This window comes from Poecile atricapillus, chromosome 1, assembly GCF_030490865.1.
Source record: "Poecile atricapillus isolate bPoeAtr1 chromosome 1, bPoeAtr1.hap1, whole genome shotgun sequence".
Taxonomy (NCBI): Eukaryota; Metazoa; Chordata; class Aves; order Passeriformes; family Paridae; genus Poecile; species Poecile atricapillus.
Window position 1 is genome coordinate 168845945 of NC_081249.1, and position 144179 is coordinate 168990123.

Genomic DNA, 144179 nt, shown 5'->3' on the forward strand with positions numbered 1-144179 from the left:
ACTCCAGAGTGCCCCTTAATTTTAGTAAGATCAACCACAGATTAAGACACTATTCCGTGCAGAACCCTACCCTCTACTTTTGCCTGTAAGAATCAAAGCCTGGGAAGTATTTCACAGGTATTTAACAGCTTGTACCTGTTACCACCCCTTCACAGATACTTAAGAGGCCAATCTATTTGTTTATAATATTAATTTATCCTAGCTTATGCAGTCAAGTGCTACCCTGCCTGGGGAGAACACCAACAGTGGCAGTGCACTAATGGACAAACCCTTACACAATAAAAAAAAGGGAAAACCAAGACAAAACACAAATCCTTAAATTTTCTACAACATACCTACAGTCCTCTGCCACCAGCTCGAGGGTAATTGCTAACAGGGTAGGTATGGGCTCCAATTAGGCAATCTGCAAGGGGTAAACACCTGGGCTGGATCTCGGAGCTTCTGCCGATTTTCACCACCTACAGATCTGGCCTGAGATCTGCTGTTTTCCCGCGACAAACGCGAGAAAGAATATGTCTTATGCATCCTGTTAGCATTCGAGCAAACATCGTGTTTAATATTAGAAGCCGGTATGCATGTGGTTGCTTAGGAATGAGAAACATCCTTTTCCTATGCCCTCCGATATGCACAGGGTTGCTGTGGGATGTTTTTGTGCATTCTACTTGAGCAGTTACCAGGGTCTAGAGTCCACGGGAACATGACATTGTAATCTTGGTCATGTTTTATTTATGGGAAGTAGCGCAGCAGATAGGGTGTGTTAACAAACAAAGATGATTGCTTCAGGGGCACTCTCTCGTCCTGAGGTAATTAAGACAAAGTAGTTTCACTGGTTGGGGGATTCATACTGCAGACAACCTTTCCCTTGCTAAAACGATCTGCAGCAACCAGGCCAAAAAGGCTAAATCAGAAGCAACGTGGGTAGTGTTTTATCTTTGGTTAAAGGTGCATCATTAAATGGCACTGAAATAAATTATACTTCTTAAAAATCCATATAACATTAAAAGCTACTGAGAAGAAAATGTCATTCTCAGAGACGTGCAGATTTTCAGCTGGAGAAATAGCCAAAGAATTACTGCTATAGCCCAGCATCTCTTTCACATCTTGAACTGAAAACAGTAACTGTCACCAAGGCCACCCAGACCACAAACCCTGAGAGATGCTGCCCTGACAAAACATGTAAACTCAGAGTCGAGATCAGCTGTCAAAGAATCTCAGCATCACAAGGGAAATCTATTCCACCATCAAAGGTCACAACTCAGAGACCTATGGCTGCTCACATTTGTTGGTTATTTGCAAACTGTATGTCTGTGATCACAGCCCTGCAGAACTTGCTCCAGAGGAACAGACAGAAACACACACAAGGCTCAGCTCAGGTTTCACTGGGAAGTACACAGACCCTCCTCTTTGTCTACTGCCTCTTCTCCCTTCTTTTGGTGCTAGCCCCACCCCTTCCACTGGAGCATGTCCAGTTAGAAAACTCCCCCATCTCCCTCTCCACATCAGGTCAGCTTGGCTGGCCAAGGTCAGGCTGATCCAATGAGGTCTAATGCAGCCACGCTGTGCTCACACCAGAACTGGAGAATGGCTTTGCTCCCTGAAGTTTTTCACTGGCCCACTGAAACCAACAGGACATTTTTCACCAATTTAGGTGAGTTCTGAGTGAAGCTTCTTTGGTGGAAAAACCTAATTTCTTACACTTTAAGACATAAAAACCATGCCATAAAAACATGTTTCCCAAAGGATGTCCCTTAGGACTAAAGAATATGATCAAAACCCACCAGAGCTGAACTTGGAAGAGCTGCACCAAATTTCTGGTTACTTCATAGAATTTTTTGTCTGACCTTCAACAAATAAGTTAATCTGTCTGTGCTTCAGAACCCCATTTATGAAACTATTATAATCGGTTTTTCTTTTACTGTTAATACATGCTGCCAAAGATATTAGGTCTCTCACAAAAACAGAGGTAGCAAGCTCCAGCACTGCTTGTCTGGGACAGTTATAAGCATATGGGGCATATCAGAGTTATTAGCTATAAAGTAATTAATTTTCAAGATTCCCCATCTTTCACTAATAGGCTACATTTGCTGTATAGAATGCATACAGCAGTGCTGCTGTCTTCTGTCACCATTAACCCAGAAGAGTGGTCTGCTCAAAGCAGAGACAATTTGAAAGGAAAGAATAAATACATTTAATGAAACCTGACAGGTACCTTTCACACCTTTCCAGGGAAAGACATTAATTGCCCCCTTTGCTTTTAACTGTCCTATGTTGATATTTTAAAATAGATCAATATAGTAAAAACCAGTATCTTGATTGCTTGAACTGTATGTTTAATTAGGCTAATTTGCATTTTTCTCTGAGTTAATTTAAGGGCTAAAATCAGGTCTGGTGAAAGAAGGGATAATTCTTTCAAAGGTTATGTTGAATTCGATTACACCAGGTCTGAATCTGGTCCACAGGTCTTTTCTTATGTTTGATGAAGCCTGAGTGAAAGCAAGGTTGCCATTGAACTTCCTTGGTTAGTAAACATTAAAAAAAAATTGCAACCTTGCTCTTTTAAGATGTCATTCAAGGGAGCCATGACAGCTGATTTGTGAGGAAAGGAAAAGTTTGTCAAGGAAAGGTTCTGAGAATGGCATAAGGTAAAATTCCTTGTGAAGATGCAGAGGATTTGTTTCTTCTTCCAGATACCATGGAAGTATATGTAACCACAGAGGGGGAGAACACCTTTACAACATTCTTTTTCTTACTTGAGAAGAGTTATATTCCTCCTTACTTGGGCTCCTTCTGCTCATATTTGAACAAACAACACAAATGATTTCAATATTTTCTCATCAAACACACACAGTTTCCTTTGTACCCTTTAGGTCAGCCTTCCAACTGGACTACCTTTTTCTTGATTTGTATGAGCTAAACCCATAGCTCAATGTCCAAAGTTCTCACCAATGCTGGGCAGAGCACACATCACACCATTTACAGGCTACTCTCATTGGTGCATGCTATGGTGATATCTGTATTTTTTGAAAGAGTATATTGCTGTCTCCCTGTCACTTATGATCCTTCATATCCTTTTTCTTTTTCTCTGACCAATGGCTGTTTAGTAAATTAGTCATATATTAAGATAACTTTGAACACCACCATCAGCCTTCAACAAAGTGTTGATCTTTCACAACCTGGTTTGGAGTGCAAATATAATAAACTGTCTTCAGTCTATCACCTAAGGATGTCATGAAATTCAATTTAATTGCACAGAACTAGCCCTAGTACTGACCCCTTAAAACCTGTTTTGAGAGTGGCTTCTCCAAGATGACTTTGTTCCCTTCAAGCTGTATGTGTCTCTCTCTTCCTGAACAGAAAAGGTGCCTTGAAAAGAAAATTGGGAGAGTGTAGTAATACAAGCAAACTGAGATATAATATTTGGCTGGTAGACACAAGGCAAGCTGAACAACATTTTACTTGTAGGTATGCAGGCTGTTCTGGTGTCCTTTGTGCTCAGAGGATCTGAATTCATTTTTCTTTAAGCTCCTGTTTCACTTAAGCAGCTATTATACAGGACAACTGCAGAAGCAGATCACCAGACCCCTGGGCCAGAAGTGTTTCACAGATTAAGAAACTTCACTTGAGGCACAATTACCTGTACAAATTACTTCACATTAGCAGTTTAGGGAGAAATTAATGTCCAGTCTTTCTGGGCCAGAGAAAGAAGGACTGAAACCTCACCTGTGGTAAAACAGCATGGTGAAGAGAAATATACTGGTTTTACACCGAGGAATCATTCATCAGCAGGTTAAAGTGCTAACATGAAATCACATCAGAATAACAGCTAACAAAAGGAGCAGTATGGAAAATCATGAGAGCTCTCTGGCCAAGGTTTTTGCATATCAAGACAAGTATATACTTCTGGGAAAAATTGCTTGAGAGATTACATCAGACTGAAATGACAAAAAAGTTACTTCATTCTGCTGGCTGATCATTCACAAACCTCACAGAAGTTCCTACTGACATGCACAGTGGACTCAATTTGCCAGGAGTTGCTGCTTTCCACTACTCTTTTTGAGGACTGACTTATTGGGAACTGACACTCAATATCACAAAGCAATCAGGTAATTTGGTTTAAAACACCTCTTGCTTTAAAAAGTCTGAAGAACATGGTAGTCTTTTAAAAAAATATATCTAGTATTAAAACCATTTACCCAACTGAGTTGGATAGCACAAATTGGAAAATCACTCTCAGTTTATAAGTAAATATGCCTCTCTGCCTTGGCACAACAGAGTAATGCTGATTTACATCAGCACATATCCCACTTTAGTTTACTCCCCCACAAAGCAGAATTAGAAAATTAATTTCTCTACCTTACTACTAAAAAAGGGGGAAAAGTCAGCTTTTAAAATCCATATCTGGGAAGACAATCCATCTTCATAAACACAGCCCCATCTCCACTGGCCATTGCCGCTGTTCTGTATTCATCTGCTGTGGAGCGTCCCAGTGTGAAGCATGAACAAGACATTCTACAGCCATCATCACAGATATATTGTAGAACAAGGTGTGCTAATTGAAATTGTACTGCTGAAGTCCTCTCTTTTTCACTGATTATCTTGATCTGTCAGCAGAGAACTAGTTAATCTACCTGACTTTGCACTAGAGGGAACAAGGAGCACCGATGCGAGCTCTACTGCCACTCTTTTATAGAAAGAATAAACCATGGCAGAGGAGTAAACTGCAAATGTTTCACATATCAAACTTCAAAACTAGTGCATACATAGCAACATTTCCATCAGAGAACATTTTTCACAGAAACATGAATTTTTGACTAAAAATGTGTTTCCCTCAACAAGAAAGTTCGTGTTTTTTGTCACTTGTAGATTGGGCATTTTAAATAGCTACAATTTCATACTATTACTTCAAGTCTTTGCAAAAAGCCAAATTGCACATCTCAATTTCAGCCTCCTGCAGGTAGAGAGAGGTATCCACCAGGGTGTCATTCCATGAGTTTCATAGGACTACTGGAACAATAGTCATATTGCTCTGAAGATAATTCTGCAGCCTTTCCTGCATCTAGTGAAATGGTTAAAACCCTGCCTTGGCCATATGCTGCTAACCATGAATTTGCATTATCTGTTGGGTACAGTGATGGGTTTCTCCAGCAGAAACATGGGGAGTTAGGAGTTATGCTTCTCTTTAGTAAAGATGAGGTTAAGCCACAAACTGAAACAGGATGGATCTGGCATTTCAATTTCTCTAAAATGTTCAGACATTTAAAGCAATAATTTAAGCCATTGGAATATGAGCAGAATAGTATCTATGACAAGATTGTTTTTCTAAAATGACTTTGGACCACTGCCTTTTTTTCAATATTCATTTGGAAATGTAAAGCTTATTAAAAATCAGTGGGTCTTAGAACTCAAGTTACCTCTAAAATGCAATTTAAAACCCCATTTCACTTAGGTATCTTGAAATGTCTAACAGTCCTGATTCATCAATGATCCTCCAACACATTCCTTTCATCCGAACATGATTACCATGTGAAACATGATTTTCTCCCTTGTTTATATCTCTTAACATCTCCTTACCTCTCCTCTTCTAATTCTGTAATTGTGTCATTTTGTTCTGTCAGTCATTTGGGAGTATTTTGCTGGAATGGTGCTTTTCTCTGTGAAGCTGCATTATGTTACATCATTGCTAAGAATTCAAAGTATTCTGTAATAAGTGTCTGGATTCTGACTGGATTGCTTCAGCCACATCCTGAATAGAAACTACTATTGCTATCAGTATAAATTTTCCTTGGTTTTGCTTCTGGTTCACATTGGAAATACATTATATCAAGAGTCTGCTCTTTTGGCCTTCTTTCTCACTCCAACAATTCTCATCATAACATCACAGAGAGTTAAATGAGGAGAGCTTGTCCTGAGTTCTTTGTTTTGTGCTTCATGTCTACTTGGCTTTCACAATTTATCTTAGTTTCACTTTGTCTCTCTACATCTCATCCTGTTGGGAAGATCTATTTAATATGATGAGTAAAGCCCCCACATGTAGTTTTATGTAGTTTTCTGCAGTTTTATCCATCTTCACATATGAATCAATAAATACGGTGGGGGATAGAATTACCAACATACCTCCTAGTGGTACTTTGCTACTGTGGAAATTTAGCATGTACCAGATTATCTCGGCTAGTCATTGAACTTTACTTTATGATCTATTGGTTTCTAGTGAAAAATAGCATTTTAGATATTTTAATAGTTTCTAGTAGAATGTTATATAGACATTGGCCACATGCAATGGGTGCTCCAGTTGTGATTTCTAGAGGGGAAGCAAGGGGTCTTCATTAATCATTATAAAATCCATTTTAAATCAGCTTTGCTAAACTGGCAATCTTAAGAACATAGTGTGGTGGACTAAAATGAGCTCAGTTACACTGTTCTGTTAATTAGGGAAAATTCAAATGAAACCAATATTATACTCTAGGGTTCTGCAGGTACACAAATATTTAAGTTAGGTACAGAAAGATGTATACATTATTTTCTCATACACAGATCCAACGTGTTGCTCATTGGACATCTATTTTTTATGCTTAAAACATTTTTGAAGAGCAATGATTTTTTTTGCATTATTGTTCCTAGTCAGCTTTCAGGAATAATTAAATCATCATTGTTTTCTTTCAAATTCTCATTAGCTTTTATGTTCTCTGATGATGCCAACCCCATCTGAAAATATGCAAGTGATCTTCATGTACAATGGAAGTTTGTCACAAATATCCTGACAGAATAGGAAATAATTTAAAAGACACACATAGAAGGAAACCTGCATCTAACCTTGGTGCAGGGGAAGTCATCTATGAATCAATACTTTGTCTGCATAATGCAATGGTCTCCTTATTAGTTTGGGAAGTAGAAAAATCAGAACCATTTTTAAACTAGTCTCACCCTCAAACTGCAGTCCAACAAAGCCCTGAAGTGTGTGTCCGCTCTCAGCAAATTTAGTACCTGTGGTTAAAGCCATATGGGGAAATGGACAGAGGCAAAACTGGATGAAGAATCTTTTCTTACCACCTTTTTTTTTTTCCAGTGTACAATTATATTTCATTCTGTTCTACATAACAGCTTGTTTAGGAAATGTACTGAAAGAAATAGTCTTGCATTGGTAAAGCATTGGCAAATAGAATGAACTGGTCTTTTCCATCTCTAACATGTGTGATCCCAAAGAATGGTCTGTCATCTGCCAGACAATGAAATGCATGTTGTCATTGAGTAGCTAAAGGTCAGTGTTTAGCTGAGCTAGGAGAATAATTCAGAGCAAATCAACTATTAGGCAAATGTAGCTTCTTTTTTGCTTACAAGTTGTCTGCAAATAGATCACAATTTTCTCAAATATATTCATTATTCAGAATTATTTCCTGAATGATTTTTGTATGTAATTATTGGTCTGTTCACAAGCCTTTCATTTTGGGTGCTTGGTTTTCAAGCTGTTTTAATTGGGTGTACAGATCACATGGCATCTTTCTGTCCTTTGGTAGGCTAAATGTAACTCTTGGACTCCACTTCCTGATGGAAAAATCTCAGTTATTGTCTTGGAGTTCAATGATCACTGCCATTCTGTTTGTTACATGTTCCTATCATTTATGTAAGTTTATATACATAAAACCACTAAACCAGATTGAAGTCCATGGAATACTTATGCAAATCAGGAGTAAAGGTGTTGAATCCAAACAAGTAATATAGTGTACAACCGGTGTGAAGAATAAGGATCTTGAGAAAACAAATTTGCTTTATAATAGTTTTTCATTATAACTACAGTGCTGAGTTTAATTACCTCTCCTTTTATACCAAAGTTTGAATTCCATTGGTTTAACTTGGATTTCACAAAGATTTTTCTAAGCCCTCTTCCTTTACCAATTATAATGAAGTTCTTGGATTACGCAAGCATGTGTGAAACAGGAGCATCCAACTCAAGGATGTCACAAAGAGACTCATTTGGATTTAGTTGTTTGCAGCTTTATTTGTGATTTCTCACATTTTCTCTGTCAAAAGGGCCTAATTCTACTTTTTCCCTCATGCCAATGTGTGTGGGTAATCAGGGCTGACAGACAAGCTCTAGCAGATCCAGTGCTGACGAGTTAAGGCATTACAGGTTCCAGGAGGTCCAGAATTCTCCTTCCCAGGTAGATATCACCTTCCCTAGCAGGGGCAGTACACAGAGATCCCTTGTACCTCCAAACCCCCCCAGCCACCAGCTGCCATGCACAGCAGTGGCTGCTGCAGCTAAATCTTCTAACACCACATCAACATCTGCAAGGTCTGCGGTGTCTTTACAGCTGACAAAATGACATGGCGGTGTAAAGCTAGGCTGGAGTGAAGTCATGTTTATGGGGTGTCAAAAACACCCCATTCAAATGCAAACTGTACAAAACTTAGAAGTAAAACGTAACAGCCTTTAGAGCTCACTTCAGAAGGCATCCAAAATGAACATGGCATTGCGAAATTATAGCGTGCACTATTGCCCAATATAATTGTCAGTGTTGGGTTCTGATTTCATTTTCACTGTTTTTTCATGACTGCAACTTTTCAAAGCCTGTAACTTTTATATCACTCTGAAGCCTTGATCCAGCAAAGCGCTTACACACATACCTAAATTTAGATTGTAGATTCAGGGAGCCTGAGATCAGGAAGGGACCATCTGTAGGAGCTCTTCTGTAGCACACACCACTTAGCTTCCCCTCCTGACTTCTGAGTTGAGCCAAATACTTTAAAGTCCAGGAGCAGTTCTTTTGAAATGAATTTCAATTACCCGCCTGCTTTGAATCAAAAGCCTGTTACATGGTTTGTTGGACCAGGGCCTTCAGGAAACCAGAATCTGGTCTCCAACACTCCAAATCTTTCCTATGCTTTCCAGCAATGGTTTGAATAACAATTCTCTTATTTAAGATTTCCATGCATTAGCTAACAGGTTGGCTTGATAAAGAGCATCAGGACAGTGAACTGCCTGTAGCTGTCTGCTCTTATCCTCAAACTGCAAATTGTGCAAAATTCTGCCTTTAAATGTGCATGTCTTTGTCCCTAGCTGAGGAGGAGGAGCAGATGTTTAGCTGCAGTTACATTATGGTGCTTCTCACATAATACAGTCTGTGTCCCAAATTCAGGTCCTGGTTGAATTGGTAAGTGTTCTCCCTGTTTGTATTGGCATCCAAAGAGCAGAACATGGTAACAAACCTGAGTGTGTACACCATGCAATTACATTTATGGAAAGAAAAAACGAGCAAAGCACTTCTCAGCACCTTCAGAAAACTGAGATAATGGCCCCAAATATAACATAATTTCATATGAGAAATGTGACTGTTTGAAGCACTATTCTACCACTTTCTCTTAAGACCCCTATTCAGGAAATACCTTGCAATTTATTTATGACCAAGGGATGTAAGCAGGACTCGAGCATCTGCTTAGCATCATTCAGGTTCTCATGTATCCTCCTCAAACAAGATTTCTCTCCTGAAGGACTCCCATGAGAACTGACAGAAAAAATGGCAGGAGCTTTATCATCTGTACTGAGGCTTCAACCCCTTGCTCCCTTCTTTTTTCCCCTTCCCACCCCTGAATGTCAAAAAACCAGGAAAGACAAGATTTGGAGATCAAGTCAAATGTCCAATTTATTTTTATAACTTGAAACTGGAACAAACGTTGTTTTGAACGAGCGTACAAATGAAATGGTAGACACATGCTGAACTCAACATTGTGACAATAAGGGGAAAAAAAGAGGCCAAAAATCTTGTACAGAGAATAAAAGGAACAATAAATATTTCACTAAGCCATATTGAAATGACCTCCAGCCATCTCAACATTTTATCCATAATAAAAAAAAAAAAGTGCTCTTGTTTTTTAAACAGAGCACAAATACCAAGCAATAATAAATAGTTCCAAACTTGTAGTAAAAGACAAAACCTCCAAGTAAACAACAAAAGCTCATACAATAAGTAATAGAAAAAGGTAATAAAAATATTTTGCCTTGCCGGTACAAATGCAAACAACTTAAATCAACGTTACTTTGCTTTGCAGTTCTAAAATACAAAGAGCACCATAAAAATGAGTTTGCCTGTGATAAACAAAACCTTGGACTGTCTTTTACATAGGACTGGGATGAAATGCTGATTTTTTTTTGACCCTTTCCTTAAAATTTTCTATTTTCCTTTCCAAAACCAGGTTCCTGCACCTGTCCTGTTGCCAGAGAGTCGACTGGAGTATTGCTCTGGACTTCAATGGCAGCAGGACTAGACACAATGACAGTAATAAATTCAACCTTAAAAAAAAATGTAAAACTACTTAAAGCGTGAAAAGAACTACGGCAGCATTCTAGCTATGTCCATGTTATATTGTGCTTATGGCCTAGTAAACTACAGCTCTTCTAAGCAAGAAGATAAGGAGGGCCATTTCAGTATCACTACAGTCTGCAGAAACACAACCCTTGTGCTTTTGGGTGACTTATTGTTTGTTTCACTGATCTAAGTCACAAAATTAGACAACTGCTGGTGTTAGCTATCCTGGGTAATTAAAAACGACAGGGAGACCGAAACTCCTAAACAACTTACAATAAAATGAAAAGTGAAATTCTTTCTTAAATCAATGAACTGTGGACTGAAAATGTGCAGTTAACTTCTGATCTTCATTGCACGGATGCAAGTTCAAGAAACTCTTCTGAGTTCTGTGGAATGACTGGATTTACACGAAAGCCAGAAATCTGAATTTTCACCAAAAAAAGGGAAAATGTGCCTTTAAGGGACCACACTCCAACCTCAGTTATGCTGGAATAATCCAGGACTAAGAATGACGAATAATTCCTGATTTCTATCAGTTTAATTGAGATACAGAATTTGTCCAGAAGACTTAAGAGTGTGACATTCAAACCAGGAAGGCATATATCTATCTTATAAGTAGGTGAACCAAATTTTCCCTACTGTCACACCCATGCCTCTCCAATTGCTCCAGTGGTTCTGCACCAATGAAAGTAGAATAATTTGGCATGGCAATATATTTTTTATCTTGTTTTTGTTTTAAGTTTTGCCTTTACTTTCTGCAAGAGTGGTGATCATTTTCTCCTCCCCTTCTCTAAAGCATTAGTGCCTCTTCTGCCACGTCTTCCCCTCAACCCAAAAGGGAGAGTGTGAGAGAGAGAGAGAGAAAAAGACTGCAAAGAAGAGAAACATCAAAAGGTACAGGATTTCATCCCAGTCCCTCAAACATTCAGAAATTTATGGAATGTACAATTAGAAGTGAACAGCAGCAAAGCAGCTAATAACATGGACTGGCAAGACCTGTACACTGAGTCGGTCCTGTTCTGACAGGGAAGAGGAGGGCTGTGCCTGGACTAATTTTACTTCAACCCGATTACAGCTGTACCAACAGCAGGCTATTTCACCATTTTATGTCAAAGTGGATGCAGCAGCTCTCACTTTTTGCTATAAAAAGACTTTCTTCCAGAGGGCGGTGGCAGGGTGTGAGGAGCAATGAGTGGGGGTTGGCCAGGAGAGGGAAGATGTATTGGACATCTTGCTTGGAAGGAGGGGAAGTAATCTCCTCTCTCTCTCTCAAATCTGCAGGGAAGCTGTGGGATGTCACCCTAGACACCTTTCCAGGAACGGAATTTCTTTTCACACAAATGGGCAATATCCATCCAGCCTGGTTCAACCATACCTGGTAAAACCTTGATGCAAGGGGTCCAGGCAACTTTGAAGTTATTTAGAGCCCTGTGGGAACAGCACTTTTTTGTAGGCCATTTCTGACAAAAAAAATATATATACAACTAAAATTATTTGTGAACAACAACAAGAAAAAAAATAAAATAAAAAAGCACTTAATTATTTTGTTTTGTTTCTTTTACTCAAAGGTCGTCTAACAACCCCCTTTTTTCCTGTACAATAAGGACTTCACATACAAATTTTTTTTTATTTTTGCAATATTTTATCCTGCCAAATTAAAAAAATATATTATGGCAGCCTGTTTGTTTGTTTTTATTTTTATTTCCAAATTCACTAACAAAAAGGTACATTAAATCCCTTTAAAAGGACAAGCGTACAGTTAAAAAATTACAAGCTTCAGTAAAAATACAGCAAGTGCCTACATCATATGAATCAACCAATATCAATATCCATTCCAGAAGGGGAAGGGAAGGGGGAAAGGGGAGAAAAAAAGAGAAAAATAGGTACAGGTCAGAAACGTGATTTTTTTTTTTTTTTTCTGCAAAGCAATAACAATATTAAGCACTTTTTTCTACATACTTTTTCTACATGGTGTAGCAATCACCTTTTAATCCCCGAATACAAGATTCTATACATTTTTGAAATAAAAATTCAACACCCAAGGCAGAAAAAAATTTACTAAAACTCAAGACTTTACAGTTACAGTGACAAGAACAAATTTATAGACCCACCATTTAAATTTTACTGCAACATTTTCAAGGAAAAAAGAAAATTTTTTTTTTCTTTCTGGTTTTGTAAAATGCCCAGGCATTCTCCATTATTACAAATACTGGTCCACTTTTACAGTAATCAAGAAATTTTAATATATATAATATATACTAAAACCCCGTCACCAAAAGAAAACAATATACACATGGCCATTATGGCATTTTTTTAATAACCTATTAAGCAAACTTTGAAAAAAAAAAAGATTGCTCAAACACACATACACACAATTTCTTTTTTACCCTTGTATGTATTCAATACTGTAAACGTATTTTAAGACAGAGTGCACTAAATTTAACTTTTAAAAAAAAATTAGCCGTTGTTCCTGAATTGCTTTTTCTCATTCAATGATAGCAACTTGTAATTTGTGTCATTTGAGTTTTAATTCAGCAGTAAATCATTTCCATTCCATTTCCTAAGCAGCGTTGTCCTGAAAAAAAAAAAAGGCTGAGAATAATTCAGCTAATGTATGTCCGAAGTTGTGCTGGGTATACATCTTCATTTGATTGGGTCTTATGGCATTTTCATGTCCACTATCTTCAACCAGTAATTTTTTTTTTTTTAAGTAAATGTGGCTCTTTTTTTTCCTAAAGAATGTACTTTTCTTGTTTTACTTTTTTTTTTAAAAGTCTTTCCATTTCACAAAAACATTTTGCATTTGTCTCAAGAGACTCAAATAGGAAGATCAGTTTTCAAGGCACTCACGTCAAATTGAATGGCAGTAGAAAAACTGTCCAATAAATTATTTTTATTTATTTTTCTTTATAGTGCCAGTATTGTGAATGCCATGCTTAGCAACACTGACACTTAATCTCAGCTGTTCCCTTACATTTTAACCCACCTTTGGGCCAAATAGAATATGATGTAATTTCTTGTTGAGAAGCCATTTTTCTTTTAACCACAAACAAAATATTTAAAGTGCGGGTCAACATAATTAAAATCTCTAACCATAATTGTCTACTGTTTGCTAACATTAGTTGAAAAAGGCTTTTAAAAATTTGGAATTTGAAAGTAGAGCAGGTGCATTTTTCTTTGCTTTATTTTTTTCTCTGTCATAATGCTTTTATCTGAACACAATTCCATTCTGTTCCTAATTAAGATGGAAAAAATCTTACCAACTTTAGTAGGAGCAGAATCTTGCCAAGATAGGTAAATCAACCAGATTTTTTTTTTTCCTTTCTCTTTAAAAACATCAGTGTACAGCATCTAAGATAGTTCTAATATTTCTATCCATAAACCAAATGCCTATGAGTTGAGGCTTTTCATTTAGAAATTCACACTTTCCTATCTTTTGGTAATCAACTACTCCAAATATGGACTAAAGTCGATGTCCTAAATTCAAACTTACGGTTTTGTGATTTTAAAAGGAAAAAAAAAAAAAATATGGCATTTGGCTTCTCTGAGGTTTGAAAATAGTATTAAAATGCTCAAGATGTACATTTATTGTCTCTGGGAAGAGTCAGAGTAGGGGAAGAGGGAGGGAAAAACACTCCAGAAAGTCATATACTGGCATCATTATCTTGCCATAGCTTTTAACAAGTCAAAACTATCTGATAGTAATGCACGATCAAGAATGTTTCTGGGTTTCGAGTGTAGCAGCCTTCTGCATCTATGTCTTTTTTGTTGCCATTACTTTAGTGCTGAAATCCATCTAGAAAAGGCCTCTATCTTCAGCAACATTGTCAGTGCTACGTATTTGATCCAATTTCAAAAGAAAGTGCTAATTTTAAAGATTGTTATCCGCTGTACAATTTTGTTTTCCCTAATCTTCAATGTTATTCAAGAAGAGGAAAGAAAAGAGGAAGGGAGGAAGGGAGGAAGGGAGGAAGGGAGGAAGGGAGGAAGGGAGGAAGGGAGGAAGGGAGGAAGGGAGGAAGGGAGGAAGGGAGGAAGGGAGGAAGGGAGGAAGGGAGGAAGGAAGGAAGGAAGGAAGGAAGGAAGGAAGGAAGGAAGGAAGGAAGGAAGGAAGGAAGGAAGGAAGGAAGGAAGGAAGGAAGGAAGGAAGGAAGGAAGGAAGGAAGGAAGGAAGGAAGGAAGGAAGGAAGGAAGGAAGGAAAAGAAAAAAAGGAAAAAAGAAAAAAAGGAAAAAGAAAAAAAGAAAGAAAAAAGAAAAATATTTCAGTTCAAATGCTGGCTTCTTCACAAGAAATTACACACACTTAGCTTAAATTTCAACAAAGCAGCGGCCCAAAAATTATAATTTTAAAAGATATGTTTCTCTCCTATAATGCAAGTAATCTCAGGCTACGACTGGGTAAAATTAAAAAGGGATACCCAACAAAATTTTAAAAGAAATTTAAACAGAAAGAATAAAAAAAAGTACCTGCACATGCCAAAAAATTACAAAAACCCAATAAATACAGAAATTATTGCACAGTTAAAAGGCTCCACAATTTTTACTGCCTTAATCAACCCTCGGGTTTAATAGAACTTTGTAGACACAGGTTATATTTAAGTGCCAAAGTCTGGCACCTTACCATAGTTATGCTAAGTTATGTTTACGGAGGCAAGTTAGGTCATCTTTTCTCAGTTGGCAATAGTTAAACTGTACAAATAAAATGTTACCTAGACCCCTGAAATTTAACCTAGCGGAGGTGGGGGTGGGGGGGAGGGGAGGGGGGGGGCCTTAGCTTCTTTCTGCCTGCTCAATTTTGACGTCATTTGTCAGCAAATGTTCTCCATGCCACTTTTTCATGTGTTTCTCCAGGGTGCTGTAAACACTGAAGGGCATCTGGCAAATGTCGCAGCGGTAGACCTCCTTCCCTATCTGGCCATGCGTTTTCATATGGCGCGTCAGCTTACTGCTCTGGGCACATGCATAGTTGCAGAGCTCGCATTTGTAAGGCCGCTCTCCAGTGTGGCTCCGACGGTGTACCGTCAAATTGCTGCAGTTCTTAAAGACCTTGCCACAGTACTCACATGTATCGCTCCTGCGTCCTTCCTTCGAACTGGGTCGCCCGGGGCCGGGTCCACTGATGTGGGGGGTGCTGCCTCCGCTCGCCGTGCCGCTGCGCCCTGAGAGCCCCCCGTCCAGCATGTCCCCCGGCGGAGTGGAGAAACGCAGGCTCCCGTTCTCCGACGAGTGCTCGGAAGAGGTTGCGAAGGGGGATTGTCGGGAGTCTGTGAATCCGAGGAACGGATCCTTCATGAAGTGCCGCGATGCTGCATACCCTACCAGCCACTGGGAGTAAACGTTTTCGGAAGGTATTATCGTTGCTGGTGGCAAGTCCAAATCTTTCTCTACCTTTATTCTTTTAGAGGAATTGTTTAAACTGGGGCTCGTGATAGGTGTTGGCTTGCGGGGGAACAAGTTTGGGAAGGGTTCACCCGGGCCAAAGTTTCTTCCATTGACCGTACCTTCCTCAGTGCGGTCCAGCTCTCCTACCACTGAGTCTTCGTCACCCGGATCTCTCTGACAGAGGTCTCGAGGACACAAGTCTCGCTGGTCAGAGGACCTTTTCATGAAGCTACTCCTCTTCTGTTTCTCGGCTAACATGTCGTTATATTGCTGAATGGCACCTAGACTTACATTCTCGATGACTTTTCCCAGAACAAGGGATTTCTCATCTGGCAGCGACTTGGAGCCGTTTTCTCGGTTACGACTCAGCTCTGAGTCCATACTAAAGCTCGACTCTGGCCGGCTCTCATTTTCAAGCTCTTCTTCCTCCTCCTCCTCCTCTTCCTCTTCTTCATTGTCATGGCCCAGGGAAGGATCGCTCTCGTTCCTGAAATCTGCCTCACTGGATTTCAGTCCCTCTCCAGTGAGCTCACTTGTGCCTGGCTCAGGGGAACTAGTGGTGGACAGTCCATCATCTGACCTGCCTGTCATGGAGCCAGCTTTATGCATATGCGTTTTCATGTGGCGTTTTAGCTTGCTGGCCTGGGAGCAAGCATGGTCACAGAGCTGACACTTGTAGGGCTTTTCTCCTGTGTGACTGCGCCGGTGCACGATAAGGTTACTCTGGAACTTGAATGTTTTCCCACAGAATTCACAGGACTTGCTCTTGGCCTGAGGCTGGGGAGGCGTAGTGCTGCTGGGGGGCATGGGGGGCAGTGGCGGGGTGCTCAAAAAAGGTGATTTAGGACTCGGCTGGAAAGGATTCAACAGACGATGCATAGGGTTGGTGCGACTGGGTGAGACTGGCGGAGGGGTGGAACTATTTCCTGCCAGCTCTCGAAGCCTTCTGGAGAAATCCATCGCTGGGGACTCAATTGCCATGGGGTTTAAACGCATAACTCTGTCAAAGGCACTGGGATGCTGGGCAACTAACCCCATTTCTTCGGCACTAAGGCGATGTGGATCCAGATGATGACGAGGCGGTGGGCTGAACAGCGGAGGTGTGTTTGGGAGCCGACCCTCACCAAAGCCAGGGTGTTCACGCAAGATGGGTCCTGTCATGCGCAAAAGGTTGAAAGGGTTGTTGTCTCCAAGAAAATTCATCAGCGGGGACTGTGCAACAGTCTCCGGTCCCAGAGGAGGAGGGATGGTGATGCGTGGAGTAAGGGAACTGTTTGAAGGGCTTGTTTCCAGGTAGATGCGGAATCCATGTGTGTTCTGGGCATGCTGAAGCAAGAACCAAGCGCTATTAAAAGGCTGCTTGCATGTTGTGCAAATATAGCTTGAAGGCTCATCTTTACCTATAAAAGAAAAAGCAGAAAGAACAATTAAAAAATAATACAGCGGAGAACATTTAAATACAGTTGGCATTCTCTTTATTTTGCTAACACATTTCCTCCTTGGCATTTCTGAAAGAAGGATTTAATTGCAACGTATTGACTGATATAAATTGTTGAACAGCACATTTACTCACTGCACTTATTCACTTAACAAGTATGACAAATATCACACATACGCATTTGTGCTATATACGTTTACATCCTCTAATTTGCAAATAAAACCTTCTTTTATGACGTGTAAGGATCCAAATCCTTTCATGTGTTTATTCCACAAAAAGGAATTTGTTTCAAGGGATTTATGACCACAGGAAAAAAAAAAAAAACAAAAAAAAATTGCAGTGTGGTAGGTTTTACAAGGCACCTGTAAGGACCTTCAGTGTCATTTTCACTCTCTCGTTTTATATACTTCATGCAGCAGTCCCGTGAGATCTTGCTGAATTTAATTTATACATGCTTAAGTCATGCCAGCACTTCCATTTTTAAAATACTATGTAGATATTTAGCCACAAAAGTCCTATTCAAGTCAACAGGAGCTTGGAAAACATACCCTTGCATAAACCACTTCGACGTTCTTTTTGCCAAAACACCAAGAAGCCACTCAAATGAAACATCCGGTAATCAAAGCCGACAGCACAGTTGCAATTAACAGTAACAAATGTCGGGCCATGCTTGAACTGGGTCCCAAGAATTTCTGAGCCTGAGCCTGCCCTCCAATGCTGAAATGCTCACCAGAGCCAAAAACATTGTTCTGTTTGCTTTTCTAGCTTCTTGGAACAACTGCATAAAGGTGGAAAGCATTCCTTTAACCTTGATTCAGCTTTACATAAAAGACAGGTGTGGACAAGCCTGCATCACAGTCATAATTTTGCTAGCTACAAAATTCCTGTCCTGGGCATAATATAAACTATGTGGTATCTGCAAAAAGCACTTCCCTCCTTGCCCCCCCTCCTTTTCTCAATGCCTCTGCAAGACTGATAAATTCATAATTATGTGTCAACTTGAAAATTGTGATCCAGGATTTGTTTTGTTGTTTGTTTTTAAATGAGTGGGAGGTTTCCTGAAAAAAATCTGCCCATTTTGGAAAATCTAAAATTAATTCCTTGCTTGCTTGTTTATGACAGCAGGCACTGAACTTCCTGAAAGTTCAGTAGTTAAACCAAGCATCCTGCCTGACCCATGATGCAACAAGGACCCAAGCAATGTCTGATTCAGCCCTTCCACAGGAGCTTAAATCCAAAGCTGAACTAACAGACCCTTTCTAGACAGGGGGCTGCCATTCCCAAAAGCCTGTTGCATGAATTTGAAAATGAAAGAGTTTATAAAGTGAACAGAAGCTTATTATCGAAACTACCTTGTAAAGAGGAATGACTCATAGCAGGCCAAATGAAAAAAAAAAATACAATAAAAAAATTAAACTTGGGCACATCAAAATAAGCTGATTGAATTCCCCTCTTCTGGCTGTTGCAGGGATGACTGCTGCTAACAAAACCTACAAGATCTTAGACAAGGAGGCTAGAAGTTTATCTGCCTACCTATCAGCCTATCAGTTTATTTAATCTTATCAACCTATATACATCCATAACAGCATAGAGGAAAAAGTATGTATCAGATCGAGACTTATTTACAAAGGTAGATGATAAGCGTGGTTCAACTCTTCATGCACTTATTGATTTAGTAGGGCTATTGCTGTGGATAGCAGCTTTGTACCCCAATTTCAGTGAAGCTGTCTCTTCACAGCCAATAAAAAAAGTACACAATACAGTGGGCATTCCTGCCTGGCTGACGTGGCCCCCATGCCCTGGCCCCGCACCCTATGTCTGTATGGCCCAGACACAGTTGCTCTGATTAACTTCTAACAATTGCTACTGGGAAAAAAAACCAAGTTTGGGAACTACCCTTGGCTTGGAAAAAAGTGTCTGTAACTGCTATTGACATTAATAAAAGTCACATACAAACATGGAAAGGAACTAAGGAAACTAAAGGAACTAAAGGAACTAAGGAAAGGGATAATGATACATTATCCCTTAAAAATCTACTGAGCACTGAGGCAGTTAGGAAGTTTTATGTCAGCTTTGAAGCCAAAGCAACAGTAAATGCTCCCATTATTACTTGAAATATTTAAATTTCTGCTTCTTACAGAAATATGATGAAAATGTCTAGACCTTTAACTTTTCTTGCACAGCAACATGTGTAGTATAAAAAGTGACAGAAATCACTGAAGCAGACTAAAGTATATAACATACTCTGTCAAAAGCTTTTTTAAACAATATGTTTTACCTCAGCTCACCCTAGAATAGATTTTAATAAAGCCCCTTACGAAGTGTGATCTAATAGCAAATGAAGTGCAGCATCTTACAAGGTCATATATCTTCAAATTAAAGAGTGCTCTGCACCCTTCACCTTCACTTTATCCACTCTAATTAATCGATTTATTACCCACAGCTGTTCAATTCTTTCATTTTTAAAGTCACAGCATGCAATCTTTTTTGTTGTGGGTTGTTTTTCTTTAAAAAAATAAAGTGACTGAGTGTCTGTGTATGTGCATGCATTCTCTTCGCTTAGCTCAAGAACTGACAGGAGGAAGAAAGCAGCTGTGTATTAGGCGACAACAACAGCAACATGTTTACTTCAGAAAAGGCACATACATAAGAAGAAAAATTCCTTAGCAGGCTGAGGATCAAGGCCAACCTAAAACTGAAATGGCTGATTAAAAAAATTACCCTCAAAATGGCAGCTGGCTGGATGTTTGCTATTACATGTTACAGGGAAGTAAGATATTTAGTAGGGCTATTGCTGTGGATAGCAGCTTTGCACCCCAATTTCAGTGAAGCAGTGAAGCTGTCTCTTCACAGCCAATAAAAAATGGTTTTCTTCTGCAAAACTTCACCTCTGTGAAATTCAAGAGAGGAAAGTAAGTCCCCACTTTTTAGTTTTCTTTCAGAAAGACAAAATTAGTGCTACTAGTGATCTAAGATTTATAAGCTAGCAGTCATAGGTCTTCTCTCCCTTGTTTGTTTTGTTTAGCTTTTATGTTCCTTAGCACTTCTCTTCAGAAGACCTCAACACAACAGCAAAATTGACTGTAGGCTACCTGGCTACCAATCTCTGACTAATTCATGAATGTTCATATGTGTATACCTATATATATATATTATATATATATATGTATGTATGGTTTTTCACAACCCTCAAAGACTCTCCCCAGACTCCCTGTTAAAAAAAAATAAGAAAAAAAAAATTAATTACCATATTATCACTTCATGGTTATCTTGCCTAAAAGTTGCCCTGAGCAGTGTAGATGCTCACTTTTAAGAACAGAACAATGTCAAAAAGTCTTTGAAGATCCACTCCGAACATTTTTATGTTCAAAAACTTGCTAAATATTTTAAACATGCCCAGAAACAATCATGTATTGCTCAAGAATGATTCTTATATTTAATAATGCACCTACACTATAAAAGCCTTTGTTCTAAGGCTACTTTTGATATATGGCTATCTTAATCCCTTGCCACCTGCACTGAAGTCTGTCTAAATACCCACTTTATGACAACTAGCTCTGTAGTCTTTGCCATATGCAGTCTTTATCACTTTAGCATGTGCTTGACTTTGAGCATGTGAGTAATCAACATCAGTGAAACTTAAGCATAGGCTGAAGTGCTCTGTTGGATAGTGATGAAATTATTCATGTGCTTAGAGTCAAACACAAGCCAAGACTTCATTAATACTCTTCAATGAATTGCACATGGTTTCAATCCTACAGTCTGTAACCAGGCAGGAATTTTGGGGCTGAGAGCTGAAGTATAATTCTTTATTTTTACAGTAGTTGGTAGATACGGTGTATGTACAGAGATGAGACATCCAGGTCACAACTCCTGAGCAATCAATTACAGCTTCCAGGTTGCAGGAAAGCCAAACAAATACTGCCAGTTCAGACATGACAGAGGTTTGTAGAGCTGAATCCTACTAGGACCTACTGATATGGTATTTCAGGAATATTCAGAAATACCATTTAAAGACTAGGAAGGATTGTCAGACTAAAGGATGAGGGGACTGGGATAAACCCTAAGGTTTGGCCTCATCCAATTCCTGACCCAAAAGATAATAGAGTCATAGAATGGTTTGGATTGGAAGGAACCTCAAAGTTCATCCAGTTTCAGCCCTCCTGTCATGGGAAGGGACACCTTTCTCTAGACCAGGTTGCTCAAACTTCCATCCAGCCTAGCTTTGAACAATTCCAGGGATAGGACATTTGTAACTTCTCTGGGTAGCCTGTTCCTGTGAATCGCCAACTTCTTAGTAAAGAATTTTTTTCCTAATATCTGTTCTAAACCTTCTCTTTTTTAGCTCCCTCTTTGTCCTGTCACTACATGTCCATATCTATGAATCTATTCATATCAATGCCAGCTGCTCCAATATCCTGCTTCAAAGGCCACCAAATGGAGAGTCTGCAATCTTTTTAAAGTCTACCTCATTCCTTCTCTCCTTTACCATCATTAAGATTCCCCAATTGCCTAATCTAAATCTTTCTTCCTGCAATTTAAGATCTTAATATATTGTCCTATCCAGATGTACATGCCAAACACAGGAAATAAGTTAGTCTGTACCTCACAGTTATCATCTAACCCAAAGATCTGCAGCTGAACCACTTAGTGTCTTTTAGCATCCCCTTCTCCCAATTTGATTTGGAAATGTTGAGGGAGAATTTGCTTTTTATTGAAGTAGTCTGTGGACATGTTGACAATTTTCAGTATGAGAATAAAAGATGTCTTCTTTCCAATTCAAATTGTTCAGTTCAACTCTCAACCATTAGATCTTGCTGTATTTTACCTGGGAGTTTAAAAATCTCTCTAGTATCTTCTCCCAAAGCAGGTAATTATAAACTGAAACTTACTGAACACTCTTGCCTTTTCTGCATATTATGACAAAAGATGGTCTTTTCCAGAAATATTAAAATGTGTTCCCTTGATTAGTGCATGACAGATTATGTTCCATTCAAAATGTCAAAGCAATAATGAGCCTTTTTCTCTTTCATTAACAGCTCTAAACAAAGCTGAATTCAGACCCTGTCTCCCAAATTCTTCCCTTACAGGGGACAGTGAGAAAATACAGGTCAGAACGAGACTGGGTCTGTAGACATCCACCCCCCCTGCACCAGTCAGCCTGAATCCCTGACTTATTTGTCCCCTGCAGTCTGACTTGTATCATTTAGTGATATGCAGATCTTCCTTGCCCAGTTGGTACATAACTTTCTGTATACCCTGAATGCTGAGCTCCTTTACCCCGGAGATAAAAATTTCCCTCAAAATATCCTCAGTTATTCTGGATACCATCAAACAATAATCAGTGTGAGATAAGAACTGTTGAACAGTGTGAGATAAGAACATTATTTTCTGCTGAGCTACAGTGACATCCAGTGCCTTATGAATCCTCCCCTCAGCATGCCTGAATAATTCCATTAGCTGTAACAGGGAATGAACTCCCCCTCATTTTAATCACCCCCCCATAACCCCTGCCAGGACTGCAGAGAGGACCTGCAGTCAGGTCCATATAACCACTGCCACTCTTTACCTCTAGCAGTAGTTTCCAGATAATGTTTCTGGTTCCATTTTACAAAGTTACAACAGCAGCAATAAAAATGTTAACGAATTTTAATGCTGGTTTATTGCACCCTTAGAAGTTCAGGAAAAGTAGAAACTTTCAAGCTTTAAAGAAAGGACACCTTTTATTGTAGCACTCAGGAACAGACATGTATCAGGTTCCTACAATCTCTTCTCCAGTATTTCTCTCTTCTCCACCGCTTGATTTTTTAATGAATATTTAAATAATTACCCCTTGTTATTATGATGGTTACGCTAATAATACCAATAAAGGTAGTGTGGATGCTCCATAAAAAACACACCTTTAATTGAATTATTATTAAATTAAAATGCCATAATTGAGAACACAATTTTAACAAGTCTCCTTATAAGACCAGCTGACATTAAAGAGAAGTGCATTAAATACAGGAAAGATTTATGTTGCACGGTGAAAAAAATATATTGTCATAAGTGGTTCGACATATCACCCAGACAAGGGCCAAATGCTTTTCAGGTGTCTGCAGTGTGGATCCACCATGTAACCTATCAGTTCATGCTTGGTGCTTGATTGGGTCTGCAAAAATATCTCTAATATAGGCATTTATACTAAAGGAATTTTATAAGCCATATTGCAACTTTAAATTTTCCAAGTTAGCAAGAACTTTTATTCACCTATGTTTATAATAGAATAAACATAATAGATGTTTAATAATAGAAATAAACATATAGAATAAACATAAATCTGAGAACACACAATACTGAGAGTTTTACCCTTCCTCCCTGCATTCATTGAGCTGTTTGGAAGTGCTGCTACCTCCATTTCAGAAGGACTGACAGTCTCAGTAAAAAAGACAGAAATGTAAAGTAGGGTCCTAGACTGCACCACTGCCAGTCCAATGCCAGTCACTAGCTTTAAACAACAAACACAAAGGTCCCATATCTCTTTACACCTCTCTTCCTATTAATTCTGTTTTGATGGCAGCAAGAACTGAAGATGAAAAACAGGCACAACTCCTCTCTATCCATCCCCAGAGCTAACACAGTTCATCCATCCCTATACTGCCTCATCTGAAGAAAGGGCTCAAGAGAGTCTTGCAGCACATCCTGCTGAGGGTTACAGGGACTATCACCAACAGTTCATAAAGTTAGCGTCAATTGGAAGCTAAAGTTGGTATTTTATGACTTAACAAGTTGCCTGCAGTCTCACAACCCACGCACCTCCAATTCTACACTCAGATAAACAGCCCTTGTCTCCCGTAAAGCTCAGCCAACCTGAAGTGCATCTCAGTCAAGAAGAGCAGATGAAGGTTTAGGTGTAAAAGCCCAAGCATGAGGGGCCATAGAGCTTGTCATCATCTGGAAATGGGAAATCTCAGGATGAGGTGAGCGAAAGGAAATAATGTGACAGGGAAACAAAAATGAAATGTTTTTAAGAGGTGGACAGAAAATCAGGGTGTCTGAAGTACGAAGTAATCATGAGGTGTTACTTCTCAGTTACAGAATCCTATTTCCTCCCATACAAGGTCCTGTTCTCTTTTCCTACCTTGCCTCTTCATAGCCTATCTCCTCCAGTGCCATCTTCAACAGAAGAAAAATCACGACTTCATGCAATATTCTTCTCCCACACACTGCCTGTACGTTTTACAGCTTTCCCCATCCTCTTTCTACCTTGAGAATGGAAGTTCTCAACAGAGATTATGCAAGAAGCTTTATGCCAAGAGAACCTACACACCCCACAGGACCCCATTATTCCCTGCACTGATTCTGATTAGTGATGTGAATATTCTTGAGAGCATTTTCTACCTGTTGGAAAATACCTACAGTAGTACTGGTTGATACAAATATTAAAAAATATTAATATTACACTACTGTTAACAATGTACTATTAATTCTTCCTGTGCTAAAGCCAACTGTCAAACTCCAGTTTTGGTGGATTAAGTACTGCCTCACTTTTGGGAAACTATTTTATTTTCTGAAGCCATTTCAGCAATGTTTTTTTCCTGTTAGGCAGAACTGCAAATAATCTGCTTATCACTCTTGTAATAATATCTACTTTGTCAAATTAATTATTTTATTAAACGAGGGGAAAACCAAATGGATTAATTACCAGTCACAGAGCTGAGAAGTCAGACTGTCATGCTATCAACAGTCAACCTTTCAGAATTTCAAGAACAAAGAGCATGAATCCTTGAAAGTCTTAGCGATATCAAGCTGATACACCTCACCAAACTCTGATTTGAATTACCTTCTATGAATTCAAAGTAGCTGTGATGATCACCAACACAGACTATTTCAAATTTTTCCAGATAAACTATACCATGTTGTCACTAACAAGGAATTTAACTAGACTTACATGAATATACCAAGTTGCAATTAATTTTTTTTCACTGAACTTTTCCCAGAAGCATATTATATGTCCTCTCTGGCATTTATACTTACGAAAAAGGAGGAGGCTGCAGGCAGACTACAGCCATGCATAACATAAACAGATGCTTCCTGCTTCTTAATGGACACGGGCGACCTTTGGCTGAAGCAGCTTGTGCTCAATGGTCCCATTTTCTGTGAGACTTAATCATACCTCAGATCTGTACTGCCAGATTCACATAAATGAACCAAATGCACAGCTCAGTTTAATTTCTAGTGCGTTACAAAATGGTAATATTATATTTTTAGGTATAAAACGTCAATAGGCATTTTGGGCAATTTCCTTCTGGATGTCCAATTTCTCATTCCTTAAAAGAGCTTCTGGCTTACTGGAAGTTAATGTTCAGCCTACAGAAGTATAAGAAATGCTTTTACTAAGTGCAGAAAAGGGAAGAAGTTGGAACTTGTGACACACTGATTTTTACCCAGAAGCACTATTTAAATAGAAGATAAAAAACATGTTTGTCATCTCTGAACACCTTCTCCTAATTGGTGTTAAATCTAAAATGCAAAGGCAATTTATAAAGCAGAGGAAGGGAGAAGTGTGAAAAGTAAGGAGCAAACAGGAAAATCAATATTAAAAGATCAATAGTGAATGAGTTAACTTTTAAATTAGCCCTTTGTGATACAACAGTTTCAACTAACTCCACCTTTAGCATCTAAACAGCTTTGTGTCTTTTAGATAGTTTCTTTGAACCTAACACATCAACTAGCAGACTGAACGGATGTTTTACAAACCTGCTGCATAAAATAGTGAAAACTATGAGCTGAAATGGGGAAGGTGATACAGAGGGGCACCGTACACACTTGTGAGATTAAAAGACCATAGGACTACCCGTGGCTGGTGGTTTAATACATAGGATCCCATTTACAGCACTCATGAAAAACCCTTGTACTGCTCAAGGACACTTTTAGGCCTTTTCTTTGCATAAGGTATTCAAATGCATTTGAAATAATGTCAGTCTTTTCTACAACATATGAAATATGCCAGCAGCTTCCCTTTAAATCGGTTTCCTGTAAGCAGTTTTGTTTGAAAACTGGCAAGTGCTGGGATTTTTTTTTTCCCCACAGACTTTTCTAAGGTGCCATTTTCTCATCTTACAGTCAAGAATTCTCAGTAATCTGAATAGGAACTAAACGAAGGGTACATGAAGGAAATTGTCCATGTCATATAATGGAAAAACAAAGAGTAAATTAGGGAACAATAAAAAAAGCCAAAGAGTGGAAACAAATTTTCCTTTTTTTTTTTTTTTCTTCCCAGGAGTACTTATGTTTTACTACAACTATTTCTTAAGGGTATTAGGTGCCTATTCATAGTTAGTAAATGAAATAGCATTTTTGTTTTAATTCATTGCTTCTTTAACAAATGCTGACTCCCATCTCTGCTTCTTTAAATCCACAAAATCTCCACATTCAAGCCTAAGAAGTATTGTAAAGGCTGTAAATCTTGTTTTAATGGAATGTACATTTAGCTATGAGGAGATAATTGACGTTATGGAGGGCCTAGATGCTGAATTATATAGGTTATCTAATACAAAGGGGACTCATTACTGAAGCACTACAAACAAGTAGTAATATATGTATATTGTTCTGAGTGGCGTTATAGCAAAAGTGTTCAGGTCTGCAGGGATTTATAAAACACAAGAAAACAGCAGACATGCACTTGTAAATTTGTCTCATTTGTCTCTGAAGTTAAAGGTTATTCCCTTGATCTGAATTTGTAATAAAAACATGCTAGACTAAGGTTTGTAGAGAATGTTTGAATATGTAAATTGTGTATAATGATAGGCAATTATAGGGTAAAAACTGGACCTTATGAATGTTACAGAATTGCATGGAGCATCAAAGTATTTTCCTTCAGATGAAATATTTATCTTTTATGCATGTTATAAGCACTTTTTCAAAGGTATTCAGCAACCTATTTGAGCGGAGAGTTGACAAAAATCAAACCATTACAGCCAACTAAGACTGGGCTTATGCACAGGAGAAGCCACAGCTTTTTACAGAATATACATAATAAATCTCTTGAACTAATGGTTCCGGAGATGGATCCTCAAGGACAAGTTCCACTGATTTTCACTCCCTTAGATGAAAGCTGGTCAGATGTTCCTGGATTTTTTTTAAAGCGATATGGGGGTGGAAGTGTAGGGAGGGAAACTGTAGAGAATAACTAGGTAAGAATGTGAATTTTCTTGGACTGATTCAATGAAGCCCCATTTTCCCTCCAGTTCATTGACTGCTGTTTTCAGGGAATAATAATAAAATAAAAATAAATAAAATATAAATTAAAAAAAAAAAAAAGGACCCTCCATCAAGATAGAAAGGAGTAAAGCCAGGAGATGATACATAGTTCATGGTACTGAAGATAAGGTTTTCTCCTTCTCTGAGCACGACAGTCTGTTCAGGTTAACCAACTGCAGTGTTAGAATAACTCCAGCCGACTTGTCACAGAGTACAAAAGTCATCAGCAACTGAATGTTCTTTTCTGCACCGCAATTAAGACGAATCAATACGACGTGCCACAAATGGTATTTTACTCTCAATAAGAACTCGGGCTGAGTTTATTCAGAATATTTTAGCGCTTCCCCAGGGGATTTTGGTCCGACGCAGATGGCAAATAAAGTACTCAGCCTAGGGCTAGAGCACATTATGCTAATTCTAATGTCAGATGTACTTTAATATACAGCTCTATTTAATCACCCCATTATTTCACATTTCCATATGAAAAACCTGCGGCACTTCTGCAGAGCTTTCACTCTGCGACAATGCCAGCTTCCTTCAACTAGCTCACTGTGAAAGAGAAAAGAAGACTGGTCATTCTCGCCAGTCAAAATGTTACAGTTTCAAAGTTTCAGTATTCCTGAATTTAAAGTGGGTCTTCCAGTGCAATTAGCAAATCGCTCGGCTAGAATGCTGATATGTACAAAATGCTAAGGAGGTGTGATTGAAAAAAAAAAAAAGAAAAAGAACAGCCCTCCCTCCCTACCTCATCTGCTCGAGCATGCAGACATAGGCAGGCACGTATCTCAAATCCGCTTGCAGAACAGTAATAATAAAAATAATGAAAATATTTTCATAGTGCAATTCAACCAATATTCTCAACACTTGTCACTAAAACGTTGCTATTCCCGGCCGTGTGGCTTCCGTTACTTAGAACAGACATGGCTGGCACAGCTGCCAACCTACAGATGTCTCTGAATAAAACCTTCCTTGTGTATCAATAATTTTTGCCTGCAACAAACTACACCTCTAATTAGGTTTTAAAAGCCACGCACCTTCAATATGGGCCACTACCCAAATTATCTGCAAATTTACCTTGATGCCCCTTCTCTGGTGACCACAGAATTTGAACCTTGAATGCAAAATCATTTAAAACCGGATTTACATTGAAAGGAATGAAGGAAAAGATTTTGCTTTGGAGCAGTTTTTCAAGCCATGTAGGCTCTCGATGTGCAGACAGGAAAAGCAGAAGCAGTCCTTGCTGCACCTCTTCAGCATACAAGCTTTCCCTTCTAAACAGTTCTGTGAAGGATCCTTAATTCAGCATGTATGTACAACCGTCAGTGAAATGAGTTGCATGGTCTCAACAAAATCTTCCCTCTGTTTGGCATAAATGGGGCTGCCTGACAACCAGTACTGCTCACAGGGAGAGCCAGGTCAGGCCTAGATTACATAGAGCTATTAGAGGAATGTATGAAGCTTAAGTTGATAATTTTTTTAGTCATTTCATTAAATCTAAAACATATTAAAAAAAAAGTATATTTAGAAAAAGACATCTTTTTTCATTCTCCAACCACCCAATCTGCATCCTTTAAAAATTGTTCAACAATGCATGCAGCAGCCAGCACCTGGGGCCAGATCTCACCTGGTTTCACTGCTATGCATCAACATTTAAAGATACAGAACTGCACTCTGTGCCTTGACATGACATATGCCACAACTTCCCTGTCCTAATTTGAACGCAGAGGATGATATCCTTTACAGTCAAGACCGAAAATCCTACATTTTCAAGCTTTCTTTTATTTTTATATTCATACACATATATAAATGTATGTGTGCATGTATATGTATGCATATATGTGTATTTATGTATGTATAAATATATTATTTAGTCTCTGTTAGACTGGCTATGAGTACAGCATTATGCACAAAGGAGAAGGGGGGCTCTGGACAGGGCAGAGGTCCATCCTTCCTTAGCTAATTAAACTAGACCTTCAAACACGTGATCTTACCATGGGAGAAGTATATGCAAGTTTCACCTCACTGGAAGTTTTGTCTGAATGGTAAACAAAGCCCAAGTTAATTTAGTAAATTAAGGAAACTTCAAGATTTGCTTAAAGTGAGGTCTGTCACTCTGAGAATAAGTAGTTAAATTAAAAAAAAAAAAAAAAAAAGATGAAATGAATGTTTAATATCCCAATGCAAAGCCCACCAAAGTCAATATGAATCTTTCCACTGGCTTCAGTGGGCTCTGGAAGCAAGTCTTCTTCCACATTGGGATTTGCTAGTCTCAAGACACTCTCTTCAATGTAGGGATAAATCTGGTTGTGGTGGTGTAGTTAAAAGAAGATAACTGATTTCACAGCAGCTACAAGCCTAAAGAACTCAGCTGTAAATATTTTAGAGGCATAAATGGAGACATAGATAGTAAAGTATCTATTGTATCTTTAGTTAAAAGGAAAAACAGTTGAAATATAAGAAATACATAAACTAAAATTAATCCTTGACAATTCTGGTGCTTTTTCTTCTGCTGATACTATGTTGTTTTTTGGAAATAAGGAAAGGACAATAGCAGTTCTCCCTAGGTCTATTCTATTTCTTTAGCTTACTTTAGATAAACTGACTGCATTCTTAAACTCCATTTTAAGAATTCCTTTGTTGAGACCTGCAAAACAATTTTTAATAACATATTTATTCTTGACAATACACAAATTTGTGGAATCCCATTCAATTTCCATCATTATGGAAATTTTTGAATGCCAGAATGTTTGCAGACACATCTACACTAAAGGGTTCCTACAGGACTCAGAATTCCTGCAAAGGAAAATCCAGTCTGAGTGAACAAAGAAGCAAAATGAACAGAAGCTTTAAAAGCCTAAATGGGGAGGGGGCACAAGGGGGGACAAGGGAAGGAGGAAGGTATAAAATACCCAGATGAAAAATAAAACCCATTAGTTACAGAGGTAGGGATCTTGAGGGTTGCTCTAGATAAAGCAGTTAAATTGCAATCTGTGACTATGAAGTTGCAAAAGATGAATCTCCAGTCATACTTCTTGAAGTGCAAAGATAAAAATACCACTTTTGCTCCTTAAATAGGTGATGGTTTATGTCACTATAATACTGCAGAAAAATAACGCCGATCTTGGCTAAAAAGAAGATCCTAAAAACTTCGTATTTTATTTCCATACAATCCAGATTGATCACCTAAGAGGAGAATAATTAAACAATGCTAAGCATCCCAACCCCTTGGAGAATGTGCTGTTGAAAAATATTTTTAGAACAATCACTGTAGTAATTCTTCTTAGTTGTAGAAACACTCCAAATCAGAAAGTCAATTTTTCCTCTATTTGCAGAAGTGTGCTGGTTTTCACTGGAAAGGCGCCTGTGTTTTGTTTGGCTGCTGTTCATATACTGCCTTGGCAGGATTTCCTTGGATTGCTTACAGTGAACATTGCTCTTGCATACAGTAGCACTCCCATTTTAACCGTCCCAGCCACACGTTTTCTAATAACACACGGAGAGCTGCAAAATCCCTATAAGCACAGCTCTTTAAAGCAGCAACAGAAGGGGGTGGGGGCGGAGGACCGGAGAGGGGGAGGCTCTGCCCGTTCAAAATCCAGCGCTGCAAACAGAGGATAGTCCTTTTAAAAACAACCAATGTGAATTGTGTTTAAGGAGCAGCTTTCCAGGGAAAGAGAAAACATCTCCGAGAAGATTCAGCTGATTCACCGAGTCTTATCTGCACAGGCTGGGCTCTGAGCGTCACTGAATTTGGACCTAAGTACTGTTTACATGCTTTTCCTTATATTTTTTTCCTTCTTAATTTTTTCCTGCCCTTCTGAGGGGTGTGCAGATATCTTAATTTGTGGGATTACCTTGCATGTCTGATACACAGCACCTGAGCCTGTGTTCCTCGTGTGTCCCAATTTTTTGCCTCATCGTGGAGAGGCTGGGGCGCATGGAGAACACAGGGCTCCACTGTGAAAGCCAAACTGCCAGGAGAGATGAAAAAGAAGGGCATCTATCTCGCTGAAATAGTACCAGGAAACAAATGCAGCATTTCTACCTACGGCTGAGAAAGAGAGAAAGCCAATAACAAAACCGTTATTCAGCTCCGTGCCCTTTACAAATAGGACTGACTTGTTAGTGGACAGCTGCGGCTCAGCCCCCCTCCACACCATTCCAACTTGCTGCCTTTGCCACCCTGCTTTTGGAGATCAACAGCAATTTGCATCTCCATGCATCTCATTTCTCGTTAAGTAAGTTGATTAATTTGGGAGAGGGAAGTTGTCATTCAAAAAAACCAGAAATTTCCACTTGCATAATTTCTGCCTTTCAAAATTGACCGACCTCCTCCCCACCGATCCAGCCCCCACTTCACACCTCTCTTTCTCTGGGTCCCTTTCTCCCCCGTTCCCGCTCCCTCCCTCCCTCTTTCCCTCTTTCTCCCTGTTGTTTACAAAGGTTTCATTATGTTTTCAACTAATCAGAAAGGCCTACTAATACACAATTAACATGTGACTATAAAAAAATAGCTTCCAGAAGAAGGAAAAGTAATTAAGTAGAGAATGCTTTTCAGTAAGTGCTTGCTTTAACCCATCGTCAGAGAACAGAGTGTAGGTTAGTCCACAATGGATGGAACAGATGCCAAGGGCGAAATGTTAAAAGCAAATAAAAAAGGGCATTATTTTCTTTGGGAATAATAACTATCAACGCCACAAAAACGTACATCACATTGCAGTTGTTTATACCTGACCTCCTCCTCTTTCCTACACTTTTCTGAAGTGCCTTTTCTGCCTCTTTCATTAAAATAAATACAAAAATAAAGGTATCATTTATTGCATCTTTGCTTCCAAAGTGACAGGAAACCAAGTGTCTTGGTTTCAGTTGAGATAGAGTTAGTTTTCTTCCTAGTAGCCAGAACAGAGCTGTGTTTTGGATTTAGAATGAGAGTAATATGGAACACACTGATGTTTTTGTAATTTCTTACCCAAAGCCAAGGACTTTTCTTCTTCCCAAGCTGCCCCGCCAGTTGGTGGGATGGGTATGCACAAAAAGCTGGAAGAGGAAACAGCCGGGACAGCTGATCCCAACTGGCCAAAGGGCTATTCCATACCATATGCCCTCATGTTCAGTATATAAATTATGGGGAAAGCTGGCTGGGGGCTGCTGCTTGTCTGTACGCTCATCACTCTATTCACAGTAAGCAGTGGGTTTATATTCACATCACTTGTTTTACCTCAGTTTTACTTCTGTTTTTGTTATTTTCCTTTTGATTATAAATTTTCATTATTCTTTTATTTCATTTCAATTGTTAAACTGTTCTTATCTTAGCCAACAATTTTTCTTACTTTTACCCTCCTGATTCCCTCTCCCATCCCACTGGAAAGGAGTGAGCAAGTGGCTGTGTGGTGCTTAGCTGCCAACTGGGATTAAACTCAGTGACACCGAGTAATCACTATCAAAATAGCACAACGCTGTAGTTTATTAAAAAGATTTTACTTCAAAATATTTTAGGCCTGAATGTACACATAAACTAAGCACCCAGAAAAATCAGTAGGAATTATGCCCAAGTAATGACAAGGGGTGTTGAACCCTTCTCAAGATGTGCTGTGTTATTACAACACATAGAAACTACAGGAAACAGTTTTAAAGGATGTAGTGTTTGCAACATTTCAGTTATTAACTTTAGATCTGTCTGTTGACACTGTCCTCAGGCTGAGAGCTGCCACACAGGTTGGAAGCCTGAGGACACTAGCATATATATATGTGTTTGTATATTGGGGAGGGGGCTTAAATGAAAGTGTTATCTAAATAGATTCAGCTTTTTTTTTAACTCTTTTTTTTTTTTTAAATCCAGGGATTGTCAAAATATGTCCAAATGTTCCCTGTGTTCTTTATGCATTCAGTCAATCTCCACAGTAAAAATGGTTCCCTGTGGAAAAATATGTATTCCTCTATATGTGTGTCCTTGGAGTGGAGTGTTTGGGATATTTTTTATCTCTATTCCCCTTCCTTATATGAGTTCTAAAGCAAACAAGACACTTAGTTGTGTAATTTCAAAACCAAATTCTGCAAGGAGCTCAGTATTTTCAGGAAGATATTAAACATCTCTTTGGTCCCACTGAAATCAAGTGGGAGCTGAGAGGTGCTGGGAGGAATAGGTCCTCCAAAGTCACAAAGGACTACACGCAATAACAGCTCCTTTTCCTTATATTCCTCCCCCCACCCCATGAATTTATATTCCAAACTATGTATCACATACAGAGTATTTTTTACTATCCAAAATCCCATTAGTTTCATTGGCACTTTAGGTAATAAGATTTGCATGGTAAAAATTCCATTTCTATTAGATTGGGTCCATAGGACTCACCAGCCTGATATGATTGTCAGAGGAAAGGGAGGATGTGTGGGTTTGTTACAATATGAGGATTTGTCCACACAGAATTTGGCACCAGTTTAATCAAAAGGACTCAATTTAACCAGTGCAAACCCCAGTGTAGCCGCTATTTCTGTCAGCTTAAAACTGGCTGTATCAGGAAATTTCTCACTGTACATTCCTATAGGTATGCTAAAACAGGTCAGCTAACAAGGAGTGGCAATCAGTTTAAACAATCTATACCCTGATGTATTCTGGATTATCTGTCTGGAAGACCCCTTTAGCTAAACTAGTGGAAGGAGGGGTTCAGGCCAGACCCAAATGATGTTTCACAGAGAAGAGAGAGATGATGGCTTCCTGGGCTGAATCCCAAGGTCTCTTTCTGGACAGAGTGAAATCAGTGAAATACTATCAGCCATACACTGCTACTCTTGCTCATGTAAGAACATAAACCCTTTGGGTCATGCCCACAGGCAGGAACCCGTTTTCAATCATGGCCACCAGCTGAAGCTTAGGGAAAAGCTTGTGAATCAAGGTAGAAAATAGTTCACAGTTCTACACCCTGTCCAGACCTCCCAGCTCCTAGTAATCAATGATTTAGAGTCTTTCAGTGACACAGCTTAATCCAGATCAGCATTTTTATTAACCACCCACAAAATCTTCCTGATTTTGCCTAGCCTTTTTCCAAGCTTGTTTGTTATTTTTAGCCCCCAGAGCAACCTGCAGCAATGAGTTCCACACCTCTATTTGTTGTGAACAAAAAACTACATCAGTTTTAGGTCTGCTGCCTGATTCATGGGGAATTAAACAGAGACACTTGCACTGTCAAGTGTAACCTGAGCAGGTCACAGCAGCAGACCATCACAAGCTACTCTCTAGAAATATGGACAGAAAAATCACACTGCCTGCTTTTACACAATTCTTACTTTAACCAAATCCTTACTGGACCCATAGGAGACTGAATTGTAACTAACAGCAATGGAAAACTTCAGGACTGGGCACAAGTCAGATATGGTACCTGCTTTTCAGATCATCCTTCCCTTGGTTTGCTCTTGATTTCTGATTGACTAAAGAGTTTCTTGTCCTGTTCCTAGCTTTGCTGAGGCTTAAACAAAGGAGACATATTCACCAAATATGCTAGGAGATGGGTTTGTAAGTACTTTGCTGAAACTTGGCAGTTTTCCACCTCTTAAGAACACTCTACAACCTGAAAATGAGTCATGGTCTGGAATTTTTTTCTAATACTCATTTCACACATAGTTCTCTTACCTATTATTCATGGCTATAGCTCTCATTCTGAAAATGTGTACCATCAGGCTAATATTGAAGTCTCTTTGGCTTCACAGACTTTGAAACCTCACTCCAAACCTTCTGAAAATGGGGCCTGGAAGGGCTGTCACACTACTGAATCATCCCCAATATTCCTTGACACTTCAATCATAATTCCTCTCCCTGCTCTTTATTTAACTTGCTCATATATTTTTAGTTCTTTTCATCTTTCCTTTTGAAAAAATCTTGTCAACATTTTAATCACTTTTGTTGTTCTTCTCTGAATTACTTCCAATTTGACAAGACCCTCCAATTAGCAAGGTGCACAAAATCATAGGCCTTCTTAGGTCTTTGTTCTGTGGAAAAAATAGTTTCCCATTTAGTCTTGCTGAGGATCACATTCTGGGATGCTGATCACACCTTGGGATGCTGAAACTAAGGACTGAATTTGGCCCATGTGCTTAACTGAGAAGTAAGATTATTTTCAACAGTTCTGTGTCAAGGTCCCTGGATGAAGAGCCTTCCCTCCCCTACCCCTGAAACCAGAAGACAGATCTGGGTGACAGAGGGGCTGATTGACAACATTCAGGCTGGACTGTTTTGCCTTTATCACTCAGACAGATGTTTAATTCTACAAGAAGTTATTTTCTAGCCAAAACATCATGGCACAGCAGATTTACAGAAAAATGCAGTTGAGGGATACGGGATGCAAAGCAGTGAGAAGAGCCCTGGACATGCACAAAGCAGAGAGCAGTCAGGCTGACTTATAGCCAGGATTTCATTGGAGACTCAAGTCATCACTCCCATCATCCAGGAGTGTCTGACAGGGGACAGATAGTGAGACTAGCGAGGAACTGTTTGCAGATCCCACTGGGATATAAGAAGTAATGAGATTTAATTGGGCTACTGACAGTATAGGCTGATTATCAGTAAACCATTTCTTAACTCTGAGACCAGCAAATCCTTGCAAGGAGCCCCAAGAAAGTGACATCTCAGACAAGGAGAGAGTACACAACGATAACATCCCACTGCCAAAGTCAGGCAGCATTATGAAACAGGCATTTTCTGCTTTCTAAATTTACAGTTGTGATTCACAAAAATGAACCGGGTTGATCCAAGCACCTCATTTAGAAACACCGGACTCAGCACGAGCTGCACACACCCCCTCCAACCTCAACAGAGGCTGTGCCGTATGGGAGCCTCAGTGTGCTCTAGAAATGAGTGTTATCAATATCAGTCACTGAGAGATCAGGTCAAAACTGTTAATATCTCATCAGTCACGCGAAATGCATCTCCTTTCCAACACACACCTACAGATTTATTATTAGGGTACTTCAACTCTTTTGTATTTTTAAATCAAGCTGATTTACATACTGTAACATTCATTACATAATTAAAAATATATGATGGTAAAAGGTTTTTTCCTAACTCACTAGGAAAAACACATGATATATATTTATAAATTACATATTATCATCTTTTTAGACCTAATGATGTGTGCTGTCTCAGGCAAGATGACCTGTTACTTAGACTAATTGATGCCATTTCATAACTACAAGCATGAGATATTTTTATCTAAGCTTGGTCAATTGGCTCTATCCATAAAACATGTACTGTGGGTTTTGCTGGGAAGGGGGATGGGAGGGAAACAAGACTGAACATTTGAGTCAATATTTATCCCTTTGTCAAGATGGATGGGGAATGGATAAATCTGGTGTATATGCTTTGTCTACTGAACCCGGCAACATGGACTCTGCTCAGCAGACCTATCTAAGTCAACAAATATTCTCCCAATTAACTAACAGGGAATTCTAGGTATGAGGCAAACAAAGAAGTCCTGACTGCTGCAGTGAATAACATGAACGTTTATGAAGACAAAATCAACTCCCCCAAGAGGTGAGATAAACACTCAAGGTAATAAAATAATTTTGGGGGTGTCAATCCAAAGATATCTGTTTCTAAAGCCACTTTCTTCACCTAAGATCACCTACAAATAGTAGCCTTCAATTCTTCCAAGCCCCAATGCACACATATCTGTTCTCAACTGTACTCTTACGTTTAAAAAAATAAATTGGAGTAATGCATAACCCTTGCCTTACTGATGACTGAAATGGAACAGAGGTATGAAAGCACCCCTAATTCTCTAGTCATCAAAGCATGGAAAGGGACTTGCATCTTTTTACTCCTCAAATCAAAGAGGACCTAAATCAAAGTGGTCACTCCTGCTTCAGCCTATGGTCTGACCTTCCTCAGAGATAGCGAGCGCTTTGTCAGATCTCCTGCACAGAGTAGGATTCTCTGAAAACACAAAGCAACAACTGGTGGAGGCTGGAGCCATATTCCACACAGCTCTACACTGCCAGCTCTGCCTCTCTTGGGTACAGCAGTGTTTGTGCTTTATGTGTGTTCAGGATCTGGAGGCAGACTGAGCTCCTCTGCACACCTCGTCTGTGCGCGGAGGAAAGGCCGTGGCCATGGCAAGCAGAGTTCCAGTAGGACAGGGTAGGGCTTGGAAGCAGCATGAGGACAGCAAAAGGTAACTGCCACAGAGGTACTGCCTGTGACAAAGCCACCAGGCTATGATGAGGGAAGGGAAATGGTGGCTAGGGTGACTTTGGAAAGCTGCCCAAAGCAAAACACTGTGGAGCTCCACTGAAGATACAGGGAATGAGAGATCTGCATTCTTCCCTTCAAATCTCACTCTTTGAAACATACAGTCCATTCATATCTTTTCTATTAATTATACATCCCTCCTTTGCCAACTTCCCCTTTGTTTTACCTCCTATTATCAAGCTCTCTTATGGGAGCTTCTGTTTAATTTTTCCATGACTGACTACCAGGCAGAAGCTAAGCAGACCAAATTTTTGCCCTATTATAAATCTACCAGAGCCTTTTACCAGAGATAAATGTAGCCCTGCAGACACAATAGGATGCAACAGCATGGTATATGGAAAGATCTGATTTTCATTACTAGGATAGACAGTGTAGATATGTGGTGATTATTATATAATCCACACATCTGTAATGGACAAGCAGGAATCAAACTTGTGTACTCCAGTAATAAAGGGTTTACAAATGAATGGGCCTCTTCTATTCATGTAAATAGTCTTCCCCATTTCATTAAGATCCATCTACTGTACAGTGCACTGAGCTAACAGGCAATCTTCAGTTGCCACCTCGCGTGTCTGCATTGCATAGTACAATTCCACCTAGATAAATATCTCGGGAGAAGCAGGGAAACAATTAAAACTAGAAGGTAATAAATGATGAAGAAGCCTATGAACAGCATGCTGGCCCTCTTCCCAGTCTTCATTCATGCATCAAAAAATCCCATAGCTCTGAGTCTTTGAGAGGGCAGCTGGGCAGTAGGGATGTCCACAGTAATATAAATGGGAATTAGATATGATCGAATGTGCTCATTGCATTTTCAACAGCACATGTAATATTCTCCCCCCTTCCCTCCAGTTCCCCCACCTCTCACCCTGCTACCAGAATAGATGACTAATGATCCTGTAACCAAGCAACGGGGCAATTGAAGAGTTTCAAAGTTCCAGTACATGATAATTTAGCTATGATCATTTGGGTGATCGGGTTCTGACTGGAGACACCATCCCTGAGTTAAATACCCCTGCTCTCTCCAAATAGTTTTACCCTGGCAAGTGTTTGCAAGGATTGGCGGAGGTAGAATTTTGTCCTCAGAGCTTGGCAGCTCTGTTCATTACTACTGCTGCTCCCTGACACACACAAGAGGATGATGACCACAGAGGAAATGAAGATGCATCTACTTGACAGTCACCTGCATAGCAGCAATGGAGGCAGCCCAGCTAATACAGCCATTGTGATACTCCATCAGTGATACCCCAATGAGATTTCATCCCCAGTGAGCAAGTGCTCATACAGAGTACATCAGTAGGTACACTTAGAGCAGTTTAATCCACCACTGTTATTGTGGTTTGTTTTTTGTTTTTGCATAATGCAAGAACATTATTTATAAGAATTAAGTCACTGAAAACATTTTAAAATACCTAAATCTTTTTCATGGGTCTATTCTAACTGCAGCAGTCCTTTCCACTTGGGAATGTATTGTGAGATAATTGATTTTGATGCCACCACGTGTGCCCTTGCTTTAGACTCAGGACACATAACTCACGTGGGTCAATTATCTCATAGTACAATCCCCAGTGGCAAAGTCTATGGCTTAAAAAGATCCTATGCTTGAAAAAGTATACCATTATCACTGGCTGGCATTCGTATCCAAAGAAAAATGTATTGGTAAAATTGTTTATTGCTGGCCCACATATACATGCAGATAGATGTGTGTGTATAAAATATATATTGAATATAAAAGGAATATCTTGAATGTGTATCTATTTGTACACATATGTCTGTAACTCTCACCACTATATCATCTTTGACATAGATGTAGAAAAAATCATAAGTATTTTTAACTTTTGCCTTGCAAAGACAGTGTCTCTGGTAAGGCCATTCAGCTCTAGTCATTTGAGTAAACAAGGCAAATATCTTTAAAAGAAATGCAGATTCTGCTAATTGTTTTTAAACTCTGAGCTTTATTAAGCCTTCTCAAATCCTGTACTATCCTAATAATACTTAGTTAGCATTCACATATCATCCATAACTGCCAACTAGCCACCACAGTTGAAAACTATTAGTAATAAAATTTAAACTCTATTACATTGAACCAAGATTAAGATTTCTGGCTGATCACTGAATGGGGTTGGTCAGACATGCATCTGTACATCTCCATTTAGCCACAGAGACCCAAAAGAATGTGGCAGTATTCTAAAGAAAACTAGTCATAGGTAACTAAACCCCCCACAAAAGACTTGGCAAGCCACCCTAAGATCAAATTGCCAAATTCCAAGAGAGTGAGTGCTTTCCAATCCTCAGCAAGTATAGAGGCTAGACTCTTTGGTGACATGGAGTTTAAATCAGTATCAGAGAAAATTGGTGCAAACAGTGGCATCTTTACCCATTTGGGATTCTAGGCTGAGCAGTAAAAGTAAAAGGTAGCTGGCAGATAAGGGGATATGGCAGGAAAATCAGTCAGCTGGAAAACATCACATTCCTTTTCTTCAGCCCAGCTCCTTGGTGCCTCTCCATAAGGAAGCACGTTTGGGTTCCAACCTGAGGTTTTAAGTTACGTTCAATTTCTGACCTCAGGTGAATGTTGAAAGTATTCACATCTTACCACTTAGAACTACATTGTTTTTTACCACCTAAAACCCACACAATATAGCCTCAACCATTTGAATACCAAACCTCAAGTCAATGTCAGTCCCAGGGAGAGATTTGCCAGAGGGCCTGAGATCTGCCTTAAAGTGAAGACAGCAAAAGAAATCAGGAAAACTATCTTGGGAATGTGCATCACAGGGACACTTTAAAGCTAAATGAGACCTATCTTCCTTTTCAAAGTCAGGCTGAAAAACAGAGTTTCAAGTAAGAAAACACACTTCAGGAAATTAAGAGGTTAGCGCAGATGGTTTTTAATCACTGCTTCTTATTGTAAGTCTATTGGCCACTTTTAAGTAGAGAAAATAATGCTTAGCAGAAATCATCTCCAACACGAAGAGCTTCAAATCTGGAACTATTAACTCTTCAGGATGGATAATTACAATGAATAAATTCACCCCCTCCGTCCATGTTAGAATTACTGTGGCTGTGAAAAGTGCAAATAAGGTGCAGGGATTTGGGTAGTAACCTTGCTCACCACACTGGTCTCTCTGAACTTACATCTCATTGTATTGGGCAGTAACTTACAAAACTAGAGAGAATTTAAAAAAAAAATATTTAAAAAAAAAAAAAGCAAATTAAAATTACCTCCAGATCTTATGAACTACAGGAGTGAAGGAGGCCAGGTCCCTATAGAGGCTGATGTTTAATAAAACTAATAAGAAAACAAGAGGGGTAAAAAGAAATACACGAGAGTGTTCAAGACAGAAACACCCACTCCTGTTCTCCCTCTACCCTTTCTCCTCTGAGGCAAACCCTGGGAAGGCAGCTTGGTGCTCCAGAGCTAGTCTGGCGTGGGAAATGCTGGACTGGGATAAAGCAGAAGAGGAATGGACGATGCTCTGTTGCTCCCATAGCGGTGCTGGGAGGTGCCTCACTCCTGTCTTCCAAAAAACAGTTGAAAGCCTCCACAGATGCTGACTGTGATCCCCAAAACAGGTATGGTCAGAAAGACCCCTTCTTAAAAGGACTGCCCCACAGCAAGAGCCAGGGTAAAAGAACTCAAGCCCAGAGAGCCCAGCGCAAAACTGCGAAGTTTCAATGCCTCAGTTTTTGACCCAAAATGTGCCCTCCTAAGTGTTAACATGGGTGACCAGCATGTCCTATGTTTATTAATATGATTCCTGCTTGATTTACAAACCTCTAAGTTTCCCTGAGCATGTTCTGCAATCATGCACACTGAATTTGGAATGCTGCAGGCCCATCAATTCAGCCTGACTCAAATTCTCACTCTGGAGTGATGCTTTGCACCGGGCTATTGTCTACAAACCATTATTTGTCGAAAAACAAACAAGCAGAGAACATTGAAGATACTTTTACATGATACTTTTCTGATTCCTGAAAATGTGAGATAATGAATAAAAATGTTCATTACAGAATTATTCACTTTTCTTCGTGATTCACGTCCCAGTAATTACCGTGACCAGCCTAATAAAAACTGCTACAAAACGAAGGTCAACTAGCAGTTAGAAGTGTTCATTTTCATTTCAATGTATTCATCTCTGGCTCCTAATGGCCTCATTTTCTCCTATGCTCTTTAATAAATACCACTGAATTACAGGTTAAATAGCTAAATTAAATTATTGCAATTACAGCGTGCGGAGCACTGAAACTGGTTTACCTTTCCCAGTTCAATTAGAGGGGAAGTTTCAACAGCCCGAGACTCCTGATTGCTGTCAATATTCTGAATCACTAGGAATCCTCACTAAAGGCCAGGTTATTTGGTTATAGACTGGGTAATTTCCACACCCCTCTTCCCTCCTGTATAAAGAGGAATGACTTGAGTGCTCTCAGCTAAAACAAAATGAGGCAATCAAAGTATTTTGGGGGAAAGTAACCACAATGCATAATTGATTCTTTTTGACTGAAGAGAAGGAAGTCTTGAAGTGGCTCAGGCTGAAGGAGAGTATATGAAACGACAACCTCCTTCCTCTAAAGCAGAGGCAAGTACATTTTAATAAATATGAATGCTTAACCTGCCATCGGCCCACAATTATTTTACATGTACAAATTAAAGATGTTCTTCATTATTTAAATATATTCCAGCATTTGTTGATGTTGCCCCTTCCACAGGCTTAATTATTTAACATCCCTTTATAAGAATGAATATCTTAATAATAAGGACTGTTGGAATATAAATTTTAAAAATAAAAAAGGTTTCTTTCCAAAAGATCCCAGAGCATGCAGTGGTATTTGTTGTGGAAGAGCTCCCCCTTACTACTTCAGTCTCATCTTTGCAAAAAGCACCAAAAAAAGCTGTCAAGCATGGGGGATTCTTTGCTGCAATGATAACAGGACATGAAACACAGGCATTCTCAAATACAGTTAGAATGAGAGACTGAAATATTTTGACTGCTCAGTGCTATTGCTATTTTTAGCATCAAGGGAGAGATGATCTCTTTGTCTTTCACCAAAATCCACATGTTCAAAGCCACATGTTCTGTACTGCACTTAAACAGAGAAATTATACTGTCACTGTGAGAAAAGTGAACTGGACCATGCAGGTAAAACACTCTACAGGTTTGGATTATTTCTTCTTAGGATACCTACAGAAAGTAGCAAGAAAGGGAGTTACTTTGTGCCAAGTTGAGGAGCCACATTAAAACATCTCTACAGCCAAAGTAAAAATATATAAACTCATTAAGGTAATTGAAAGCATACACAAAATCCTGTTATTTTATTATCTCATCTTTGAGATGTTTTGCTATTACAAGAATTTTATTCCCGGTAATCAACTGGATGTAAGCAGGAACAGAAAACAGACAAAACACTGAAATTAAGTTGGAAATTATTATGAATGTTAAAGAAAGGGACACTGATAGGGGCACAGCTGTGAATTAAAAATGCTACTGAGTCCTTGCATGTGCCACATCAAGGGTATGCAACATTAATATGATTTTGCCTACTGGATTTTAGGCTGGCAATTTCTCGCATGTGGATCCTGCTGCAATTAACCTTAATGAGCCACAATACTGCAATGGTGAGTATTCTGAGTAGCTTGAGCAGAACCATATCCTACTGTATTTCCCACAAAACATAACCCACACTTCTCATGAATTTGGATACATTACCAAGAGAAGATCAAATCACCAGCAAGGTATCCTACAGCATGGGGCAGATCCTGAATGCACATTAGAGCAATGCAAGAGCTAATTAGCGGCAGCACCAAGGGCCCTGAAGGAAAGCACTGTACAGCATGTGAGTGACTCAGCAAAGAAGAAACACAAGTAGAGAGAAAGTATTACCAGGATCACTTCAAAGTTCTGAGTAAAGAGTACAAAAGGGCTCAGTGCTTGTGTGAGTAGAGGAAGACGGTGAGGAGTTCTGAAGGTGTGAATTTCTCAGATTCATCCCTCTAAGCTATCTTGAAAGGTTTGCTTCTCCACCCACCCTTCCTCAACCTGAGAGCAGGGTTCAGTTCACATACAACCTTGTGAACTGGACCCTGCAGGGTTTGAACAGTTCTAGACAAAACTGTAGCAATGGAAATTAAATGGGTGTTTTGTGATAGCTGACAAACTAGGTTACTTCTCTCCAACTGTGAAATGCATCCACCCTACAAGGTATGTTTCCACCACTTTCCACACAGATCTAAGAGGGCATCCATAACACCCCAGGGCTGAGTGACCCATGCCTGGACTTTCACATCCTATTTGTAATCTAGCTGGGATACCCAGGACATGGAAGAGACAACTGGAAATCTTTTCTTATGTCTATCACGTTAAAAATGCTCTTTGATGTACTCTACCAGACAAGCAATTTAGTCAACATGTAAAGCCCACTTCTTCTCACAGACCAAATATCCTATCTTACAGATCTGACTTAGTTAAAACAAGTTAGAAGACAACAACCTAGAGCTGCTCAGAACATTTTTACCAAACGTTCTTGACAGCTAATATGACCTGTGTTAAGATCTGAGTTTCAGTGAAGTTTCATCAGAAAGACTGAGAAACAGAGTGGTCCTGAGCCCCATGTTCAACTCCTCTTGTCAGACTACAAACCATGTGACAGAAAAATGCTGAAATACTATTGGTACTTACCCAGAAGTCATCAGATATAAAATTCTGAGTGTTTGCCTAACAAACTGAAAACAAAGCTTAATTTCTCAGAAATCTCTACATTGGGAGTTCATTCCAGTAGAAAAAACCCCCACAATTTCAAACCTTAATAATTTTGCAAAGTGAACATTTGCTATTTTCAGTTCTTAGGATGCAAACCCTTATGAAACACCTACAGAAGTCACCATGAAGTTTCTGGTGGGTTTTACAGACTACGGTTTCATTTGTAGATCATGTGGGGTTTTTCAGAACACTACTGCTAGTATCTGAAAAAGTGAAAGAAGATTAATTTTTCTAGGCAATTTCAAGCTTTTATATCACTATGAAGTTCAGGTTTCCACAACAAAAAGCCAAGGAAGGAATATTAATAAATTAGTAACATACAGGAAACATAAAATATACATCTACAATTCCTTGAATTACAGAGACCAATCAAAGCTCAGACGACTTGGAAGCATGAGCCAACACCAATTTCTTTTTTACTCTTTGGTTTTACTCAGCAAAGCATAGTTTGTACCCTGTAGGGTGAAACTTTTATTATACTCCCTAGGGAAGAAGCACCAGCTTGCTGAAGTCACTTGTTCGCTTCTGGCTAAATCACCACTCCCTTCTTCAAGGTGAGGAGAGAGGGCAATATCACCATAAAGCACTATCGAGATCTCAACAACTTCAAGAGACTCCAAACCAGCCTCTCAGGGCTGGTAGTAAACTGCATCGCCTGAGGGAGGGTAGCAATACAATCTAGAGACTTCTTCAGGGCTGACAACTGTATCACTGCAGTCAGATGCAATTACAGAGCTGGAGCAGCCAGCAGCAAAGGGGGTTGACAGTGACCAAGAAAGTGCAAAGGCCTGGGAGAAAGCAGACCAAACATTAGTAATGCAGAGTCAGTGCCTGCATTGCTAAATCCACGCGTTACACAAAGGACCTCCTTTGGCAACCACTGCTCAAGATGACTAACGTTCGCTCATGCTGACTTCAACGAAAATTAAGTGCCTGAGAAACTGCTGCCTAGGGTGAGGAAGGGTATGTCCACATGGTACCTGGCAGGCTGACAAAGGCTCACCCTGCCTGCACTCCAGCCAGGCCAGGCACAAGCCAGCCCCAACGCAGAGGACCTGTAGCTGTGGTTAGTACAACCCCAAAGCCGAGCTAACCAGCCCTGCAGAGAAACGGGGCTGGGGCTCAACATCCTCGCTCAGGCAGCTGTACAGCTTCCGCTGGAGGCTGGCTGGGGTCCAGTTCGCTTGAAGCATGGGCAGAGCAAGCTCATGTCTGCTTGCAAAATACTGTGCACACCTACCTTCACACAGACCTGACTTTCGCCCAGGAGGTTGAAGAAATGAGGAAAACTCACATAAAGCAGACATCATGGATTCTTGGCTTCTTCAAAACCTGGAGACTCACACTCTAGAGCCAACCTTGGTTTGCCTTCTTAGCAGGCTCCAGGTATTAAATACTTAATCTCAACTAAATAAAATTAATTGCATTTAAATCTTTCAGGTCCCCTCTTCTTTTCTTTTTTTTTTTTTTTAATTTATTTCATATATTCTCAATTACAGTAAAAGTTAAAACCCATTATTTGCTCCAAAATGCTCCAGTATCTCCATGCCTAAGCAAGAATTGTAGATGTACATCTGTCATGAATTTCAATTCTGACTACTTTGGGCCAAAATACTCTTACCTTCTGCAAGATAATTTGATGACTGCTGACCTGGATTATGGGCCTAATCCAAACCCAAAGCAAACCACTTTCAGCAGTAAATTCATTTTATGCCTTTTGTTCATGTAGCAACGTGACCAGACCAGATTTCTAGAGGCTGGGAACTTATTAACCAAGTTTGTGCCCAAGCCCTTTGTTTTTTTCCTGCCTGTAAAATGGTCATACACACCTGTGAGGGCTGATTAGAAGAAACCACAAAGATGAACGATGCTACACAATTTCAGGCAAGTTGCAGCAATTTTAAGGATTATCGCTCCACTTCTAAACCACCAAAATTCTACACTTCAGAGATCAGACCAATCAAGAAGTAACACACTTTCTGACCCATACATAGCTTAAATCCTTAGAAATCTACATGTCAATGTGGTGACCACTATAAGTAACAAATCTGGACACTTTACCCTGGTGCTTTCCAATCAAGCCAGATTGCTACACCCCATTCCAAAAATAATGACTAATTAAATGACTAAGAGGGATGGGTAACTGAAAAGAAGAGGCTGCAGGAATGACACAATACTGTGAAGTATTAATTCTATCAGGGAACCTGGCACTGTGTAAGTATTTTTTATCCTTTCTCTTTTGGAACAGAATGCTAACCCAGCCTGGTCATTTTATTGCATTGGGGAGGGAAATTCCTCCTTGCAGCAGGAACCACAAAGGAAAAAGTAAAGTAATCCAGTGGAGAAACAAAATGTTAAAGCAAGCCTGTGCATTAGAACTTAAAGTAGGACTCAGAAAGGTGGTAAATACAACTGCATCAGAATCTTCTCTTGCTATTTATGGTACAAAAGATGTGAGAGAAGTGAGACAAGAGCATTGCAATTGCAAAAATGAATGGACTGTTCCAGACTTCCTCTTACTGCCCTTGTCAAAATGCCCTGTTTTCTCCTGAAATACAACTTAACAGCAGTCAGGGAGCAAGCAACCTGACCTAATGCCTCCTGAATCAATAACAGCTGATTCTCCAGATAACTTCTATGGACTTCATCTATGTCCTGCCCTGAAAGAGTTCATTTATTCTTTCACTATTTGATCATATTTCTTCTTAGAATGGATCTCCATGGGTTCAATTTCTCTGAACATACAAGTCTATTCACAATAATCCTGTTTGGGTTCTTGCACTGCTTGCTTTACCTACAAAACTCTTTTCCTGAGATTAAGCCTCACAAATCCCCACTGCAGCCACAGGTCACAGAGAGATGGTATGGTGGGGGCAGCAGCAAGAAAACACAGTTTTCACTGTCTTCCTACTTCATCCCTTGAACTACAAAATTACCCCTTCTGTAATGATTTGGATTTTATTGTTTATTGTTTGCTCACTCCTCAAATTAGAAATGCTCTGGGCTCCTTGGAATAAAAAGTTCCAGTAAGTACTTTGTTGTTGTTGTTATCATTAAGATTATTCACAAATAGAAGTGTAAAGGTAGATTCAGAGCAAGTTCTTCTGAGGGTCATGTATTTTCCAGGCATTCATCCATGCTTTTATATAGTATTAAGGTGTGAACAGGGAAAAACCATGTACTCAGTCAGTGCTGTGTTTAAGTGGCCTGCCAATTCCAGCTAATCACCAAGTTATTTACTTCCAGTTTATTAGGCCGAAACTGCCACTAGCTGTTGGCAGCCTCTAATATATACATCTCACTTTCCTGGGGTCTCTTCAAGCACTGCTGTAATAAAAAAGCCATTTCTTCCAGTTTCAGATGCAGGAATTAACACAAAGAGCACCTCACAAGGCCAAGGCAAATTCTGATCTCAGTTACAAATGTGCAACCCCATTGATTTCCAGTGGCTTAATTTGCAATGGTCTTGAGCTGCCGTACCTGAGAGCACAATTTCATCCACTGTTTTCACAGAGAGGAGTAACAGCAGTACCTCTTATATATTTGTGAGTATTTTAAACAAAGTAACAGTTGGATAAACATCAATCACTATCAATGGCCCTCAGACTCATTTACATCACATCCAATAAAACCCTGGACAAGCAATTCATCAAAAATTAGCCTAAATTATTTGCATTCATTTTATATACTTCGGTAGCTTCTTATCATTTTTAGTATTTGAGCACCTCAGAAACTTCCACATCTTTATCCTCATACTATTCCCATCCAAGAGAGAAGAGCTGGAATTCTTTACTGAAGTGGGAGGTTTACCATGAAGAAATTAAAGAACTTCTCCAAGATCACGGAGAAAATTCAACAAAGGCTTAGATTTAAATTTTCCAGACCACAGAGAATAGGACAGGAAATGCAAGAATCTTCTCTTTATCAATGCTTTTCACTGGATAACAATAAAAACATACAGCAAATTCTCACATTCTCTCACAATATTTTTCAATGTGGATATTCCTATTTTAGCCAGATACAGGGTCCTTACATTGAGATCACTGGGGACCCCTAGACAAGAACATTTTATTTTCTCCCACCTGTAAAGAGAGCCTGCTGTTGGTCTCCTAAAGCTGCTTTTTCCAAGGAACACTCCCTGTGCGGTGTTTTCCTTTGATTTAGATGCATGATTAAACCTTACAGCCATGCCTGCAGTTGTGTAAGGCCAACAGAGTATTTGTCCATGCAGAGCAAACATGAGATTCCTGATGCTAAGCCTGAGGTGTGCACTCAGCTATGAGCACCACGTGAAGTTCCCAACCCCATTACACCTTCCCACTGCCAACATGAGGGAGTTCCACAATTTGCCCAGGGCCAGGCACACCTTTATTCAGAGGAAAACCTGCTTAAGAAGCAGCCAGAGAAAACCAATACTTACTCATAGCACATGTGTACTTGCTCAAGTGACCACTTCCAGAAACAATAAAATACTGCAGACAAGCCCTGTCCTGCAAAAATTACACACTCACAGCTCATTCTGCAGCCTGAGTTCATTGCAATGAGGAAAGTCACCATGTCATAAAAGATACCTCCCTTTTCTTAAAGGTATTTTCTCATACTCCACATAAAGATATAGAAGCAACCAGACAGGAGACCTGATAAAAAGAAATTTCAACATATATTGATGACTACATGGTCAGCTGTGCTCCATCCCTTGACTTCAGTCCCGACTCTTCTCCAAAGAAATGAAGTTTGCCATGCACTACAGGGTGATCAATAATATCAGCTACATGAGTAACTCACCAGCTCAATTTAGGATAGTCATATTTGCACCAATTCCATTTCCTCCCTATAAGAAAATAAAAGCTAAGAAGAAGGTGGAGAAAGTAAGAGAAGTAAAGGAAGACAAAAAGCAGATTTTGTTTTTTAGTAACTTGAAAGTATGTTCTAATAGGGAGAGAGTTACCATTTATTCTGTTTTGGTCCACTTTCTGATTTCCAGTCATTTTGTAAGACATATCAGCAGGGAATTGTTGACATCATAGCACAGTCAGGTAAATTTAGGTCAGGGAAAATCATCAAGAATAATCTGAAAGGCCAGGTTTTACACCAGTAAAGTATAGTTACTTTAACTGAAAAAGTCTCACTGCTCAGATCAGTACTGGATTTAAAAAACAAAACCACCAAAACACAAATAGTTATATTTGGAATTATTGTTTTTATAGTTACACCCCAAATGAAAAAAACAGCTTGAAAAAAATGTTCCCTTCTCTGTTACCATGTGGCTGCTGTATGTAGAGCCCCACTGGGGCTCCAGGGGAAAAGAAGGTCATACTGGAAGTACTCTTCTTTGCTGTAATTTTGATATGACTACAGTACAAAAGCTGACATAGACAGAGCTCTGGGATGCCAGTACCTGTCCTTCTCCATGACTCCAAACCCTTTCTCTGTCCCTTTTTTCTTCCATCTCCCCTCCTCTCTCTCTTTCCCTCTCCTGCCATGCACACATCCCAGGTCAGCCTGATTTATCGACATCAAGGAAGAGTTATGTTGGTCTTTACATCTCCGTCTGTCCATCTGTGAAATAGCTTTCTTGTCACAGATATTACCTGAATAGCAATTTAACAAACAGTAAAAATGCAAAAGCTATTTCACACACACACACACACACACACACACACACACACAAAAAAAAACAAACAAAAAACAAAAAAAACAAACAGTGATTAAATCTGTTGTTTTCTCTCTAGCTCACAGTAATACTGATAAGCATTTTAAAACTACTCAAAATTTAAAAAAAAAAAAAACCAAAAAAAAAAAAAACTGCTGGGATTTTTAAAAGAGGTCTTACAAAGAAAGCACTCTGTTTTTTGGAAACACTGACAGTCGTACTGCCATTATCAGAATTTCCTGCCCTTGGCCAAAATGTCTCCTCCTCTGTGCACTGGCCACTAACCTGCTGTGACACAGTGGCTGGGAAGGTGAACTCCAGCAGCCCAGAGAACACAAGAGAGCATCACTTTGTGAAAGGGCTGCAAAGCATCTTTACTAAACTGAAGAGCCCATGTAAAAAGGGTCTGTGACTGCTTTTATCTAAAAAGCTGTTGCACTTATTGTGTGCAGTTCATGTCAAAGTTGCCTGGATGATACAAAACCTGATCTTGTGCCCAGGTAATTTAGTCTTTTGCTGTCTGCTCACCACAGATCTGCATGAGTTCAAGCTAGCAAACTCTGAAAAGCATTTGGCCTGGCTTGCCAGGAATGCCTGAGCACCTAGCCAGACCACCAATAGCAAAGACAGTATCAGCTTTATTTTGGTTTTGTCGGGTGGTTTTTCAGGGGCTGAGTTCACTTCAGAATCAGCACTGTGCACACAATGCACTAGAAACTTTCCAGTCCTTGGACAATATACCAGCACTACCCCCTGAGTGAAAACTCAGAGACAAAGTCCTTCTTCTCAACAATTCACAGTGCCTTCCCCTGAACTGGAGTTTGTCAAGTGCTTCTGACAATTTGAGGATAACACTGTCTTGTGTACAGATATTTCACAAGCAGAGAAAAACCTAGCTGGGATATTTTATTTGCTAACTGTTCACTCTGCTCGTGATAGGTGTGTGACTCTGAACTGTGTTTGGCATCTAACATCTCTCTTTTGATAGATAGCAGTCTCTCAGCAGCTTGCTCTCTGAGCCAGTGCAGGCAAGGAATGGGCAGCACACGTTCATCAAACTAACATCTGCTTTCAGTTCTCATTTATAGATATGGAATCCTTTCAACTGGACATTAATCATTCTCTACAGCAGCAATTAGATACTTGAGACAGATCAGAACAAATCAAATTAGCCTTATTTATTAAACAAAAAATCCTAAGGAGTAAATAAAAAGGATGGCAGACCATCCTGTGTGTATCAACATAAAAAGAAAATTAAGATAGTGACACACAGGAGTCTAAAAGCTTTCAGGTGCTATTTTCAAAGCCTCAACTGTAACCAAATAGCAGAGGGCTCTACTGCAGAATGCCTTATGGATTATTTTAGCAATAAGGTATAATTGAAAGGATTATCATGAATGTAATGTTTCCCTTCCAAAAATTCCAGGAATGCAAAAATTAGTCTCATGTGCACTGCATGACTCATGTTTTTAATGCTGGAGCTTCATTTTCACTCATGAGGAATTCAAGCTCAGGGAAATGATACCACAGAAATTCTCATTCAATTGACAAAGGAAAATCTTTCTTTTGCTACAGTTAAACAAAGCCTAGGAGAACTGTGTGATTAGAGAGACTGGCTTGGTTCAGCTTCAGGCAATGGACATCCTGCACACCAAGAAGAGACACTGCCGTCCTTGAGGGATCAAATGGATTGCCCTGAAGAGCTCAGATTCTACAGATTTGGCTCAAACCAAGCAAAGCAGCTTCCTCTTTCTGGATTTCCCCAGCTTAACATGGCAGATAGCTTTAAGCAGGCAAGGTGGGGAACCCTGCCACATTTGCATGGAAATTAGTAGCAAAATATCTGTAAGTCACAAGGTGAATGGACTGCTCATGGGGAAGGTGCACAGCTACGCACCAAGCACCTGATATTCTCTCCCTCTTTCCTTAATCTGCTTTTTTCCAAAAGTCACTTTTAGTTTTCACCAAGGAAACATTTCAACATATTCATTAGATATAACTAGTACTGCCTAAGTGAAGAAGAGTTCCCAACATCTAGATTACATGTATCAGCAGCATTCCAGGGCTGTCTTTTACAATGGAAACTAAATGTTAGCAGATGAGAAGTTTCATGAAAGAATATGTTGGAGAACAGGAAACAGGGTTTTGCCATCCAAAACCAAAATGATCCTCATCTGCTGGTGCCATAGATCATAAAGCTGATCATCTGCTCTCATCCAGAAAGCCCCATCCCACGCTGGGCTGCCTTTGCTGCTGGAGAGCACTAGGGTGGGACAAGCAGGTCTGGAGGAAATGTGATTCTGCTGCATGCCTTGGAAAGCTGTGCTGCTTTATCGCCTTTGTTCTCAGCATCTGTTCAGGGTGTCCATGGGTGGGGTGCATGGGAAGGAGGAAGACAATTTTCCAATGAACCTATATCCAGAGCCACTCACGCTGATCCTTCCATCTCCCTTCCTCAACCCTACATACACCTGACTAATAACAGCAGAGATACCATCTGGGGTTAGCTCATTACATGTTTATTACTCCTTTGTTTACTTCTTCATAAATACGAGCTGTTGCTACCTGTGTGAGCCTGTGCATCTAGCCCAGTTCTGGTGAGCCTTAAAAGCCCCAAATTGAAAATAGCCTAAAGATGTGAGAAATCACAGCCAGCATCACCACCAGTTAGCCAAGGTATGGAAAGAGAACATCGCAACATGCAACATGTAGGCTTGGGTTTATATTTAAGATTTCCTGGCTCGAAGGTACCGTGTTAGGTGGTTAGATGTGGTTATAAATGGAAGCACCTGCTGACATTAATCACAGTCATTTGGCAATGTGGCTACCAATGCAAAATTACAAAAGGGACAGGCACCTTGAAAACCTAAGTCCAGTTTATCGTTGGCCAGATCAATTATCAGCCAGAGAGAATAACTTTCCTCTGTGCTCTGTGATCTCATGCAAATGGAGATCTGAGGAAGACAGGGAGGAAGGGACCGTGTTTTTTTATTTGACTGGATTTTTCATTTGGTTCAATGTAACTTTAAGAAATATTAATCTGCTCCTTCATTTAATTTCATCTGTACCACTGGCCAAGAGAAATGCACTAATTTATAAGTTGAAGCAAGCCTTGAGATAATGTCACCCACCATTCATCCAAATTTGTCACTAGCATCCCATTAAAGCCATAATTATTTTTTAATTAAAACTAAGGAAGCTGGCATGTGTGTGCCTACTTTATACATCTGTTATGGGTTAAAATAGCTTTTAAAAAATGTTTCTTTAGACCGCAGTCTTTTGTGGCCATGGCCAATGCCAAAGAAAACGCAAACTTGCTTATTTTCTCCATGGGGCGCAACACTGCCTATGTGTGCCTGAACAGATTCGACTGGCCGTGAAAAGAATTCTAAATAAAACACAAACATGGAATTTGGCAACGCCACAGAAGCGAGCTTAAGACTAATTCCAGCATGCGGACGGCTCTCACACAGCAAGTCTGGCTCCACTATAAATGAAACCAGGCTCTGTAAAATCGCCAGTAAAGTTTGAGTTAGGATTTAAAGAGACAGCACTCTTATTCCAAGGTTTAAGGGGGAAAAACACACACGTGCAGGCACACACACATACCCCAGCTTATTAAGGAAATTCATGCTGGCTCAGTAAGTCTGTACGTTGAAAACTGTGTTTATTTTCAGCAGTCATTTCCATTTTAAAAAATGTGACGTTAAAAAAAAAAAAAACACTAAAAAGAACAATTTCACTTTAGACTTGTGTTTTAGGAAAAAAGTGGAGTAATTATGAATTCAGGGACCACTGGTAGTGACAGCAATGAATGAAGGACCGACCTGATGGAAAAATTGAAATGTTATATATAAAATAAAAAATAAATATGTATGTCCAGGGCAGAGCAGGGGAAGGGAAAGGTGCAGATGGACAGAAGCTCCATGGACAGGGTGGCCTGGGACAGAGCATCCTGCTCCCATCAGACAGCCAGCAAGCAGGATGGTGACTCACTGAGACTTGCTGGGAGGGAGCTATATGCAATACAGCTCCATGCTGCTGTGTAGATGGAGAAATCTAAGCCTGGGGCAATGAAATCCCCTGGGAAATACCTCCCCAGCAGTGCCAGCCAGTCCCAGAGAGCAAAGACATTTGTGAAGAAAGACTGAGGAGAAAGTGAAAAACAGCTTTCGCTCATCTTTACCTATTAAGGAGAATACAAATTTAAGAAATCTCAGTTTATAATCACAAGACACAGCCTGACAAACTTAGACAGGAAGGGCAAGGAGCAAATTATTTAATCAGTAATGGTACTGTCTCCCACACCCCTGCTCTCCCTTACAGGTCTGGATGATACCAGGTCACTGAATTAAAACTATATCTCAAGTGCCCATCTCAAGCTCTGACCGTTGGGTTTTTTCTCAAAAAGGAAGAGCAGAAAGGAAGATTTGCTGGGTAGACAGCTCTAAATATGGGAAGAGCTCAGACATTTATGAGTGTGCTCAACTGCACTAATGAACAGTGACAGTGGTGATAGAGGCAGGGGCAGCATGGATGCAGCTCTCACAGCACTCTTCATGGAAAATGGGCAGGGAAAGTGTGAAGGAAATTGGGAGGGAGTTTACACCAATCTCACAGGATTGTTTTACAACTATTCTATGTATCTATTGATAATGATAATGAAGTGTTTGGCTTCAATAGACTGTGGCGCTTTTAAGATTCTACCTCAAATTTACAGTGGAGAAATTAGTTCTATTTGAAAAGAAAACAAAAATAGAGAAAGACTGATGTTTTTTGAATTAGTTTTTACAGGAAGGTAAAGTTACTCACTAGTCTTGTACTCACGGTATGTCCACAACGGTCCTGTTCCTAGTTTAATCAACAGTTCATACATTTTTATGAAGGATTTGGATTAATCAATCCATAAACACTCAGATCTAATTTTTGGACATACTTTATATTATAAGCCTGTCTGTGCCACAATAAATTAACTTACTGTCTCCCTATTCAACCAGAAGGGATGAAAAATAACCCAAAACTCTGTTAGAAGACGCAAACTGAAAAAAATATTTCCCCTGCAGGCAGGAGGCATTGCTGCTATACTGAGGTCTACGAGATTCCATGAATTTTTGGGTTTTACTCTCATCACCATGGACAGTTTTAAATTATATGTATTCCCTAACAACACTTTGACTCTTGCTTAAATCTTGTACATCCTGGAATTCCACAGACCATGTTCACAGCTGGCAGAACAGTATAACAGCACTGAAGTCAGAAACACCTCACAGGAAGATGCTCAGCCAAGCATCCCTAGGCAGCCCCTAACCCATCTCTCAGTGGACTGCTGGCATGGCACAGCACACCCTGGGAGCTCCACGTTTGTCACGCAGCTGTGGAAGAGAGGTAAGGATCAGGTTTAGATCCGTGTCTCACCTGAAGTAATCTAGGTCAATACAGGACATGTAAAGAGACAGTCTGACACACAGGAAGGATGGGATACTCCTCTCACATTACCAAGGGGATGTACTGAAAATAATACATTTACAGTTGGCTTAAAATAGCCAGGTGTCGATTAAACAAGGATTAAAGCTGCAGGTATGTTGTGCAAACCAGCTCTTCTCTAACCAGAGGCCCTTTATGTTAATAGCAAAGACAGTAATTTAGAAAGCACCATTCCACAGCACAATTGCAGTGACTGTCTCCCCATCTCCTTGCTTAGTGCCTGCATTAACCTCATTCCTGAAGTCCCAGGACCTCTGACTCATACAGCTGAATTCATAAAAAATGCAAGCCTATGCTATGTCGAATTTTTGCCTGCTTCCTTCCAAGTGTGTGTTTTAGTGTCTCATTGAACCTGGCTTACCAAGCCTGTGCTATGGCGAGTTACATCAGCTGGAACGGGGGCCCAGAGAAATGGCTTGATTAAAGACAAAAACAAGAGGAAAATAAAGTTACAAAAGGCATGTAACATATACTAGGCTACCAGATTTCTGTATGTACTGCAAAAATGCTTAGAAAAAGCCTCTCCAAAAGAAGGCAATCAGCATAAAAAGGTATGTTGCTAACAGTTGCTCAGCTGTTTACTGCTCAGTGGAAAAAAGGACCAACATGCGGAACACAGGAACCCAGTGGGGCACACACAAGATGCATCAGCATGGCTTCTTTGACTCAAATCCCATTCTGAACATAAAGCATCCCATCTGAGCATAGAACCCTTCCTTTCATCTATTTTTATGAAGCACACAGAAAACAAAAAAGCAGAGGTCCTCTGAATTAGCCCTAGTGGGACACGTGGTAATTTTTTTTGCAGTTCTCTGGCCTAAACCTGAGCCACCCCAGGAATAAATGATACAATTCTTCTAAAATAAATAAAATAAAATTAAGTGATTTCACTACGAAATGTACAACATCTCATTGTTCCCTCCACCTTTCCCACCCTGGCTTGTGAACTAAAGAGCAGTTCTCATCACAGCTACCTACGCCATACACCATAGCCTGCCCTACTTCCTTTGACACTGAGCATTATATTTGTGCATGAGAGATTTATCTCTGTTCTCACAAATTGAACAGGCCAATTCACTTCCTGGCTCAGACACACAAACACATCCGTACAATTCTGACAGAAAGCGAGAAGAAAAGTGATGAGAAAAAGCTACTGCTGAAGGGGCAGGAGGAAACTCCATCCTGAATATGCCAGGTGAGGCTGTACAAGTGAACTGTTTAGCATATGTTATGTACAAATGAATGGCAATTTGCTGAGAGAAAGAAAGAATAATTACAAACATTTATGCCTTGTGCACGTGAATAAAAAAAAAAAAATAAAAAATCAGCTTTTAGGAAGCTGGTGCATTGCCCAACCAAAAGGCAAGGCACCTGACAAGCACTACCCCTAATTTTGTCGCTTTTTAGGTGATTGCTTCCTTCCTTCTCTTCCTGCAGTTGATTTCTTCTCTTTTTAGGAAGTGTTCACCAAGAGGCATTCAACTCTCTGAAAATGGATGGGAAAACAGCAGCAGCAGGGAAGAGGCTGGTCCCATTCTGCAAACCATCCCTGGCTGTTACTCTGCTGCAGGAACATGAAACCCATTCCCATCCCTTTGCTGAGCATGGACACACCACGCTACAACTTCAAAAAGAGGTCTGCTCCTCCTTCAGTCAGCCAAGGTGGCTCTGGACACAGTGGCTGCTGAGAGTTGTGGTGGTGCCCAAACCTTTCCTACTGTGCCTAATTAAAGTAATCTTCACTTATGCTGGTGTCTTGAAGAAAGTACTGCCATGCAAAAAGAAGACCCTAATTTGTCTGGGTCTTCTGTCAGAGCAGCACAAACCGTGTCATCAGTGGTGCCTCTTTGTAATCAAGCTATTCTTTCCCTTCCAAACTATCAGTGCTCCCAAACGTTTAATGAATCAAGGGTTTAAAAATGGGGTTATTACTTCTGGGAGCAACAAGAGACAACAAGGCACAAGAAAGAGGCCCTGCAATTTAAAAAAAAAAAAAAAACGTTAAATGAGATAGAACAGAAATGTCCTTCCCTTGCATTCCCGTAAGTTCCCTTTTTGCCTCATCTCCCACCTGATACCACCAAACACTGTTTGTGCTCTAACAAATATGGATCTGTTGTTGTGTGCTCCCCTGGTCCTTACCTATATTCTGAAGTCACCTCTCCTGATTCAGCCATCACTCAGCAAACTCCAAAAGGACAAAAATTCATGCATTCATTCCAATAAGCAAATTATAAAATCCCCTTCATCCATCTTGTTCCTATATTTTTAAATTTGATTGTGGCCACAGAATTGCTGGTTGGGAATTACCCTTCCCCCACTTGCACATACACCCTTTAAAAATGCAAAATCTAGCCCTCTATTTCAATATTTCTGATGTCAGTGACCGGTGTCAGCTCTCCCCATACAGTAACTGCTTTAAAGCGCTGCATACAGCACTGCATTAAAAATTAATTACACATGCTATTTTATTGATAGTGCATAATGTAATGAGCACCAGCTGTGCTAAACATCCAAACTCCTTTTTAAGACAGCTATAAAAAAAGAAAGAAACTGCACTTCCAAATGCTTCTCCTGTCAGAGGAGAAAAACAGCAACATCTTGGATGGATTTGAAACAGGATTCTTTGATTTAGCTCTCCATTTGGAGCGTTTGAAGAGTTCAGACTCTCGGGCTCAGTGTAGTGGTATGCGATTGAGTTAACTCTCTCAACGTTGGAACCATTGTCCTTACTGCAGGCAACGTTGCCTTGAACCTTTTTGTCCCAAGACTACCAGATTCAGTTCCACCCATTAATATTGCAATTAAGGGCTTTTCTTTTTTCCCGGGATGTCTGGAAATGGCAAGCATCCGCTTTAAAGCACCTTTAAATATCACTATTGCTCCTGCTGGTTCTTAACTTGACATAATTAGGACTTACAAAGTTATAGTGATCAGCCATCTGTCTAGAACAAAGCCACAGCCATGCTCACATTGCCAGCGACCCTGCCCCATGCAGCACTCTCATTTTAGTCACCTCTTGGCAATTTTAAGGTGTCTTCGCTGCCTCTTGACAAACACACCGTTCAGTCAAAAAAACAGTCTGCATTAGATCCACCTATTTTGAGTTTGGATCTGATTTTAATATCTAGTGAGACAGGGAGCTGCATAGACAGCAGGTCACATATGATTTTAATACTTGGATAGATGAATGAACACAGAGATTGATAGATAGGTGTAAAGATGGATGCGTGCACTCAGACTGATGCATTACTCTTTTTAGTGTATACATCTTTCACACATCCCTGCACTCTCTAAGTACTGTCCACAAAGTCAATTCTACTACAGCATGCATTAAATATTTCACTAAAATAAATAAATACATGTACCATGACTCATAGGGACATCTTTCCTGAATGTTAGCCAGTATTTTATACAAACCTCTTCTTTATGCAGCAAAATGAAAAGATACATTTACAAAGACTCTAAGGGAAACTATAGACCTTTGTCTGTCCTCTGACACTTATACCAAATTCCTCTGTCCTCTCAAAAAAAGCACCCAGTGCTGAAGAGAAATCAAAATTTTTTGCACCTTTTTTATTTTGTTTTGTTTTGTTTTGTTTTGTTTTTGAGACTCCACTCAGCAAAAAATGAGGAGTAAAGTATCAGCCATTGTCCTGGGACTCGATGAGTTAGAAGGTTTGTGCTGGATGAGTTTGCATTCTCTGCTCTGATTACTGTTTTGTTTTCCATTGATCCTCCTGTGTTAATAAAACCCAGTCTGGAGTGAACAAAAGCTTGCTTCTTGTTCAAGTAAGAAATGTGCTGAGTGCATACCATATCATTAACATAAAAGTTTTTGAAATAATACTTCTTTCTAGACAGACTGTATTAATTGCATCAAGCTTTTTACAGCAGGGTGGTCTAATCTAGCTCTTTTCATTGGCTGACTCTAGTTATAAAACCAACATAAAATGAATACGGTGATATAATAGATGGAGGAAAAGGTATTCTTTTAAAACCTATGATTTAGTTACAGGGACTGCTTTTATCTTTACTGTCACCTTAACCTCTGCCAAGAAAACACCAGACTAGTTAAATGAAGCAGTAAGTAGAATTTCAGTAGCCAAGTAAATTGATATTAGCTTTACAAGATGACAGTGATTTTCAGAATGTCCTAATGACTAACACAGCTGATTCCTTGAATTAGCAGGAGCTTGTTCCTCTCTTCCGAGATACGGCCCCATGCCTTCCTCTATTTTAGACCTTAAATTTCACAGCCCTGTCCATTAATCACTGCTGTCCATGCCCACTTGCTGTTTTTATACATACAACTAAGTATCATAATTGCTTTCCACCTCCTTCCATCAGCCTACACGAGAGAAGGAAGCAGTTTCACTGTTAGATGAATATATGTGTATTGGACAGATTTAATTATCTTTACAGGGCTATATAAAACCCTCATTTGTAGGCCCAGGTCCAAAAAATTTGGACTAGGTATATATCTGAATGTAAGCACAGGGGATAAATTATTCCCTGTGCCATTACGATCCCCTTTGTCTTATGCTGATTACAATCCTCTTCCTGAGGCTTTTGCACCATAGTATCTTCAAGGCAGAGACTTTTTTTCTTTGGAGAACACACTGTAAAGTGCCATGCACTTCTGCACTGAGATTTTCAATGCTCATTTCTCGTTAACTTTAATGGGAAATGGGCATCCAAATCTCTTAGGCAGCTTTGACAATTTAAGCCTTAATGTACAATATTAATAAATCAGCATCATAAAAAGAGCCTTATGAAGATGTATTGTGAAAAAATAGCCCCACAAAAAGCATTGCAGTATATGTGTGTATGCACACAGGCATATACTTTTCTTTACATAATTATGTCTCTCAACAATCATTTGCATGTCTCTGTTATGCAAAAAAAAAAAAAAACTGTGTGTGTTTTACAGTTACTCTGAGCAGTTGCAATTCATTGAAATGAAATAAAAAGCAGGCTCAAAAAAAGCACCCTAATCTGGCAAGGGGTAAAGCAAAATGAATGCTTTGCCCGTTTATATTTTAGATCCAAGCTACACAACCCTGTGAATTTCATCACTCTATTCCAACTTCTAATTAAATAGGCACTAAAAACATTTGAACAGGAGAACCCAATTCAACTGACAAAAGCTTCTGGGGCAAAATATATAAATAAATAAATACATGGAGAGAGACTGAACCAGTGGTAGAGAATTTTTTTTTAAGTCACATGAAAAAACATGGACTTTTACTTGCAAATTCCTCATCCTGGGGTGCCTTGAACACAAAGAATTGAACAAAGACAGAGAGGACCATGATCAGCACCGGCTGAGCAGCACAGTGGACATCCAAGCAGACCTCCCAGCACCATTTGCTGTGATTGAAACTATCAGCAGCACGTTTTCTAAAGATTTCTAACAGCTCTGGATGAGGCAGCACGACTTCCTCTGTGCATGACTGAACACTACTCGGCATCCCAGACAATCATTCTTATCGAGGTCGGAGATTTCCAAATGCAGTTTTCACACATGTGTACCCCAAATCCCACCAGCAGACAGACACTTGGATTCTCCAGCACAGACAGCTGTGAGGGACTCTTGAGGGCCCGGTTTGTGAGTGCCCAGCAAAGCTTTTGGAGTACCTGCAACTTCAAGCCATCAGAGTCTCAGTCTGCTTGAGAACTGCATGGAAAATCTCCAGGTCCTGAATTAAATAAATGCTGAAAAACAGGAAAGGTAAGAAATGATGAAGGATGAGGGGAGGCGGGAACTGCTGATGGCTTTTGTTCAAAGAGGTAGCCAATTCCTCAGAAGCAAGAACAGGGCTGACAGAATAAAAGGCTAATCAAGTCAGAGAGACAAGTTGATCTCTAAAGCTGGAGCAAGTGACTGTTGTAAATGTCTATATTAAAAAAGAGGGCACAATGCAGGGATTGTGACTAGATTATTAATCAGCACAAAGAACTCACTTTTCTATCATTTCCACAAAACATTTTGGGTAACAGAAAGATCTCATAACCCTTGCTGTGGGGTTTAAGCCATGCCTAGGCTTGTGTACAGTGAATACTATGAGAGCTAAGAAAGGGTTAAGTAGAAATAATCTTTTTCAAGGGAAGAAAATGTTTCTTTCAAGCAGACCTTGACCAACTACTGTCATAAACATGTAGCATGCACTTTGATAAAACCCATTCTCTAAGTGTCGCAGACTGCAGCAGTAATTACAGGAAGCCATGATAACAGGTCTCCCTCTCCACAGAGCTGGCATCGCTCTCCCAGCAAACAGGCAGTTCCAAAAACTCACAGCACAGAACTCCAAAGTGAGAACTCCAAATACGCAAAGTACAAAAGCCTCACCTTCCCCACATTCTTTAATGAGTTATTCCTTCCTTCCTTTTCTATTTTTAGGTGCACTTGCTTCCATTCCCACTAGCTGCTGGCATCAGAAGCAAGAGGGAACCAGGGTATCCAGTTCAGTGGTACAATTATGTGCCTCCCAAAGGCATGCACGTGCATACTGCACCAGTGAAGACAGATGACAGCAAAGCATGAGACCAGCTCCAGTTTGGTTTACTGGTTGCTGGGAGATGAGAAGGCAGAGAAGCTTTCTGACTTTCTGATCCAACGCTCACCATTTTTAAGAGCCTGTCTCGACATCCGTCTGTGGTGGCCAGTTGGTCAGTCTGCTGAGGCTGATGAAGCAGAATTTGATTAAAACAGCATCCCCTGCCACACTGCATGCAGCAGCTTGGATAGAAAATTTAACCAGACCCCGGATTTACTGATGGAATCTGACCACACAGAACATTGCTACAAGCCCAGAGCCTGTGCGCCAGTGCAAGCGGATGGGTGCAGGCTGAGCATCTTCCAGGCAGCACAGGAGCCTTTTCTGTGTGCCCTGAGCTTCACCCAGGATCTACACAGCACCCTGCAGAGCGCTCTTAGCCTCCTCCTGAGAATATTTTATCTTTCAAGACCCAGGGTTTCCAAGATACAAATTTAAATTCCTTGCAAAACTTTATATCTCACCTTATCACATCAATGAGAGATGTACAGGTACATTCTCACGAGATACAGCATACTGTAGCCAAGTGGTACCAGCGCTTGTGGAAGGAAAAAGCAAGCACAACGAAGTTTTGCCAGCTTCAGGGGGGAAATGAGGAACAATTTCCCAAAGGCTTTACTCCTGACAGTCACTGCTGTCTCTCTGAATCTTTTGGTCCTCATACTTCACTTATCCAGCATCATTTAGGGAGCTCCTTATTAAACTACATGCACATTATCATGAATGAGAGCTGTGGGGTTTGGCCCACCACAGAGAGAGTCCATAAACATTTGTGGATTTTGCCACATCTGTATTTTCTTTTAAACCCTCCCCATTTTCACCTCACCAGCCCACAGTTCAGCACAGACCAAGCCTTGCAACTGAGCCATGCTCAGAAACACCCACTGATTTCAAAGAGATCACTGGGTCTGAAATGATGGGGTCTGGTGACAATATGTCTGTGTTCTCTTTGGCTAGCTTGGTGTGCCTTCATTTTCACATCACTTTCCCCTCCTCGTGGTGATAAAAGTCAGGCATCCAAAAGGAATAAAGGAAAAGAAAAACTGATGGGGTAAGAGGCCAAGGATACATGGTGAGTTACCAAGGAGCATTTTCTCAAAGCAAGGGAGAAAACAGCATGGAGCACATACATCCTGCGTGCACATGGATGCGGAGGAGAGCCTTTAATATGAATGATTGAGGAGGAAGGGCAAAAAAGAAGGAAATAAAAATACCTCAGATGTTAAATGTTATCCAATTAAGCTTAAAATAAACAGCCTAGAGAGATGAAATCTTGATACTGGGGTATCACATTCTACAAGGAGTCTCAGACATTTGTTCACAACATGGCACAAACGGCCCGGCAGTGGCCGCAGGTGACAACTGAGGGTGGGCAGGCAGGAGGGGAGGGATGAGGAAGTGGAGGGATTCGCATGCCCTTTCCCACTCCCCATCCTCTTCCAGGGTGGAGAGGGAAGCAGGAAGGGAAGTGGGGGAGGAAAGAAGGTTAGGGCATTTTCTCTGCCTTCCCCATGCGACCCAGCAAAGGCAGCTCTCCCACAGCAAAGACGACATCACTTGGCAGCACTACTGACCTTGAGATAGCAACAAAAAAAAAAGTATTTCTATTACCTGACAACTGACAATGACATCCAAATGTGCCTGACGTCTCAGTCTGAATCTCAGTCTGAGTCCCGCCAACTGAGACTGCACGTGCACCACAGCAGGGCAGGCTAAGGCAGGGCGGGAGGGAGGCCAGTGCGCGGAGAGGTGACGTGATCACGGATGTGTGAGGGTGGGAGGAGGCAGCTATGGGAGCCCCCGGCAGGTTTGCAGGCCTGGACGGCCCTGGAGAAAAAACAATAGAAAAAACTGTCAGTCGGATCTAAGTTTGAAGGGACAGAGGAGGCATCAAACAAGCGAAGTGGGGCCTGGCTGCCTAACGCACAACACGCTTGGTCTGAACCCCTCTCTGGGTCCGGCTGAGGCTGGCGGGCTCACGCTGGGTGGGGGAAGAATAAGAAGAGACCTGGAGGACCTGCAAACCCAGGCTGAGGGCCTGTGTGGGCATGGAGCGGGGTGAGGGTGGGGGATGGCCAGCCCTGGCACTGAGCAGAGCCAGAGGCGGCGGATGTCGCCACCAGCGCTTGCTCAGGGACCAAATCAAAAGGGGGATAATTGTTTTATGGCTGTGTTAATGCACTGAGCCGACAAAAAACTGGGCAGGCTTTCTGCCGAGCCACTGCTGAAGTGGGCTCCACACACCAGCCTGGACAAAGTGCGGTGACTTAGAGCTCAAATGGCTTCAGTGAGGTGCCAGGAGCCGAGCTCCCAGAAGGAAGCCTTGGCGGCCATGCGCTGCCTTCCCGCTTGAGCTGCAGCCAGTTGTGCATTTTGCATGCCCCGATTATGCAGGCTGATTCCCTACTGAGCCTGCGAGGAAGGGAACAACCTTTTTCCTGGTAGCTAAAAGATGATATTGTAACCTCCAACCTTATTATTTATTTTTAACCCCTCTAGGAATCACCTGCCATTTAAAAGCTGCATTTAAGAGTTTTCTCCTGCTCCACTGGAAATGCTTGCTCCTTCTGGCACTAGTCCAAACTGAACTCTGTGGCTTTGAAAAACTAAGATACAAGTCTTAAATATCAACATACACCTGCACAAATACAGACACACACACACACACACAATCACGTAGGAGTCACATTTTTGACTGGCACAAATTAGCAGAATTTAATGGGAAGCTGAGTGAATGGCACCACTTTCCATCCATTGGGAATCCCAACCCTTCCATTTCAAATGATTCCTGCCACTTTGTTATTAACTAAAAGGTAGCTACTAATCAAGGCCAGTTTCAAAATGAATATATGCGGTGGAGTAGTTGCCATTAAAAAGTTGGCATTTGCCAACAGCTACCGCACAGTGGTAGATCAGAAACCACAGTTTCCCCCTGTTTTTAGATCAGGAAATACGTGTGCTAATTGTGGGGCACCTTCTCTCAAATACTTTCTTTCTAAATGGTGGCATCTCTGGCTGTGCATGCGTGTGCACCTTCCAGATGGATGCAAACATCATGGCAGCAAGCAGAAATATTTATCTGTGTTCCCTCCAACCCTAGAAAAAACATTTCCTAAAGGAACCTACACTGTGGCAGCAAGGAATAATATTTATTCATGCTCCTTCTGACCCTAAACATGCAAAATTTTTCAAGGGAGTCTCTCCACCTTGAGAGTCCCTATTTGGAAACCAGGCCTGCATGTTGATCTGACAGCTACACATGTGAGGCAAATGGGGATACTTCATCCTTGGCACAGGATCCAGCACTCCAGTCTGCAAGGACTGCATTTGATTTTGGCGTTTATCTTAAATGGCTAAGAGACCACCAGTGCAAAACATTTGTGTGAAGCTTTTGCCAAAACCACAAGTGAAGAGTCTAAATTCCCTGTGTAAATACTTGAGCTTCAAGCATTGAGGATAAAATTTGTGCTGTTTTGTGAGGACTGGTTTTAAATAGAAGCCATCTCTGTGGCTAGTGGGACAGGGAAGGACCTTTTTTTTTTATTTTGGGGGCTCTGTTGTTTGACTTTTGTAACTCTTTGATCTCTCTGGAAGTACTATACAAGCAGGTATCTGCTATCCAGATCATACCTACATTGCATTTCTGGCAATGTGCATGTGAAAACTGATGCTGGACATGGATTCTGTGTGTGTAGGCACTACTCTACTCCAACTGTAACAAATATGAATAATGTTTGCTTTTTTCATGGAATAAGGAAAGAATAATACACATTCCCTCCAATGACTTAACAATTGTATCTTATATTCCTAATATAATAAAAACTGCTAGGCTGTGTTGAGCTGCCTGGGTGCCTGTCCTTGCTTGGAAATTTGTGAGCTTGACATGGGCATTTAGAGTAGAAGCACAGGGCAGCTACATCTCAAGTTACGCTGTGTCTGTGGTCTCACCATGACTAAGGGCACAGGTCTTGCAGTCACTTGGCCCTCTATACATCATGATGCCTTACTATGGGTTTTGAAGGAGATTATCACACAGAGAAGCTATATGAAGCCCACCAAATGCATCATCTGACTCCACTGCATAGGGCTTCAATGTGGAGGTCCGTGGGCCCTGGCACACAACACTGCCCTGAGAGTAATGGCCTCCTCTCAAGCCCTGGTGTGTCCCACATGTCCATTGGCAATGAATTTAATGCACTGTGCACAGCCCTGAGGTGTGAGAAATGCAAAAAACTCTCATCAAGGAAGGCCCTCCCAGATCTTACTCAGCACATCTCTAGTGTGGAAAGGGATTAAAGGTCTCAAATAGGAGGTTTGTCACCATCTGGTCAAAGCCATCCTCTAAGAGCCTCCCAACAGTGCTACTGGGGGCAAAACAGCAATCTGTTTTAACAAGGTACCTAACAATTTTACCAGAAGCACTGTATGAACCAGATGCCAGTCAGTGGATGGAAGTGAAACTGTCACTCAGAAGTTCTTTTTTTTTTTGTCCTCATCCTGGAGAAGAGAGGCTTTGGGGATACCTTATAGCAGCCTTCTAGTACCTCAAGGGGGATGACGAAGGAGACAGTAAGGGACTTTTTACAGGACATGTGATGATAGGACAAGGGACAATGGAATTAAACTGACCGAGGTAGGTGTAGATTAGGTTTTAGAAAGAAATCCTTTACTGTGAGGGTGGTGAGAGACTAGAAGAAGCTGCCCAGAGAACTGTGCTCAAGACCAGGTTGGATGGGTCTTCAAGGTGTCCCTTACCATGGCAGGGGCATCTGTTCCAACACAAATCATTCTATAATTCTGTGATTTGATGTAAATTTGAGGAAATCTAAAAATTGCTTTCCTAGTATCACTAAATAAAGGATTGGTAGAGAGAAGAAGAGTGGACCAAGAGAGACTGGCAGATGATCAGGGATTACCACCAGCATTCCCAAGTCCAGCACTAAGAGACAAATATTGTGCAGCTGCCAGATCAGGAGACTTAAGTCTGCCCCTACAAGCAAAGTTAAATCAAGTGATTCCTCCTCTTTACTGCCACTTCAAGGTTTACTTCTTTTTTACTAATCAGGACAGTCCTACAGAATCAGATCAAGTGGAAAATCACAAAGATGGAAATCATATCCAGTGGCCTCAACAAAAGGCAGGGAGAAAAGGAGGGCTCCACCATTAGGCATATGATACCTCTTCATAGCTATAGGAAAAATAACACTTGTGTTCAAAAACACTCAGATTGCATTTGCTAGGAACATATTCCCATTTCAAATAGCTCCTCTCTGTGGGATCCTATGTGTGATTATTATCCCATAAAGGTCTATTTAAAGCTGAAAATGAAGATGGAGGATCTTCAACTTAACTGTTAGAGGTGACAGACAAACACAAAATAAACAAAGATATAAAGAGAGATAGAGAGACGGATGGGGTAGATAGATAGATAGATAGATAGATAGATAGATAGATAGATAGATAGATAGATAGATAGATAGATAGAATCTTCAGGTGGTGCTGAGAGATTTTTGCTCAGCCCACACAGCAACAGGCAAGGGAGTGGAGCTGATCTCTGGAATTCTACATCCAATCGACCACATCACATTGCATAGAGATTTCAAAGAGAAAACACACCTGCGAGCCCCTGACTGCCACAAAGATCACAGCCACAATCAGCACTAAAGGGAAAGCAAACCACAAGAACTGCAGTGCAATCTTAGAGGCAAATATCCCATCTGGATGGGGAGAGCAGGCACACACATGCAGCATTGTGTTGCTCAGACATCCCTGACACGATGTGTGGTGCTCAATTTTCCTCTTGGGTCAGCACTGGGAAATCACTCACCTGCACTGCAGATCTCAATTATATATTCTGCATTCATTCTGCACAGATGCAAAGGAGTTTTGCACATAACATGAGTGTGAAACATGCACAGGGACTGCCACCATATAATAAATACATATGTATTGTTGATGGTAAAGGAAGATTTTGTTCTCATGCTTTAAACAGGCTCAGCATATCCTCAGAACCTGTGCATGGTAGTAGCTCACAGGTGATGTTGACTGCAATGTACCACTAAAAGTAATTCTTTTTTTTTTCTCTATTTTCTGCTATTTTTAAATTTGCAAAGAAGAAAATAAGGTAAATTTGACATGACCCCAGATGGAAAATGGAAAAGCCTAGATAAACCTGACAAAAGCCACAATCAAGGCATAAATTGCATCCTTTTGTTGCCCCTCTCCCAGAGCCTAGGCAGGACTGGCCATATGATGTGGTGTATGTAAAACACCATGCTCTTCTGGCACATCTGCAGGAAAGTCCCTGAGCAAAATACAAAGAAGGAGCCAAAGCAGCATCCAAAACATCCCACCTCATGATGGCTTAGACCAGGGGAAGCAATCCTGAATTAAGTGACCTGGCTTTGCATCTCATGTCACATATAACTGCAGCCACACGTATCTGGTGTGTCCTGGGGGTTGTATGCTTGGCTGGGTGGGTGCCTGGGTGTGTATCTGCGTACAGGCAGACAGGCAGGTGCACAGGCAGACGTGTGAGCTGATTAACAGGGCACAAACCAAGTTTTTCTACGTGTTTCTCTGTGCCTGTCTGGGGATAGAAAATCCTATCAATAGCTGGTTAGAGAATAAAGCTCGGCTCCATTATTAAAAAACTCTCTTTCAATAAAAAGAAAAACATCTGTTCAAACAGTGTACAGCGACAAATTTGGAGTGCGGGCTGAAGCATCATCCCTGCCCTGTACCCGTCATGTTCAGGGAAAATACTGCAGATGTTTTGAGAGGGGTTTTACATGAACCATTGCAGCAGGTTTCCAAAAATGATAGACAAATCTATCCACTAATCTCTCCAACAGATTTTTTTCCAAGCTTTTTCTAAAACAAGTTGTCTTCTGTGTATCACACCCTCTCCTGTGGACTGTTCCCACCTGATAGTATTGTCTCTCTGCCATGTCTCTTTTTGCAGACACCTACAGCGTTGGGAAATACACACTAGCACACACATGTACACACACAGAGACACACTTCCAAACACACACAAGCACAAACACTTCCAAGAGCGACCAGCAGAGCAATGCCTGCACACCCTGCAAGGGGCAGATACACACAGCATCCCCCAGGAAGGGCAGAACGACTCCCTGGTGTGGACAGACACACAACTGTACACACTCACACCCAGAGTCCAGCACTCAGCCAGACACACCTGCACACCAGCCCTCACCTCTCCCCCCAGCACACGCACGGCGGTTTGGGGAGCAGTTTGCCCACACTGACTGTGATGCTTAGACAAAAACTTTGCTCAAGCTGAAAATGCAAAAGTTGCACCAGGAAGAGAAGAAGGAGAGCAGGGAAGAGATTTCTTGTTGTATTTTGCTCAGGGATTTTTTCATTTTGGCAGACAAGGATTCCCTTTGAATTGATACATTTCTTTCTCCCAAGAATTTCAAATGATAATGCATAAATGAGTCATAGATCAAGAACGGCGACGTGGTGAGCAAGGAGGAGAAAGAGTGTGAGTGAGGGGCACTGGCACAGAAATTTGACAGCACCCCAACTCCCCCCCTTCCTCCCCCCATGCCAAGACATTAATTCTCACAAGTCGGAGAAAATTACTATGCATGAATGCAAAAAGCATGATCAGGAGTAATTAACATGGCTTCATATGCAAATTTTATTAATGCAGAAGTACAAAGTCATTATGCAAATGAAACTTACGTCAACTCTCTTGACAAATATTCATTTCTAAAGCTCAAGTTTCTCCCTTCTAATTTTTTTTTTAATTTTTGGTGTAAAACCAAAAAAAAAAAAAAAGGAAAAAAAAAGTGATGAGGACTGCTTGACAAGTTTGCAAAGTTGTTTTTCAACCGGAGAAATTTTATTCTTGCATTGTTGATATATATTTTTTTGTTGTTGTTGTTGGCAGGTACACGACAGCTCATGGAGGAGAGCGGGAGGATGGGGGACGCGGGCTACCAGCAGCAGGCAGCCAATCAAAACGCCAGCGGCTGTAATGAGCGCGATTGATGACTGTTTGGCTTTACTGCAGGGTAATGAACTAGAATCCAGTCTGAGGAGGGAAAAAAATATGAATATTCATGAAGCTGTGCTCCTGCCTTTGATGATTAAAGAAATTTTTAATATTCAAATAAGCGCTTGCCAAGTGATTAACAAAGAACAAGCACGCAGGAATATGGAAATGGAGCTGTGGAAGATTTGGGAGTCACAGTCTGTGCAGAAAAGACAGCACAAAATTTCATAAACAAGATAGGCAGATAACCTAATTCAAATCTGAGCAAATAAAGGGGGGAAAAATCACCTTTTTCATCAATTTGGATATTGTATCAGTCACTTTGTTTTAGAGTGCAAAGGAGAAGAAAATCAACCGATGCAATAAGAAGGGAGGAAATATCCAAACCCTGAGAAACACAACCCAGCAATTACAAAGTAAGAATCCTGGGTGAGAAACCGATAGGAAAATGATGGCTAAGTCCACCGTCTGCTGTGGGCTATTGCTTTTCAAAAGCAGGACCCTGCCTGACGCTGAGAGCCTCCTGGCTACTGAGAATCGCCAACTTGTTGTATACAACAGGCAGGAGTCAAAAGTATCCTGAAATCACCAGGACCAGTCCCTGCTGTTAAATCCCTTTCCTTGGATAAAGGGCACACTGCAGGGCTTGACTGCTGTCCGGGAGAGGAGGGAGTGCAACAGAAAGAAGAAATATCATTGCCAGGGAAAAGAAAGCAAGAAAAAAGAGGAAAAGGAGGATGCAAGGAGGTCTCAGCTGCCCACCCTGGTAATCAGTTGGTAAAAAATGTGTTTTCCATGTCTGAGCCAGAAAGGTCCTCTACTCCGCACAGATTTCTGAACAAGGATACAAAAATTCAGTCACATTAGAAAATGTCTGATAAGTTCAGGCTCTCACAGTTTAATAGCTTCACTAAGGATTCACACTGAAGCACATAGTAACAATATTAGCTGCTAAAATGATTTTGCAGTTAAAATACATCTAATTAGCAGCCAGCTAATTTTTTTCTGTCTTTCTTCGAAAAACAGTTAACTTCAGGGCTACATTATACCAGAATGAAATGTGGTTGAGCTCTTTCTGTTACTCAAAAACCAGAGTAAGGATATCTTCAAACTCTCAGGGCGCTGGAAAACCAACTCACCTTTTTGGTATTAGATCCTGGGGTTTCACAGGCCTGTTTGCCTTTTCTGCAGACCTTTAAAAACTCTGGTTAATTATTTCTTATTTAAAAATCTAAAGAAAGCATAGGCTAGGTACCATTTAATATTTAACTGTGACTTCAGAATGTAAAATTTCAACTATACTTACAACAAAAATAATAACAGTAACAGCATGAGGACAATGCTACAAAATGCAAAAAATGGCCACAATCAAAACCTTCAAAGCTGTCATGAAAACACACTATGTAGCTAATGGGATTTTTTCCCCCTGTATCTGCTCCATTTTTGGAAATATAAAAAGATTTCACTATTGATGTACCACAGAAAATAACGGGGGGGAAAAAAGAAAAGGAGAGAAAAAAAAAAAAAAAAAGAAAAAAGAAATGCCTAAATGTAAGTAAAGATAAGGTTAAACACCATGCCGGGGTATTGCTGGGAGTCTTTGCTCTGAATAATGCCAAGACCTTTCGAAGATGTCTGTTGTCTCTGGGTGCGTGTGGGCGGGTGAAGTGTGATATTACATAACTCACACGCGGCAGTGGCTGTGCACAACCGTACTGATTAAAACGCTTGACTGTGAAACTCAGATCTCCATTTCCTGGGCTGTTTGTAGCTCGTGTCAGACCCCTGAACACCGAAAATGTTCTCCTTTGTCTACAAGATTCCTTGGCTTTGTTTTAATCAGTGCATTTTCTTTTTTAATGACAGAGGAGCAACTACCAGCTCCTACAGTTGGCTGCTTTGAAGCCCTTCTTAAATGGCCATTAAATTCTACCAAATAAATGTGAATACTCTGAACTGTGAATATTTATTCCATATTTTCAGTCTTTCTTTAAAAGTACCCCATTTACATACTTCTGGAGAACAATGATACTTCTGCAGGGCAGGTGAACACACATTTCTGCACATGGAGTCAATGGAGACAAGCATTAAGAGTCCATATTGTAAAAATCAGCCTCTAAATTTAAGTGGTTTGAATTGAGCATGCAGCTGTGGTTGCCTGTCAGTAGTTAGATGCTGTAATAATAACAACAACAACAACAATAATAACAATAATAATAATAATAATCTTTTCATTTCTCTAGTGCCTTCCACGCAAAGATCTGGAAGTACTTTACAAAGATAAATAAACTGAGTTTGGAACACCCCATGTGGTTAATAAATATCCCAATATATCTAAAGAGCATGCAATTCCTCTCACTGTGTAAAAATCCATATTATGTCATCCACATATTTGTGTATGACATTTTGGAGGCTTGGACACCAAGGGCAGGCTGGGGAGAATTTTACTTACCTTGAGACCATGTGAATTCACAGAAGTAGCCCACAGTATGACTGCAGGACTGTTTTTGCAGTGCCAAACCCCCTCTTTTAGAAAACAGGGGTGGGGGTTGCCACTGGCCCCACTCAGGGGTCAGGGTGAGTGGTTCCCAGGGGTCTCCAGGTGCCACATGGCAGCATCCCTCTGAGCCAGGTCTCCACAGGGGCTCCTGCAGGACCACCTGTACCCTCCTCCCACCTGATGCTCATCTAAACTTGTTCCTCACCCCTTGTCTGTGCTATGAACATGAAAAGAGAAAAACTGAAACATCTTGGCTCACCCCAATTAAACACACAAGAAAAAGGACTCTGGCCTACCCCAAGGCTGCATTCATCACCTCCCCATGCTGTGCCCTGTGCCCACCCTACAAACACAAGCCTTTGCCCCAGGAAGACCACATCCCTTTGCCATGAGAGCAACTGGGTGCAAAAGCAAGGGAAAACAGGGCAGGATTTGGCCTAAAAACATCATAAGGCATGAGTAAATACGACATATCACTAGATGTGCTAAAAATATAGCACAGGAAACCAAGGAATTTCCTCATCTCGAGAGGGTGGTCTTGCAGACCACTGGGCTGGGAAGAAGGCTGGGGTGCACACCCAGGGCATAAGGCACACAGGCTGTGGCATATTCTCTCCTGGAGCTCAGCTTTCCCCTTCCCACTGACCACCTGTCTGCTCTGTTCAGCCCCAACACGCTCTCAAGCAGAGCCCAGCTCTCACTCTGGAAATGTCAAGTGTCTAACACAAGGGTGGCCTGATCTGAGCTGCAATGTCCAGAAGCTACCACTAACCAATAATAATATATTATTATAAATAAATAATAACAAAAATAAACTAACAAATAATAATAATAATAATAATAATAATCACCCTGATTTATGGAGGAGTTTTTTGGGTTTTTTGTTTGTTTTTTTTTTCCTAAAAGGCATAAAGGGCAGACAATAAACAGTTCATCAATTTTCCCAATTTTTTTCCCCAACTCTTGTAATTAATTCCTGGGGAGTTTTCAATGGGTGGGTCCTTGTGGGTACTAAAAATTTTAGACCTGATTATATTACAAATATTTCTATCTACCAGCAAATATTTCTGATGTAATTGAAACATATAACTACCCCAACAGACAATTGTAGCAATTTAACAGGCCCTGAAATTAATAAAGGAGCTCAGTGGATGGAAAGAGCTGCTTCCAAAGGACAAAATAATATATATATATATATGCAACTAGAGCAAGAAATGGCACTGGAAATAATCAGAGGGCTTGACCACAAAAGGATGGTCAAGAGGTTAAAATGAAGGAATTGAAGTGGCCAGGAAAGAACCACAAATAAGCAGGAGTCATTAACAGTGGTGGATATTCTGCCTTGGCCATTCAGAGCTGAGTCCCACTCACACACTGGCAGATGCTGCAGTGCAGACGTGTATCCTCAGGGTGAGTATGGCCTCTGGAAAAGAGAGCAGCAGGATCTGCTGCTTGGGTAAGTAACTCTGCCTCGCTCTGAAGTCTGCCTTCTACTAGTAGTTTTAATTTTTGTCCCTATCTCTCCCAATAAAAAATAATAGTGATAAAAAAATACAACAACTTGATGGAATTAGGCAAAATGAGGCTTTAGCAGCTCTTCAGCTGTTTGGCAGCAAAATCAATTCCTGGAATGGGAGGGAACTTGGGGAAAAAGAAGCAGATGAAGTCACTCTGCCCCTCTGTGCCTCAGTCTCCCCATCTGTGAAAATCGGCTAATGACATCCACCTGATTTAGTTAAATGTCCTGGAAACTAAGAAGACTCTGTAACAGCAATATATTAAGCAGCAGCACTGTTAACTGCTTCACTGCTGGAAAAGCAAAGGAGAACCATCAGGTGATGCCATGGCCCTGCACAGCACAGATGGACAAACTTAATATACAGAAACAATTAGCTTTGGGGGAGAATCACAGCTTCTGGTTTTTTGGCTCACACCTTGCCAAAAGCAATGTAAGTGCAGACACTTTGTAAGTGCTGAATTTCAATGTGAAAAATAGTCTACCTGCCTAATGTAAATGCATACCCCAGACTTAAAGTAATATAACTTTAAAATAAGTGGGAGAAGGGAGGGATATTAACAGGCACGTTTACAATTTTTAACAAATTTTTCCTTGTGCATGGAGCATTTTCACGCTTAGAAGAGCAATTCACTAACACCAAACAAACTTGAAAAAGCAAATCAGAGAGAGCGACTAGGGAGGGAAGGAGCAGCAGAGATTTTTTTAAATGAGGGTTCCCTTTGAGTTTTGGATCTCTCAGGGGAAAACTACTCCAGCTATGTGTGTACGAGTAGACCCAAGTCTGATAACTGAATCTGTCAAATTAAATGAGCAGAGCAATCATCTGGAGATGGTAAAACAATCCACCAAATGGAACACTAAGGATCTAAAGATTCAGTCTTCAATTCACTGGACACCAGCACAACTAAGCAAATAATGCTCTCTGAATGGAAAAGAGGCTAGAAAATTAACTAGCTTTTAAATAATGAAAGAAAGCAGATAAATAAACCAGCAACCAGGAACTTAGTTCATACTATAATGTAAGCCAAAAAATGGAAATAGTGAACCAGCGTTTCATTTGCACAAGGAAGTACGCTGGAAACTTGTGCCCAATCCCTCTGCTAAATAGAACAATGAAGTTTTACCCAAAGACTTGGACCCAAACAGAATTTGGCCAGTCACAAGCACTAATTAGACAGGATAACCAAAGCCTGCACCGGGAGAGGTAAAACACAAGTGCACTATAATAAGAACCCTGTAATCCTTTCACCCTGACACAAAACTAAGAGCAAAGTACAAGAAACCAAGAACCATTCTACATAAAGTCTACATAAAGATTTTTTTTCTGAGGTATATATTTTCTGGACTAGATTTCCCCGTAACTCTCAATTTACTCATTATTTGTACAGAATAGCATATTTCTCCATAACATAAAAGACACAAAAAGGCTTTTTATTATCAAGTCAAGTCTGCTTGAAATGGCAGCTGAATACACTTATCTAGGAAAGTGTATTAAAAAACTAAAATAAAATCAAAATGATAAAAAAACATACTGTACAAACAAGATGAGGGAAGAAAATTCCTTCAAAAATACACAGTTAGGATGAGGAAGCAATATTAAATTCATACCTATCACAACAGTAAAATAAAGCTGAGTAGACTCTTGTTTTGTTTCTGATGAAAATGTCAATATACTCAAATGACAGCTTATTGCTTTATATCACAGTCTAACCAAATCTTTCTGTAACCTCCTGCATTATGAGCAAAATCTCTAAAATGTCACCAACTAAAAAACTGAACCAGCCTGTAATTAGTTTCAACAAAGTCATCCTTTTAACCCTAATTTTTTACATGTAGATGATATTTCCATAGTAAGCATTATGAACGTTCCTTAAGGACAAGTGGAATCAAATTCTAAAATCATAAGCAGCGATCTAGTAGTTCTTCCTCGAAGCAAGCCCTTTATTTGCCTGTAATAAATTCAAATCCAGTCTTCAGTCTCTTAATAGGTGATCAGAGAAAATATGCATGCACACCTAAACCACTACAACAAACCTTATTTTTTAAATAACACTTCAATCGCTAATATAATAAAGATTGTTGTAACCCGTTAGCACTGGTATCATTATTCCTTATGATTCAATATTCTAATGACTGGCTGTAACAGAGGTTTATGTTCTGCAGAGGTTTATACCACTATTTAATGTAATTAAGCAAACTGGCAGCCAGTGCCTCTATGGAAATATCATTTCTATCACAGAGTATTCCCACCAGAAATTCAGAGGGATCATAACATACAAACTTTGATTCTGTTTATTTTTTCCCCTGTTCTGAAACTGATCTGGCATTTCTTGGACTTAGTACTAAGTGGAAGAAGGAATTAATTTGGCTTCTGTAGACATGTTATTATTGACAATACTAATAATCTATGACAAATGGGCCATCCTCGCTCCTCTCTTTCAGCAGACGTTGCAGCCTGCAACATCGCTTTGCAAAACCCCAGAGCTGGACTCTCCTCCTGCCGGGAGCCCTGTGAGTGTACCAGCAATGGGGTTTTAAGTCAGCCATTAAAATGCTAATATTCAGCACGGGCCAGATCCCTGTTACCACTGAAAGCAGAACTAAAGCTTCTCTGGAGACAGAATAAGGCCCTTCCAATGTGATCAAAGAGTAAATACATGCAAAGCTCTGATGGGAAAAAGGATCTTTTTTCTAATTTTAAAACTAAACAGGGAGAGTCCACCAGGCTCATAATCCATGTTACAGTCACATCTGGGATCACTGACATCTGGGATAACAGCAGTGAGGAAAATGGGTCCAGGCTAAAAAGTTGCCACCTGAGGTCAAAGAGCAGCACTTAATACCCAGGATTCTGTGAAAATGGAGTTATTTATATTTTGGGCTACACTCCCCTCCACTTGACACAACTCAGCTGATGACAGCAAATGTGCCACACTATATATATATTTGTTTTATATAGGTAGATAGATATAGATATATACATGCACTGTGCATTGCTTTGTCACATTTGCATTTACCCCATCTTGCAAAGGAAGCTCAACCCCTCACTCAAGCAGGAGGTCTATAGGGCCAAGAATGCAGGGTCAGGAGCAGAATTCAGACCAAAACCAGAGTTCACCCTCTGCCTGCAACAGCAGAGCAAATTTGGTGAAATAAAGGCTTAGTTACCTCTCCTTCCCAGCTGTAAAGCTCTCTGTAGAGAGAACGAAAAAAACAAAAGAAAATAAAAACTCTGAAAGAAAACCCACTCCCATTTGTGAGGAGGAATGGGATATGGAATGATAATGGGAAAGGGAAAATGTCTGGCTCCTATTATTACTATCTCCAGCACTTTCACTTCCACAAACAGCTTAAAGAAAGGCTTCTCGAACAGAAGTTCAACTTTCCTTAATCTGGGCTCTTAACTGCCAGGATCTGGTTCCATTTTCTCTTTCTCCAAATTGTTATACTTTTATTATATATTCTAATGGGGAGTGGGGGGAGGAAGAGTGGGAATCTCAGTGTCACTCTAAGAAAGAAGTCACCGGGTTTTGCGATCCAGCAGCTTCCTTGGCAGAGGGAACTGCTGGTTGGCATAATCCACTCGTTTGACAAAACTACTATTTCTGGGCACAGGCTCAAAAACAGGTAGGAAGCAAATGCTGAGAAATAAGGAAGTAAAAACAGCCAACAGATTTTTCACTACCAAGAACGCCAAGAGTAAACATGATTTATTTAGCTGTGTTTAACATGTCTCTTCTGCACTAGACTGCAGAAATCTGCTTGCATTTAGAGCAGGAGGAGGAGGAGGAGGAAGGGGGGAGGGGATGAAAAGGGAATCCATTACGGCACTCTGCTGGTACTTTCTGAATTGTTCAGTCACACAGTTTTATGGAGTACAAGTATTTTCTAGCCCAAAATATATTCATGTGTCAGAAGAAAGCAGCACTAATCTGCTGTTAATTAACAAGCTGCTGCTAACAAAAGATGAAGGACCCAATTCATACAAACAATATTTACGTGGGTGTCGCATGATTTTGTCACAGATCTTTTCTCTCCCCCCCCCCCCCTTTCACCCCTACATCCTCCTCTTCCTCAGCATCCAGTTGCAGGGATACAACATAGAGGAGTCCCACTTGTCCCACTCCCAAGGAGTTCGCTCTTGGAACCAAAACCCAGAGTGGAGGTGAGGACATCCGACCCAGCCAAACTCAGACAAGGTCTCACCTGACCCACCCAACTCTGGGGATCATACCTACCCACACGGGAAAGGGCCCTATCACGTGTTCACAAGTGAAATTTTCTTAGATCCTTCATTTATGAGGGAGAGGCCATCTCCTGGCACTATGCCCACGGTGGCAATGCTGCTGAGGCTCCAGGAAGTGGCATGAAGCCTCCCATTCTCCATCCATGCTCACCAACCAGTACAGGCTGTGAGAGGGGATGGGAGACACCACTGCCTTCCCTGGTGCCTGGCCCATGATTTCATTTTTGGTTAATCCAAACTCTTTGCCAAGGCGTATGGGGATGGGGGGAGCATGCTAACAGCACAGAGGCTCAAAAGGATTAGGGCTTGTTCAAAAAAACCCATGCACACCCAAATGGGTAGGGCTGTGAGCAGTGAACCAGAGGGCAGCTCTCCTAGCCAGAGCCCTTCTGCCCTTCCCTGCTCCCCACTGGAATTTTGGACAGTAATGCCTCTGGCCTCATCCAGAAGGTTGCTGAGCACTGCAGGCTGTCCCCAGTCCCTGCCGGACACAGCTGGGCACTTTGGAAAATAAACCCATTCACATCTTTTCTGCTTCATCTGAGAAATGAGAGTGCATATCTCCTGTGGGCGTCTTAAAGCTGGTGCTGGCAGAGAGATGGGAGAGCTAAAACCAACAGCAACTAGCACTAAAAATTCCTGGACTTGTTCCCCTCTCAGGAACAAAGCTGGGGCTGCAGGGTAGGAGAAAGGATTGATGGTCCCCTGTGCTTCACCCATCGAACCACACCAACCAGTCCTACAGAGGGGTTAAAAGGGACAGGGTTTAGGCTCTGTTCTGCACTGTCATCACACAGCCAGGGCTGGGAGAAGCATAGGGACAGGAGGGTGGGAAACAGAAGTATTTATGCTTGATTCTAGAAGTGCCAGGGTTCTCCCATCATGGCACAGTGGGGTGGTATTTCTGCTAGCACAGTTTTCTCTGCACACCCCAATTACTGTCTCACCACCAAGGCCACAGCCTCCTCAGTGAGAAACAAACTCCACTGGAGCAGACACACATCTGCCCTTCTAGGTTTTCTCTCTCTACCCTTACCCCATTCCCCAGATGATGGGGTTTTCACTGCAGAAGTCACAGCCACTCTCTCAGCGTATTCCCCTGGCACCCTGGCCAGCACCCAGCCCCACCACTCCAGGACCTGCTCTGGCAGGAGCCTCTGAGAGGGACTGGCCCTGAATGCAAGCTAGCACTGACTCTTCCCCACATCGTCTCTTTGTGCATTTCCAGAGGAATCTGCCATTTCTAGACCAGAATTTTAACAAAGTCCTGGCCTGGGCATTTTCAAAGATCTATTTTTTAAATTATATTTTGTTAGCAGTGATACTTGAAGCACTGACATTTACCACTTGAAAAGCATCTTAAAAGAGCTAATGAAAGAGAAACAGATCCATCTGTATTGTACTCTCCACTCACTATCTCTCAAAGAAGTAAACCTTTCCAGATAGCAGAGAAGTCTCCCAGAAGTGAAGACAATAGCAGTTCCCAAGCTTCCTGCAGAGGAAGTGAGGACAAACGGTGAATTGCCCCACCCGGGTAATGCCTGTTGCAAACTGCTGGCTGCCTGGAAAAAACCCTAGCCCAAGCAGCCTCAAGGCCCCAGCCCACAGATTTCATCAATCCAGCTTGTCAGTCCTCCCAAAACAAGCAGGTCCCTTTGCTAGGGGTCTCCAACCACCACTGCATCCATGCCGTCCCCTTGCCAAACTATTTCTAATGAATGTTAATCGCCAGATAGGAAGCATTGAGGATTGAGGGTGCTTTTCCTTAGCCCCAGAGCAGTCATGGGAAGGTTGAGGCCAGTCCAAGACAATGCATTGTCAAAAGCCTCCTGAAGGGATGTGTGCTTCTGGTGGCTGGTAAAGATGTCTTTTGCTCTTGTGTACTAGCACTGCTTACAGAAAACCCTCTTGTGCACCCCTTTGGAGAATCAGCTCCAAACAGGAATCCTCAATCAGCTCCAAAATCAAAAATAACGTGCATCATCTTAAATGATGATCTTGGCAAAACGAGAATAACATCCTTCAGCAGAGCCTGGGAGATGGAGTGGGGGCTCAGGGTTTTTTTAGGGAGTTTTGGGGCTTACTGTTTTAACTTCCTTCTTGCAAAAAGGCCCTGTACCATAAACATTAATCAAACACTATATTCTGCCTTTTAGTCTTGAACAATTATGAGTACAGTTTTGTGATCTTTAGCCATATTTACTGATACTCAAAGGCAGATTCTATCTTGTTAGATTGTTATAAATGGGACCCCAGGGAATCGGCACACAGGCGGAGGCAGATGTGAAAGAGCCTTCTCAGAGCTCGGGTGTGCTTCAGTTTTCTACTGCTGAAATTACTAATGTTTTGGAGAAAAAAAAAAAAAACAACAAAGAAACAACTTTAGATTCCTCTGCCAGATCATTACAAAGAGCTATCTGTAGATTACAAAAAGAAAAAAAACACAAAAAAAACCCATTTTGCTGAACTTAATATTTTTTAAGGCTAACTGTTAAATTTCAAAGTGTGGTTTACATGTGCTGGCCACTTGTATGAACAAAAGTTTCAGAGACAGACAGAGAAAAGGTTTCTGGTTATAAACTATTAAAGAAAGAAACCCACAAATTCTATCTCATTCTCTCTTATTTAAATATGTTGTTTCTGCTCCAGACCTGTTCCATAACACCATAAAATAGAGGCATGTTTCCGACACTAGATTTGAGAAGCTGTCAGATTAAAGGTAAACTTTTAATCTGCTAGAGACAAACAGCACACATTTTTACTTCCCGAGAAACAGCTCTTGAGAAATGTTTAAACAAGAATTTAAGAGCTGTGTGGTAAAGCCACATACAGGGGTCTCAGAGAGCTACTGGGTTTGAGCTTTCTTTCCTTGTTGTTTTTTTAATTCTTTAAATAACCCACTAAAAAGTAGACTTCTAGGAACAAAGTAACCAAGATGCATGGTAAAGTGAACCTCTAGCCTTGCTTTTATTTCTAGCTAATAGAAAAGAAGTGTTTTAACTGAAACACAGGCCTGAATTTCTAGCTGTTCATCTCCATCTTTTTATTTTCTTGGGACTCACAATCCAATACCGTTAAGAAGTTAATTGTGTCACAATTAGTAACACATTAGTCCTCTGATATTTTTAATAGCAACCCAGGTTTTTCCCCAAGGCACTTAAAAATGGCAGGCTCGGCTATATTCTCCCATTTTTAAAACTCCCATGCACTTTCTTCTTTAAAAAACTCCCACATGCATTTCACTTGGTCTGAAAATACCAGCACAGATCTTAATCCTGCCAACGCTTACAGACATGCTTAACTTTCTGCACATCAGTAATCCCGCTGACTGCAGAGGGCCGTTGGCGTACCTACAGCTCGGTGCAGGCTAAGGATGGAATCCGGCCTGTGCCGAAGCCAATGGCAAAACCCCCATTGACGTCAATAAGGTTGTGCTTTGACATCCAACTTGTTTCAGGATTGGGACCATTCCTTATTTCAAGGTACTTTCCCAAAATCTATTTTGGTTTAGTTTTTTTGTTTGGTTTTTTTTTTCCTCTCTCTTTTTCTCTTTCTGCTCTTTCTCCCCCTCACCTCCCACACTCATGCTTGTGGGGCCCCATATTGAGACCACTTGAAAACTTCTGCCTTTCAAATCCCTCCGCAAGGAAAACCCCCTCACTGAGACAGGAAACATCCTTTGCAGGTAAAGCTGAAAGAAACTATTTTGCTCCACTGTGTGCATTTGAGTAAACTAATTAAAATCTGTGAGCTTGGGTTCCAACCGATGCCAAGAAACAATCATTAATATGAGCTGAGGTGAAATGGGAAGCTCCAGACATATGAAATCAGCTGTAAGGAAAAAAAAAATTAAAATAAAAATTAAAAAGGAGGAAAAAATAGTGGAGGAAAGAAGGAAAAGATGTTTTATAAGTTTTGCTATAAAGTCAACTCAATGCAGCTTGAACTGCATAGGGTTAAAATACATTTGGGGGGGATGCTATACAATGAGGGGATAAAGCCCTGCTGAAAAGCAGGGGAGGGCGAAGCAGCGGCAGCCGGCTCGGAAGCGCTTTGGTGCTGTGAAGAGCGGGCAGAAGTGAGCAAACCAGCTGAACCGCTTGCAGAATTAATCAGTAACAAAGAGACTGGAGCTGTTGGCGGGCTTCAGCCCTTGAACCTGGACTCTGCTCTATAAATTTCAACTTGGAATGGCTCTCTACTTGTTGAAAGACAGGTTGGCTCCAGGCCAAGACATAGGGGGACGAAAAAAAAAAAAAAAAAAAAATTCCTTCTTGCTCAGGAAACTTCCCTTCAGTTTCTAACTCTTTTTATGAGCTAGTAATAGGGCAGTCTAGAAAATGCGAAACAAAAAGTAGGTCTTGAAAGGAAAAAATGAACCACAAGTTGGTTTAATAAGGAAAATAAAACAAGAAGGTGCTAAATTCAAGTCTAGATTTTGTCTGCACACAAGTACATCAGCTCTAATAGAAGACATCAGAGCACCTCGGCAATAATTCAAAGGAGACATTTAGAGTTACATTAGCTGACTACAGGTTTGACTCTGAAAATAATAAATGTCCTAAAAGAGGAAGAGGGCTGTTTAATCCTTGTCTGCAGTCTCATCTTGTTCTCTCCTCCCCCACCACTCCACCTTGTTTAAATGACCATTACAAAAGCAGTGTGGTATAAAAAACATGTAGAACCATCACTTATTAAACAGCATCTCTTTCCTTTCTTATTTTTCCCTTCTTCAAACAAGGGTGTGCAGGAGAACCAGTGCTTCCCTCAAGATCTCCTCACTGCCAAGGCAGTTTCAGTCACAAATACCTTGCTGTGGCCATGCTTTCCCAGCATGATCAGAAAAGGAGCAGGCTGGAGCAGAGTGAGGGGCTGGAGTGCAGAGGGGGGGAGCTGTCAAAATGGGAAGAAAGAAGGCAAACATCTATTCAGAGGCCAGATGAGCTGAGCAAGGTCAGCTGCAGAGACGCAGGCCTTTGCAGCCGCTATGCAATTACATCCAAAGTCTGCACAGCACTGAGAGTCCCACAACCTGCATGCAAGGGCTGGACTAGAGGATCTAGGGCAGCTGGAAGAATGTCTGTAATGATTTTAATTTTTCTTCCAAGATGCTAAACAGTAGCTGAGATGCTCTTTAGCTAGAGCAGAGAGGCTGATGCTTTGTACCACTTTCAGGAATACATGCGGATAAAATACGCTAGCAAGAGAATGGAGAGAGAAATAGGGTAAGTGCCAGCAGTGATCAAAAGGTGAAATAAAATAGTGAAATAAGATGCAGCCTAATCACTGCATGGAGGACAAGAATAAAAAATCTTGTCACCAAAAGTGGTTGTTAAGGTGAATTAACCACTCCCAGCTCTCTTCCTCTTCAAACTCCCTTAATTTTAAAGCAGGGGCTAACTCCTGTGAGGCTGCACACCATCCAAGAATGCTGGACATTAAAAGCTATATATGTAGCATGCCTGCTACAGACACACATCCTGTACTTCCACTTTCCAAGAAAACTGGGATCTGCTTCTTGGTAGGTCTTTTCCATCTGCAGCTTTTATGACTCTGCCGAGGGACCAGTGAGCAGTGTCCCCCTTTTCTCGCTCAAGAAATATGCTACCAAATGCCAGAAGAAGGAGCGGGTTTAAGAGCTGTTAGGCTTAACAGTGGTTTGTACTGATCACGCTCGAATCTTTCTGCAAAGGCGTACATGCAAAGAGAAAAAAACAACAACCACTAAGTAACCACTTCACATCTGCCATTAACATTATTAAACTCCTTACAAGCAGTATCTACCCCACCTTCCCCACTACACACAAATATACACACACCCCCGAGCTCTGCAACACAGCAACCAGGAGCCAAGACGGCTCTCCTCTTCTCACGCGGCAACCACATTCATTCCTGTTAAGGGGTTAACGATTCATTTCCACTACTTCTCTCGAGAAAACCTACAATGAAAACATTGGCTCACGAAAGCGTTCTCACTGCCAGAATGCCACAGCGCGAGTGAAAAGTCCGTTTTGTTTTCATTACATCTCTGGGATTTCCGGCTTAACTCCTGAGCTTAGACACCAAATCCCTAGATACCCCACCCACCCAGTTTTCCTTTTTTTTTTTTTTTTTTTATAACATTTTTACTGCACAGCCCACCAATTACCATTTGGAGGGTGGGAGGGAATGGGGAAAAGAAGCCATGCAGAAGAGGATGTTCTCGTTGGAGAGAGCACACACATCTCCCAAGACAAGAGTTACCCAGTTTCTCCTGGCTTCTAGGATTTTCTGCTGATAAACATGGTTTCATTTCTATACCTGGCCTCTCTCTTCCATTTCTTACCCTCTGGGCTCCCATCTTCCCACTCGGCCACTGAAGTCAATGCTGAAAGTCAGCCCCAAATCTATGCCCTTTGAAGTTATGTGACATAACACAGAAATCCAAGCCTTTCTTGTACAAAAAGTATGATTACTTCATAGGGTTGTTTTTTTTTTTTCTCCAGTTATGATAGAAAAATGTTCCAATCTCAGAAAAAACCTAGAAAGGTTCAACCTTTATGTCACAGCTGATTTGGTCACTGTGTGTATAGGCAGCACAGTTCAAACACTGGCTGAGAAAGAAAAACAATCTATGGAAAACACATGAAGGGAGGCAACCTCATGCTACAGCAACACTTCTGTCCTGCTCAAGCAAAAAAAACATTTCTGTGCCTTTATGTATTTATCCACTGTTGGAGAAGAACATCGTTGGAGACAACTTTTCTCTTTTATAGTACTTCCACACACCCAACTTTCCTTTAGCTACATCCCAATCCAAAATTCCCCTGCAAACACATACAGTTTTTTTCTTGCAGTCAACACTCCACCAAGCGCAAGCCTATTGCTATTTGTTGCATCCACACAAATGCCAAAGCAGTCCACAAGCTGGCTGGGCACTACTTTTACTTTGCTCTTAAAAGTTGCTCACAAAGTTGTCAAGAAAAATGAGTAATGGCTGGCTGAACGGTTTCTTTTCACCATTCACTGTTACTGTTCCCTATAAAAATCTACCAATCTTTCCATGGTTAATAATAACCAGATATGCATACAGTTTCTGGACACATGGCCCAAGTAATTTCACAAAAGGAATTAAATAAAGGCAAAAAGCCACTTTGTTGGGTGACATTTTTAGTGGGTTCTAAGTCTGAGTAAGTCCAGAGTTCTTCCATCAAATTAAAAGAGGCTAACAGCAGTGCCAACGTGGTACGAACAAGCAAGTTTTGCTCTTAAAGAGTGACTCCTCACACGCATTCACCCCAGAGCAAGAAGACTCTGGCCGTGTGTACTGAATGACCTTCTTAAATCCCCTCGCATCAGCCTGCAAAATGGCACTTCTGTCGAAAAGGTTTTACCCAGCATTGTCACTCATAAAACTGAAGATGACTATAACTAGGAGAGATTAGAGAGGGAGAAAATAGCAGCAGCAAGCTCCTGTTTCTCAGTCCGGCACACCACGCACCCAGGGGCAAGTCCCCGCTTGTGCCACCCGGTCAATCCAGCATGGTCCTGCTGGTTTCAGGGGAATTCCCTCATGTGAAACAGGGGCACAGCGGGGTAAACAGGACCCCCACCACTCCTGCAGCCTTGCGGGAATCCTGCTAACCACATACAGGGCACGGAAGGTAACTTTGAAAAACAGGATGGTGAGAAGAACAAAACAAAAATCTAAGACCAGCAGGGAGAATCAAGAGCATAATATGCTCAGCATTTTTTTAATCTGCTTTTAAAACTCGGTGTGATTAATTTCGGTCTTTACTGGCAGATGCTGGGAAAACCTTGGTGCCTGGCAGGGCCTGACTTGCGCAGGACACAACTGGGACAGGATGAGATGGCAGCAGGGAGAGGGTGTTTGGTGGCCTCGGGCCGGCTCTCGAGCAGAGGGTGCTGGAGTGGGGCCCCAGGGTGTGGTGGAGTTCAAACAAGGGGAAGGAAGGTTTGGTAACTGGCAGGTTTCTCACCTTTAACTCTTGCCGGGGTTAGCAGGGTCCGTGCTGCTGCCTTGGTGAGAGACACCGGAGCCGCGGCCCTGCGGCTGCAGCTCTGGGAGTGGCATGGTGACAGGCACCCTCCACACCGCCCTCTCCTAGGATCTCCCGCAGGGGTGCAGTCATGCTCCTTGGAGAGCCCGGAGCTGGCCTCCACCATCAGCCTTAAAACTTAAAGCTATGAACAGTTCAGCAGCCCTTGTTCAAGCCTGAAGCCTCAGCAAACCAGGGGAGAGCAGCTGCCACTGCAGGCTGCTCCTGTGGGCTGGGGGGTGCCCTGTCCTCAGAGGAGAGCCAAGCTCCCCAGTCATACCCTCCACCCCCATCCCTGGGTGCACGCAGGGCTCTGGGTGAGATCACCCTGCTTGTTTTTCTCTCCACACCCCAACAAGGACCTCAACAAGGTCCCAGGGGCAGGAAGCTTGCTCATTAACCCACTCTCAGGGCACTGTCAGTTGACACCTTCCTTGTGTCATGTGTCCTCCCCTTACTGTTCAGCAACACCAATTAGCAAAACGTGTTGCTAAATACCTGCTGAAGCAGCAAAGGAGTAGGAGGAGGTGACCAGGTAACTCCTCTGTGCTCAGGAAAACCCTGGCAGATTGACGGAAGAAACAAGCCTGGAAAAGCCTCATGAAAAGGATTGCAGCTGAGTTTCTCAGGCACTGTTACCATATACTTCTAGAAGCCTTTTTCTTCACATACCGTTTTCTCCTGGCCTCGTTTTTACAAGTCACTCCCAAGACCCATTACTCCAGGGAGGTTCTGGTAACAGCACCTGGTGCCATGACAGCCTTGGGAAGGGGACAGCCACCAAGCCAGCTGTGCCAGTTCAGCTTCAGAACACCTTTTCCCAACCTGTCTGATGTCACTGTGGTAGTCCTCAGGTTGTTCCAGCTCGCGTTTCCCTCCCCTCACGTGTGAAGGCATCACGATGTCTGGCTGAGTCCTGCAGTTAATATGGGTGCACGGGTCCATAATGGTACATTGTAAGTGAATGTCTCAGGGTAGACAGCAATAATAATTAGCTGTCATGATTTGAAAAAAGGATAATCCATGCCATTGAGTTAACAGTCACTCACACAACACACATGGATTTAACTAATCTTAATTTGGAGAAAAATAACAATTCTAAATATATCAAATAGCCCATTTCATGGCAACCTGCAGCGGTGTTTATCTCTGGCTTCCAGCACATGCGAGTTATTTAGTTTCTCTCACTGGCAGTTTTACCATTCAAAAGCCTGAAATGAACATTCATGGAGCAGGGGTTGCAGTTAAATCCTGCCTCTGACAGGGAGCCTTTTTTCATGATGTACATCTAGTACAACGTATGGAGCCCAGCACTGGTGGCCAGGACAGGATGAATGAGGAATTCCAATCAACTCCCTCCACTTTCCTAGCACTATCTTTGCAAAAATTAGCTCACTCTAAACTCAATCAGCTTAATGAACCTCTGCTGCTGCTGTAGTTATATGTTTCTGAGGGTCTGCTAGCCTGAAGGTGCAGACCTGCCAGTGAATCTGGAGAAGGCCTGGCCCAATTGGTGCCTGCCCTACAGAGGTTCCTTCCTCTTTGCTAAGGTTCTATGAAACCACCCAGCATTAAAATCAGGCTGACTGGTAATTTTTTTTTAACCTGGGTAATTTCAGAGAATCCTGCTAACAAACAAACCACAGGGCCATGGGGTGGAGGTGAGATACCATCAGTCAAACAACAGTGGGAGTACCTTCCCAGGTCATTCTTCAGCCAGGACAGGTCACCTGGTTATGCCCAAGATCTGATAAATATGAAAGATAAAAAGAGGTATAAAATACACCAGTGGTCTATTTTTTTTTTTTTTTTTCCAAAATACCTGCCAGCAGTGAAATAAAAGAAGCAGTGACCGATAACTGCTCGCCAACTCATTGGCCTGGTTATGTTTTGCTGTGCAACAATCTGGTACATCTCTTCGATACTATCACACCCTCTGTACAAGAGGCAGAACTGATTTTCAAACAGGTCAGCCAATTTGAAAAAAAAAGAAAAAAAAAAAACAACAAACCTTTACAGGGCAGACTGCTCCTAAGCAAGTCACGTCCTTGCAGTGCCAGCTAACATGCTACCACACATCTTACGGACAGTGGTAACTAAATGAAAACACCTTCAAAACTTGGATTTGCAAGTTACCAGTCAGAGAAAGATGACAGATTTCCTTATCAGAAGATCTTTAAAAGCTGATTACAGAGACAAAGTTGCCTTTGTCTCCACTGGAATATAGAAATGTCTGTCGAGATTTGTGTTGTATACATAAAAATTCTCGTGGACTCCTGAGTTCTGCCTCAACGTGTCCCTCAAAGCAGCACAAGGTCTGTTGTTTGGTCAAGAGACATTCAGGGATTGGGGCAAGAAGAGCTACCAAGAAAGTAAAAAAAAAGACTAAAAGAAAGAGAGGAGGAAAGACCTTAGGAGCGGCCTGTGCCTGGATGAATACTCAGCGCAGTTTCTGCATCCTAATGTCCTCACACCCAGAACTACGAGAGGTACAATGGCAGAGCCAAGCTCAGCACTTGACATACCCTCAGAGCATTCAGCCGTGGGGAGCTGTAAGATTTGGTGGCTTAGTCACACCACAGAAGGCTGTACAAGTCATTCTGACCAAATAAGAATGTCTACAAAAATAACACAGGATCAAGGAGAGGAGCTGAAACCTCTTTGAGGACAGCAGTGGTGGCAGCATATTTCAGGGAGCCGGAGTGGCGAGTGGGTGATTTCTGGTTTCCCTCTTCAAATATAAAGACTCAATTATCTTTGAACAGCTTGCTTTACACATGAATTGACACATTTATTTTACAATAAATAACTGAAAGTTATCTATGTTTCCTTTACTGTTAATCTACACAAAGAAATAATAAACAGAGCTTGTCTACAAAAATGCAACTACTGCAGTCCTCAGAATTCAATTAAGCTAAAATAATTAATGCTTCCACCATATTAAATTACTTTATACATTTGAGCCACTGAAGTTTTTTTTTTAAATTCTTTAATCTTTTTCGCCTTTTTATTTAATAAAAAAAAAAGTTAGTTTCAAAGGGGGGGCTGGCTAGGAGGGGGAAAAAGAACATGATTTGCTGTTAAAATGTAATGGTCTCCTTTAGCTGACACAGCATGTAGAGTGTTTTGTGCCTTTGATTAAAATAACATTTTAAATGCTTTGAACAAACATATCTCCCCATACTTCTAAGGGATTATTTTACATATTTCTTGGTGGAATAAAGAAATTCATTCTTCCTGTCGCAGTACAGAAAGGCTAAGAATATCTTTCGTCACATATAAAGTAAAAATACTGTAGGCTGTTGCATTATTACAAAAAAAATAAAAAAATAAAGGGAGGGGGTGGCAGGGTAGGAGAAAGCTGCCTTAGAGATTAAGTTTCCCTTTTATGAAATCGTATTTAGTCTCTTTTTTTAACAAATCTAACAACAATGCTCTACAGCCGCTCACTGGGAAATACCTTTAATGTTAAATGCAGATTCTGATTTTCTTGGCTAATGCAGAAAGCCTTTCTATTGAAATATAAATAAGGGGTTTGGTATATCCCACTAAAGCCTTTCCAGTGAATGACTTCTGTGGGTTTTTCATGGCTACCCTCCATGGCTGTAATGTGAGGCTTTTATCCTACTATTGAAAACTATCCGCTGCTATTAAAAAAAATGTGGAAGGACACTGCACCTTTTTATCTCAGAGCTGGGCTCCTAATTGAGAAAGTATTATTACAGCACTGTTTAGTGGATGTCCCTATCTCCATACACTGCTGAGAAAATGCCAATCAAATGATAAACCCTTTTATTTTTCTCAATTCAAAATCTTTCCTACATATTTTTCATTTGATATTCAGTTTAGTCTGAAAGAGATTAGGTGCTCTAGATTGGCTTTTAATTTTTTTTATGCCTTTTCCACATGTGAACATCTCCTTCACGACCTCCTACCCCAGCAGATTTTCTGCATGGCAAAAGCTTTGGTAAAGTTGTTGCTGACCCCAGAAGCTGGGATGGGACAGCACCCTCTGGGAGAAGCCATTGAGGTACTATGGACTGAACCTGGGCAGAGATTAGTTAAGAGATGAGCTCTGAACTTCAGCTGCGGCAGAGCTCTCCTAAACCAGCCGTACTAAGCACTGCACATCGTCCCCAAGGGGCTGAGCACCATCAGCTTGCACAGAGATCAACAGCTATGAGGAGTGCTCAGCACTACTTAGGCAGCCTTCAGCAGACTAGAGAAAGTCCTGAATACTTCTCTTCTGCTCCTACCAAATGGAAAGGAAATCTAGCCCTCAAATCTGCTACACCATGATGTAGTCATCTCTACCAAGAAATGCATTCACAAGTGCAAAAGGATGAGGAAAGATGAAAGAGGGTGAGAAAAAGATTGGGTCAGGCCTTATGTTAGGTTTGCTTACAATGCTGCAGCACAGGCCTGCCACAGCTAATGCTCTCAAAGCTATCAGCTGCCCCATGTCAAGGTGGTGGCTGCACCCAAAAAAATATTCCTAGAAGAAAACAGTGTAGTCAATGGGTATCATATGCCCTGTCCTAAAAGACAGGAGGTCTGAAGACTGCAGCATTTTAAAGCCCACATCCTCACTGATGTGATGCCCAAGCTTGTCAGAGATGCTGGGGACTGGCACAGAGACCTCCAACACTAAAAGCGGAATTGTCTTCAGCCGCAACTGTATAAAGATAGGAGCCTCTCACCAGTCTTCTGGGGATCCCCTCATGGGAGCATCTCTACCACAGGCGGGATCCCGGACTGTCAGATCTAATCCCAAAGGACAATTCCTAGAGAAATCGGGATAGTAGCAGCAAACTGTCACTGGTCTTCTGTACGGGATGCAGTCGGTTTGAACAAAAAAGGCCCGTTTGAGGGGAGATCCTGCTGTGTAACATAAAACCCCCACTCACTAGCAGGGAGGAGAGTCATCCTTTCACCACTGCAGAGGGGAAAAACACCCTGCTTGATGGAAGCAGCCCCATGCCAGGCACTCCACAGGAACCACTGCATACCACCTCACCTAGGTGGATAATCATCACCTGCCCGCCCACATCTAAACAGAGAAGGTCCACTGAATGAACATTAATTTCACCACATATAAGAGTTTTAGAAAAAGAAATGCCTGCAATTTGCTCACCCAGGCCAACCTGTGCTCTTGTATCCCCTTTCAGAAGATCTCCCAGGGGTGTGCATGAGAGTGGAGGTGTTGCCCACCAACCCAAGCCATTTAAGGAGACCCAGGACAGGCAGCATAGGCAGCAGTGCAGGCCAGGAAGCTGACATCTACCCCAGGGAAGGAAAAATGAAGGACTTAATGAAACCCTGCTTTGGCCCTCACAAAAAAAAATCTTCTTCCCACTACCAGTCAGTGGGAAGAGGATTTTTCCACTGACATCACCAGTGTCAGGATGCAGTCCTTCCCAGTGAGTCTGGATGGGACAAAGGGTGTCTGGAATAGAAATGAACTGAGAACCTCACCAAAGTCTCCTATCCCTCTGCCACTGCTACTTGCTAAAGGATGATCCTGAAATGTTTTCTGACCCCAACTTTCTGCTTTTTCCCAGATGTACAGACTGCCCCTTAGCTCTCCCAGCTGCCTAAGAGGCCCTTTTCTCCAGCAGCTGGCCCTGCGCAGACAGCTACAGTGAATTAAACAGGGGATGGACAGCCTTGCAGGGCCATGAGGATCCTCCAGATGGATGGCTCCGATAAAGAGGTGTTGCTGAAGCCTGTTTCATGGCACTTTCTAGAGGACTCTAGTTAAAAGATTACCTAGGCAAGTTGATTGAGTGTAAAACGTGCTGTACCTGCAATGTTCTCCTGCTTGGGGCAAATTCCTTTTGTAGGCGTGAGAAGACGGTCTTCTTCATCGGGTGTGACTTGGATCCCGATTTCCACTGGCTCTGACACTTTCCTGAGCTCGGCGCGTGAGGAGGGGGGAGGGCTGCTCTTATCCATGCTCTTTTCATAGCAGACACCACCAGTGCCATTGCACTGTTTTCTCTTGTGCTCTATAAAAACCAAGATGTCTCCCAGCGGGAAGTTCATCTGACACTGTCCACAGGTTAACAAGTCGGGGTCTGTCCCGCCTGCGGCGATGCTGATGCCGCCTGGGTCTGCTATTGCCAGGCTCTCGTCCTCGTCGGCCAGTGCCGGTTCCACATGGTCAGCCTCTGCTTTGCATGGACAAGGAGAAAGAGGGAGGAGAGGGACAAGGGGAAAAGAGAAAGAGATTGCTTTGAGTGTTCACAGACTCTGAAGGATGCATCACCAGAGGCACAGCCTCCCCCCACCCCCCTCAAAGGAGCCAAGCCTGATTAGATCTTTCTTTTATTTTTCAGCTTTTCCGCTCTCTGAGAATGATTTCAATATATTTTGCAACCAAGCCTGCCTGAAACAAAATGGAAAGGCTGACCTGGCATAGCTTTCTTGACAGCTCCTTCCCACTGCTGCCAGCACTGCAAGGATATCAGCAAAGAGCCATTTTGCAAGCGTTCGAGCCCCGAGTCACATTCTGAAATAGTTCCTCTCTTTTTATCCCACCTTCTCATTCCCTCCGCGTCTCCCAGCCATCTGGCCAAGGCCCCATCCAGCAAAGCTTATGCACCCAAATCTTCCCTTCTTTTTCAGAGAGAGGGGGAAAGCTTTTATGGACCAAACTAGCAGGACCAGGCTCTGTGTGACACACAAAATTAGTGCCACCTTGTCCCATTACAAAGTTACCAGCAAGATGAAATGACCACCCATTAGCAGAACTTACAAAAAACTACTTGCAAGACTAGCATAAACAGGTAATGGTCTCATGAGCACTTAAGGGGTTTCAAAAGTGTGTACAGTGGGAAAGGGAATGAAGCACTTATTGAACATACTGGAATATTGGCTGAGCCTGAAATATTGCACCCTATTTTTCCAATGCCAAATAACCCTGGCATTGCTATATGGGCTAATAAAAGTTTTTTTGTTTAAATCTTGTCCACAGACCTGTTGAATTTCCTACCTTTACTCCCAAAGACTGGGAAAGAATTTCTGAGTGACCTGAATCAGTTTCTAGGAAATATGTAACTTCTCATTTCACAAATAATAAAACCCAGTATGTTTTAAATTAGTATTTAGAAGATCATTTTTACACTATAATTGTGGATCACAATCCATTTCTGGGGCAAAACATGGTTTTGGGTTTGTTTTCTCTTGTTCTGCCATGTAACTGCCAAATCATACAAACCTTGGACTTTACTCAGGCAAAATTTCCACTGACTTTTGCCTAAGGCTGGTTTTGCCTCTGCAAGGACTATAGGATTTGGGCTGAGAAAAACAGAGGAACTAACAGTATGTTAATCAGTGACTGAGACCTCTAATCGAATCAGGATTAAAGGAATAGGAGGAAAAATGTTCTCTATTAGCCCGAGTGGTTTCCTCATTGATTTCCTGGGGACAGTAAGTAACACAAATATCTCAAAGAAGTAAGACTGTGATAGACAGATATTATAATTCAGACCTGGACTCTTCTCCATTCTGAAAACAAAAGGATTTTTGTCCCACTCTTCAGCAATTGCGAAAAAAAACAAAACAAGAAACACATAGAAAAGGGGCAAGAGGTAGAAGGTGGAATGCATTGCCTGGCAACAAAAATGTTTAAGCCCTTGTAAAAAGGTAGTTTAGAAAAAGAATCGCTCCCACTTTTGCCTTCCAGAATAAATAACTGATCAGCATATCTACCAGCTGTATTACAAGCTGCATCAGAGCTCTCTAACAGCAAAGTGGAGAGCAGCAGCAGCAGCTCCAGCAGAAAAGGACAGGGACCCCAGAGAAGTGCCCAGGCATGGACCATCCTCCTGGAGCTGATGATAGGCATGAGAAGGCTTATGTTTCCCAACTCACTCATTCTGAAAATCATTAATTACCTTTTTTCCCTTAATCTAAGTTTAAAAGGAGTTTGAAGACAATACTAAGCAATTAATTCACCAATCTATATCATGAAAAGATGTCTCTTTGCCTTAGTGAAAATGTGCTTATAACCCTGTGCTGAAAAGGCACTGCTGGGAAGGGAGCGGATACCTGCGAACAGTGTGTCACGATGCAAAAGGTAATTATTTAGTGCTGCAGTTCCCTTTAATGATCTAACATTGAGCAATATTGTTTATATTGAAGAGAGCTTGCACCTTTAATTACCAATTATATATACATCATTTTAGAGCCAAAAGAAAAGGACTGTGAAAAGGGTCTTTTAGAAATGTGCACGCAATTTGTAGCCAGAATTCCTATTAAGGGGGAACAGTGTGTCAAAATATTTTAAAAAACCGTACAGAGAGGCACACACAGGCACGAAGATACACAAGCGGGAGATGGGACAAAGAGCTGGAAAAGACAACATGAAAACAGAAACTGAACCAAGGGTCGTAAGAATAAAAGATGGCACGGGGGGAAAATGCTTGTTACTAGTTTCACTAACATTCCTGTAAAGCCTTTTGATTAAAGTCCGTATCTTAAATTACAAAGGCTGAATTTTGGCATTTATATATATGTAAAAAATAAAAAGAAAAGCACAGATATCAACTTTATTATCTTTTTGATGTGAGGATTTATATTTTTTTTTTGCCTGTGATTTAGATCGTGCTCTTCAGAAAACGTAGCAAAATTGCTGCAATTGATAAGGGTCCTGACCAGGCATCTGTGGGAACATGAAGGAGGTTTGAACAGCTAAACTGTTACGAATTCTTTCTTTTCAGTTCTACACTTCATTTGAATATTAGTTAAATCCACATATGCCTATCGCTTACACTCGCTCACTCTCTCTTTCCAAGGACTCTGCAATGGCACTTTTTTAAAATAACATCTGGTATTCCTTCATATTTTGGCAGTCGTCACATCACCAAAAATCAGCTTTTCGTTTTCTTGGTACGCCGAGCCCTCATGATCAGTAGTAATTGGGTTTCAAACTATCAAAAGATTTTTTTTACCCAACTCTATTTCTGATTTGAGCTTAATAAATCATCAATCATGAGACCAGCTATTCACCCAACAATGCAGAAGCTATATTACATCCCCTTATTCACAACATGGAAAACAGACATAAAAGAATGAAAAACAAAATACTGAATAGATCTTCAAATGCATTTTATCCATGTCAATTTGCATTTATTTTTTTTTACTCGGAATAAAAAAAAAAAAAACAAGAAAGAAAAGGCTTCCTATTGACAACTCAATTAAGCCATTAAAAACCTACATTCAAGTAACATTACAGGAGAGATTTAAAACCCACAAAGGGAAAGAGAAAAAAGCCTGCAAGTCCAGCCCATAACACATCGGGTCATGCCTGGTTAATACAACAGCCAAGATCTTAGGCTGTTTAAGGAGCCCTTTAATACCAGTGGGGCAATTTAGGCCAGTCTCAATCTAAAGTTCTGACTCTGCTTGTGTCTGTGGGTTTAAAATGAGTCGCTTCACATTATTCGAATTTAACTCTGTGGTTTTATTGCTGTTGTTGGTAGATGCGTTTAGAGGTAGGAGGGTGTTTCTTCACAAGTATTTACTTAAAATTAATTTCTATTTTTTAAGAAGAAATTAGGCCACACAAAATGGGAGAAGGGAAAACATCTCATGTCACTTACATGAGAAAAGTAAAAAAAAAGTGAATGAGCTATTTCCAGCCAGGACTCATGCCCTGGTTCTTTCAGGCGTGTTAAGGTGTGCCCAGTATTTTCCCTAAATCCAGACATTCCTACACAGAGGATTACCTTGGCATTGCCTGCCTAGGGAACACAGTGAGCTGGCGACAGGCAGTCTTTGGGGACATGAGTGACACTGTTGTTATATGATGGCTTTGTGAAATTAATGCAACCGGACAATCGAAATCATTTGCTTTACTTAAAAAAGCCTAACACTTGCTGACTGGACTCTAAGCAGCATCTCCAAGATCTCTGGCTGCCTACCACACTAAAATACAGTGGACAAACCCCTTAATTCCATAAAGGCACTATCACAAAGCCACCAGCACTCCCACTCCACCGTGGTGACATCATTAGAGCATATGTGCCCCATGCAAACAATGCTCTCATGCCCAGTATTAAAGTGAATGCACGTGCTAACTACTTTCTGCCTGTCAGTTGTCCTAAAATCTTACCCACTAATAGTGGAAAAGACTGTTTTGCTAAAAATCATTTCCAAGACTTTAAAGGATAGACTCATGGATGCTTGTTCACAGAGTTTGGGTGAGGCTGGGTCCAGACAGCAATCATTTATATCCTTGCCTGTTTATTGCTCTGCAGATCTGGGGTAAGAAGGGATCTAGAAGTTGCCAATCTATTCTCTTCCTCAATTTTCTGTTTCTACAGTATCAAAATGAGGCAAATGGGGAGGAGGAAATGTTTTGGTGTTGGGCCAAAGTGTTGCGTGTGAAACTTCCCCCCCATGTCTGGTTTCTGCACAAATCAATAACGGGGCGGTGAAGGTGAGCGCTGCCAGTGCCTTTACTGCAAAAGTGCTGCTGGAGCCCTGCCTGCTCCAGCACACTGCCACAGCCACTGCCCACCCTTGTGCCCACCTGAGGGACAAGGCACGGGCCACCCCAGGGGCCACCCTTCTCTGGGACAAGCTGGGGGCGAGTCCACCATGGGGACACAGTTCCTGGTGGCCAGGTACAGGACACTGCCTAGAAATGTGCTGCAGCACGTCAAGTGCACTGTTCTCCTTACACTGTCACTGCTGTCTTGAAGGCACAGCCAGAGAGAGCTCAGCCTAGTTGGGGAGCGAGCACAAAGGACTGCCTTGCTCTTCAGGGTGTTGGCCCAAAGCAGGCCTGAAAATGATGTCCCTTCAATCAACACCCACATGTCACATTTACTGTAACATCAACATGCTTAACGGAAATAGCTCGAATCACACGCTCTCTGGCTGGGTTATCACCGAGATCGGTGTCAGGATCCTTGCTGCACAAAGACTAACACTGCTCAAAGCGGGCGACGTGGCTCCTTGCCGTCGAAGTTTATCAATAAACTGCTTCCAGAGCATCCCAGCAGCTCCCTGCAGCCGCAAGGTGCAGAGTTGAGATTATGCCTACGTATTGCATCAGCATCACACTCAGCGGTATTAGGCACCGCTTATCTGCCACCAATTTTTAATTTTTCTGAACACTGCAAAACAATTGTTTGCGATACTTAATTCTTTCATAAATTCATAGTCTGAGGCTGAGTTCACCAAAAGCGGCAACTGGATGAAGGAGCCCCCGAAACACGGGTGGCCGCGCTCTGCCTCACTTTCCCAGCAACTCTCCGGCATGTGCGAAGTGCACAAAGGCGGCCGGAGCAGCGGCAGGCGAGGCTGTGCCGCTCCGTGCGAGGTGGCCCCGGTGCGGCCGCAGAGCCGCGGTCCAGCGCCGGCCGAGCAGGTGGCGGGGCCCGCAGGATGGAGCCCGCCGCCCCCGCTGCCACCGCAAGGGGACCGGGACGCGGCGGTGCAGGGACGGGGCGAGAAATGACCCGGTCACTCCAACGCTTCAGCACCCGCAGAGGGCTGCGAGGTGAAGGACTGTGCTGCAGCACTGGTACCTCAGACACCTTCTGCACTAGACCGAATCTCTCCGAAAGCAGTTTAACCCTCTGTACGCACCTGAGTCAGAACAAACCCAAGCACTGCCACAAAGAGCCAGCCAACACATCAGGATTTAGGGAAAAGAAGAAGGGAAACGTCACAATAACCACGCCGGACCCAAACAGGACAAAAGACAAGAATATCCAAGAATCTGCACAAATCTCCAGCACTTGTCAGATGTTATTTCTTCAGAAACTATGTATAATGTTACAGAAGGGAGTAGTGTGTCTCTTAAGTAAACTATACATTCATAAAAAAATATTTACTGCTTTTGAAATCAGAAAATGTATAGGGTCTTCTATAGACTGCAGAAGCTGTAAATCTCTGAAGATAAAATGGGATGTGATGATGTGATATAAAAGCATTCTTTGTTCCCCAGTGAATACATTTGTTTTATTTAAAACTAAACGACAACCAAGGAGAGAAAGGAGTGCTCGGTGCCACAAAAGGAGAAGGAGCGGTATTTGGGTACAGGCTTTCAACTGGCATAGAAAAGAATACTGGAAGCTGAGATTCTTACCCAAGGATTTAAAAAGCATGATCAAAATTAAGTAATTAGTTCTGAGCATGTATTAAACACACAACAGCTCTGTTCTTTTCTTAAATATCAGACTCAAAAGAGGCTGCATTTTTCAATTGTTTACGGCACACTGTTGCTGATATACGATTTTCTTGAGGTTTTTTTTTTTTTTTTACTTTCATAGAAGCATGCTCATTATAACATTCAGCGAATTTATGGCTTCTTCCAGTGGCTTAGTAAAAGGGGTCATAAAAAAGTTAAGTAAACCAGTATGTTTTTTTCCTCTCCCTTAACTTTGGATTCCTTTTTTATACTGTGCTGTCTAGTGCTTAGTCTTTGGAAAGTACCTTGGGCATATCCAGCACACACACAAATTATCAGCTGCTCGAGGAAAAAAACCAAAACGGAATTTCTTGCACTGAGGCAACTACACAAAAGACTTGCATGTGTCAAAAATACAGAACTAAGTCCCTGTGAATGCTGCACCATTAATCAAATCCCCAATCTGGTGTCACTTTTGCCAGTAAAATGATTATATTCTTCTAACCCCCTTCTACTGGCGCGTGCCTGCAATGCATGAAGTGTGTCCCTCTACTTTAATTTGTTTTCAAATAGCCTGCTTTAGGCATTTTTTATATATCTTAAAAAAAAAAAAAAAAAAAAAAAAAGAAAGAAAAAAGAAAGGAAAAAAAAAAAGAGAAGCAAAGAAATAAGCTGCTACTTAAAGCTCCAGCAAGGGTCTACAGTACTGAGCAAGCAACAGCTTTTTGAGAGGGAGGGCAGACAGCAAGAAAATTTAACTGATGTTCAGGAGCCTCTGAGGCTGCAACTGAGTGCCGAGAAATGGTGTGCAGCCTGCCCAGATACATTTTAAAGAAGTAAATAAACACCGAGGAGGAAGGTGCTATAGTACAAGCAGCTGAATGAATCATGCATTTATCAATGCATGCAGTTATTGATGCCTTTTCCCTCCCTCATTAAAAAGATACATACATATAAAGCTGTCTACAGACGATGCTGATGCTTCACCAAGTGCTTTAGTGGCATTGCTAACTTTAAAGCATGTGGGTAAACCCCAGCCACTCTTTTATTTTTCCACATGCTTTCTCTGGACGGTGCCGAAGGGAGATTAAATTCAACCAACAACTGGACTGCAACCCTGGAGAAACCAAACTGCAACCAAAGAGTAGGAAATGCTCTGGTGAGGAGGCTGAGAGCAATTTTGGGGTAACAGGTCTCTGCAGGGAAGCTCTTCCACCAGACTTTGACCTGAGGGAGTGGGAAGGGTGGGGGGCAGAGGAGGGAGCGAGAAGAAGGGGAGAATGTGTGTATGTGCACTTGGTGAGCAGAGAAGGGGGGAGGAGAGAGGAATAGCTGTTTCTCTTGATAAAAGTTAACAGTAATGCAATGGAAGGAAAGCCACAGTAAGTGAAGTCTGAGGTTTTGGGAGGGGAGAAAGGAAGGTTTTCGCCATGGCTGTACAACACTAGCATCAGCAACGGCCCAGGCACAGTGCTCTTCAGCTTACCAGTCTGTCAAATGAACTGGCTGCTGTCTATATGCTTCCAACTAGCTCAATTCAAACATTAAATGAAGTAGAGAAATCATCAGATAAATTACTGGTCCTCTCTACCCAAGAGTGAAGGGTTTTTGTACAGCTGATGACAGCCCTGATCCTTTGTCTGACCTAATTTACTTCTCTTGAAGGTTAGAATAAAGCGCACTTTCCTGTCACAGGATAACCTCCATGCACATATTGCACCCTAAAAATAAGAAGACGCTTGTAACTTGATGGACTTCTCAGGATGGGTGAAACAGATATTCAAAGCTTCCTGTGTGTACGCCACTAAATTATACGTTTGGGCAGGAAAGCGTCCTGCTAAAGTCCGTCCGCGACACGCGAGCCGACTGCAGCAGAGAACAGCACAAGCCCGTCGGAGAAGCCTGTGAGCTGCTCAGCAGCAACTTCTACGTGACAGATGTGATTTTGTGTTTATTTCTCTAGGAAAAAAAAAATTAAAAAAAATGCTTATTTTCATTTGCAGGCACTACAGATAGTTTGCTCTAAGGACCAGAGGATCAAAGTACGGTAAACTATCTCATATCGAATCCTCTGGTCAGGATTACATGTGGCTTTCTGATATGTAATTGAAGCCAATTTCTATACGTGTATGTCTGCTTTGTAGCTGCACACATCTTGTCCTACAACTCCAGCTTCTTCACTCTGTTTTCACATCCACTGGACCAAACATATGGATCTCTGTGGGTTCCCCCTGCTTCCCGCCACACAGGAGCTCACTCGTGTGCAGGTAACGTTACCCCGATCACTGTCTGACAACAACAAATTAAGAATTTAAACATTGTCTGTTGACAATATAAAGCACCGTTAAAAACTAATTTTAATTAAAAACTCCTGTCCGCCCGAGTCAATTAATCAGCGGCGATTTAGTTAAAAATAGATTTGTCTCGCTGTCAGCCTCTCTCGGCTAGCCCTATATAGATCTTCGCATGAAAATCAATAGTCCAACTTTCTGGCGAGCACATCTCTCCGCGCGGTGCGCTCCGGGCGCGGCGGTGCGGGCTCCGGCGGCGCATCCCGCGCGTCCCGCGGCGGGGCCATCGCACGGGCTGGGAGCTCCCCCTAGTCGCCAAGCCCCGCCACTGGCGGCCGGGACACACGGCAGGCTCCGGCAGCCGGCGAAGTTTATTTTGGAAAGTATTTTCCATCAACAAACAACACAAAGAGCAAAGAGATCCAGGTAGGAAATGTGGGAGACGGGCTAACATCGTGTGCGAGACATTTTTGAAGCAGGGATGTTTGCTCGCAGCGAGCTCAGCCCTGGGAAGAGCAGCTGAAGTCAACGAGTCTATAAATGATATCAAAAATTCGTACTATTTCTTCGAGCGCACACTTCTCTAAGTCGTAGTTATTGCCAAATATGCCACAAGACAACCCGTTGTTCTGCAGAGAAACACGCATTTTGTGCAAAACAAGGGCTCCCACCATCCCTATTAAAGGCAGACAGTTTGTAAAATCTTGAAGAGTTCTATTTCTCAGTATTTAAATAAGGCTGACAAAATATGCTCTGCATCTGCCGACCAGAAAAAAAAAACCTGCAAAATGGTTTCTCACCCACTGTATATCTATTTAAGCCACTGGACACATCAACCGAAAAGGTCAGAACAACCCACAGCCACAACCTAGTTACTCTGCACCACTTTTAAAAAATATTTTTAAGGAGCAGAAACTATGAAAATGTGCCAGTATTTTTTCTATCTTTTAAGTCAAATACAAATATATTCAAATGAAATACAAGCTGGGAGTCGACAACATGCAACATTTTTTTTTCCCCCTGTCTTATTTAAAGTAAACACATGTAATGTCTTTTAAAAGCACGTTAAGCTTTTCTGTGCACAGCCATACAGGTATTATGAAAAAGTCATCCATCCTTAAAATAATAGTAATTTCCTCTCTAATTCTTCAGTCACAGCTTACATTCTCTTTGTATTAGAGCTGATTACATTGGTGTGGATTTTGTTCTGCAGGGGAAGTGCATTAATTGCATTAAATTTAAATGTATTTTAAGAGAAGCTCCTTGAAGCAATCTGCAAAACTTTGACATGCAAAAAATCATAGGGGTTTTTGTTATGATTTTTAATGACTACGTACAAAACAAAGTGATACAGGAAATTATTGCTCTTCCTAGGAAACCTGTTGACCAGGTACTGAAGACCTGCCTTGGGAAACCTGGTTCTCTGCCTGGAATTGTATGATTTTCCTGTGTTTTTCCCTTTCAATCTTTGCTGCTGCTCTACAGAAATGTTCTTGCTTTGCCGCCTTCTGCAAAACTGCTACCGGCGAGCTTTTCACATGCTCTTGCCTTTCATATTTCCTTCAAATGCAAAATGCAGGGCTAGTTTGAAAACAGATTTCTTAAGTTAAAAATGGAAGATCTTAAGCTGGAAAATCAGCAATTTGAACCAAACCAAAATAACATTTCTTTGCACAGAGCAGCTCAACACTTCAGCCTCCTCCTCTATACATAATCAGTTCTTTTGCACAGTCCACCCATTTAAATGAGCTTGGCTATCAAGTTTGCTCTGTCCACCATCAGTGAAGAAAGGTCCAGAGCTGCTGTTTTCTCTCCATGTGTTTCACCTCTTTTTTTCTGTCCTGCACATACACCGTTGCAAGGCTGCCTGGGTGAGCCTGGCAAGGACTGGCAGGCCACTCCGTTTTGCAGTCTAAAAGACCACTGTGCTAATGAGATGCTGCAACTCTGGAGCACAACTACATTGCACTTTCTCTTCTTTTTGAGTTTGTTTGTCTTACACTCAGGATCTAAACGTTTCTACAAACATCAAGTGCATGAAACCAAATAAACTCCAGCTGAACAGTGTCAGAAAACCCTTCTCTCTCTCTCTGTCTCTCTCCCCATCTCTTTCCTTGCCTGGCAGAGACCTCCAATCCATCCTGAAATGCAACTCTCCTGGCAGATGCCAAAAAGGGAGACAGGGAGAAAAATCCCAAGCTAAATACAACATAAAAGCAAGATTTCTGAAAACAGTATCAGTTCATCCTGGCTTTGGGGGCTTGGCTTAGGATTGACTCTATTTTGTTCTAAGTGCTTTGGTTTCCTATTCTGTTTGCCCACTACTTTTCCAAACTCCCCTTTAGAGAGGACACTGCCTGGCTGCTTTTCCCCCATGAATGACACTTCCCAAGGAGTGCAGAGATTGCGACCCCCTCTCCTGCAAGCCTGCAGCTGAGGCTCAGACCTGTGCGCTGAAATGCCTGCGCTCCTGCTCCCCAGCCCCAACCCCAGCCCGACGCAGCTCCCCCCCGCTCCCCCGCCTCCCACCACCTCCTCCCCTGGATACCTTCATTTTTTTCTGCCACTGTTCAGTATGCAGCCTGATTTCTCCGCCAGCTTCCTCAGGATGGAGAGATAGATAAATACAAGAGGGGAGGGAGGGAAGCTCGTACTGCTCTGCTCTCCATTCCTCCCCCAGCTTTCCCTCTAAACCCATTGTACACGCAGCTCCTCGGCACCTTTTAATACTCTCCTGCTTCATTATTTACCTTCAACTACAGCGATCAGAAAAGGAGATCAAATTGGAATAACAAACCTACCTGGCTCTCTTCTCCACCCCCCTTCCTCCCGCCCCCCCCCCCCCCCAGCAGCAACAGCAGGGAGAAAAGAAATGTTTCACCCATTGAAACAAATTCAGACGTGCGCAACAAAACAGATTTTCCGCACACCCCCTTTCAACACCCCACATCTCCTCGCAAGTGAGACAGAAAACAAGTGGGAGAAATTACACTGGGCGATTTAGGTGGCTGTTGATGCTTTTTCTTTTAAAAAGAAAATTTGAAAACAGAAAAGAGGGAAAAATGAGAAGCCACCAACAAAAAGGGTAAGACATTTTCCAAACCGGATGGTTAAAATCAAATATGCAATTAACGAAGGGGAGGGAGCTGAGGAAGGGGGGAATCCACCTTTTATGGTGATGCAAATCTGGCTTCAAAATAACAATGAATTAAAAACAACCCCCCCCCCCCCCAGAAAAAGCTGAATACCAGATGCATCTTCATCAAGGTTCCACCAGCTGATGGGCTGGGGGTGGGGTGAGGGGTACTTTTTAAAAAATAAAGACGCACATTAAAAAATGCATATATATATATATATATATGTATATATATATGTATGTATGTATGTACGTATGTATGAAGGAAAAAAAAACAAAACAAAGAATACAGAAACAGAAGAAGAAATTTATATTTCGGAACTCAACCCGTCCCCCAACAGCTCTCCGCTATGAAAAGAAAATCTCAATGGAGGTGGAAAAATTATATACACATATATAACTCGATTCCCAAGGAAATCTTACAAACAGAAATTTATCACCGGTAACAAAGAAAGAGAGGAGCTCGCAAGCACCAAATGCTCCTGGCAGATGGCTCCTATTCTTGGCTTTCAGGGGAGGGGAGAGAAGCCGGGGAAATATTTTATTTATTTATTTAAATTTTTTAAAATCTCAACATAAATATTCGGATCGGCCGCGGCTCAGGCTCAGCCCCGGGCTGGCTCCGTGCGAGCCGCCGCCCCCCACAGCACAACTTGCGGACTCGTCTTGCGGGCCGGGGGGGGCAGGGGTCCTAGCGGGCTCGCCGGGTGCGGGGCCACGGTGTGCCGGGCATTTCCTTACCACTCCCCAAACTTGTCCTATGCTATAGGAGGGAAACGGGGACCTCCCTGACCTCCCCCTTGCCCGTGCCCCGGAGGCGTCGGAGCAGCGCGGAGCGCTGAGGGCCACCCGGCCCGGGAGGCGCCCCCACATCTCCCCCCCGCCTCGCCGCACAAGCCCCCGGGGACGGGAGCGGCGGAGCAGCCGAGTGGGGCTCCCGCTCGGGGACCTGCCCCCTACTCTGCCTGCAGGCACTCGCCCCTCTCCCGCAGCTTTAGGGGTGGGAACGGGGAGGAGGGGGATTCTGGTGCTGGGGGGAGGGGGGATGCCTCCTTCCCTCCCCCCCCCCCTTTATTTTTTCCTTCCCTATTTTTTTTTTTTTTGGGGGGGGGTGGTGGGGGGAGGATATGTGTGTGTTTTCACTTACAATGGGAGCTTCAGCAAAGTGCAGCCTCCACTCCTGCCCCGCAGGCGAGCCGGTACCGCTGCCCGGCCCGTATTTCGTGCACTCCATCCCCGGTCCCCGCCTCGGCTTTCTTCGCGCCCCCCGCCACCGACAGACACTCCAGCGCGCACCCGGCCCCTCGGCAGCCCCTGCCCTGCCTCCAGCCCCAGCCGAGCTGGTTCTGCCTTGCCCCGCGATTCAGAGGAGAGTTCTTTTCCCCCGCCGGCGATGCACCTGGGGCGGGCAGGGCGCAGCTGTCCCTCTACCTGCCCCGCGCTCCAGTGCCGGGGGGCTCGGCCCCGCCGCCGCCGGCCCACCGTCTCCATGTGCTTCCCGCTAAATCCCCCCGGCCGTTCCTCGTCTCCCTCCCTTGCTGCCCACCTTGATCCTCCTCCCTCCCGCTTCCTCCGCGGCCCGGCTGTCACGCCGAGGCAAGGCTCTCGGCCAACTTTTCCCACCGCTCCGCACTGCCCCCGAAGCAAGGAACGAGGAGCGGGGCCGCGGGCGAGCGGCGGAGCCCCGGCGGGCTGGCCCGGCCCGGCCTGGAGCAGCGCGCCCCGCTCCGCCGCCCCCCGCACACGCAGCCGCTCCCCGGGAGAGCCCCGCGCCTCCCCACGCCGCGCTCTGCCCGCCGGCAGCTCCTTCCCCGCTCCACGCCGCCTGCCCTACCGCCTGCCTGCCCGCCTCACCTCCGCACCGCTGCAAAAACGCACAGCAAACTTCGGGCTTCTCCCCCCCTCCACCCCCAGCCCATCCCCCCCAGCCACACACCCCCCTCCCCTCTTTAATTCCCTTCTCCTCTCCCTCTCTCTGAAGTCATTTACCAGCTTTGGTTGCTCCTGGAGTCCCCCCCCCCCCCAACCCCCCCTCTCCCCAACCGCTTCCTCCCCTTCCCTAATTTTGCTTCTCGATTTCGGCTCGGTCTGGTTCCAAGTTCAAACTTACGTGTGATAATCTCTCTTTGTGACAAGTGCTGCGGGTTTCCCTGCTTGCGACGGGACATTGCCCTGGCATTTACACTGGCATCGCCTGGAGAGCTGCACTGGTTTGGGGGGATGTGTTGGGGGGCCGATCCTCCTCCTCTTTTTTTTTTTTTCCTCTTTATTCTTCTTCTTCTTTATCGAGTTCTTCTTTCAGAAAAAAATCAAAAACGAAAAAAAAGCCTCCTTTTTGTTGCTGCTGTGGTGCACTGGATGGGATTCCCTCTCAATTAAAAATCATCATCATCATCATCATCAGGAAAAGCTCTTTCTCGCTCTTTTTCTCTTTCTGTTTCACACACTGTCTTTTCTCCACTGCTTGGACTTCCAGATCTCTTCTTGAACTTAGGAGGATATGCACCGCCAGTGACACTTTTCTCTTTCCCTCTTTCCAGAGTGCTTGGCAAATTGGCAAGTGCGCTTTTCCACCAGGAGGGTTAAAAAAAAAAAAAAAAAAAAAAAAAAAAAAAGAAAAAAAGAAAAAAAAATTTGAAAAAAACTGTAGTAAAAAAAAAAAAAAAAAAAAAGAAGAAGAAAAGTACTAGAATTGGGATAGCCCCCACACAAAAAAAAAAAAAATCGCCAAAAAATGTTTCTCAGAGATTGACCCTTGCTGGGTAGATATATAGAGAGAATTTTTTTGAAAAGGGGTAGCCGAAACTGTGTCTCCTCTTTCCCAGTTCAAGTGGCACTGCTTTGCCCTGGTGCTTTTGGATTGCCAGTGCTCCTGCACCACTTTGCACTCTTCCCCCCTCGCCTGGCACTGGGACTGGAAGGAAGGAAGCCCCCAGTGCAGCTGGGCTGGTGCTGGCTATTACTATTATATATTGCAATGTGAAGATGGCGGAGTCCTGGTTCTCTGGGAGCGCTCTGTCTCTCTATGGCTGGGGCTGCCTCTGTACAATGGGATAAAATTCAAGTTCAAGTGCGGACGTGACGTTTAATCTGCACTAGAGACAAAAAGACCCAGAGAGTAGGAGCACTGGGGGCGACTAGCGGTGGCTTTTTAACATTGTACCCTGCAAGAGAACAAGAAACGCCACTCGCACACACCGCACACACCGCACACGCACACGCACACACACCGCACACACACCAACTACGGCACACGCAGGGCTCGCCGCCGCTCCGGGCTTTGTGCAGTGCCGCTTTCAGTACGCGGAGCGCCGGCGGCCAGGGAAAGAGAAGGGGGAAAGAATAAATCCTCATCCTCACGCACGGCCAAACTTCCCCGAGCCCGGCGCCGGCCGCAGCGGGGGCGGCTCGGGCGGGGAGGCGGCCGGGGTCCGCGGGGGGAGGCGCTGCCGCTGCCCGCCGGTGCCGCGCTGCCCGCCCGTGCCGCCGCCTCGCCTCTGCTCATCGCGGCCGCCGCTCTCCGCCGCCCGGGCTCGGCGCTGGGTCGTGCTCCCGCCGTCCGTGCCCAGGAGCGGAGGCTCCCCAGGGGTCGCGGGCTGCTCTTCCTTCCCTCCAGGCGCCGCCGCAGCATCTCGGCGGCGAGCGCGTTCCCCCTGCATTTCTTTCAAACAGTTTTACAACAACACAAATATCTGTGTGGGCTGGGGAGAGGGATTTTTTTCCCCCTCCTCTCTCCCTACCCGAAGTGCGATGGTAGCGGGACACGCGCGCACACCCGATCCGCACACGCACACACGCTCCGACCTTCTCCCACCCCCCAACCCCCCTTCCCTTAAAATCCTGGCAGAGACTATTTTTCCTTGGAGAAATTAAATCTCAGCCACGAACGGAGAGACGCCGAGTTCCCAGGAACTGCATCCCAGTGCACTTGTCCTCCTATTTCACACGCAGGTAAATGCCCACAACTGCGTGCGTTTCTAACTCAGAAGATTCTTGGAAACCAACTTTTCCCCCCTCTACCTCCGCTCTCCCGGCCCATCTCCTGAGATTGTTTCTCTCTCTCCCTCCTCCCCCGATAAGTAAACAGTTCGGTGCAAACAGCTTTTCAGCACCAGGTCTGGCCAGGGCGAGGGGAACGGGGAGAGGGGAGGCCTGGGGGGTCGGAGGCAGATGGAGCAGAAAACCGAGGAACCAGCCTGTACCACTTGGAGACCCGCACTGCACTCGTGTCATTTACTTTCCACGTTAAATTAGTGTTTTTCGTATTAAATCGCATGAGAGTCTTGAGGGGACCAGAATTCATCTCGGTGCCCTTAATCAGCTTTGAGAAGAATTTGGCTAAACAGCATCGCTCTCGCCTCCTCCAGCAAATCTGCCTCTCCCTCCCCACGCCGCCAACCCGCTCACAGCTCGCGTTCCGGCGCTGCCAGACCCCGCAGCCCGGCCCGGCGAGCGCCGAGGGCGGCGGGCACGGCAGCCCCGGCCGGTGGGCGCGGGGCCAGCCCGGCACTGCCCTCCGCGCCCGCGCTCGGCCCTCCGCCTCTACGAACGCTCCACGAGCACGTCAAAGACCATTAGCGGCGCTTAAACTGCTGCGATTGCTCGCCCTGTGTGTTCGGTTTGTTCTGCGGGGTCCTGCAAAGGAAAATGACCGTGGTGAAGGCAGGGGCCTCGCCGCTGGGCCGGGAGGGAAGGGCCCGGGGCCCCGAGGGGGAGCCCCCAGTCCTGCCCTGCGGGGCAGCCGTGTCCGAGTCGGGATAAAGAATACGGCACCACCGCGGGGGAGCTGGGGGGGAGAAGAGGCTCCGACCCCTCGCTGACCTCTGTCCCCGCGGGAAGGGGCTCGGGCCGGTCGGCGGGGACGGAGCTGCCCGCAGCGCTCTCCCCGCTTTGGTGCCGCTCTGCTCGCGGCTGGCGAGGCCCAGAGGCTTTGTGTGGCTGTGCCGCGGCCCGTCCCCAGGCCACGCCGCGGGGCTGCGGCCACGGGGCCCTCGTGGGGTGCAAAGTCCGGCCGCCGGCGGCCGCCGCCGTTCTTCAGCGAGCTGCAGGAAACTGCACCCCTTGGGAGCGCGGCTTATCGGGAAGTTACTGGGCATCATCTGTTGATTAACCAGTGTCTTCCAGTGGGCACCGAGAGCAGGAGATAAGGGCCGGCAATGATTGACCAGGCGGACTCCCCGGCTGCCCGGGGCAGCGGGGCCGCCGCAAGTCACCTCCCGTCTCTCCTGCTGCGGGCAAGGCTTCGGAGGTTGAGCCCCCAGCCTGCCTCCTCCTCCTCCTCCTCCTCCGAAAATACATCCCAATAGAGGAAAAAAAATTCCAAAGTGATTTCTCAGTCTTCTCTTTCCTCCCCTGTCTGGCACTTGTGATCATTAGCACTGAAAGCTGTTAATGTCTTGTCTCACAGCTCCCCCTTTAGTCTCTCTGCTCTCCTTGTCTCGCGTTCAAAGCCAGATCAATAGCAGCCTCTTTCTAACCTTGACCTATCCCTCGACCTGCCTCCATCTGCAGCTGGCCCTGCGCTTCTGTCTCTCCCCCAGCCGCCGCAGCAGCCCCTTGAGAGGGCCCAGGGTCCCCGGGGGCTCCGGGGCGGCGGCGGCCCCGCCATCGCCCCGCTTTGTCCCGAGCTGCGCGGCCGTGCTGGGCGCTCGCCGCCGGCAAACGGGGCTGAGCCCCCTCTGAGCACTCCGCTGTCCTGGGGATGCAGCTCTCCGGCCACCGGCCTGCAAACTCGGGGAGGCAGCTCCCCACGACAACAACAAAACACCCAAAAACACCCACAAAAATATCACCAAAGGAAGAAAAAAAGGCCAAGCAAAATGGGAGCATAACCTGCAAGAAGAAAACAAGCTTTTCGCTAGCATTAGAAGTACTATGGTCCCTTGTTTTTAATTAGGGGAAAGAAAGCACTCTCTTGCACTAAACATCTTGTATGAAGGTAATAATCTTTTCTGTCTTCATAACATGTAAGGGATTTGAGGAGTTCTCATACAGAAACACCATCCTTATAGGGAAAAACAAGCTTATCTGATGTCAAATATTCCATTTTATCCTATACACAGTGAGGCATGCTGAGTTGAGAACTCTCAGCACACAGTCTCAGCTTCAGGGTTTCTCTTTCTTTTTTTTTTTTTTTTTTTTCTAATCCTGCAATGTCTTTTGCTAAAATTTGGCATGGATATAGATGCATAAGTAACATCAGCTTCAGTGTAAAGGGGAAGTCCCAATATCCTCATGGAGGATAATCTTGATGTGCCGCTTGGACATATTTGGAATGCTTTTCCACTTTCTCCCCATTTGGTCAAGTAACTCTTCAGTGGAAGAAAATTTGTAGCTGCAGATTCTGTGTGATGTGATTTTGGTTTCTGCTCAGTCTTTAATGTGAAAGCTTATGCTAAGTTAGAAGTAAATTGGTTTTGATACAGGTCTGGGAGTTGGGGAAGGAAGGAAGGAAGGAAGGAAGGAAGGAAGGAAGGAAGGAAGGAAGGAAGGAAGGAAGGAAGGAAGGAAGGAAGGAAGGAAGGAAGGAAGGAAGGAAGGAAGGAAGGAAGGAAGGAAGGAAGGAAGGAAGGAAGGAAGGAAGGAAGGAAGGAAGGAAGGAAGGAAGGAAGGAAGGAAGGAAGGAAGGAAGGAAGGAAGGAAGGAAGGAAGGAAGGAAGGAAGGAAGGAAGGAAGGAAGGAAGGAAGGAAGGAAGGAAGGAAGGAAGGAAGGAGGTTTGAGACAATCTTGACATAAATGAGGCTGCTGTCCTCATTCTCTTTGAATCCTTAAATGTTGCTGCTTGAGAGGGAAAAAAAAAGAAAATAAACACAGGGCGTTGATCTGTTCGGCTTAGTTAGCCGCTCCACCTTGTGAAACGGCACAGAAACACAGGATCCAACCAGATCATATTTACATACATATTAATAAAGCTCCCGAGGTGGCAGTTCAGCCTTCACATACAGAGCAAGGATCTCTGCGAGTTCTCATTTTAGACCCATAAAAACAGATAAAAAGAGGTCTTTTGGGCTTCTCTGAATATTTTTCTGCAGTGGTTTTATATCATTTCTGAAAATTACATAGTTAAGTGGCATCAAATTTCTGGGTGATATAATAACTCAAAATGTGTAATTTTTTTGTATCAAATCACTTTGCAGCCATAAACAGAGCTTCAGAACCTCAATTAGAGGAATGATTTGGTGGGGTTTTCATTTATGGCAAACAGTAAAATTGTTCTTGTTATCTATTCAAATATATATAAATTGCAACATTTATTCACTTGATTTTCTTTTCCATGACACTAGTGTATTTGAGAGTGCAGTGAAATGAAGGCTTAAAAGGATAATGTATTATCCCCTGCCCCATTCCCAAGACTTTTTGAAGTGAGGCAAAAGCGATGAAGATTTTACTCTGTTTTCAAGACATTTGGTGTCCCCTTATTTTTGGTGCCTGTGACTTGCTGATGTTTCTAGGACTGAATTTAGAAAATGAGATTTTTATCAACATTTACATTCTAAACCTTCCTTGGAGTCTCTTCCTCAGTCAATGGTCTGAGAGTTCTTTTGCTGGGTTTTTTTTTTGTGTTTTTTTTTCAATTCAAGTCCCTTGTTTTTCTAACTCTTTCCGAGTGTCAAATGTACTAGATAACAGTCCAAATGCTGGGGCTGAGTTTTACCCCACACCTATTTTCGATAAAAACAAACAGAAGCAAAACAATGCCATTTCTCAAAAGAAAAAACAAACAAGCAAACAAAAAACCCCTCATGAAACCAGCAAGTCAGAACAGAAGAAAAACACTGTTTTAATTTTGAGTCTTTTTAAAAATCACATAAAATGCAAAATCAGTCCATGTTTTTCTTCTTTTAAGCGTCAGACTTTGTGAGAGTAGATATCCAGTTGTGTCCCCACTGAAATCACTTGCAAGACCTCAGGGATTGCATGGAGAGCCAAACCTGCCCCTACATTTGTAACTTGAGGGCCTTTCTAAAAGATAATTCTGTCCAGCACCTTCACTAATCCTGCAAAGGACTCCCTTCACCTGTGTGTCATGGTGACAGGCAAAGAATGTGCTTTACAAGGATCCAACACAAAAAGGAGTCAAGTATTCCATCTGCTATAAGTACTCCATCCCACTATGAATGCCATTTGTGCATCCACACAGCACTTGCTTTAGGACAAAAAAAAAATTGAGGGAAGATGGGCAAAACCCGCTGTTGCTGGGGAGGCTTTTTAAAAAAAAAACTGGCACATCTTTCCTAACGACTTCAATCCAAGGATTGTTTGTGCCTTTGGAAAACAAATGCCATCATTTCTTGGTGCAGTAAGCTAAGTTTTGTGAACCAGCACTAAATTCATCCCAAAAAAAAATCCCTGAAAACCCCTTGAAAACAATTGAACTTGAGAGCTGTTTTTATCTGAAGAAGTACTTTCAAAACTTGGTCCATTATGGAAATGCATAACATAGTTTTGCATGAGAGATTCATGTACAGGTTGGCTGGCATGTGGTGGGGACAAAGAAACCCTCTTCCTTCTGCAGGTATTCCTCAGAACTTAAGCAGAAATTTGGCACAGCTCTCTTCTGTTTTCAAGTGCAAGTTTCAACCAATTTCTTCTCTTTTCCTTCTCAGATGATTTTAAGAGGATTTGAAATCTTTAGATTGTTTAAAGTAACAAAAGCCTCTACGCTCTGAATGTTGCAATGAAATCTTCAGCTTGAACTAATGACAGAAACATTCCAGCCTGTCTCCCGTGAATCCTGAAAATCTGAATCTGAACATCAGAAGAGAGCGGAAACTCATTCATTCTTGTTCTTTTTCCTTCTACCTTCGTCCTACCTTATTTTATTTAAATAGGGTATATCCATAGTAACAAATTAGCATCGTTGTTATTATTATTTTTACAATTTTAACTCGCGCAACAGAACTCAAACAGGGAAATTCATCAGTTTCTAGGTTCAGTATCAGCCTCTGAAGTTTCATTATTCCTGTTGACAATTGCGGACCGCAGAAATGTGGATGCCTGGCCGGGGAGTGCTTGTATATTGCACCCAAATTACACATTCCTGTTCATAAAGAGTGGAGAAAAGTATGAATGCTAGCATCATTGCTTGTGTCTCAGGCAACTACTCACATCTTAATTGAAAATGATCAAATAACAGTATTCCCTCTGACAAACAAATGACAATGTCTTGCCACACTTGCTGAGAACAGTTGAGCAGGAAAGCCAAGGGCAACAATTGGTGTTGGCTGTAACACACTGAGAACACACACATTTGCACACACACACATGCTCCAGCCCTGGATTGTGCTCCCTTGCAGCTCAGTTCCTTCAAGGATGCTGCTGCTGACTCCAGGATCATGCTTCCCACTCTCCCAGTTGTGATTTCACCTTCTCCCCATGCACCTCACTTCTGGCTTGTGAGCTGCAGGTCAGTGCCACAAGGACAGATCAGTTCTTTCGCTCACCTCCCCTGCTGTTTTGAGAGGTAATTTAGGATGATCAGGCCACCTCAGTGCTGAGTGGACCAGAAGTTTGATAGCACCTTAGTCAAAGGCCACCGAGGAGCGGAGCATGTACAGCAGCAAATGAAGTCTTCTCTGAGCCAACTGTTCCACCTGGACCCCACTACAAATTATTGTTTTCAATTACCACCTGTGTACTCCTTCCCATGCAACTTATTGATGTAAAATTACAACAACACTGGTATAAATAAGTTATGCTGTGGTTGTAAAATGGAAGAAATTTTGTTGTAGCAATTATGTTCAGCAAGATGACAAAATAAATTTCCAGTGCTGTGCTTGCAGTAACCTGGGGAATTTAAACCTCATAATTTCCATTCATTTCAGATAATTTGGAGTAATTTCTATATGTAATAACTTTGTAATGAAAAACACAGCGGTACTGAAGTGATTTCAACTCTTTTTTTTTTTTCCTATGGTATACATGGTACAAAATAAATAATAAAAATAATATTCCCTTTTTGTATGTGTTCGGTAATTCTTTCAGCAAAATCATAAACTAATACCAGGACTAAATCTCTGTCCATGAAATGAAAAATAAATTGAGTTAAAGAAAGTGAAAAAGTATGAAAGGCCTTGGATGTTTTATTGTGACTTTATTAAATTGTATCATCTCTATGCTCTATGGTATCCCCAGGGGTTACTGTTCTGGGGAAGGGCAGAGAGCTAGATAGATACATGTCCCTAGATCAAAAGCAGAGATGGTTAGAGGAAATTCATAAAAAAGTGTTTAATTCAACCCCTTAATTTTTAAAATGGAAACTGGAAGCAATAATAAAATAATAAAAAAATAAAAAATTAGAGAGGTGTGGTATGGTACAGGACAAAAGGCACAAGTTGCTTTGGGGCACTGATTTTCATTAGTGTATTTGATGGTAAGTTACTCAGAGACTGTAAACATGTGTAATCACAGAATGCGTTCCAATACAAGGGAATAGCATTTAATTAAAGATAAGAAAGAGTACTGTACATCACTGAAAAGCTGTATCTGTGTCCTACTTACCATCACAACACAGGGCTATTATTACACAATAAACAAGAAATCATGTGCTCTGACTTGTAGAAAACAGTGAATTGTTTGGGGAAAATAATAATACAATACCAATAACATTACTTTTGCATTTATGTCTCCCATGCATCTCCAGGTAGTTTACAAAGGTGTATAACGATCAAAATGCTTGTCCTAATAATAAGAAAAAGGAGGCATAAAAGCTGTTCCTATAACCTTGAAAGGTCACCCAGCCAAGCTGCAGGACTGAAGCAAAAATGCAAGATTACCAGGCTGAAAAATGGTTCTCTTAACTACTAAAAGCCACCTCCCAACAGCACCTCTACCTCTCTTTGTAAATGGCAATATGAAAATGTCATGTGATTACTTTTGAGCTGTATGAGACAAGGCTCAGCTTGAGTAAATTCCCCCAATGTCATACAGAGATGGTAGTCAAGTTTTGCACCTGCACACCCTTGAATTTGTTGGGTGAGTGCCCCTTACCCATGGCCTGTGCTGTAACCCTGCCTGACGGCTGCCTGAAGATAACATGGAATGCAAGAGGACTGAAGGTTTCTGACAGCCCACTGGAAATGTTGCCTGGAGATCTTACAACAGCAGTGCTGGGTAACCAAAGCTACTGTCTGCTTAGAGGGGAGGAAGGAAAAAGGCTAGAAAAGTCTAGAAAATACTCTGATTTTGAAGGGATACACCAAGCCACAGAAAAACTATGCACAAATTCTCAATTTGAGGCTTGGCTGATACTGAAACCAATGGTCATTAGGCATCTAAGTAATTCTTAAGTAATAAGAGACTTTATTGCCAATTTGATCAAGTCAGGATTTGTCATACAACAGTTTTTGTCCCAGGTCACAAGGAGATGTGGGTCCAGAGGCCATACTCCAGCAGATACTTTGGACAACTTAGATCTAGAAACACAAGAGGAAATGTAAGGGAAGTAAAAGTCAGCCACAGTACAACAGACACAGCAGTTGGCACCAAGGTTTTAAAAATACAGATCCCATCCCCAACCTTCACACTAAAGAAATGGAAATGGAAACAAAGTTCTAAAAGCTACAAGCAGGTTGAGGTCAACAGCAACATGTAGTGGCAGGGAGCTAAAAAACTCTGATCCCTTCATCAAAAGCAGCCTCAAAAGCAAGGACCAAAATAGAACCCACTTGTGGTCACAAAGTTGAGGGGCTGCATTTAAATAGTGGCTCCCGTGTCTCTGTATCTTTGTGTAATGATGTTGCAGCTACTGAGAAGAGGAAGCTCTGCTGCTGCTCAGAGCCTCCACACCAAAGCCCAGGAATGTTTTTTGAAATCTATTTTTTAAACATATATATATATATATATATATATATATATATATATATATATATATGTATGTATATATATACACATATGCTCATTCTATCTTTTGTGAATTTTCTGATCCCCCTTCAAAATTGCAGATAATTGCACTGCCTTCCACTAAATTGCTCAATAATTCAATAGATACTTTCCCAAGGAATATATATTTTTAAGAGATATGTTAATGTCTGTAAGCAAAGCAAAGCAATCACCTACTGAAGTATATATCTAAATTTTTCTGCTTCAGGTTAAGACAAATCTTTCCAAATGGCAATGCCCTTGTATATCAACTTCCATTTGAAGCATGACCCCTCCTGAGCCCTTCTTGAAAGATAAGGTGTTATATATTGAATCTTAGCTGGGACAGGACACAATTGGATTTTATTTATTTTATTGAATATACGTAGATGAAATCAGCCTCTAAATTGAGATTATGTAAAAAAAAAAAAAAATCACTCTTTTTTCTGTACTAAAATTTTAGTTGAGACACTGAGCTCAAACTAGGTATCCAGAAACAGAAGTATACTGATAGGGGAAAGAGAAGAGATGAAGATAAAAGCAGGTGTCATTTTAAGCATATTAGTAAGTCCTCTTGCTTTTCAGATTATTCATGTGTTTGCAGAACCGGGGCCTTAGACTAAAGTACACTCAAGGCCATGTTTGCCTGTATACACAGCGATGAGCACACTACCAGCGTTTGCCATGCAAAGGAGCACATCGAATAAGAATAAAACTATGCCAACAAAATCCCCCTCACCCCATGCGCAAATTAAATTCATGATGAGCAGGCCTGAGGGAGGGAAGCAGCAGTGGAGGCCTGGCATGCCATGTTAAACTGAATCTCCCTTCTGCCTACTCCTCCACCTCTTTCTTTTCCTCCTCCTCGCCATGTGGCATCCTACTCTCCTGCTGCTTGCCGGCTACGCCTCTGCATCCCCTCCATGAAACACCACACGGTAGCAGTAGCAGCAGCAGGAGCACGCTGCCAGTCCCTGCCTGATCATCCCCCACTGTGCTCTCCAGGAGGATCTGCTCACCCCTGCAGCCTCCTGCCCCACCCAACATCACACAACTGCCTGGGGGGACTCGGGCACTGCCACCCAGCCAGGGCACTGGGCACCTTCTGGACCCACTGCCCTTGAGGACACAAGTGTCAGGCAGATGACAGATGTTCCGTCCGCTCAAAGCCCCCACCAAGGTGGCTGCTGCTGCCACACCTGCAATACTTCAGGCAGTGCAGAATCCCAAAACAGCCTCCACAAGGCACTCAGACATACTATGCCCTGTCCTTTGCAGCAGCTCACTGGGATATTGAACTGTTCTGTGACTTTTTCAGGATGAGAGCTCACAGATTGACTTTTCAGGATTGGTTTCACAGTGGTTAACGCTGAGCTGGTCATTCATGGCCATGGGTGTTGCTTTATCATTCTCTATCACAGCCACGTAGCTCAGGCAGTTCCTAATGGTGACGGGTGTTGCTGAACTTTTCCACACTTCCCTTTGACTACAGGGGAAGTTAGAGGAGGAGCCATGGGACTGGCAGGAGGGGAGATGGGGTGCTCTGGACCATAGGTACAGGCCAGCAGCACCTGTGACAATACTTTTACCACTGACAAACCAAGCCTTATCTCTGAACCAAAGTGCAACATACCTGTTGCTGCAGTCTGGAGATTGTTCTGAGGTGACCAACCCGTGCCAATCAATTTACAGTGTCAGCAGAATACATTCTGATGAAATTATAAGGATATAAAATATGAACACAGCAAAACCTGCAGATACTCTTGTGCCTGTATACACAGCCTTCTGGTGTTTGCAGAAGGCCTTTCAAACCCACTGAGGAGGGCTGGGCATGTCTGTGGGCTCTGCATAGGCAGCTTCTGCCTGTTGGCAGCCATGGCAGGCAAGCACTGCTCTTCTTCTCGAGGCTGGACAGTCCTGTCAGAGATGCAGGGTTTTCCAGGTCAGCCACACACCCTTCCTGACCCAAACTGCTGAGATGTGAGGCCTTACAAACTCAGCACAGAAGTGGATTGGGGATCTCGTCATTGTGCCATGGAAACTTGCCCTAGAAGTTGTAGTCACAGCCTTGCTACTGTTTCATTGCTGCCACCTTCAGATTTTATTAAGATTTGGAATTTTTTTGTGAAAAAAAGTTCACAGTAAAAAAAAGAGCTTTTCCTAACTGCAGTGGGAAAAAAAAAAAAAAAAAAAAAAAAGAAAATTAAAGTGTGCCAAAACTCCAAACTGCCAACCAAAAGGCTCAGCATTAGAGAGGAGAAAAAAAGGACACTTTCCTAAACAAGATAAAAGGAACTAAACCAGCAAATGATTCTTCAGTCACATGCAGAGCGCTCAGTCTTACCTCGTAAAACCAGAGTGCCTGTGGTCTTGCTCTTCTCCATCAGCTGGGGCTTCACCTGCTTTTGAGAGCATGAACCCTGAAATGAGAGCATGGACTAGTACTTTCTAGCTGGCCAGCACCCACCAAGGCATAAATCTCCAGAGCTGGGGGTCTCTGGCTGACCAAAAACTCATCTTTTGGGGCACAGCAATTCCAAGCACAGCTAAAGCCTTATGTGTTGTGTGAGAGGTAAAGCTTCAGCCATACTTCTCGCACCTTTGAGAGGTCAGTGGGTGAGGTTCAGTCCAGGAAAGCAGGTGGGAGGCCCAAGGCTGGCCTGGCCCAGCCTGGCATTGACCTTGTTTTGGCTTCCTGGACACTTGCACTGCCTGGTGCTGTGCAAGATGTCTGCTGCTCCCTGATGCAGAGTGCATGTGCTTGTGTGCTGCTGACTGCTTCTTGGATATAACCACACGTCACCACAGGCATATTCCTGGGTGCTTGAGGTCTTAATTTTTATGATGAATATGTTGAAATGTTTGGATTCCCCAAGAGGCTCATTTTGCGGCCATTTGGGACATTTAGTATTCAAATTACATGTCTCTGGGACATGTGCAATTCAAACCTTTCAACTCTGCCCATTGCTCTTCAGAACTTGGATTAGTTGGTTTGAAGGCTAGAGGCCACTTGCATAATGCAGGCAGCAGAACCTCACCCAGGCTTTCCAGCAACCAAACCCACAGCTCCCATCTGAAATGGAGAAAACCACCCCATCTTGATTTAAGGACAAGTCCAAAGCAACCCCAAGTGAATTGTTTAAATGCTTCCCTTATAAAAAACCAATCCACCTTATTGTCCACCTGAATCTGTCCACTTTCATCCTCCAACCCACTGATATGTGCTAGGACAGAGAATCCTTTTCCCAATACTGGTCATTCCCAATTTCTGGTCGTGAAATTCCTGAACTTTGTCATCGACAAATAAGTGGTGGTGCATCAATAAAAGGTGCAGAATTAAAAATCCAAATCACCTCCTTACCTCTTTTCTAAGCCTTTCCCAGCTCTCACAAAATTACACAAGACTTCCTTTACAGTGCTAAAAAGAAACAAAGCTGGTGTTCTCACCTCGCTTGCAGAGCCAAAGAAATCAGTCATCAGGAACCAAAATAGATTTATTGTGCATAAGAAACCTAGAGAGCTCGTTGTATTTATTTAAATGGACCAGTGAAGGAAAGGCATTCAAAATCCATTGCAGGACCAGAGCTGTGCTATATCCAGTGCATCAAAGCAGGTTTACTGAGGAGGATAAAAAGGCTCAACCTCGTCCTCCCTAATTAGCTCTAATCAGTGAGAGATATTCCTGCCACAGGCTAAAGGAATTGCCACATCTCTGCAGAGCCCTCACATCCTTAGCACTGCTGTCTCCCATCCCATTGGTTTCACTGTATTTACCCTTGTCCTCCCTCTCCTTTGGTTATCATCTCTGCTCTGTTTCAAACCAGAGATGCACAGTATTTTTCTGTTTTCATCGAAACAGATATCAACCAGGAACTTGAGTGCTTTGAAGGCTCCTCTGAGGTATTAATTACATTTTTAAGAGACACATATACCTTTCAAAATCCTGCTGGCCAGAGCATGAGGCTGGGACTCATGAGAGGCAGATGCACTCCGTAACAATCACTATCAATGTCAGTATTCATTTTAACAAACTTATCTTTTTTTCCCCCGTTAGATTCTAGCTAAAATATTACTTAGAACAGAATGCAGTAATGTCCCTAGTACACAAGAAAATTATTTGTGGCAAGAATTTTCTGCACAGGATTGTCTTCTTGGGTCTTGCTTGTACCTTACTAGCACAGAAAATCTGCAGTATCCATCGCACAATATTGTGAAGCATAACTTTTCAAAGAAAATTAAGGCAACTGTATTTTTACCTACAGTTGTTGCACTTACCTCAAGTTGTACTTTAAACATTATATTTACAAAAATAAATACTTGTTTAAATATATGTTTTATGCTTTACCTACTATGTATTGGAATAAAAATGCAGATGCTCAATGAGACCATATTTTTAAAGCTGGGTCATCAGTGCTGCCTTATATCTACTGGATACAATGTCTAGCTTAAAATCTCTGCCTATTCCTCTCTTGTTATTCCCCAAAAATTCTCACACAGTCTTTAACACAGGTCAGCTGAGTTATTTTGATAGTGAGAGACAAGCTTCACATAGGTAAGGTTTTGTTACTCATTTTCATTAAAAGAAGGGCACAGCTGATTCCTCTGAAATTTCAGCTGTCAGCAAGTGATGATTACTGTGTAAGGTATCTTTCTTTTATTGATAATTCTATTTCATCAGTTACTTTGAAATATATAGATACCTGCATAGGAAGTGTGGGATATTTATACATCCTGATGCCAAACAAAGAGGCAGTCGGTCCCACTGTGATTGCACTTGAGCCCGTGTGGATGGAAGTACTTCAGCTGTAGGATGGCACCAGTGGTTTTAGATTTCAAGCCCATAGTCTGCGAGGAGATGTGTGAAAGCATGTGGCCACATGCCAGATTCTTGGCACAGTAGGCAAACCACAAATTTAGCTAGCTTTTAAAAATACAGGCTGAAGAAATAATTTTTGATGATTATATAAATTAACAGTGTAAGATCTATTGTAAAGAATATAATGCACTTTCTGAAACAGGGACTAAGAAGCTTTGGACCTGGTCCGTGTCTGTCTGGTACCTTGGGTAGGCATTCAGGCATGCCCAAAAATGAGTGCCCAAAGCTACCAGATCAGAGTAAAATATTTTATCCACCCTTTACCCTTTACACACAATGTGCATGAACATACAGTCAGGAGGTCTCTGATCACAATGCAGACTGTGTCTGGGCCAGATTCTCTGGGCGATGTTATCTCTTCTGACATGGCCCAGGCAGCAGAGCTGTGCCCTTTAGTCCTGTTTGAGTCCTGGATGTGGCCCACAGAGACTGTCTGTCTCCTTGAACAAGCAGAGGGTACGGAGGGTTTGCACTGTGACCGGAGGAAAGCTGTGCATTGCCCCGTGCTCTGCCCTGGGTGGTGATCTTGAATGTCAACTGTTATAAACTCTGAGCAATAACATCTCTTGTTTCACAGATTTATTATCAACAGCCTGTGTTGCCCATTGACCTCAAGGTGGTTTTATTGTACAGCACCATGCTGTGGTCACATATCTCCAGGTTACAATGAATTGCTGCTTATCGCTTCTTTCAACGACATCACAGCATCATGACCCAGCTGTCTCTGGCCTGCCTGTTGATGTAAGGATGGATTTAGGGCCTGAAGTCTGGTGGCCATGCTCTGTCAGGTGTGTGGACTCCCAAAGTCCCTCCTGCTGCTGAAGCCATGCTGTGGGTATCTGAAAGGCATTCTGCTTTTTAATTCCATAGGGAGCTGCAGGATTGAAGCAAATGTTTTGTTTCTTTACCTCTCTTGCATCTTTGCCCTTGCCAGGCATTTTCCTTCCAGCCTCTCTTGTTGTTTCACTGCAGAGCTCCCACACTGGCCCCAGCTGTCTGTGTTATTGGTAGACTGTTCTCTCCCGCTTGCTGCCTTCCTTTGCTGTATTGGTTTGACCTTTCCCTGGGATAGCTAGCTGTTCCCTTGGTATCTGGAGGTGTTTCTCTAGGGCTAGATCTCCTCTTTTTATACTTTTCTATAAGAGGGACTCATGTCCTACAGATGATCTTGGTTCCATTTAGGGAGCGTTTAACATCTCCAGAGTTATAGATTTTGCAGCTCTGTAAGGCAGGTGTCTATCTCAGCTCCTGCTTCTTGAGGTGGGGTAAAAGATACAATATTTCTCCAGAGTCTCATTCTGTCTGCAGGGTCATGATTCTAATCAAACACCTTTATCAGCTATTCCAGTGTTTCAGGCATTATTCCTGGCAACATCATCTCACTTGCTTCTTGTCCTTTAATTCCCAGTGAGACAGTAAAAATCTTTACCTTCATTTTCTCATCTTTATCTCTCATGGTCAGCTCTGCATACAGACTTGGTTCTGGCTTCCCTGCCACCATACAGGGTTGGGGTTTTTTTTGTCACATCACTTGTTTGCTCTCTTTCTGTCTGTGCTCTATAAACCTGCTTTTCCTTGCTTGCTCTGGGTCAGCCACCTGGGTTCATGTGCCACCTGCTGTGTGATCCCATGAGAGGACTGTAATATTTCTAGGTGTGGCTCTCTATTAAGACAATTTCTTTGTTTATGCAGATATGCCACAGACACTGGCTTCCTGGTGCTGATAAATGCTTCTGTCCTGCAATTCTTGTCTGCCTGTCTTGTTCCAAGGGGTAAGCTAGAATTGTCCAGCACCATCATCCATCACAGTAGCATGAGCTGCTGCCAGGTGGGATGGGACACGCAGTGACAGCAAGCCATTTGCTCTTTTGCTCTCTTCTTGAGCACAGTAAGGTGTCCAGACCTTTAGCAGCCAGCAGGATACAACTGGACAGACACAGTGGGACTGTCTATGTGCAATGGGTAGATGGGTAGGACTTGTGCAGTCCCACACATATATGCAGCCTAGCCTAAAATGAATGCAAATATTTACTCACCAAAAAAGAAAAATTAAAAAAATTAAAAATTAAAAAAAAAAAATACTTAAAATGCTTCTTTCCCTCCTTTTTTCATCAAAAGAGCAGACTGTCTCCAAAATGGAGAAAGCATGAGGTAAGTGCGTTTAAGAAAGAAGGAAGCTCAGAGAAATGACCCAGGGGAGAATATTGATTTTGCTTTGTTTTGCAGAGAGAAGGATAATAATTCCTTGTTCTTTTGTTCTTAGAAAAGGAGAAAACTTGGGTGTTAGCAGCAGATGTTCAGGAACCAAATCTTCTCTTCTTTGATGTAGTTGCTTCTTTCCTTTACTCAGTGCAGCTATCCCAGTATAAGACCAGCAACAGAATAGAGAACCAGAACATGTATTTAAAAAAAAAATAGGTGAAAAAACAGATGAATGAAAAGCCCTGCTCTCCTGGTGTTAATAGAAGACTTCTTTGTATTTAGTACTGAGGAGTACAAGAGCAATTCAACCAAATGTAAATATTGCCCCCTACTAGCACTGCCAAGATCAATGAGAAGCTGGATTATATGCCTCATAAGTGCCATCATTTATGTTAGATCAATGCTGGGGCTGGTTACATGTATGCACCTGATTTTCCAGTACCTTTTTTATTTTTTATTTTTTTTTTTTTTTTTTTTTAATTCAGTGAATGCATTGCCAATGAAAGCTCTCAGGTTGAGGTCTCTGGAAATTGAAGTAATCTGGTTATCTGAAGAGCACACTCTGGTGTGGCATCATTCAGTTCCTGAGGTGTTTTGAAGAGACATCCCCAGGTAGCACCAGTCTGCTGCCCTCTGGTCAGCTGGTCAGTCTGACAAAGATACTTACACAAGGGCAAACTGCAGGACATGTCTGTACCCCAAGGTTTTCTCACTCTGTTTAACAGGCTGTAGAGCTCATTCTTCACTGCTCATGTAAGCTTAGATCCTCACTGCTGCGTTGGGTTTCTCTATAAAGAAGTGGGAATTCATTTTCATTGCATACTCACACATTTTTATTCATTTTCCACAAACATTTATAGAGGAAATATTTTTGTTTCTTCCTTCCAAGAGTGTTCCCAGAAAGTCTTGCAGTATCTACCAAGAAAGTTGGACCCTGATCCAGCAAAGCAATTAAGCATGTGCTTAAAATTACTAACTATCCCTGTAACTGAAGCAGTCTGTCAGAACCAGGACATCTTTCTCCTGTCCTGACTTTTCATTTTGTGATTATAAATCTTCAAAGCAAATAAAAGCAAGGCAGTGACACAGGGTAGGCTGCAACAAAAGTGCACAAGCATCATCCCACACAACCAGGCCCAGAGGCAGGTCACTGGAGCCTGGAAAGCACATGTGCTTTATGTTACTTCCAGGTTCAAACTTTTGTGTCCACTTAGGACTGACTCCCTTGGCCTCCAGCTGGACCCAGTCAGCTTTGTCCAAGCCCCTGGATGGCACAGCTCCTATGCACATGCCCACAAGCTCCCTGCAACCCCAGAACTTTCCTTGAGGTGTCTCCTACACATAGACCAGGGGGAGATCAGCACCTATTCCTCAGGGAAATTCCTGTGAGACGGAATCCCTGCAGCTTCAGCATGGCCACAGCAACATTTTTGAGCAGCTCAGGATGGAGGTGGTGGTGCCAAAGCTTTTACAGGAAATCTGCGCTACGTGGAGCAAAACTGTTTCAGGACACCCTGAGGAGCCTTAAAGCAATATGACATTTTGTCAAATTTAATCCAATTCCACATATTTTGCCAGTGCTTTCCAAACTTCGTTGTCCTACGAATCTGGCAACTCTTCCTTGTCTGCCCTTACAAAACAGGATCAGCTTTCAAAGAGAAATGTGCCCAAGCAAAATCTGCATCTTCCTTGCCAGCAATTACGGGAACATTTTCCATCTCCTTTGCTTTTCTCTAAGAACCTTCTCCTTCCCATTCAAAATTCACTTTATAGGACTTTTAGTCCTTCACTCTGATCTCCTCCAGGCAGACCTACTAGCTAACGAATTTCTTAAGCTTTCTCTTTGGGAAACTGAATCTCCTAGAAAATGAACACGTTTTGTAAAATGAGTTTTTACTTATTGCTGAGAAAAAATATCCATCTTCTTCTTCTGTGATATGGATGAAGAGGTGGTAGCTCTGATTAGGGTAAAAGAAACCAAATAACCCTCATACAGTCCAATAATAACTGAAAGAGAAGTGGGCTATATACGTACACTCTTACCAATGCATTCATATCTTGCCATCTGCTGAACAGAACCTGAACTGGCAACCCATCTTGCCTAAAAGTGCTAAAAATTAAAGAAAATTTTCCTTTGGCTCATGTTGTCCAACTACTGGTCCTGAGAATCTGGGAACTAGGGCCACTATTCTCACAGTACAGCAGCAGCTCTGAAGATCAAATGATCCAATACTCTTGTAATAGTTCATATTTATAGTGCCTTTACTTGAAGAGGTTTTTTTTCCTCCAAAGCCCATTGGTGAAGGGATTAGGTGGGGTGAGGGGAGAGATAAGTATCTAAGAAAGTAAGAATATACATCTGTGACTCATCACTTATCTTAACAGACCAGTCCTGAGAGCAAAGAGTGCTATGGAAATATCTATTTTAGTCCAATTAAAAAAAAAAAAAAAAAAAAAAAAAGTTTGGAGAAGTGAACATTTCTGCACAGATTGTCACTACTTTGTGAATACTCACTGAAAAAGCCATGAATCTGGTACAGCTATACTGCAGACAACTTTGGAGGAAAGCTTATTCTCCGGCCGTGAATTATGCACAGATAATTATACTGTTCTTTTTTGGCAGCCCACTCTGTGGTTCCCATCTTGGCACATCATCTCCTGTTCCAAGTCGCACACCCATTAGCTCAAGCCTGAGAGCCCTTCCCCGGGTCACACGCACAACACCCTCTGAAGGAGTGGAACCATGATGACAATTTGTCAGATATGATAACTAACAAATTAGTGCCTCGCATCGCCGTCAACGTTTGGGGTTTCTGATACAGTGCATGTAGAGCTATTCATTAGGCGTGTTTGACAGAGGGTGGGAGGGGAGAGGTTGTTTTGTCTTCCTTCACTTTTAATTCTGACAATTGCAAATACGCTGCAGGCTTCTCAGCTCATACACTCAGTGCACTATCCTGGCTAAATCCTACTGAGGAGAAGAAATGAGCTCTCTTGGGTGACCACTCCAGTGTGTAGGAGTGAAGCATCCTTTTCATATTCTGTCAGCGCTAGAGCAAAAGCAAAAACCTTTCAAAACATCCTTCATGTATATATTCAGATTCCTCATACTTTTGTTCCACTTTAGGAACATAAGATCATTGGAGACGTCCTAGTTCTAACAAGTATTGTGGAAATACATTGTCGGAGCCTTTTAAAATGTTCCCTTAGATACCTCATCTTAAGAGGCAGCCCAGCAGCTGTGAGATATTGTAGTCAGCTACAACTGCTACAATTTGTTGCAGCTCAGCCTCCTGGAATAATTCCTGTCAATGAATCATTATGGATTAGGCCATACTTAAAAGGTTAATTTATATACAACTGCTGGAGCTTGTATTGACCCTTCTTACACTGGTCTAAGACGCTGAATGTTTTATTGCCTCTCTGTATAAACAAAAGTTCCAGATAACTGCATATCCTTGACAAGATGTTCTTAACTCTTTCAGCGATGGACAGCCTCTGTGAGAAAGCTCTGCTCACGAGGACACCAGGAGTGGTGTGTTTGGGGACATACCAACACCTCCTGCTTGGGGTTAGTGATGTGCTTGCAAGGCAGTCCCATTACATCATGGCACAACCAGACTGGATTATGTAGTTTTGTATCCCTGATAAATATATGAGAAGGGAAAGCTGAGGAGGGAGAGCTAAAATTTTTCATTAGATGAAATGGTGGGATTGGAGGAATATGTTTATTGCTTGCTGCTCTCATTTCAGCCTGGAGGAAGGAGTTGTGTGCCTGGGAGGTTGTCCATTTCTATACAAGTCTACCACATTTCTAGTGAACACATGATTCATCCTTACAAACCTCATGTCACCTGATGCATGCTTAGCCACCACACAGGTAGGTGTTAGAGCCTTAAGTGTTATTTTTGAATAACATTAACCATATGTCCTGGACATTTCTCCACTCCGTAGCCACAAGACAGTGGATAATGTTCAAGTACCCAAGGTATCCTTTAATTCCCAAACATACCTGGTGCTAACATGGCTCAGGAAAACAGTAAAAACACACTGCCATAAAAGCTCAGCAGTGGCTTAAACGCCTCCAGTTGCTCTGTGCAGTAGAGATGGTGTTTGCAATCCGTCATGGCCCAACCATATGTTACAGGAACACAGGCTGACCTCAGCCATCTTCTGTGTGCGTCAGCTGCTGCAGTGCTGCAGCCTGATCCTCCCCACAGAAATGCCTGCCAGTTCTGCAGCCAGGACCTCCACCATCCTGAAACCATCACAGCAGAAAAATCAGGTGAGAGACTCCCTGGGCTGCATCCACCGTGGGTGTTTTGGGTTTCCAGACACTACTGGAACCTGCAACCACATCCCAGGTGCAGTGCCCCTTGTAATGACTGAACCACAGTGTGCTGCACAGACTGGGACTCCTCAGCACACCTTGTGTGCCACTTACATCTGATTTCATTGTGTTATAGCACCCAGCCACCATGTGTGCTCTCAGCCATCCCTTTCTCAGGCATCTGCTACCTGCATGTGAAAGCTTCCTCTCTGTCAGCACTCTTGGCAGGCAGACATGGGATGCTTGTCTTTGTCAAGGTTTCCTAGATGGAGAGATCTAGCCCCTCTGAAGCCATTTCAGTCCATGTTTGCCAGAGAAGTTTCCATCAACTCTTCCTTCTGACATGTGCCAGGATTACAACTATGATCTACAATTTTTTCACAGCTTAGAATTTTTTTGGCAGGAAAAGGCCACCACCTTCTTCTCCCAAAGCAGTCCCAGCAATCCCAATGTGAATACTGTTGTTGCCATAGGCTGTGTGACTACAGCTGGGTGCTGAGGTCCTCAAACTCCTTTAAAGCAGATGATTCAGGGCTAGTCCAAGGACTTTGTAAGGCAGTCTATCTATCTCTGTATATCTGGACAGTGCTGCCACAATAAACCTGGTATCCTGATGTGCCAGGAGCTGTTCATGGCCATCTGCAGATATACAGCTCAGAGCTAAAATTGAAAGAGTGTTAACAAAAAATACCTTGGGGCTACTCAGGTTAAATTAGGCTACTTTATCAGTACTCATAAACCCTACCTCACAGATTTAACAGTAGTCCTCCCTTATGCCAAGACAGTAGATCATTGTTCTCCTGGTATGAAGACAGAAGCAAAACCTCTGTCTCCCCTTCCCATGTACCCAGAAAGAACAAACACACAGGGGCCTGATGTAAAATACAAAAACCATCCATCCCTCACACAGAGCCTGTTTTCTTCTCCTCAAAAACACCCTGAAGATATAGAAAAATATTTTTATCTCTCTGAAAGAAACATTTTTTCAAAGTCCCATGCTAGGAACTCTCCCTGCTTCATCTTTGATATAATCAGAGGGCTAAGGACCCTTTTCTGCCAGTGTCACGTGTCAGTGTCATGTAGTGGAGGCACTATTAAAGCTGGTACCAAACATCCCTGGGCAGATTATCAGTACCTATTTGCTGCTGTTTGCCCCTGTATTTCTCCCCTACCTAGGGATCTTGTATCTCCCCGAGGCTCAAGGGAAGCTGCAGCCCAGTGCTGTCCCTCCTGGGGATACCCACCCATGCAAACAGAGAAATTAAGAAACCTAAGGGACCTTCCAAGATCTTCAGATGTAAGGAGGTGGCACACACTTTATAATGAAATGTATATTTAATATCAGCTGTTCACTTAGATCAGAGTACACCTGCCAACTCTACTTAGACATAAATTTAATACCAATCTGGACAACAACAAAAACAACTCAGTGTGCCCGGGGTGTCCTGTTGTGTCACCTTGCTGTTGCTGGATCCCTAGCAAGGCTGGATGGGCTGATGGCTGGGACAAGCAAGCCTTGAGATGATTTGTCATGGGAGTGAGACTGAGCAAGCACAAAAGTGCCTCTTGATCCTGCTCCTATTTCTGCATCTCCCTCTCTGGGTAGTGGGGACACAAGCTGACTGTTGGGGCCAGTTTTGCTGTGGGAGGATTTGCCCACTGTTTGTTGCCACATCCACACCCAGCTCTTGGTTGCCAGAGGTGATTTATGATGTGGTGAGTTATTTTTGCTGAAATCAGAGGTACTTCTGCTAGGAAGAGAAAATAGATCTAAGTCCTGCCTCACAAAAGCAGATAAGGATCTATCTCCGTTTGAAATTAGGGGCTGCTGTAGAAGCCTAAAGCAGATCATCATTCTCTCATAAAAACTATGTGGAAAGAAGAAAAAGTCTCCTCCCATATCCCCTGGATAGAGAGGCAACACAGAAGGGGAGGCTTGCTTTCCTCTTTACCATCCTGCCTGAGCTCAAGGCCAGGTTTCCCCTGAGAAGAGGCACAATCCACCATACTCGATTTCCACCAGCACAACTTCTCTTGCAGAAACCCTTCCACTTGTTGTAGATTATAAAATATTTATTTGCCCAGAGATTTGGACCTCTCTTCCTTATTTCACATTAGTGTGCTAATCGCTGGCAGCAGAGTAAGTCTCTCTCCCCCTCATCGTGCGCGGGTGCTCTCCTCCTTCACTTCAATGGATATTTATTTTTCATATAAAGTAGACTAACTGGAAAACCAGAGTATCTGATTACCTGGGGGCAGTGCACTGTGCTGAAATGATGTGCAGCAAGCAGGAAAAAAGTTTGAAGGGTGGTCTCTGCTTTCCATTTTAAATGGTGTGGTTGCCATGGGGTAAAACAAGATACCTCTATAGCTCAGCAGCCTCCTTAAACCAGATACAGTGGGCATCTAATATTTTAAAATATAACTCTTAAAGGACTTTCTTTAATGTAAAGTTTACTCCCTTGGTGGGACTGAAGTCACGGTGTCTAATATAATTTTTTTTCCATAAAAATGGCACGGACGATGAAAACCCAAATCCAAAACCATCTCCTTATCTCTCTTGGCTTAGATGATGGCTCTTTTCTGACACAAACCTCTTTGTGGGGAATTAAAGGGTTTTATTTGAGAATTTCTCTCGTTGAATTCTTGAGTCAAGAACTGAAAAAAAAATGAAAAAGTACTCAAAGATCATTCTGAAACTGCTTGGCATTTGTGATACTGAAAATAAACAGAAAATTCACTGTATCATGAATTCTGTGATCCCCTTCCTATCCAATAATCTTTGAAATTCTCACATGACTACTTACATGAGTGGGCAATTACAAATTTAAGCAAGAAGATCAGAGTTTGACTCCTAAAAAATCTTTCAAACTTTGACAGAGGGCAAGCCCTACTCCTTACCACCCTTCCCCAAAGAAATCAGCCTTTGCAACTACTTTGAAAGTTGGCTGTGCCTACAATGTTATTGAGAGTATTTTTCCAACATTGCAAGAAAAATTGTCATGACAACATATTATTAATAACTAAACCTGCTGCTGTTCTTCCTCTGTGGCACCAAAATGCTTTAACTACTTAAAGCAGGAAAAATAATAATCTGTTTAATAAACATGTTTGATTGTGAAAGACAGTGCTTCTAGACCTTTTCTAGTCAAAGGAACACCTAATTTGTACTTCAAAAAAAAAGGACAAGAAGAACTTTTGAAAATTAGTTCATTTATTTTTGTCAAGTTTTTTTTTTGTTTCAATATTTGTGAATGGGAGAAGCATGTATAGAAGAATTTATATTTATTTCTGCAGTGTGCTTCTGACCAGGACCAGAGTGTTGGTTCCTGGGCCAGATAGTGAAGATTGTTTGGCTTGAGCAACAGGATGCTTTGGTGATGAGAATTTCTGATGTTTTTTGCTTCAGTGCCTTGTTCCAACATAGCCCTGTGACAGCCACTCTCCATAAACCAGTTTCTACCTCAGACATGACCAACACTCAGATTGGCTTAGCTAAAGCTTCCCAAACTGGAATGGCTGTAAGGTGCTTCTTTTCAGAGTAGACCATCAAAGCCACAGCTGTTAATGACGGACCACCCATGCAAATCTCACCTAACCCTGGTCTCTGCACTGGGAAATGTGCTGATGGCCACCTGCAGCTCCAGCCTCTACCCCACACAGGGCATGAGGGCACAGCCCTGCTGCTTGCTCTGGTAGCTGCAGCAGGCACAGGCCTTCTCCCCATACCAGACACCCTTTCAGAGCAGGACTGAAGCAGGCTGGCAGGGTGTGAGACAGCAGTTTGTACAGATATCGTTCAGCCTGCACCTAGGTTGTGACTGAATACATGCCCTCGGGTCTACAGAGAGCAATATACAGCCTTTCTCTTAAAAAATATGTTCTATTGGAAAGCGTTTAGTGTAGTACAAAGACAGTAACTGGGTGTGTCTGTTGAAACTCTGAGTCATTTCTCAAGTCCACTCCAAAGCCAGTTTGAGTCCTAACGGGCAAAGGAGCAGTTAAGCAATTACTGCACACTGCAGTCCACACTGCTGATAAAAGACAAGGTTTCAGGTTGTCACAGCTCAGAGAAATGTCCATTCCCACTTTTGTGTTAATCACCGGGGCTAAGGTTTTAATTCACACCCTTGTCAATACTGTTGCAATAGGATGTAAAATAAAATTGGATACAGATTTGTTTCAGTCAATCCAAGTTATAATTATTGGTCAAAAGTCACAATGCCAGACACATTTATTGTTAGTTATCTCAGTAATCTTTAACCTTCCATGGCAAAAGATCTCCAAAGAGAAATAGAAAACAAACAAAGGTTGGGCATTAAAGCATAATGACTCAACTGAACCTGCACTAGCCTAAGACTCTATTTTCTTTTCTTTTGTTTTAAATGTCCTTCCAAAATTATAAAGCCAGCCTGACATCTGTATCATGACACAAGAGTTGTTAACTTCATAGTGATCTTGTCCATGGAGCATCTGTGGACGTGTTAGGTTTTCTGAAATTCGTGGGTTTTGGCTAACAAAACCCAAATCATCCCCTACCACTGTGTGATATCTTCACACATTGCTTAAAAGTCTGTGTTGAACTGAAGATGTTCATTAAGTCTGTGCACAAATTCCAGCCTGTTTGTTAGGTACTGAAAGGGTAGATACTTCGGATACCGTGCAAAAAAGCTCTGAAAAAGTGCATATCACTGTACTGAATTCATATGCCACTTAATATTACGTGCACCAGAGCACATGAGGTATGTCCAGAGAGAGATCACTCACCTATTCTTTAAATATGCAAGCGGAATCAGGAAATGTCATTGGCACAAACTGAATTAGACAGCACTCTGCCAGCAAGGCAGATGAGCTTGAGTTTAAGGCTCTAAGGAGACCTGGGTTCAAACCTCAGCACTGACTTTCTGTTTGACCACAGGTCAATTAATTGTTCAGATAATCTTTGTAAAGTGATGTGAGACCTTTGAGTGAGGGATCATGTAAGAGCCAGGTGATACACGCTTTCATTAATCTCTGGTGTGTCTAAACACAATACTGAAAGAGAAGAGCTGTGTGAAAACATGATTTCACAAAGATTTGTTTCAATTTGGTCTGCAAAGGAATTACACAACCATGTTTTGGCTTGACTTTTGGGGTTCAAAAAAATCCAGTGCTGGCCGTAACACTGGCAATCAGAAGGATTCCTGAGACGCTTCTGAAAATGTTCAAACTCTCTGATGAACCAAGTCTGTGGCTCACAGATTTTCAGGAAGCGAGAGAATGTGTGTTGGCTGTTGTTTGTTTTTTGGTTTTTTTTATTGTTTGGTTGTTTTGGGGGCTTTTGGTTTAGTTTTTTTTTTGTTGTTGTTGTTTTTTTGGGGGGGGGTGCATATTCTGGTTTGTGTTGTTGGGATTTGGGGTTTTTCTTGGAAAGAATTGTCTACCTTCAACTAGTTTTAAATTGACACCTTGAGAGAGTATTTTTGGCAGGTTTTTTAGTCCAAACCTGTGAGTCCTCCTAGCTCCTGAACAGTGTGGAAATAGTTTTAGAAATTCAGGCAGATTAGAGAGAGAAAGAGAGAAAAGAAGCACACAAGGGAAAGAAAGAGAGCATTTTCTCAAAGGGCTAGCAAATCTCAGCAACCTTTTGACAAATGTGGTCTGAGTTCCAAGCTTGCAATGAAACCTGAAGCCAGGCAAGTTTCTTGTGATTTGGGGCTCTGCTATGAACATTTTGCACAGCTCTAGCTAAAAGGATCTGTCCTGCTGTGCTGCACTCTGTGCCCTGTGTGCAGTGCATTTGTCACTGTGCAGAACAGAGGAGGGGAGTACGGATCAAAGACATCAGAGAAAGATGGGCTCAGCAGCATTCGAGGATCAAGGTGCCCCTTAAAGTTTTTCTGGTTTTCTATTTGTTGTTAAATATTTTTATTTGGGGCATATGAGGGGGGAGATGCAGAGAGAACTTTGCAGCCCTCTAGTTCTGTGTGCTGCTGATCATTTCTGTATGTAGCACACTGAACCTTGTCAATTAATGCCTTAGCACCCACATAGAAGTACCTTTGTGATCTTCAGATACAGAAAGTCAATCTTCTTCCTTTCCAGAAAGGAAGCAGACCAGAAGCTGGAGCAGACCAGCTCTAGAAACCCACTTCTAAAGCAGTTCCTGTGATGCTGCAAAGGAAGGATTTGGATTAATTTCTGTTGCCCTGCTTATGTGCAGAGATCTTCAGGCAATCAGAAACTTCACCTGCAAATCTTCCTGACAGTACAATTTTGCCTGTAGCTATGAAGTTCAATCATACACAACACGTCTTCCTTCCTAGTCATACTGCTCTTAGAACAGTGGCGGGCACATTTTCTGTTTGCATTAAGCCTAATACATAGAGTCAGCATTTGGCATTGTTTGTAAGTCTATCATTACCTTTGTTCATATTGACATCAAAAGCTTCCTTCTTGTGTGTGTCTATGAGCTCAGTAAAGCCTCTCTATCAATCAATCAAACAACCAGGCAATCAATCAATGTACAACTATCTGAAGCTAAATACAACAAGAGAGCATGTCAGGCAGATACCTGGCTTCTAATTAGGTCTAGGTATTATTCTAATTTCTCTGACTTGTTCAGTACTTCATAGGACCTGGGGATGTATTTTGTCATTAACATGTCAATAAAGCAATACAAATGAGGCTGGAGGGAAATATCAGCTCCCTGCACCACAGTGTCAGCCCTGGTCTCTGATGCATTCTTTTGCTGGGGGGCGGGAGGGGGAAATGCACTTTCAGATGTAGTTGATCAAAGAAATATCATATACAATAGATTTTCTTTTCTTCACTCCAGTGGCTGGGTGGCCCATTGCAATTGATTGAATCTTATGAATTAAGTGAATAAGTGAACACACAATGACAAGGAGGTTGTGGTACAAAAGCTAGGATGCCAGATTCCACATCCCTTAGGCCAATGCCATTTGGGAATAATCCCACTGACAGCAATGGAATTACACTAGATTTCTTCCGAGGTGGCTTGGATCTGGCCTGCCTTGTTTTTTTGATTGCTGTAATTTAGTTTAATTATTTATGCTAACCCTTTGTGCCATACTTTAAATGTGCTATGATATATTTTCTCAAGGTAGAGAAAATTTACTAATATAGGTCATTACTGCAACATTAACGCTATTAAATCTTTGGAGAGAAGAGATCCCACTGCTGGCAATGCGAAAATGATGAGGTATGTAGATTAGCAGAGAGTGAGATAAAAACATTCAACTGTAAAAGCAGAGGAAAAATAACCATTCCTCTTCACATCTCATGTTATTTGGAAATAGAAAGATCATCTTATTTCTATTTTCTGTAATATGATATTTGCAAAATACAACAAAAATTTAAAAAAGGATGAAAGTTTAGGGATCCTGGAAATATATGCCTGGAATTGAGAGTATCCATCTAACAACTCTTGCACAACAATGTACTTTTCTTCACCCTTGTACATTTCTCTACTGCACTCATGACAATGAAAAAAAAGAATATGAGAAATAATAGCTTTGATGACTGCAAAGCCTGGATAAGCAGAATTATTGTGCTTAGTAAATTATCAATCTCTATTCTTATGTGGTTGCATAATTCAGGTAACTTAAAGGAAGAGCTGTTCTGTTCATGAGATTTAGGGATTGTTTAATGCATGAATGAGCTGCTGCCATCTTCTGACTTTTCTGAGTTCTGCAAATTAAAAAGAATCTCTACTGTAATCAAGTGCCCTGGGGAAAATACTTGTAGTGTTAGAACTTGGAGGCTCCTAGGGCTTCTTTAATAATTTTTAAATATGATTAAGTGCTTCAGGTAACTTTTCAAACATACAAAGAAAGATTAAAATTGGAGTTTGGATATATCAGTAGATTACCATGAAGAGAAGCAAATGAAAACACTTTGCCTGAAAAATGCTCGCTCTGGGGAAGTTAGACCTTAATTTGCTTCTCTACAGAAATATGGACAAACCTAGTACAAATATCTACTTAACCACTGAGCATTGTCCATGTGTAAATGGGGTGAAAGCATGACTTAATGAGCTGAAGGTGATACTGGGATTAGGATGCCGTTTGACAATGCAAGCTCTAGGGGAGCTTTCCTCTAAGGGAAGGATCATAGTTTACCCTTTCTAAAAAAAAGAAGGAGCAAATGAAACGTGGGGCTGAAAAAAGCCTTGAATTTAAGCAATTTCAAATTTTTCACATGACTTTTCAGTTTTACAAGAGGCCAAGATGGAGTCTTAGTTGTGAGCATCCACAGCCTTGGGGACATTTGAAATGAGAACCCATATTCTGTACTTTGAGTCCTTTTGGATATCAGTGCTCTTTCTGCTGTTATTGTTTTGAGGTTTTCTCGATGCAAGTTTGCTCATAGAGGCTGGATATATAATCCTATTCATTTATCAGCCTCAGGGAAATCCAGGGAAATTCTTTTAAGTTTATTGTGAGAAATAAAGACATTATGGGCTACTTCAAGTGAACTGTGACTACTGCCTGGCATATTAATTGCTTCTGGATTTCCTTCTCCTTCCTTATGGACCCTACTCAGGTAGCATTGCCTGAAGAGAGGCTTTGTGCTGAGCCTGAAGACTGGCTATTTACATGTTTCAGGAAGAGATATGTGGATATGTCTGGGGAGAAAAAAGGTTTTGAGAAAGAACTTTAAGTCCAAGATAGGTAATTTTTGTCTCCTACCTCTCACTTGTCTGCACCAGCCATTCTGAACGTTTACAGCTTATTTTTGAGGTATTTCTGCCCTCAGCCCATAGGTCTGAGTATCTGTACACTGATTTTTGTACCTGACAAAGCGAGGCCCCATCAGACAGCCTCTACCATCACACCATCACACCCTGGCAGTGGAGGCACCCAACCAGGGCAAGCACATTCTGTGAGCAGTCATCCTGCTCTGAGAAAGCCAACTGAAGGAAGTTCCCCTGGAGCTCAACAAGCATCCAAAAGGAAAATGCTGTAGATAATTTAATAAACCCAGAAATTCACTGGGACTATGCCCATAGTCCAAAGGAGCAGATTACAAATCAAGAATCATAGATACAAATATTACCTAGTCAGAGAGCTTTCCTTTAATCCCCTCTGTTGGGCATACCACTGTCCTCTTTAATTGCTTTGGCTCTGAGGGAAAAGAACAAGTTGACAAAGTATGTTCCGATCTGCAAATGAATAAGAAAGAGTCAGAGGATATAGCACATCTCTCTCCCATGTGCTCCCTTCTGCTCCAGCAGCAGCCCAAATCATGTAGAGATGACATGGCATTTAGGGGTACTTTCATACCCATCCTGGTGCACATTCTTAGGTGAGATGAGTAGAAATGGAAGATTGCCTTTGCCATGTGAATAGATAGGTAGACCAGGATCCAGAGCAGGTACAGGACAGCAGGTACTCAAAGCTACGTCTGTCAGGGGAGGGAGAAACCCCAGGTGAGACAGTTCCTCTGAGTGTGGATCTTTCCATGGTCTCAAGCAGAAGCAGCTCCTTACTCTAATGACATAACAAAGCCCCAAAGCCTCCTGAGATGAACCTCCACACCCAGCAGCATCTGTCCCTGTCAGACCAGACCTGACCCAGCATGTCTGTTACCCCCTGTACCCTTTTCCTTTCAGTTAAAGAAGAGCAGAGCGCCCTTCATCGTGCCTTCATGCGTGAGGCTGTGAGCCCCTGGAGGCTTGGTGACCCGCTCTCACCCTGCACCTTTGTGCCCACACAGTATTTACAGCTCTCCTCTGCTGGCCCCACTGCCAGCTGTGAGAGTGCCAACATGCTTCCTTTCTACTGCCTGTGGAGAGCCACGAGATGAGAAGCTTTCTGCCTGTGTGCTGAACCAGTGCTGGCTTATGAAGTATGTCTGACATCCAAAGGCCAGCTGTGCTCCATTCCATTCCCAAAATCTCGAGCCGGTGAATGAAATGAATGAAATGTAAGCACTGCTTTATGAGTTTCTTTTATGTAGTCACCTCAGGCTGCACAGGTGTGCTAGGAGCTGCTGGGATGGGAGATGTGTGTACGTGGTTAAGCCATGCAGAGGCACTTCGCCTTGGAAGCACATGAGGAGAGGAGAGCCTGTTCAGAGACACCACTGACCTGGGCCTTGAGAAGGTACAAGGCTGAAATACTGACCACAGCTGGCTGCCAAAAATACTCACTCCTTAGCCATGGCTAAATTGCAGAGTGGGTAAATATACTTTAAAAAATTAAGATTCTTTCTATATGTTCCAAAAGAAATTAATGTCTTAGGCTTACTGTGTAAAGTACTGGCAGTTCTGCCTGAAACACCTGTACCCAGGAGGGATATCAGGTCCATCAGGACATATATTTATGTCTCAGGGATGCCTGCAGATTTTCTCTGCAGCTTTGCTCTTTGAACAAAGCCTTCCTAATACTGCAACATATTTCCAAACTACCTCTAGTTAGGAAAGGTGATTCCATGATGTTATAAATCCTAAACCCAAGAATCCTTGAGGAGAGTTTTGTGTTATTAGATGATACTGCAAAGGGATGAAAGTGACAGCTTTTCCATATGCTGGTCCCCCCATTCCTCCACCCCTCTTGTGCTATTAAACTGAAGATCCAAATTTTTGTCATTCTCCCCAGTAACATGCACAGCTGCTGTCATCTCCACAGCTTGAGAAAGTGTCTTCTTGCTTGATGAGGAAAGATCAAATTTCCCTAAGATCCCCCTGAAAATTTGTCTCCACTTGCCCAAGAAATTTACCCTTTATGACATATCTTGCATTTACTGCCTGTGAAAGAAAAGAAAATTAGATGGAAAATACACTTAAAGTTGGTGGGTTTTCCCACCCTCATAACTGTTCCCTGCAAAATGTTTTGAATCATGGGTGTTGCTTTAATATATTGAGCCTTCCCAAAGAAAGCTGGCAAGACCTTCTGGTGATTTGCAGCCCTTGCTTGTGAACAGGCAGACTCTGGCCTGTAAAGGGTAAGGAATAGGTGTACAACATTGTGTGTATAGAGCTTTCATGCTTACTGGGCCTGTTCAGAAGCAGATGCTGCCAAGGAGAGTGCAGTGACATGTCTAACAATTACAAGTCCCATCTTTGCTTTCCTTGTTCTCATCTCCAAGAGCAAATCTGATACACAGACAAATTCATTCCTCCACTGAAGAAAACAAAATTTAAATAGCTCTCAAGCTCATCTGTTGTGCCTTCTTATCAAACTCCCATTCCTGTACACCCAGAGGAAAAAAAATTTAATTTCTACTTTCTCTGCTAAGAATGGAAAATGGCTGGTCCTTAATCTTTAACCCAAGAGGCATCTGCTTTCCAAACACAGTGAAGTCACTGCCACATCTATCTGCAACTGCTTGTCCTGAACTTAAGTTCTCAGCCCGTTCTGGGTGCTCAGGGTCCTGCCAATGAAGAGGGGGAGTGAGAAAGGTGACCCAGCTCCAAACTGACAGAAGTTTCACTGGGAGAAAGCTCTCTGCCCAATGGTGTTTGTACATAGAGGCAACACAGACAGACCATATCTTTTAGTGCAGAATTCATTTGGTGACACTTTAGGGATGTCTATGAATAAATGCTAATTCAGAATTGCCAAAGTAGTAAAACTGGAAAATAAGGAGATGTTGCACAGCAGGAAATTTTTTAAGTCTTCAATTGTTTATTCCATTCCCTGAGAAAGTCCTTTACCAAAAGGAAGGTTAACTTACATGTGATTGAATAACCCTGGGTGATGTGTGTGTGTGTGTATATATGTGTGTATATGCTATAAATACAGACCTCAAAGATGATTATGTGTTTCTTTTTCCAGAAGATATTCCACAGTTGATGTCTCTTTTCACAGATCCCACCTACACCATAGTGTCACTCATTTATTTACCTCCATTTGGAATAAATGCACATTAGCAATAAATTCAAACATTACTTGTATGAAAGGTTGTCCAGCAGAAACAGACTGCATGTTAGTTGTAATTATTTGGGTTAATGACTACAACTCAATTAGTGTATTCAATGCTATGGAAAGTAAAAAGTATTTCCACACTCTAAAGCACAAAGTACTTGACTAGAACTGGCTTGAACCTACATGGTGCAGCGTTGGTGTTAGATGAATATTGAGTCAAATTTAATTCTTGCCTTTGAAACCCAGAGAAATTCAGGCTTTATCCACTCTTTATCAATTCACTCTTTATCCAGGATCTTACTTTCCATGGAAGAATGCAGAAGTGTATTAAGGTTCTTACTAGTATCTCTCATGGACATTTTTTTCTATAATAAATTGAACCATTTTTAACTGTTTTTAACTCAAGGATTTCTTCCTTTGTAATGCTGGTAAGAAGACAGCAAAGAGTTGCACGGTGCCCTGGCAGAAGAGGACCCTCTTGCTCATGCTGGCCTTGGCTCTGTCTCCCGTGTCAGCCTCTTTTCAGCCAAGTTTCAGACTTAGAACAGCAAAAGCCAGGGAGCCCAAGGCTTAGAGCTGCCAGCCATTCTTTGTCTAGGAGGTTGAAATAATAGTCTGGATTTTGGGGGGAACATTTTCTTGAGAAAATAGCTGAGGTTTGATGTTTCCCTTGATGTTTGTCCAGTAGAAAACTAAAGATCATGGAAGACAATGTATTTTTGATAATCTGTGTGCTGCTGTGGGATTTCATACCAACGCTGTTGTCTTAACTGAGCATTTAAGTAGACTTAAGATACATATTATAAATTGATTTGTCAAAGGACGTGGGGAGAAACTGTACACAACTAAAGAGGTGGCCTTGTTACCAACAGCAAACTTACATGTGGTTCTCTAGCTTTTCCTGGAGTTTCACAGTCCTCTGGGTGGGCAAAGTGATCTACTTACTAATGACCCCAAACAGATTGTGAGAAGAAACAATAGGACCAAAATGTTTTATGCACATGGGAAATAATTAAGACATTAGAAATTGTTCTCTGTGTGCAATTGAATGATTCCTCCCCCTCACTTTTCATTGCACAGGATAGAGAGTAGCTGTAAGAGAAAGCCAATGGTTAAGGATTTGGGGTTTTTTGTTGGTGTTTGCTTTCAAATTGCAGTCTGAAATGTTTCTTTAAATCCAAAGGAAAGAAGTTGCTTTACTGATTTGCTTTGAGAAGCTTCTGGTTGATGCAAAGGCAGTACATATGTGTGACCTCTTCAGAGGCTAACTTCAGGCTAATTTCTATGTTGTCTTTAATATGGCTGGACACAAATACAAGCTATGAAGTAAATATTAAAAAGTTGTGGAGCTCCAGGTATTCAGGCAAATAGCAACGCAAACCACTGGCTAAAATCAGACTAAATTCAAGCAAATGGAGCAGTGCATTACTGAAACTATCAAGCTGTTTCCTGTCTGCCCCATCTTCTGCCACCTGCTTTGTCTCTCCCTAAGGGCATCACCATTCCTTTCCTGGCATTCTGCAACTGTCTTTTAACTACTGTTTTCAGAATCCCACTCCTGATCTTGACCGGTACTGGAGGGACAGAGTTATAAACTGAGTGAGTCTCAGTGCTGGAAAATCACCTGAGAAACAACAGGGCTTCTGACAGCACAAAAAGTAGAAAAAAATTGATATTTTCAGATTAAATTTGCAGTCCCTGTTGCAGGCCAAAGCTGCTTGGACAGCCCACATAACCATCTGTGTTTCACAGTGCTTACCTGAACTGAACTGTCATTATTTTATTTCAGGCTTATCATTAGCTTTGAACAGAACTTTGTCAGGTCTAGGAAGGGAAGGCAGGAACATAGCTGTTGGCCAAGTCTCTTCCAACAACCTTCAACAGAAGGGATGAACCTGTCAGGGGCTGATTTGCCTTAAGGTATCCTGTGGCAGTTATTTGTTAGTCCTGTTACCACTGACCTGCTGACAGCGACTCTGGCTCCTGGTCATGGCCATACAGAAACTGTAAATTAGGGATTGGAGACTCAGAGACAATGATTATTTTGCAAGGAGACAGCTCTCCAAGTATGTGTTTGCACACACACTTGTGATTTTCCTGTGAAGGCTTTCCTTACCTGTCATTCCTATAGACAATGAACCCCAGTTGTCAATGAATCTCTCAAAGATCTGAAATTAATCTTTCAGAGACCTGCTCTGGGACCTTCTGTATTAGAAGAGAATTTACAAAGGAATACATTACAAGAACTTACAGCCAGCAGTAGCTTGCAAGGGATCATGCTTTAAAAGCAAAACTATTGTTTAATGGTGCCAAAATTCATTCATTCTTGCAAAGTCTCAGATCTTCCTGTAGCACATTCATTCTTAAATATCATGCTCCATGCGTGCAGCCAGATTTGGTATTTACATGACGAACTCTGCTAACCAATGCTCCTTAATATAGTTGCACCCTTGTCATGAGATTATTTCCCTCGTGAAAAAGCAGAATATCAAGTCCATTAAAAGATATGTGAAGTATGGCAGCTACACAGTAGTTTTATAAGACTAAGAGAGAAAATTATGTCTTGCTATGCTGAGTTGAGGCCTTTTCTAATTTTTGACAGTTTACATTTCCAACCTATCTGGTGAAAATCCTCTTTGGTTAGCACCACTGGAGCAAATTCAACTCTCAGCAATGTGGGTGTAGGTTTGGAGTAATTCCATTCTGAATGGCAGAAATACTTCAGATGTGCTCTAGTCCCACTGTTATATAGGTGCCATGATGGAAAAAGGCTGAGAGGACTCCAGCTCATGGAATTATGATCACAAATGACTTGACCATTGCATGTGTTTACCCCCAGCAGAATTACAACTGGTGAAGTGAGGGACATCTCCTACGAGAAGTAAGAGCTTTATTTCAGACTTGTTTTGTAAGAAGCAATCTGAAACAGAGAACAGAGACCTTGCTCAGAAAACTACAACGCTGTGTCTAGCAGAGGGTTATCTGCAGGTCCCTCTCTGGCTACTGGGGAACTGGGGCACAGAGACAGAAATTGCTGCAGGGCACTGGAGACCACAAGCAGAGAGAGAACCAGGCTCTGGTTGAGAGTAGGAGACAGGTGCATGGGCTGTACTGGGAGGAAGCACTGAGGTAAAGGAAGGTGTGTACAAAGCAACAGGTTGGGCTTCTGCACAGCATTGAACTAACCCTTTGCAGGACAGGAAGAGCGTATGTGTGTGTGGATCAAGAAGTTACTGTTTCATGCCAAGTTTCAGGCTGCCATTAAGCCAAGTTTCCATTCTTCTTTCATCCCTCTCCCAAAACAGACTAACAAGAGGGTGATGCATCTTCACACTGACCAGGGCTGGATTCTGCAAGCCTATCCATCACAGAAGCCACTGGCCTACACAGGAAGCCACAGAGGCAGCATGACTGTGGTTTAGGGAGGTGAGGAGAGATGCTCTTCTGGAAGGGAGCCAAGGCCAGCCACCCCATGGCAGGTGTCCCCATCTTCCCTGTTCCTTCCCTTCCCTTGCTGTGTATCTGCTTATCAGTCAAGCTGTGATTTTGCCTTTGCAGGCAGAGCTGGAGTGGGATGTTGCTGTATGCCCTCTCTGGCTTCTGGTAGCTGCCTCTCATTACTGCCATGTTGCTAAGGTTTTCGAGACTGTTGTCCAAGCCCAGCAGCTGGATTTTGGCAGCCTTCCAGGCACTTCCACTAATGTAACTCGAAGTTACTGCAGGTTTTCTCAGGAGTTTCAGGTTGCTGCCAGACTCTTAGGGATGCTGGCTTTTCCTGGCTCCCCTTCTCCAAGGCTTTAGCTTTGATTCTGGATAGTTTACATCTCTGGAGTCGTTAGCTGCGGGACCTTTGTGCTTCTCCCTGCTTATGTATCACTCCAACATTTCATCAGAGCGAGGCGCAGCTCTGGTGATGTATGACATGGGAGCATCATCAGTCAGCCGGCGCAATAATGATGCATTAGCGTAATATGCCTTCAGGATGGAGTTGTACTGATGATGTATTTTCAAAAAGATGGAGTCCCAGAGAAAAGAAACAGTCTGGAGCTAATTCAGTATGAACATGGCCACCGAGAGCACACACTGCAGCTGATTGGGATAAGAAAGATGACTTTACATTACCTACTCTGACCCTGATCCTTTCTTTTTCTCCTTTAATCATTCTGCTTTGCCCCCTCCTCACTTCTCTCCTCCACCAGCACTTTCCCCCTCTTACTCTTTGTTCCTTTCTCTTCTTTTTTCTTTCCTTTCTTTTTTTTTTTTTTTCCTGTTTGGGTTTTTTTGCACACTGGTGACTCTCATGGCCACTGGCTTTATTCATATATTCCTGTCTCTCACAGTCTGACCTTGTGTCCTGCTGTATAACTTAATATTATCCCACTAGAAACTTTTTCCCCTCTCTGAGTGAGATAATATTAAGGTGACCTGTAAGTGCAATAGATAAAAATCTCCAGGCCATCTAGGCAGTGACATTAAAAATCATCACAACCCTTAAGTGATGGAGGGGGTGAAATCTTAGGGGATCTTTCCTTGGCAAAGGCAGCAAATGTGGGCTGAGGAGTGGCTACCCCTGGGATTTCTCATAGCCTTCAGCTTCTGGAAGATGAGAAGTGTGTTAACCCATTCATACAGCTAACAATATTAAAACAACAACCAACACTCAATCAAACCCAGATTGTCATCTTTCATTGGATAAAAAGTAACCTTTCTAATAAACATTTCAACTAATAAAGACTACAAAAGTAATTAGCTATTAGCTTGCTAGCCTCTGACACACAGACATTCATTTGAAAGTAACTTTCCTGCAGTGTTTAGACCGAGACAATTGAATGACGGGAAGATATTATACCAAGATGAAACATAAATAAAATTGGCTTCAGTCTCGTCTGGAATTCAGGCTATACATGGAACTCAGATAATGCCCTCAGTCTAGTCCTAACATGTCGTTAGCATCCACCTCAAGAACAGATGAATTCTAGGAATTTGATCTTTCAACACCCTCAAATGTATATTCTGTGAAATAAAGCATTTTGCAATACCTCGCAATACCGAAGAATTTTGTAATAAATATTCACCA

At 42.2% G+C, this 144179-nt stretch overlaps 1 protein-coding gene across 4 annotated transcripts; it reads right to left on the minus strand.

Moving 5' to 3' along the window:
- Nucleotides 1–14641: 14641 nt before the first annotated feature.
- On the minus strand, nt 14642–106198 carry BCL11B (BCL11 transcription factor B). 4 transcript variants are annotated; one of them, XM_058829693.1, is made up of 4 exons: nt 106072–106198; nt 92194–92559; nt 63671–63886; nt 14642–17084 (listed from the first exon to the last, which is right to left on the minus strand). In XM_058829693.1, exons 1-4 carry the CDS (start codon nt 106127–106129, stop codon nt 15073–15075), a joined length of 2652 nt encoding a protein of 883 aa, XP_058685676.1. In that variant the 5' UTR covers nt 106130–106198; the 3' UTR covers nt 14642–15072. The 4 variants fall into 4 exon arrangements, with proteins under 4 accessions (XP_058685676.1, XP_058685675.1, XP_058685678.1 ...); XM_058829692.1 differs by having other exon boundaries at nt 92194–92562; XM_058829695.1 differs by lacking the exon at nt 63671–63886.
- Nucleotides 106199–144179: the final 37981 nt, after the last annotated feature.

Excerpts from the sequence above, each read along its gene's own strand:
- BCL11B (XM_058829692.1), bottom strand. The coding sequence starts at position 106,129 with ATGTCCCGTCGCAAGCAGGGAAACCCGCAGCACTTGTCACAAAGAGAG. Across the intron at positions 63,887-92,193 it reads CAAGCAGGAGAACATTGCAG|GGCCGTCCAGGCCTGCAAAC; the intron begins GTACAGCACGTT and ends TTTTTTCTCCAG. Across the intron at positions 17,085-63,670 it reads ATGTCATTGTCAGTTGTCAG|GTAAAGATGAGCCTTCAAGC; the intron begins GTAATAGAAATA and ends TTTCTTTTATAG.